We start from the raw sequence: 144,179 nt of genomic DNA, 5'->3' as shown, positions 1-144,179 counted from the left end.
GACATGACAGAGGAGTTCTATGCTCAAGAAGAAGCCCACGACAATGGAAGAGAAAGAAAAGCCCATGGTAGAGGCATCAATATGTACATCCACGAGAGTTCCAATGTTCCATGTAGGAGACATTGTTTTGAAGGATTTTTGAAATTAGCTACAACATCAGTAGAAGATGTCCATGGCTTGAGAAAAGGAGGAAGGAGGTAGGTAGTCCATAGTTGCAGAGCAAGGGATCTCCATGCAGGGGAAGATTAGAACATTTCACGCCATGGAAAGAAGAACACAATCACCTTGGACTCAAGAAGACAGAGAGGAAGTAGAACAGGGTGCGGCTAGGGGACCTCCACATTGAAGGCAAGAGCACCATCAGATTTACTAAAATTGCACCAACTAGAGATGCCATTACTTTGACGACACGAGATGTAATTAAATACCACATGCTTTTTGTTCAAATTCCTATTGATTTTTAAATGCACGAGCATGTGGTAGTGAATTTTCTTCAAGACATCTCTCTGCTTATGTGAAGGGGCCTACTGGCTGGTTGGCATTTTGAAGTCAAAAAATTTTAAATTCCCATGCCTTGTGTGTCCACTTGGGAGATTGGGGAGTCAGGATCAAAGAGCTCTGATAATAAAATGGTTTTGTGAGATAACACAATGAATTTTAAAGGCTTGCAATGTTACAAAATTGCCTTTGTGGTGTGATAAAAAATGGACTTTGTTGTATGATCGGGGAGGTAAGGGTAAGGTGATAAGATATTACGATAAGCTACTACGATGAGGTGGTTGTCATGGGATTAGGTAAGGAAAAGTATGGAGCTACGACATTATGAAAGATTTTAGTATTGCTTCTAGATTAGATTGTGTTGAAATTTTTTTATCATCAATGTTTCGAATCACACTACATGATTCATCATTGGGATGAGAGAGCAAGAGCTACAAAAAATAAAGTGAGTTGCAGATTGGGGCTAACACCAAAGATTATGAAAGATGATTCAAAATTTCATATATTTCAAATGGAAGACAAATGTGGGACCCACCCAATGGTGAGAGCCAACCAAATTTTTCCATGTGGCATCACAGGATTGGAGAGATAAGGGGAATAAGGAGAACTAGTTAATAAAAAATAAAATCCAAAGTTTCAATGCATAAATTTCAAATTTTGATGATTTGAATTATTTTAATGTTTTTATAGTTGTGACTGTATGAACATTTAAATTTTTCATTTTAATACTCTGTTCATGGCCCAAGGCCTAAAAATTCAAATTGGTCTCAGGGGCACAATTTTTGTGCGAAATATATAGTATAATATACCGACAGAACCAAAAAAAGATGAATTTTCCATTTCTACAATCAATTTCTACACAGGTATTATCAAGAAGCAGCTAGAGGAAGATTTGTATTTCTGGGGGCTTCTCAGTGCAAATACAAATTTAATGTTTTCAAATGAAATTAAGATAAGATATAACCAGATTTTCATCAAATTTGATTTTATTGGAAACTTTAATGATGATTTGATTGTTTTAAATGAAGTTGGTTGCAAATGAAGTTTTTGTCAACAAAGGCAGAAGTGACATGCCAAAATTAGATTTTGAAGCTTCAACACAATTTATGATGAATTTTTGATATTTCTCCATAGGATATTTTGTTGATTATTTTAAAATGGGGATATATTATATATTTATGCATCATTTATGGGTATTAATTGTAGGAAAATGAAGGAAGATCCATTTCAACAACATCAGATTGAAGATTATTTCAAGGGGACACATCTTAGTTTCAGATGGCAATTCCTAAAATATCTTCTCTTCTTTATATTCTTCTTCTCTACTCTTTGTATGGGGTTCCAATTTTTTGAGATTTTGTCATGACTATGAGACCAAAAAGGTTCCAGAGTTAGAGAATTTCCTGACGGCTATGATGCCATTCTCAATGTTCCTCTGTTATGAATATAAATAGTGTATTTCTTTTGAAGCATTTTATCCTACACAACATCTTTTTGTGTATTTTCTAAGTTTGGCATACAGATGATGTATTGGTTTCAAGGAAATTAATACAAGAGCTTCATTTCTTTTAGTTTCATTCTGATTCTCATCTCCTTTCTCTATTATATGCAATCTTTTATGTTTGAGAATGAAGAGCTTAAACTCATTTGCAATCCTTTAAGGTTGTATGTCTAGATAAATTTGCTAGTGGAACAAAGATCCATGTAAATGCTTGTTTGTATTGATAGGGTTGTAGGTCACACTAGGAGGATATTATAGTAAGTATGAGATTTTTATAAAGATAGATATCTATTTGCAAGCCAGATAAACATATTAGATGTCTGAATATATGAGTATACTTCAGGTATCCATGTGTATGTTAAGGTTTAGTTGATGCCCAATGGATAAGGGATTGGTTAGCTTAGATGGTGCATGTTCTCTATTGTTGCATACCTAGGTTATATTGAGATCCAAATTATCAATCAAATATCTTTCCCTTTATGTTTAAGAGTTGAAAGTGTTTCCTTCACTTGGTTTATCAGGTTCATGTGTTCTGTTATTAGTTATTTCACCCATGAATGCTTGCATAAACATAGTAGATTAAGGGATTTTATCTATTATCTAGATTCAGTTGTATGCCTTACATTAGTACCATATAAAGAATTTAAAGTCCACCCACCTAGGTCTTATAGAGCCTGAAGAAGAAAAAGGAATTATGCCTTAGAGTTGGCCTAAGATTAGTAGTCAAGTGCATCCATTAGAGGAATTTGCTAGCCTTAGCTGTATTGGTCTGGTTTCTTGGTTATTTTTAAATCTATTAAATTAGGAGCCAACAAAACTATGACTTCGTTGGGGAAAGACACAATGAAAATACTATAGCAGTAAGAAATTGTAAGTTTTCTTTCATCTCCCTACTAGATTTGTGTCTCTCAGTTGTGCCTTATTCTTGATAGTAGTAACTTTGAAGATTAGTAATAGATAAGTGAACACAAAGTACTACTATGCATTTAAGGGTCAAGAATAAGTTTTCTTTCACTTTTTTAAGGGTGTGAAATTCTAAGGTTGTGTGTAAGTTTTCAAATACCTGCTGTAAATTCTGGACCAACTTGTTGTTTTTTGCAAGTTGGGAAAATCATTTCACACTTAGTGAGTGGCGACACAAAGTTATATCTCTATAATAGTGTAATTGTGAAGTTGAGGCATTGTGAAGGTTACGATAGTTGGAATGCAAATTTGAAGAAGTCATTTCAGGCCCTTGGCAATGGTTGTAAAGAAATGTGCGATGTTATACAAGAGTTACTAAACCAAGGCAAGATTCAAATTTGTTATTGTTCACAACATTGAAGAGGTTTGCAAGCATCACATTTAAGGTATTTCCCACTCTTTCTTGAGATTTCTTTTTTAGGAAAGTAAGTTATACAAAAAGTTTTTCCATTTAGTGATATTTTGGCACTAAGTGAGAGAAGTGTTTAATGCATCTCAACATATTTTATGAAAGATAGTTTTAGAAAATATATTTAAATCTTAGAGTATGTTAGAGACTAAGTTGGTAGATGGGTTTTTTAGATCTACTACAAGTTATAAATTCTGAAAATTATTTTGGTGAGTTATACGTTTGCAAGAAATGGCAGATTTCTTTTTACCTAGTATGCAATCCATTGACCAAAATCATAGATCTATCTCTGCCAAGAGGTATATGCCATTACATTTTGATGACATTCATGGTTTCCAAACACCATGCTGTATGATCTTAGAAGTATTTTTCCTAAGTTTAGTGGGAACCATTTGGATTCAGCTAATGAGCATTTTCAGATGTTTAATGATTTGATTGGTGACTATGAGATTTCTCATGAAGATGTGCACATGAAATTATTTTTTCAAACTTTACAAGGTCATGCTAGAGACTAGTTTTCCTTTTTATCGACATGTTCTATTTCATCCTAGAGTGAGTTGCATTTAGCCTTCATGGAGCAATTTGGAGAAAGGGTAAGCATATGTAATTCATATAGTAAATTTTTTAAGGATTCATGTTGAGAATGGTGAACTTGTTCCTCAATTTAATATCAGATTTGCAAGAACCTTGAATGAGATCCCTGAGAAATGCAAACCAAATGATCAAATGTGTCTAATAGTTTATCTTGATGCATTTGATAAGAAAATGAGTTATTGGTTAAGGGATATAGAACTTCAAAAATTATATCAGGCTTTTATGACTGCTATTGATATCAAAAATAGTTTGAAGTATGGACTTACTAGGAGTCATTTCTCTAAGGGTGCTTGCCTGCATGATGAAGTCAAAAATAAAGAGTAGTATCATGTTGAGTATTCAAATATAGATTAGTGTATACGTTCCCCTACTATTTTAGATAATCTTATTAAAAAATTAGAATAAAAAACATGTGAAGTTGAAGTTGAATTATCTTTGTTTCAAAGGAGAGATGGTATTGTTCTTTCCGAATAGAGTACATATTGAGGTTGATTCACTTGATAAGTTACATGTAGAAGACTTAATTTCAGTTGTTGCTTCTCCAATTGATGATTTACTTTATGTTGAGAATGTAACTAATCATGAAGTTACAAGGCATTCAACTCAATTTTATGTGGGTGAAGAAGCTGAAAGTTGTGTTTCAAGTGATGTGAACAATGTTGTTGATCTAGTATATAATCAAGAGGCATCATATGAAGAAGATGATGAGAGTGGTTACTTGAATAAAAGTGAGGAAAATGATCTTACATGTTCATCTTCATATGAGTCTGATGCTGATTGGGAAGAAGAGAGCAATAAGGAAAATAAGTGGCCCTATTCAAGTATAAGTATAATTTCTTCTTCTAGATTTGAAAATGGAAGTGAATTTCCATCTTTGAGTTGTAAAACTAGCATGTAGTTGGAAGTTTTGAAGAGGAATTGTATACAAAATGTGAGGACAAAGGGATTATTTACAAAGATCAATTATCTAGTTGTGTAGATGAATGCCATGGGGTTGTGTGTAATTGTAATCATCAGCATATAAGTAATTCTATAGTTACTGCAACAACACCTAGTGATAAAATAAGAGATGATTTATATTCCACATGCTTAATTGATGAAGTGGATATTATGTCTTCAAGTAATGATGATGATGATTCTAATTTTTCCTCTTCACATGCTGAAAGTTTTCATGACAATGATGTTGGAAATGGTTTCAAGGTTTATACTAATGCTTTATATGATGAAGATTTTGATGATGATCAACCCATCTTTTGTAAAAAAATTCAAAGGGGATCCTTTCATGGAGTTATCAATCCATTGCTTGAAGAGGACATGGAAGTTTCAAATTCAGTTGAGTTAGATGCAAATGGTGACACACTGTCATACTGCTGCAACAAATTAGAATGCCATTCTTCCATTTGTGACAATGAATTTTTTAATGATGTTACATTTTCTGAGTTAGAAGATGGGGTGCTTGATGGAGTTGTCTTTGAAAATAAGTTAGCACTTCATAATAAGTTTTATGATGATCCATATGAGGTAAAAACTAATCAACATTTCAATTGTGATAATGATGGCGAGGTGTTAGGTGAAATGGTTATTGAAAATATGCCTACACCTTGCAAGGAATTTTATGATGAATACTCTAATATGACTGATTCATTTGCTGATTGTGAAGAATCAATGAAGAACCCTGGATTTGTTTCAGTCATTGATAAGGTTAATATTAGTGAGTACAAATTTGAATACTCATTTGAATGTCAACCGACTATACATAGAGAAACACAATTTCAAGGTGTGTCTAGTCTTTTTCCCAAATTTGATAACATGCATAATTCATTTGTTGAAGATAGGTATCAGTTTGATCTTGGTATATTTGGGTGTACTGACCCCTATTTTCATAGTGATCATTATGTTAAGGATGTCCCTAGTATGCACTATGAAAGCCAAGAAAGCTATTTTGTTTTGCTAGCTGAGCTAATTGATAATTTTGTTGTGTTTGGTAAAACTAATGGAAAAATTTTTTCCAGCCTACCTTAGAGAGATATAAATGAAAATCAAGTGTTTGATAGAGGTAAGAATTTTTGAGAATTTTGGTGGCCCAAGGTCACCATCTTGTACAATTAAAATAGATTACATGCTTTCAGTAAGTTGTTCAAGAAAGTTTTTGTCGGAGTGGTCTTCTTCCACTAGAGATCTGATTTCTTGCTGTTGGTGTAAATACATATTTACTATTTACACTTTACTTAGGTTAATGCTTTATTTTATTATATTGCATTATTTTATTATTTATTTAGGTGAGACACTTAGGAGTTTGCATACTCTCATCAGTTGTCATGTTGACAACATTGGAGTAAGAAACTCTAATTCAGCACATGGTGTCTAGAACGCTGGAGTTTGCATCATTCACTGAGTTGTCATCTAGACAACACAGTTATTCACAATTCCATTTTAGCACATGGTGTCTACAACATTATTTTGCATGCTACACCTTTGTAGGCTTATCCTCTCATCTTCATACTTACTTATGTGCTTAATGGAGGATAACCCATATCTGGTGGACATGTGCCTGGTTGTTTGATTTATCATGTTGCTGACTTCTATGCATTCTAAAAGCTTTCTAGAGGCCTTTATATGCAAGAACTCCTAGTGTACTTTCACATGGAATATTGAATGAATATATCATCATTCTAATCATACTCTCTTTGGTCTACTGTTGTGGTTGTGTTTGAGTTCCTTGATCTTGGGTGAATTTTTCCCTAAGGCAAATTCTTACATGTTATCAGAGCTAAACCAAATTCTTACATGGTATCAGAGCTTAGGGAGATTCTCTTTACATAGCTGTTTGAGACCAATCTTGCTTCACCTCTTGGAGGACACCTTCGATCCAAAGATCTAGAGAATCCATAGAAATAGGGAGCATCTGGAGCCAAAGTGGACCTCACCACTACATTTAGTGCATTGATTTGCTGAAAATCAACTATAAATAAACCTATGTTGGGCCAAAGTCAATTTTGAGGCAATTTTTTTTGTAAACCAGCACCTGAAGGCCTGATTTGTAGAATTGGTAATGATCATTTCAGATCTCTAAATTTAAATTTTAGATCTACATATTTTATCATTTGAATCTCTATTTTTTTCAGATTCGCATTATTTTCTAAATTTTTTTTGGCCATCAGTCCAGTAGGAGAGATTTGTTGTAGGCAAAGATTGGAGCTTGCTGGTGCAATTCAAATATTTGCATCACATTCAAAAGGTCAACAAACCCCCAAATCAAATTTTATGTCATCCAAATCAGACATCTGAGGCAAAATCTAGAGCCATTTGTTTTTTGGAGGTGCGATAGTGGCGATTCAAGAAAAATAATAGCAGAGGTGATTTTCAAACAATGATATCTCCCTCATACAGACTCCTTTTTGCGAGCAATTTTTTTTGTTTTGGAGTAGAATTTCATGATCTCATTGGTGCAGGGAGTTTGAGATCTCTATTCCTAAAAAAAAAAAATTCAATTTTTGCCACTTCAAACACTTAGTACGGGCTCATCTAGACTCCAAATCAGGTTTTATTTTTTTGAAAGTGAATATTTTTTTTTTCTACTTTCCAGATCTGCAATCAGATTATTTATTCTGTGGATAGAAATACTACTTTTAAAAATAGGTCCTAAATTGGCATGTGGCTATCACGCTAAGTGCCAAATCATACATTTGGGGGGGGGGGGGGGGGTTATTGAATATTTTTGAAATTTGGGGGGTGTTTACATTTATTGATCTCATGGAGAAGTTTTTTTTTACATGTCAATTTGGGATTAGACCCCCATTGACAAAAAGGAACTATAAAAAATGGAGTGCTTTAGTCATTGATCATCCAAGAAGTGAGCATGAGGAAGTATTTCCTTATTTATGTTCCAACAAATTGATTTTTGACACTGAAGAGAAACCACATGTTTAGTATTATTATACTGAATATGAGTTTTGATACTAAGCATATCATTAATAAGCTCATTCACTCGTATGATATGTGCATAGCTCTTTGGAAAAAATATGGAGATCTCATAATTCCTCCTTTTCCAAATGAAATTCTATCTTTTGTTACTTCAGTAATGGTTCCTCCAACTCCAGATGAGATTACACCTCTTGATACTCTTGTTGATTCTACTGATCTAGTTCCAGCTGCAAATGCTTTGGATTTAGTGTAGCAGGAAACTTCATGTCTTATTACTTTAGCTTCATGGGATGACTTCCTTCCAAATATTGCAGGTCTATTCGTAAAGTCTCACATTAAAGATGTGGGAGACATCATCGATGATATTCATCTTCTCTTTGTTGTGGCAAATACTTCATTTGTTGCCATAGTGATAGATCCAACACAGCAGGGTACACCTTGTCTTCTAGTTCCAGCATCAAGAGATGACTTCTTGACAAATATTTTAGGTTTGTTCATGGATTCATACACAAAAAAATTGGGAGACTTCATTTCTGATCTATATCTTCTCTTTGGTGAAGTATATCCTTCTTCAGTCGTTGCAAGGGCTCACTTTGACCCTCCTATCCATTCTCTACATGATCAATCTTCACAGATTGATATGATTGTGGATACTTATGTACAACAGTTATAGGAGGTCTCTTTATCATTTGAGGAGATAAATGGTTCTTTGGGATAGGTTCTCCATCCATCCTTTCTTGATCTGCACATGTTCTTTTCTATAGTATTGGAAGGGGCGACCATCAACATTGACATAGGGACAATTGAGCAGGTTTCAGAGATACCATATATCTTTGAGATTCTTTCTACACATAGGGGAAGCATCTTATTTGTACCTTGTCTCCTTCTTCTTCTCTTTTCTAGGGGGGAATTTTTCCTCTTATGGGGTTTTGACCTTCTCATACTTATTTATTGTATATACTTGATGTATGCCATAATGGGAGGGTCTTGATTACTCCATCCATCCATGCATCTAGTTTTTCATCTCTATTTTTGGGGGAGGGTTTTTCCCATGAGGTTTTCCCTCTTTCTCCACTTTATGAGATATTTCATTTCATTATGTACATGGGTACCTAATATGGCCTAGTAGCCAGGACCCATCATGCATTTCATCCTAGTTTTTGTAAACTTAAGTGCATTCCCCTAAGTTGCACTTAAGGGGGTGTGTTGGTGTAAATACATATTTACTATTTACACTTTACTTAATTTTACTTAGGTTAATGCATTATTTTATTATATTACATTATTTTATTATTTATTTAAGTGAGACACTTAGGAGTTTGCGTACTCTCATCAATCATCATGTTGACAACACTAGAGTAAGTAACTCTAATTCAACACATGGTGTCTACAACACTGGAGTTTGCATCATTCACTGAGTTGTCATATAGAAAACATAGTTATTTGCAATCTTATTTTAGCATATGTTGTCTACAACATTATTTTGTTTGCTACACCTTTGCAGGCTTATCCTCTCATCATTGCACTTACTTCTGTGCTTAATGGAGGATAACCCATATCTGGTGGACATGTGCCTAGTTATATGACTTATCATGTTGCTGACTTCTATGCATTCTAGAGACCTTTATATACAGACACTCCTAGTGTACTTTCACTTGGAATATTGAATGAATATATCATCATTCTAATCATACTCTCTTTAGTCTACTGTTGTGCTTGTGTTTGAGTTTCTTGGTGTTGGGTGAATTTTTCCCTAAGGAAAATTCTTACACTTTCCATGCCCACAAGGTGCATCCATCCCTAGACAGAGCTATTGATGGCACTCAAAATTGCATTCTTGTTTTGAGTGTCCATTCTAAATTTTGAGTCATCTTGAGCCCTATAAATGCATTTTCTTGCTTGTGTACCCAATTTTTGTATTAAGGCCTAAGAGCTGTTTTATGTTTCTAACACCTTAAATTTGGCATATCCATGCATTCTATGATGATAAATTGACATTATGAGTCATTTTGTGAAGTTCAATTTTGAGCAGTCTTGAGTTCTGCATTTTCTGCCTGTGTCAAAAAGTGATAGGAGGGCATGTTTGTATTTGAATATTTGGTACCTGGTTAAGATTCATGACTCACCACTTTGAGGATTTTTAGTATGCATACTAACGAACCTATATTCCAAATTTAAAGTCATTTCAATGTGTTTTGACTAGGTTTTGAATGTCTCAAAGTTCGACAGTTACCTCTATTGTAAATTTGCATTTTGTTCACAATTATGGGAGGCCCTGTTTGACCAATTATAACTTTGACCTAGTTGACCTTACTAAGAAAATTTATTTTTTATTGCATTCTAGAGGTCACACACTTTCTACATTCCTAATTTGAGCTTATGACAAATCTATTTGATCATTTTTCAAATGCGATTCCAAATACAATTTATAACTTTTTACTAGTGTCATGAAATGTAGATTGGTCAGTACCCTAGTTCGAGATGTTATAACTATGAATCCATGATTGCCTAGATTAAATGGATTGTATCTTTGCATTTTAATCCAAAAATACTTCAAGTGTGCCAGTTTGTAAATTTTGATGAATCCATTTGCATACTTTCCCAGGGCCCTTCCATTTGCAAAAAAACACTTTTCTACTGATGTTTCCAATCTTGCAAATCTAGGTAGCCAACTTTAGACCTTCACCAAATTTTCCCAGTGATTCATCATGAGCCCAAATTGGAGGTTCATGCTCTCTATGTTAGTGTCTACCAACTCCCTAGTTTCTAGAACCTCAAGTGCTCGTTTGCCTAATAAAGTCAAATTTGAATCCACTTTGTGGTTTTCTGACATGTTTATTTGCAGATGATTTTAAGTAAGCAACTTTGGAGGTTGATATCTTTTGAACTTGATGTCATCATGTGACGAGATTTGGCAAGCATGTTGAATATGTTAGAGAGACAAGATATCTAGAGTTTCAAAGCCTGGCCAGGTGTTTTTGTCTATTTTTAAAGCCAACCTGTAGGCCTTCCTGTCAGAAAATCATAGTTTAGAGATAAATGATGAAATGAGTTTTAAAATGATGATTTAGTGCTTGAAATTGATTCTAATCAGTATTAGGTTTTCTATGGATCATTTTGAAAGGTCAACTATTTTAGTTTGAATTTTTTAAAACTAGACCCACTTAGGGGGGCCCAATTGACTTTACCAGGTCAATAAGACGATAGGGGATTGATGACACTTTTACATAGATGATTGCAATATTTCAAACAATTACAATGTTTCCATATGGACATCTCATTTTTGAGAATCAAGTTAAAGGTGACTGCACATAAGTCCACTGGCTATTCAGAAAAAGTTAAATGAATGCAACTACAATTGGAACCATGGTGCTTCCTCAAGTTTAAGATGCTCCTTTTTCAGATGGTAGACTCATACCCCTCATAAGCACATAAGTTACATCCATGCTAGTAAACAAAAAGAAAAGAAAAGTCTAAACACATCAAATTTATCCATAGTTGGGAAGAGAACTTAGAGCAATTGTGCCTAATGAAATTGAGCATCTAAGGCCTTGATCAAATCTTCAACACAGCTGGTTTTTAACTTGTTATGACAATCATGCTGCCATAATAGGCATATTAAAATTTAAAAAATTCCATGCATCTTAACTGGTGTAATGGATTTGTCAATCTTTGTCTTTGTTTCATCTTCATTTGCTTCCATGGTGCTTCAAATATGAGTTTTTTTATTCCCCTTGATGGCAAGATGAAGGAAGTAAAGCAATCCACTTTAGGCAATGTCCATCAATAGGATCTCTGAGGTGAAAGGGAAGTGCAACATGATAGTGAAAGAGGAAGCTCAAGGCAGCAAGGCAATCCATGATATGTTAGGGGCATTCCATTACGTTGGATGTAGGGCAATCTCCACACAAGGATGCAACCATGACATGATAGAAGAGTTCTACGCTGAAGAAGAAGCCCACGTCAATGCAACAGAAAGAAAAACCCATGGTAGAGGCATCAATATGAACATCCACAAGAGTTTCAAAGCACCATGTGGGAGACATTATTTTGAAGGACTTTTGAAATTGGCTACATCATCAATAGAAGACATCCACAGCTTGAGAAAAGGAGAAAGGAGGCAGGTAGTCCACGATTGCAAAGCAAGGGATCTCCATGCAAGGGAAGATCAGAGCATCTCACACCATGGAAAGAAGAACACAATCACCTTAGACTCAAGAAGGTAGAGAGGGAGTAGAACATGGTGTGGCTAGGGGACCTCCACGTAGAAGGCAAGAGCACCATTAGATTTGCTAAACTTGCACCAGTTGGAGATGTCATTACTTTGATGACACAGGATGTAATTAAATACCACATGCTTTGTGTTCAAATTCCTATTGATTTTTAAATGCATGGGAACGTGGTAGTGAATTATCTTCAAGACACATCTCTACTTATGTAAAGGGGCCTATTGGCTAGTTGGCATGTCAAAGTCAATGAATTTCAATTTCTTGTGCATTGTGATGTTATGAAATTTCCTATGTTGTGTGACCAAAAATGGGCTTTTTCGTATGATTGGGGAGGTAAGAGTAAAGTGATAAGATATTATGATAAGCTACTATGACGAGGTAGTTGTGATAGGATCAGGTAAAGAAAAATATGGGGCTACGACATTATGAAAGATGATTCAAAATTTCATATATTTCAAATGGAAGAAAAATGTGGGACTTGTCCAATGGTGAGAGCCAACTGTGAGGCCTCACCCCAACCCATCATAGCATGGATATTTTATTTACATTTTGATATTCTATACCTTGATATTCTAACAGTTATTTGAGACTTAGATGGATAGTGGATTTTCTTTATCTATTGATTTTGATTCTTCAATAGTGTTTTACATTGTTATATGCACTAAGAACCTGTTATTGTGTAAGAAATGTTCGAACATATATGGATGCAACTTTATGACATGATATTATCAAATTTTGATGCAATGTGAAATGTTAATGTGATTCTTATGATTTTTGATTTATAGAAAAATGTTAATTTGATTATGATGCTTTATGGAATGTAGATGAATGGTTAGGATATGTAGATAGATGTTAATTTGATAATGATGACTTATGACATGCAGATTTTGATATCTTAACATTTCGAGTGGAATAATTGAAAGACTGGGAAAGGAAATCTAATTCAATTTATGTTAATATGGATATTATTATTATATATGCACTTATGTTGTATATGTTTATTTTACTCCTTGGACTATTGATGCTTGAGTTTGATGTGCAGGAAAAAGGAACCATGGAAATTTAATGGGGAAACAAGGTACAGACACATGTTTAAATGACTTTGCCAAGGTGAATCTTTGTAAAAAATTTAAACCTCATTGTGATGTATTTATTTTGTAAACGTGAGATGTATGTGTGTAGTATGCATTTCATTAGTAGATTCTGAATGTGTCATGTGTGATGTATAGTGAATTTTGTGTGTGTCACTTGACACTTGTATTCATTATGTGAAATGACATGTTCTTTGATGATGGATCATGTAGCCTCCTTATTTTGAGTTAAATGCCTTGATTCAGAAATGTGAAATATTGCCCTAAATTAGTAAAGAGAACAAGGTTATCACCATGGTAAAATTTGGAATTTGAATTACCTAGCATTGGGAGGGCCATAAAGTAACTCTAAGGTGAGTTTGTGACAAAAATAAACCCTACCCATGTTAGTAATTTAAGTTAGGGGGATAATATTGACCTCTAGGGTGCCTAGTAGACCTAGGAGACCCCAAAAAAATTGCATTCTTTATTGAATCCGAAAATGAGAGGGATATATAGAGACACGACTAAATTGGAAACTCACTTGGCCACTCTCTATCTTTAGAGGCAATTAGGGTTTGGAGGAAAAGGATAAGGAGCTCTACTACAACTATCCATTGCCATTGCTTGGAATGAGGTTGGTACCCATGATCCAAGGTGTTCTTCATAGTTGCATGTAGAATAGATACGGTGTTCTTCATTCCATGATGAATTTGGTGTAAGACCCTCCTCATATGTAATTATGAATTATGAATTTCCTTGTTAAATCTGTTATAGGAGAATTGAACAGATATGAAGAATATGTTTTATGTTATGAATATCTTAATGAAATTGAGAGTAGTTGATACATCCATGTGTAATACTCAGTGTTTCGAGAGCTACTACATTATCCTTATATTGAGCCTCATAAATATTCATTAATTATATTGGCAATTTATTTTTGATTTAATATTAGTACTTATTTTATTTTAATTGATATTTATACACACGTATTTATTAAGTAATTCAATTAGCAATCATATGTACATTCTTTTAATTAATTGTATATATCAGATTTCGTTATTAGAGGAATATTGCAAAGAGATGTGGCTGTAAACTAGATGTCTTTCTTTCTAGATGTTGGTAAATCTACTTAGTCTTATATGGGAAATGACAAGAAACTTTTCTAGTGTGAAAATCGAAGAAGTCTCAGAATAAAGCACATAGCCAACAACATTAGAGGATGGAGTTTTGATGTTTCTAAAAATCCAAGTGAAAGTCAACATTTCCTAATCAAAGTGGCATTACAATAGTTTGAATTATGTTTGGGATGATGAGGAATAGGATGATACCCAATTTTAAAAGAAAGCTCAAAAATGAGCACTAAATACTAAAATAGTATTGTACCACACAAAAGGATGTTTGAGGAGTTGAAATGCCAACATTGACAAAAGGTTGGCCTACAAAATTTGCAAATCAACTTGTTTTAAAGTGGTGTGCAGGTCATCTTCCCTATTTCTTAGTATTTTGCAGATAAATTGCTGGACTAAATATTGGAAACATATATGATATAAGGGATTTTTTCTTTCAAACTCTTGTGGGTTAAGTTTACGTGTTCATTCCAACTAATGACCAACTCTCTAAATCAAATGGACAACATGCACAGAGCCCAATGGAGGATCTCTCATAAGACTACCCTCTGTTCCATACAGCATATTAGAAGGAGTTGAATAAAGCATAGGAAACAACATTATATCGTTATTTGTATTAGAATATTGTATTGTTTCTTTAATGGTCATCTGTGAGGCCTCGCTCCGACCCATCCTAGCATCGATGATGCATTTTTATTTTGATACTCATGACTCGATAAGTCAAAACATTATTTGATGCACTAAACATTATTAGGATATTTATGGTGTGTGATGCTTTACTTTTAGATATTTGATTTCTTCATTTAATGCTTTACGAACATGCATGATGATAAAGTAAATGAATGCAAAACTAACACTTTGCTTTTATAATTCGAATGATCAGAAATATGAGTGGAATTAGATAAATAATTGGTCATTAGAAAAATTGATGTTTTAATTTATATGATTTTTCTGATACGTAAATTTCATAATGCATGTGATTCTTGAACCTACTGATGTGTGCAATGAGTGTGCAGGATATTTAGTGGAGAAACCCTACAGAGGAACAAAATTTATCTCTATGTGCTAAATTTGAAAACCTTGTTGTTCGTAATTCACGTATTTGTATTGTGAGATGTATGTATGCATCTTCTTTGTTCAGTGATTGTTAATGTTCGTAATTATGTTCTTTCAGTGTCGCTTGACACTCGTAAAATGTTTATGTGCTTCGGTGTGTTGTTTAGGGTTAGTTGTTTAACCTTTGGACCAAGTTGGTTTAAGTTAGTGTCAGATTACTATTAGGTTCTTAATTGAGGGTAGTCATCCCTAATTCGGATTAATGCTTAATCCGCAGTATTAGAATAGTTAGTTGGTCCTATTTTATTCCTAGATTTAATTTGGCTCTAAACCTCTTTCCTAAGGCTTAAATCATGAAATTTTTATACCCAAAGGGTACGGGTATGGGTTAGGGGTCTTTTCCAACCCCCAAGCCCCTTTTATTGACTTTTGAGGTCACTCAAAAAGTCTCTTTTTGCCTTTGTGCGAAAATTGATCATGGTTATCTTGAGTTACCTCACCTCATCTCCACTTAGGGTTTAACCATAGTGTAGGTTGAGTTAGGAGTTTCTAGAGTGGCTAGTGGGTGGAATTAGTTATTGCTCCTTTTGGGTGGTTGAGTTGGAGGCTTATTTAGAGGCCTTCCTTGGACTAGTGGGTGGTTACCCAATCTCTATTTTTTTGAGAAAGCTTGGAAGATAGTTGGAGATGGAAGAAGGAAAAGGAAGCTCTTCTCAAACCTCCATTGTTACCATCACTCCTTGGTGAAGGTAGGATTCTTGGCTTGGTATTTTGTTTTCTCCATGTTTTGATCATGCTTGTTCTTGCCCATTGTGTTGTGTTGTTAATTGTTGTTTGCTTGCATGTTGGGTTGATTGGAGGGGTTCTTTTGTGTTGTTCTTGATGTGTTCTTGTTCATCTTGATGTATTGTATTGAGAGGTTTTATTTTTATTTTTATGGGGTTGTTTTGTTTGGCATTACTCACCCTTGGATAGGGAAGAAGTGGCCATGTGGGGGTAGGGCTTTAGTTGGACCTCAATGGTGCAGAGTCTCCTTTCATGGTGAGAGGAGGGAAAAAAGGGTAGGGTGTATGGGCCCCTACTGTTCATCACATACCTTGTTGATATTGTGAAATCTTGAGTATGGAAAGGAAAGAAAATCCTTATTGAATTGGCCCCGAAAGGGCATTTGAGGAACAAAGAAAGTTCCTGAGTTTTAACCCCGAAAGGGTTATGTTAAGGTATGGTGATTGACATATCCCATTGGGAAAATCCACCTCCCCCCCTAATAAGGTCCTATGGATGGATCTAGTGTGTTAAACCGGATGGGTGTATGTTGAATTGTGTCTTTGTGATTGTGTTGAATTGCCTTGGGTCAGCCTTGTTTCCCCTTGTGGTTCCATGTAGAATTGAAGTTGAAGGGATAAAGTATTGTGAAGAAGTTTGAAGAAATTATCATTGTATTGTGAATTTGATGTAATTATATGTACATTTATATTGTGAATGATTGGCAACGAAATCGGGTTTTCTTACTGGTTCTTTCCCGATGGAGCCTTGAACCAGGTGGGTTAATAGAAGAGAAAAGATTGAGTAATAGTCTTGCATTGAGCCCTTTTAGTATTCCAGTTCTTTACATATGCTTGATTGAAAATGGATGAAATGATGATGTTTCACTCTTCCTATGACATTTGTATGTCTTTTAATCATATTCATTTGATGGAAATTAATTAGATAACATAGTGATGTATATCAATTGTGCAAATTTGAGATTTATATATGTTAAGAAAATTCGCATTTTGATTTATACTTAGATTTGTAATTATACATGACTGTAAGGAAGTTATGTAATTCTATTTGAATACTTATCTGATTTATCACTCTTAAAGATTTATAAAAACAAAAAAAAATTGTGTGTTCTTGCCCTGTAATGTTGGGCATGACATTTGGTGTATTGTAGATGTGGTTTGTGGGAAAAGATCTTTTGTTTGAATGTTGCATGTGAGAAGTTTGTGTGAATCCTTCCTTTAATCTTGCTTTGTTTTCATGTTATGTATTTTGTGTAATGGGTGTGAAGCATCACTCACCCTTGGGAGGGAAGAGATGCTTGGGTGAAGGGTTTAGTTGGGCTCACACATGTAGTTGAAGAACTCTCCCATGTGTGGAGATGATTGTATATGTTCAATGGAATGTATTCTTCTTGCTTACTTGCATTTTGGGAGGTATAAGGAGGTGTGTGGAAGGGAAGATATTGTAAGCCCCAAAAGGGCATGTTGATAATGAGAAGATGTGTATAGTGTGAATCATAGCTTTGGAAATCCTCCTCATGGTGAGAGCCCACCTTTGCCCTATACTTGATCCAATTGTTGAATCTTTGTGCAAGCCTTGGGATGGATTGTCTTGCAATGCATCGTGTTGAGTTGCTATATTTTTCTGTTCATGCATGATATGAGAATGTGGAGTATGCCACCATTTATGCCTTGTTTCCCCAAGCTCGGTGGGTGGCCTCCTTGAGGCCTAGGTTGGGAGGTGAGCCTCCATGGTTCCCCAATTCTTTTTGTCTTTTTTTTTGTAGGTTTTCATTTGATGAGCTTGGAAGCTTGAAGTTCATGTAGTCTATTCTTGCATAGGAGACAAAGACTCTTTATTATTGTATTGGAAATGGAATAATAAACTCCACTTATTAATGTGAAGTAGTTTGTATTGTAGGAGAGTTGTTATTGTTCTCATTCATATGTCCATAGAGTGAGAGTTTTGCAAAATCTATGTATCAAATGGTCCTTCCATTGTGTATATCTTGATATGGTCATTCAACCACCCTTGTTCATGCTTGTTATTATGTTGAAAGTAAATTTTAAAAGGAACATGAAAGAGAGATTTTTGTTGTGTTGATGTTGTCTTTCTATACTTAAATTTGAAATGTGTTGAAGGAAAGAATTTTGTGTCATGATATACCATTAGGAATGAATTGGATATTATCTTCTTGATATCATATCTCCTCAATTACATGAGAATAATTTACTTGCTTAATGTTTGGTATTGAAATCAAATTAGTTGTAATATATGTAATTGATAGTAGTGGATTTTTAGATAGCTTAAATTATGGAATTGGATGGCATTAAATTATTTTAAATATTTTATGCAATGAATCTTTAGTTTCAAAGATTTCTTGAGTTCCATTTTGTAATTAGATTTTGTTAGCAACATGATAGTTTACTTCATGTTAAATTGTTTATTAGAATAGAAAATGATAATGCATAATGCAATAATAGACCATCACCAATTCAATCTTAACAACCATAAAGAATGCATGAAAGGAACTAGACAAATAAGTTAAGCTTAAATGAGAATTGTAGATGCATATTTTCATTCTAGAAAATGTATGGAAAAACTAAATAATGTTCCATCTTATTACAGTCCATTAAAATATTAGACCCTGAATAAAATAGTAATATCTTGAAAATTGATGATCAGAAATAAATCATTTCAAAAATCTCCCCCATTAATGATGTCAGACTTGAGTGAAGGAGACCTTGTTTTATGACATGTCCCTATACAAAAATATATACATTTTAAAAAAAACAAGATAGAAATATAGTTTTATATTCCAAACTAACCTAACATAGTAAATAAGCTAGCATATATAATATGACCTAGCCCTTTCCTTTACTAAGCGTACCACATGCCATATTTTAAGAGCAACCCAAACAATTTAAAAATAATATTAAACAACTAGATTGATGGGATGCCTAGGTAGCTACACAAGTGGCTGACCTCAAGTGGGAAGGAAGCAAGTAATTATAGTTAAATTGACATGACAGTTAACCATTACATATGCCTAGTTTTGATAGAAGCAATATACCCCCAAGAAATCTTCATCTATATGCTCACCCACGCATGGGAAAAAGGAAGACCAAATCTTATTAAGAGTCAACATCATTGTTCTCTCCTTTATGTCCTAAATAGGACTCATCTATTTTCTAGGCACCTCAACTAGGGAAGTACATTTAATGTGGGGAGAGGGGATGTCTTGTCAACTTCTTCTTCTCTCCTTACTACACACGTAAACCAAGAAAGGTGAGTATGATTTGAAGGAAGGGTAGCCATGTTTGCAATGAGAGGAGTGCAAAGAAAAAAGGGACTTTAATAAATTTATGACCTATTAACACCCACTTTCACCCTAGGCACCTAGCTTGAGCTTGGAGTATGGAAAGCCTATTTTGAAGATTCCATCTACCCACGCCTAGTTTTATGTGTATAGAAAATTATGATAACATTTTAGTGGGGTAGGGATTAAAGGTCAGTATAAGATTAATATGGATAAGATAGTTTAGTTGTAATATTTGTAATATAAGATGTGTAATAGATGTGTTATTAGGACATAGAAAGTTTAGGGTGTTTATTTTTTGTTGTTTATTTTTATATATAAAAGGGTTTGTATTATTGGGTTTTACTTTATGTTGATTAGATTGAATTTAGGATTTGCAAGATAGAATTTTAAGGAAATCTCATTATAGTTAATAAATAATTTTTTTGGGCTAATTCAAATATGTATATTATATTTAAGATAATTTGATTATAGTTATTTGAAGAAGTAATAGGCATATATACACTATATTATCAGAGATTGTTTGATAAGGGTGGATATTTAACTTTTAATTTGTTATGGTAGATAATTGTTTGGTGATGATATGAGTTGGTGTAAGGTTTGACAATAATTTGATTTGATTGTTCATGCACAATCTTCCAATTATAGTAATCTTAATTTAATATTTAACATCAATAATGTTAGCAACTGAGATAAAAGATGTATAATAGTATAGAAGATATAGGGGTTTTGAAAATAATAATTAATATGTTAATTAAATAGTAATAATAATAATTATATTTATAAAATGACTAATCTAATATTAATAGAGAAGAAATGATTAATTGATAAAGTACCATCTTGATACAATCCTTAGTATTTTTACCACCCCTATAACTCTAATTGTATCCGTCTTGCAGCTAGGTGGTCACCCCTAAGGAACTTGAAACCCAGATTCCAAGTAAGACAAAACTTCGCACCATCATTTTCAAGTATAAGTATTGATTAAGTTTCTTACCTTTAGGTCCTACTTTGAAAAAAATAATTTTAGTTGTGTTTTGCCTTGTAGAATTATGGTGTGACATTCTGGTATCAGAGCTTTTGGTTTCAACACTAGGAGCCTAACCCATTACATCTAACCTATGAATCACAACTTTGTGTAGGATGCCTGCAATCACCCGCAACGATTGTTAGAGGGCCAAGGGTCATAGAGAAAACCCTGTAGGTCAAGAGGGGGTAGAATAGGAGGTAGGAGGACCTCCATCAGGAAAACCTCCAAATCTTGATCAAGTTATGAATGCTATTAATAATTTGATTGGAGTAGTACAGCAGAGGTTACTACCTATCATTCCATAGCCAAGACAATAGGATACAGAGGAGCATGGGGACAATATCAAGGAAAGGAGTAGAAGTCCCCCACCTAGACTTGCAAAGGATCAGGGGGAAGCATCAGTACATTAGGTCAACCCACCCCTTGCATTAGAGTGAGCACCAGTGAGAGCACCCTGAGATATTGTGGATGAGATTAGTGACCTTCTATGATTCAAGCCACCCCTATTCATTGGTACCATAGATGGCACACATGCAAAGGCATAGATATGGAGCTTTCAGAGGTGATTTATATTGTGTACCCATGGGAGCAATTTGAAGGCACAACTAGACATACACCTACTATGAGATGATGCCTCCACTTGGTGGCAGCAAGAGGAGACCATAGGAAGAGTCGACATAGAGACACTCACATTGGAGTCCTTTATGGATCATTTTAGGGACAAATTCTTGTCAGAACACTTTAGATAGAGGTAGGTTGAGGAGTTTCATGATCTTTAGTAGAGGGTTCTCACAGTGGCCCAGTATGAGAGCAGGTTCTTAGAGTTACTCCCCTATGTGGAGTACATGAGAGATGAGAAGCTTCACATCAATCGGTTCATTAGGGCCTTAACTTATATCTCTAGGGATTAGTGCGGTTGGATTTTACTACCACTTTTAGAGAGGAATTTGAGATGGCATTAGTTGCCAAAGACATTCGTACTAGATAAGAATCTCAAGATAGGTCCCATAACCGAAATCCCTCTCAGCAACCAGCTAAATAGAAACCCTCTTGGAAGGGTAATTAGAGTCATTTAACAGGGTCCTCAAAGGGGCCATAGACACAATAGAGAGGGTAGTAGGACACTAGATAGAGATTATCACAGGGTTACTAGGGCTCTAAGACCAAACAGTGGCAATCATAGGACCCTAAATGGGATCAAAGGCCACAAAACAAGTATACACAGCCAGCCAAGACTCAACAGTCCTCTAGGGGAGGTTTTAGCGGGTCTAGCAAGACTGAGGGTCAACAATAGTCCAGGCCATAGGGAGTATAGATTTAGACATGTGGGCCATGTTATGCCTATGGTGGTATGGGTCATATTGCAAGAGAGTGTCTATAGGGTCCCACAATAGGCAGTCAGCGAGGGGCCACCTTAGAGCCTATAGTAGGCAATATGGGCAGGTCCCACAAGGTGTTTGTAGCAATTGATGACCACTAGGCCAAGCATTAGGCTACAATTATTGAGGCTATAGGTATGATTAGAGGTTATGAGGTTACTATACTATTTGACTACAGAGCTATAGACTCTTTTATATCCCCATTTGTAGTGGAGCGTTGTAGGCTAGTGGAAGCTAGACAAGATGTTGAATGGGAGGTTGAGTTAGCTTTAGGGGCTAGGGTGTTAGTTGATTCCTTGATCCATGAGTGCTCAATTCAGATTGGAGATATGATCACCACATTAGACTTGCATGTTACTCCATTGGGATCCTATGATGTAGTCCTTGGCATGGATTGGCTTAGTGCCCACAACACCAAGGTGAATTGTAGACGGAAGAGGATCAAGTATATAGATGATCATGGTACACCTAGGGTGATCTTAGGAGTTCAAAGGCCAGTATCCCTCCATATGATTTTTGCCATGTAGCTTAAGTAGTGCATGTGGAAGGGGTGTCAATTGTTTGCCATCACCATCAATGATAGAGAGGAGGATGTAGGGGAGGAACCTTCTCTCAATGACTATCTGATATTACAAGAGTTTGTAGATGTATTTCCATCAGAGCTTCTTGGTATGCCACCACCAAAGGTAATTGATTTCCATATTGATCTCATACCATGAGCTGAACTTGTATTTAGATCACCCTATAGGATGACCACCCATGAGCTTAATGAGCTTAAGATTCAGCTAGAGGAACTTTTGGAGAAGGGTCATATCTGACCTAGTGTATCACCTTAAGGAGCACCTATGATTTTTGTAAAGAAGAATGGATCACTCACTTTGTCCATTGATTACCAACAACTAAATAAGGTGACTGTCAAGAACTGATACCTGTTACCCATGATTGATGACTTATTTGATCAATTATAAGGTGCTTGAGTATTCTTCAAAATAGACTTGAAGTCAGGGTACCATCAGTTGTGCATTGTGGAAAGTGACATCCACAAGACTGCATTTTACACGAGATATGGTCACTACGAGTTCACAGTGGGATATACTAGATATTTCTAGATCATTTATGAGTTTTGATTGCAGGTAGATGAAGGAAGATCAATTTCAACAACATCATATTGAAGATTATTTCAAGGGGACACATGTCATTTTCAGATGGCAATTCCTAAAATATCTTCTATTCTTTATATTCTTCTTCTCTACTCTTTTTATGGGGTTCCAATTTTTTGAGATTTTATCATGATTGTGAGACCAAAAAGGTTCTAGAGTTAGAGAATTTTGTAATTGATGTGATACCATTCTCAGTGTTCCTCTATTATGAATAACAATATTATATTTCTTTTGAAGCATTTTATACTACACAGTCATCTTTTTGTGTATTTTCTAAGTTTTGGCATACAGATGATGTATTGGTTTCAAGAAAATTAATACAAGAGTTTCATTTCTTTTAGTTTCATTCTAATTCTCATCTCTTCCTCTATTATCTAAAATATTTTGTGTTTGATAATGAAGAGCTTGAACTCATTTGCAATCCTTTAAGGTTGTATGTCTAGATAAATTTTCTAGTAAAAGAAAGATCTATGTACATGCTTTTTTACATTGACAGGGTTGTAGGTCACACCAGGAGGATATTATAGTAAGTACGAGAGTTTTATGAAGATAGATATCTATTTGGAAGCTAGATAGATAGATCATATGTCTGAATACATGAGTATACTTTAGGTATACATGTGTATATTAAGGTTTAGTTGATGCCCAATGGATAAGGGACTGGTTAGCTTAGAGGGTGCATGTTCTCTATTGTTGCATACTTGGGTTATGTTGAGATCCAAATTATCAATAGAATATCTTTCCCTTTATGTTTAAGAGTTGAAAGAGTTTCCCTCACTTGGTTTATCAAGTTCATGTGTTCTATTATTAGCTATTTCACCCATGAATGCTTGCATAAACATAGAAGATTAAGGGATTTTATTTGTTATCTAGATTCAGTTGTATGCCTTACACTAGTACCATATAAATAATCTAAGGTCCACCCACCTAGTTCTTACAAAGCTTGAAGAAGAAGAAGGAATTATGCCTTATAGTTGGCCCAAGATTAGTAGTCAAGTGCATCCGTTATAGGAATTTTCTAGCCTTAGGTGTATCGGTCTGATTTCTTGGTTATTTTCAAATCTATTAAATCAGGAGCCAATAGTATCCACTTCCTATCAAGAAGGTCATCATTTTATTCATCCAATTCTTTGGATTACCATTTCTTGCTTCTTGCTATTCTGTCAATATCATGGCAACTTCCTCATCTAACTCTTGAGACAAAATCATCTATTTGTACAATCCCTTCACTCTTATCAACTTGGTAATTTGGATGTCAACATCATATTCCATTACTTTACTAATCCAACTAGCTCTCTTCTCACTAATATCTTTACTCAAAGGAAATCCTTTACACTGGCATGGGGTACCAACAAATGGATCTTGTTATGAGACAGAAGGTGTCTACATCTCTTCAAAGCTCTGATGACTACAAGGACTTGCTTCTCTACATAACTATATTTGTCTTCATATCCCTTAAGTCCCTCACTAAAGAAGGAAATAGGTTGCTCTTCATTCTTATCATTTGTTTGAGTTAAGATAACAAAGATACTTGACTCACCACCTAAAGTATAAAGAATGAAATCCTTCTCAAAGTTCAGATTGATAAGAGCAGAGGCTGAGGCTATTGTTACTTTGATCTCTTCAAAACTTACCTTCTTTTCCTTGGTCCACTTGAAGATAATATTCTTCTTGAGCATGACTGTAAGAGGTTTCATCATGGTAGATAAATTAGAGAAAAACTTCCTCACAAAATTTATTCTACCAAGAAAACTTTGAAGGCCCTTCTTATGACTGGGAAGAGAGAGAGAGCAAGTATCACCTTCGTTCTCTCTGGATCAATAGTTAAACTATCCTTTGAAACAATGTGTCCTAATAATTTTCCTTGATTGGTAGCAAAGACACACTTTCTTGGGTTAAGGGATAACCCAAACTCTCTACACCATATGAACACTTATCTGAGATGACCAAAATGATCTTCTACATTCTTTGAATACACTATGATATCATCAAGGTAAACCAATACAAAATTTTTAATTATGTTTTTGAAGGCCATCTCTATTTCCTTTTGAAACATGGCACCTACATTCATTAGCTCAAAAGGCATCTTACTATGAGCATAGGTGCGCCACTTGATGGTGAATGTAGTCTTGTATCTATCAGACTATTTGACCAGCACCTAATTGTAACCAAAGAATCCATCAAGAAATGAGAACCCTTCTGTGTTAGGATTAAACCATGGACAAAAAATAAGAACTACATGCAAATATAACCAATAACTGAAAATAATAGATCACACAAAAAAGAACACAAGGCACCAAGATTTAACATGGTTCACCCAATCCCTGGGCTATGTCCACCAAACAACAAGTCCAATATTTTATGATCTAGTGATTACAACTTGATTACAATCCGTAATCCCTTACAACTCAATACCGTCGCAAGAACCAATTTTGCATCACACCTTAATGAAAATACCTAACCATAAACCTTTTTATACAAGTATTTTATGTTGCTTTAGGGTTACAACATGTCGGCCACAACCCAAAAAAAATTTTGAACCCCAAAGAATTTATGAAGTATGTAGAATACTTTCCTAATCACTCACCACAAACTAACAATCTCCCACTTGGGGACTGATTAGGCTCCACACTAAACAACAATCTCCCACTTGGAGACTGATCCTATAGCAATACTACTACCACATGGGGCTCTCACTGGATCAAACCACCCTAGACTCTACTATTCTTGTATTCATGTTCAATCTAGAAGACCAACCAAAGCTGAAGAGGAGTTCAACTTCTCCCTTGTTACTACCTTTGTCAATATATCTATTGGATTGTCATTGGTATGTATCTTCTCCAACTTTAACTATCCATCCTCCAAAACTGACCGAATGAAATGGTACCGCAACTATATGTGTTTGGTCTTTGAATGTAGTGCTGAATTCTTTGCAAGATGAATGGCACTCTGACTATCTATGAACAAATAACTATCCTTCTAAGGATGTCCCAAATGAAAATTGCTTGTTGTATCCTAGTCCAAAGGTGTCATTTGTTCTAGGTGACTTCATCATGTCTTGAAAGTGTTTGATTGCTTCATTTAGTTTTTTTCATTCTTTCTATGAGTCCCTTTTCATGTCTTAACTCACTTTTCAATTGTTTCATTTTGTAGCTTCAGATGTGTGATCTCCAGATTCTTTGTGTTTGCTTCTTGATTTGCAATTACTAACTAATTTATCATGTCCAGCTAGTTGTTTGTAAGCTTTTGTACTTCAAATGATATTTATTCAAGTCTTCTAGTCATCTGCCTTTTTCTTGTTCAGCCATGAACTTATCTTCCATGACTTTCTTCTTTTGTTCAATTTCTTCACAGAGTGTAACTGATTGAATTTATTGTTCTGTCCTAAGATCTTTCACTTCTTTCACTATGGCACTATTCTTCTCTAGCAATTCAGTCATTGCTTCATTATTGTTAGCAATCTTTTCACTATCTAGTAGTCCTTTAGTGTCAACTTTTGTGTATTGTGTCATTTAGTTGAATAGATATCTCTCTTGTTATCTTTAGGGTTTTAGTTAACTATTCTTTTGTTGTCTCTAATTATTACAACACAATGTAAATTTCAATCATCTAATTCTCAATTATCTTTCCCATCTTGTACACTTCTATCACCCTAATCTTTCCCTCTCAAGCTATTAGGATTCCTGACAAGAGAATTGATCTCTAATACCAATTTTTGGAATAATTATATGGGAAACAAGATATTGAGAAGGGGGTGAATTAGGATCTTAAACTTTTAGCTTCAAAACCAATCATATAAATTCACACCTAATTCATATCATAGATCTACCATTAAAACTAAAATGTTGTAATATAAATGAAATACATCACACCCATAAATAGTTCAACACATAACACAATGTTTTGGTAACCCATAAACACTTCAAGATGAAGGTAAAAGTGGGGTGGAAATGAAACCAATAAATCTTCACTGTTGCAACAATAAAGTTAATCTATTAGGGTTACAATGTTTGATCATAAAATATGGTCTACCCTATGAGGGGCCTGTCCTATTAAAAGTTTAAGATACTATTAAGTCTCACCTTGTTAAAGGATTTTACACTCACAATGAAGTAAGGATTATGTTAGGAGATTTACATAAGCTTGTTAGGACCACTCTGTTAAGAGATTTACCCTGTCTCAATTAACAATAACTAATTCAGTACCTAACCCTTGATATGCTCTGCAAGTTGATATTGGGTCTCCTCCTTGTGGTGCAGGAGCACCTAAGCCTCCATTAACCATGGCAATTCCAATTTTAATTCTTTATGAGTTCTACTCAAAGTAATTTAATCCTAAGAGACATTTTTAATAAGATAGTCATAGTAATTCAATAATTTGAGCCTAATTGTAAGACCTAGTCCCCATTTGGTACTTTATAAACCATGGGTTTTGACTATGGTCAAAAGGCATTTCTTGGATCTAGCATAGGATAGGAATGAATTTAGGTTTCTAAACATTTCCTAGGCCCCTAGGGCACCAGTCAAAGGTCCTACAAGGTTTAGATTGTGCAATTCGTTAAAATTGCAAAAAGTTGCTAAGTGCAACAAAAAGTTGCTTGACAACTTTTGCAAAAAGTTATCAACTTTTGTTAAAACATCATCCAACGGTTAAAAACCTTGAATTTAGGTTGGGATGGTTGGGGAAGGACTTCAAATAGCCCTTTTAGGTGGGTGGAAGTTAGACAATGTAATTTTTCCTTTCAAATCAAATAAAGATCCCATTTTTCCTTGAAAAACATAGCAATTTCTAAGTGTACTGATAGGTACAGATTGGCACATGTGAATAACCTATTGTTCTAGAATCTTGCATATAGGTGATAAATATAATTTATTTGACGGTTTGAAGTGATATACAACTCAATTTATTGTTAGATGTTTCTCGAGTGCACCAAAACCCTCCTTTTGGTGCTCAATTTCAATAAAGAAGCCCTAAGTTGCATTCCCACCATGGAATTTCCAAACCACTTGGTAAAATTTAAGTTAGGAAGTTGTATTATAACATACCTAAAATATGGGAGATGGAAGTCAAAGCTTCTAATTTTCTAGCAAGCCCTAGCCCAAACATCTCTATGTGTTTGGTGCATAACAGCGGATATTGAGTGTTGCAGGCACTTGGGGGATGGATGAAGCCAACCTAATGGTGGATATTGAAGCCTAATAGTTCCCTACATGTTTTCTCATTGTTAATTTTTCCTAGCCAAAAATATAATTAGCATTTCCTTCACAAACCATAGCAAGTAGGCTTAAACAAGGAATTTGTTGTATTTTTGGTTAGGGCATCATCTAACCAGTCTAGAGTCTGCAAGATTGGAATCTTGTACTTATTCCAAAAGGGTATCTATATATGTAGTTTTTTTTTTATGACCCTTTGGATTATTTTTCAAACCAAGACATACTTACCTTGTTGATAGGGCCAATAAGGGCTCCTTGGCCTAATAGGCAATATGATTGTTTGAGACCCTTGGGAACAAAATGGGCTTACCAAACTCACTAATTTGGAATTTTTGATCATCAAGGAACCTTTCCACTTCCCCAAAAAACTCATAGGTTCCATATTCAAGAAAAAACCTAGTTTTAGTAGATTTTGTGCTTTGAAGCCTACTTGTACAACTTTGGTGCCTAGGCTATATTTTGGAGTAGAATTGTTTCAAGGGTGTTGAGACCTCCCTTGACTCTATTTTGGAGTACTTAGAAGTATCCTAAGGCTAAACCACACCAATTTTTTTGTTTAAGGAAAGCTCTACATCACCTTGGTGTATCACTAATCTGATTCTCCTAATCTGATAACTCTATTCAATCCTTCACTACTCTAATTTCTCTATTTTTGCTCTATTCTTAGACTTTTCCTTCTTCATACACTTTTAATCTCTCTCTCATGCTCCTCTTTGATTATAGGGTTAGAATCCTATTAAAATAGATGACTTGTGAAGGTTCTAGATCTTGATCGAGGGTTTACACTTCACCATCTTTTTTCATTTACATTTTTCTGCAAAAGAAAAATGATTGCTAGCAGAAAAGAGTTTTAATTTCTCATGGATCTCAGGATTCATGTTTTATACTGGACCAGATCAAGTAACATGACGATGTCTTAGAGAAGATGAAACATATGATGTTCTACGTACTTGTCATGACAAGCCCTGTGGTGGACAATTTGCTAACAAACAGACTGCATTAAAGATCATGAATATAGGTTATTATTGGCCTACACTTCACAAAGATGTGGCTCAATTTACAAAAAAATTTGATAATTGTCAAAGAATGGGTAGACCGACAAAAATAGGTGAAATGCCCCTGCAGCCACAGATAGAAGTAGAACCATTTGATAAATGGGGAATTGATTTTGTTGGCCCTATTGAACCACCATCAGAAGGGAAAAGTTACATATTGGTTTGTACTGATTATGTTACTAAGTGGGCTGAAGCAAAACCCATGAAGCATCCCCGTGACAATAATGTAGCAAAGTTTATGTACGAATGTATCTTTACCAGATTTGGTTTTCCAAGAGAATTACAATCAGATCAAGGGCCTAAGTTCATATCTAACCTAATAGCAGCACTCATGGAGGAATATAAAATTTGGCATGGAAAATCATCTCTGTATCATCCACAAGCCAATGGGCAGGTAGAAGTAACAAATAGAGAGCTGGAACATATTCTCACTAAAATAGTATCTTTGCATCGTAAAGATTGGGTAGCTAAACTTCTTGAAGCCTTATGGGAGTACAAAACAAAATGGAAATCCACTATTGGGTTTATGCCTTTCCAACTCCTATATGGAAAGATAGTTGTTATGCCTATTGAATTTGAACATAAAACTTTGTGGACAGCTTTAGAACTTGATATTACCCTTCCTGCAACACAACAGGATCACATTCTACATCTCAATGAGTTGGATGCATGGCAAAAATTAGCTCTTCATAACACAAAATTAATTCAAAGTCAAAGGAAGCAATGGCATGACAAATTCATTAAAGACAGAGAATTCTCTGTTGGTGATTAGGCACTCCTGTATGATTCACGATATCAGCATCACCAAGGAAAATTTCAAACTCGATGGCTTGGTCCCTATGAAATCATTACAATTTTTGACAATGAAGCAGTTCAACTGTCAACAATTGATCCAGTTAAATTCAAGCTCCTGGTTAATGGGCATTGCCTGAAGTTATATCATAAACTAGTAACTAGGGAAGAATTTTTTCAATAGTTCACAACAACAGAAACATCTCTTCCTGCAGCCACTTCATCTGAAGCTTCCACTCAGATGCCTGCAGCCCCTTGAATTTATTTTCAAGGCCTTCATAATAAAAATCTTGCGCTCATGTGCAAATTCATTCCTTTTCCACCTCATTCCATCCTATCTTCTTGTCTTTCCATCATTATTCCATCTCACTTTCTTTCTCTAAAAAGGAACTTCTCGGTTCATCCTTCCTATCGCATCTCAGGTCAATCACACTCGACCCCCTTTGCATTTATTTAATTTATTATTTATTTAGGAAAGCATGATATTTCAATTTTTGGAATTTGCAATCTTTACGGTCTGGTGGGACCCAGTCTCTGCTAGGTTGGGAGGAGGGGAAATCAAAATCATGAATGCAAAATCGAGGAAATCTTAAGTTAGCATATAGGATGTACGAGGAAGGCTCATTTTAGTAATGAGCTAGCAACCCTTTGTACTTCTAAAATGTGTGAAATAATATTAAATCATGATTTCGCATAACTCCTCATTAATATGGCGTATGTTTTTGAGCATGATCTTTATTCCCATTATGGTTTGATGATTAAAATGCCATCATGAAGTACTGAAGGGTGTGATGTTTGGAAAGTATTGAAGTATTGCAATTTCCCTTTGTTGAAACCCCTATAGCTATCACCACCCATACTTTCAAAATCACTTGCAGTGAAATCACCTACGCTAGCATTTTTTTTTTCAAAAATATGGGTGGAGAACCTCAGCGGCATGAACCAGCAAATCACAGAGTCTTACTGGCAGACCCAGCAACATGTAGTTTGTTTCAACAACGAGGTTGGCTGACTTATTGTCTCAGTTTGAAGCAGTTTGATCAAGAAATTGTGCTCCAATTTCATAATACATTGAGGGATGGATATGCAATTGTTAAGGGAATTCGGGTAGAATTCACCAAAGAAGTGGTGGCAGAAGTTTCTAGGTTACCCACAATTAGAGAACATTGGACAGAGGACATGGATGCACGACAAGCAAAAGAGCAATTCTCAATATCGGGAGATCCTCGGCTAGAGGAAAACAAAAAGCAAGGTACATTACGGTTATCTCTCCCTCTGCAATTTATCCACCTTGCTGAATTTATCATAAGATATTTTACCTGTGAAGGAAGATATTCCTATTTGCATGCTGTTCATTTCAAAATTTTGAGTGGTTTGTGGCATGGGGATTGTCCTGTAAATCTTCCAAGTTTCCTTTATAATATCATCAAAAGATAAGCTACCTATGTACAGCAAGGCAAAACCCAGTCAGTATCGCACCATTGCTTGATTAGGGCTATAATTGAAAAGGATTTGACTAGGCAGCACTTGGGAACATGGGATGATTTTGTAAAGTTAAGGTCAGAGGGACCTAGAAGGGGTGGACCTAAAGGGCAAGGAGTAGGGACAAGAGAGAAAACTATTGTAGGAGTCAAAAAAGTAGTATATAGAATGGCTCAAGAAGCTTCAGCTTCTACTTCTACGCCTAAAACTACAAAGAGGAAAATTTTGACCTTAGAAGCCTCAACTCCTAGGAAGAGAAAATCACACACAGTTGCCGCAGAGGAAGATTCAGAAGAAGTACCTCCAGTATCACAAGAACTTGCACTTAACCCAAATAAAGGGAAATCTGTTGATACGGGCAAGAAACCAATTTCTACCCCATGGCGAGTCACCAAAATGTCTGGGGTGAATATAAGAACTGAACCTCCTGCGCCACCTGTTGAGCCTCCTATACCACCTATTGATATTGAAACTCTAGTACCTACACCTGCACAGTCACCAAAGCACACAGCACCTACTCCTGAACATAAAAATAATCTCGAGGAAATTCCTACAAAATTGAATAGTCCTATTAATTTTGATAGTGACACAAAGTCCTTAGAAGAAATAGTGCTCGAGGTTGGACACCTAGTGGAGGAAACTAATAATCTACCACCAGAGGAATATCCATCTGTTGCACAAGAAATGGTTCAGGAAATTGTTGAAACATTTCAAGAACAAATGACTATTGCACCCCATTCTGTAGCCATTGCCCCTTCAAAAAAAATTGATAACACTGTTGCTTGTCAAAATAATAATTTTGTTGAACAACAGCATTCTCAAGATGATAGCACTGCTGATCACCATCATCCAAAGTACTGCCTTGAAGATTATAGACCTATTGTCCATCGTCATACACCACCAGACATTTCCACTCCGTTAACAGCCAGCTTTAATTTGTACCAACAATTTCAATGGGAAAAAGCAAATTGGGATTTAGAGAAGAAACAAATGCTCAGAACTATTAGGGAACAAGCACAGCAAATCGAAGAAAAGGATAATGAAATTAAGATCCTACAACAACGTGTCACAAAGATCACTGAGCTCATTCCAAAGCTTATAAATTGTAGGTCCCTGTCTCCAGTTTACACACTGTTCCTAAAAGAGCAAATGATTAATTTTCAATTATCTCGAATTACTCGAGGGTTGAACCCTTCCTTACATACTCCTCAGGAATTTTATGCAACATTCAATTTAGTTCCAATGACTCTGAAGAATCTCCTCTGTGAATTATATGTTCATAATCTTGTTGTACCAGATGATAAAGATTAGAATTCATTGTTATATGTGAGAGATGTACAGTTTAGGGTCGTTATGTCATGGATGCAAAATGAGATCAGTCGAGAGAACTAGGCTTCTCCTTACAGGGAAAAGGAAATGTTTGAACCATTGTACATTCGGCCAAAAATATAGAACACTTACAGAGTATTCTTCGATTGGCTTTCCGTTAGCAATAATAGAAGTGTTGCTGCCAAAATCAACCCCATTCGCGAACAAGCATTTCTGGATTGGGAGTAGCATTGTTCTGAAAATTCCCCTGATGCTATACAAGCTTCTCTTCAAAGATGGATTTGATTGCCAGAAGATCTGAAAACTAGGGAGTTGCACTCTCCCCAAAATCTGGAATTAGCCATCAGCAGGATGCCCAGGTATCTGACATTGGGAAGAAATCAAAAAAATTATTTGGTACCTCTTCGTTTCAACTGCCAATACTTTTGCATCCTATGCTTGGAAAATATGATTTGTTTGTTGAATATAACATGAGTACTGAAGAACAGAAATGGGAAAGATTGAAACAAAATCATGGATATTTCAATTACAGAGCTCATGAATCAGGAGAGAAAATCGCCAATGACCTCAAACTGCGGATGAGGATTAGAAACCTATAGATGCTGAAGGGACCAACCTCAGGACGGTTGGGAGGAAAAATGATGACATGAAGAAATAGAAGTTTCATTAGCCCTTTTTGTGAACATTTGTCTATAACACACTGAACTTTATCATCCTTTAGTATAAATGTTTTGAACTTCTAATGTATAAAGTATGGACATAGGGCATAAAATGATAATCGGAATTATATTTAAAAAGGGGTTCATTTTGTGGTAAAAATCTTTCTTCATGAATGTTTGAAATGGGTAGATCTTCCTGCAGCTGAAGAGACTACAAAAATTGTTAGTTGAATAATTAATGCCTTTTCTTTATAAACTAATAAATGAAAATAAATGTTTGCAGGAAGTCTTGTGTGTATTAAATGTTGATCGCAGGATACAAGCTAAGCGGGAGTTAAATGAACTATGAAGAAATAGCGCTGAAGCATTGATGACATTAAGGAGAAGTGTTATGACACTGTTGCAGCTAGAAGACTTGGCGGCAAAGTCAGAAGGGACCTATTTTAATGAATAACCAAGCAAGACCTAATAAAGTAGTCGAGCAAGGAAGTAAGCATCAATGCAATCAGTTAAACATGCAAATCATGATACCTGGATTCCTGGAAAGCTATTTGAAGATAGATAAATGAGCAAATCTAGCATTTGCTATGATCTCTATATTTGTGGGGAATTTAAGGGAGAATTAATGTCTTTCCAATCGCATGCTTGCAGTCTTAAAGTTGTAACTGACTTTCATTTATGAGGAAGTCATAGTTTTAGGAGTTTGTTGTTCTTCCCTATAAATAAGAACTCGTCTGTATCTATGAGGTTAAGTAGTGAATACACAGATAGAGTTGATAGACATCTTACTGTTTTTCCTAAGTTATTGTAATACTGCATATTTGATGAATACATGCCTTTGCTGAGTTTCTACACTTTTATCTAAGTTTGTCTTTCCTTCATTCTTCCATGGGGGCCCACGCGGTGTTAGTGTAGTTTTTTATTTTTCTTATTTTGTTAGGTTTTTTCTACACTTTTAATAATCTCGCTTAGGTTAATAAAGCATGTCTTATTAGGTGAATGGTTGTGAGGTGTCACCTTCCTACATGTGAGCATCCATTAGCTATCTTGGGAAGATACTTTTCTATCTTTAGTCCGATAGATGGTTGCTCCTCATTGGTTGGTGTTGCCACCTCCTCCCTCTTCCTAGCCTATATAAGCATGCTACCTGGCTTGTATTTGCATCTCTTGTTTTTGCATCCTCGTAATGCTATTTTGCTTCTAGCATTTGCATTACTCTCTTGGATACTAACTCTGTGTTGCTATTTTGATTTTGTATCATTTGCATTCATAGTTTAGATATTTACTCTTTGCACTAGTTTTCTGGGTTGTTAATCTTTTCAGATTCTAACATGGTATCAGAGCTTTTCTATGTGCAAGAGTAGATTTTAGTTTCCTTATTTGAGAGATTCGGGGGGGGCTAATAAATTTTATTGTATTTTTTGAAAAATGAAGTATCCTTTTCTCTTGCATCTTTGGATGATCTTGAGAATCAAAAAAGTTTTGACAAAAAAATGATTTTTTCTGGGATTTCAATCTCAAATCTGACAACCAACTTGCATATTTGGAGTTTTCAATTAGTATTACATGTTCCAGCATGTCATTAATGGACTTAGGAAGATGATCCAGCATTTGCATGTCATATTTTGGTTGCTGGGGTCGTTTCTTGATTTTTGGAGCCATTTTTTACTGTTAAAGGTGTCTGATTTACACTATAGCAACATCTTCTATACATTAGCAAAGAAAACGCTTTCTGGGTTTTGTTCGCAGCCCTGAAAAACCATCTGGGTATCTTTTAGATTTTGCATGCAAGCTGTATATTTTGTAGAATCGAGCATGGAAGGCTACAACCATACCCCTCTCCATTGGCAGTCGCGGATTTGAATGCAGTTTTCAAATGTCTTTTTTTTGCTTATACGGACTCTGATTTTGATGATTCTTGTTATGAACTTAGCTATTTTTTTGTGCTCTATCCACTAGTAGAGTTGTTTTTTGATTTTCATGCATGAATTCTTCAAAAATTGCAGATTCTCAGTTGTGACTATGCACAGTTCTCATTTTGGAAACTTCGGAGGATCGTAACTTTCTCATACGACCTCGTATCGAGGAAATTCTTTTTTTGAAAGTGCATGATTTTTTGAGTAGATCACAGTGGTGCTATTTGTTTCCTTGATTATTGTGCCCAAATTTCACTTTTAGCATATGCTCTTCATGAGGGTTTGTAATGCATTGAAATCAAGACCACTAAGTATTTCTTTCTAGTGGTAGTTGTAAATGCACTAAAATGAAGTGCCAAATCATATTTCTTTGGGGGGGGGGGGGGGGGGTTCTTTAATTGAGTAAAAAGGGGAGGGCATTGTCGTGGCTGGGTTCTCTTCTTTTTAGCATTTCTTTGCATTTTTTCATCATGGATCAAACAAATATGCCCATCCTAACTCCATACAATTACTTTGAGTGGAAATCACGCATGAAAATTCACTTAAGGAAAGCTGGATTAAATAGGATAACTATGGGACTTGAAACTGAACCTGCTAAAGATGAAGACAAGCCTAAGTGGTTTAACAAATGTGATGAGGCATATGGAACATTGTGTTTGTCTGTTTCTCCTGACTTGTTGTTTCACATTGAGTCTTTGGATACACCAAATGAATTATGGACAAAGCTAAAAACATTATTTGGCACACAAGATTCAATGAGGGATCATATGTTGGAAAATGAATTAATTAGTTTGAGTCTAGGCAATTTCAACACAATCCAAGATTTCTTCACCAAATTGAAATCACTAAGGTTGCAGTTAAAACAATGTGGAATTGAAAAGAAAGATGAATAACTGATTCTCAGTATTCTCTCTAAGCTAAGTTCAGAATATTTTATGTTTATCTCTACCTTCTATGCTACTAAGGGTGCACTTAGTACTCAATTCACCATGCCATATCTAGATGATTTTGTTGTCAATCTCACTCGAGAACAGGACAAGCTAATCCAGATGGGCACTCTTAAGTCCTCTAAGTCACATGCCTTAGCAACCAACCAAGGCACAAAAGAACAAAAAGGACAAAGTAGTAACAACAATAGTAAGGATGAGAAACAAAATAATAGTAAGGAAAAGAAGGATCAGATACCAATTTCTTCAAAAGCAACTATTGATACCTCATCCTCTAAGGGCAATAAGCCTAAGAAAGAAAAGGTTAAATGTGCCTATTGTAAAAGACTCGGTCATGATGAACATAAATGTTTGAAGAAACAAATTGATCACTTGACATACATTCTTGAGAAGAATAATATTAGTGTTCCTGAGTCTATCAAACAAAGTTCTAATGAAGAGTCTAACAAGGCAAAAGAAAACAACAAGGGGAAAGGAAAGGGCAAAGCTCTTGTTGTAGTTGCTTCCTCACCATCCACTTGGGTTCTTGATTCGGGTGCTTCGCACCACATGGCTTCATCTAAGGAAGAACTTGCATCCTTGGAGCCATGTACTATGCCTTCTATTTTGATGGGTGATGACACTCCTACTGAGGTGTGTGGGAGAGGGTCTGTTGATGTGGGGGATGGAACATTCCATGATGTTCTTTGTATACCCTCATTATCAACTAATCTCCTATCAATATACCAAATCACTCACACAGGTTTAGGCAAGCGAGTTGAGTTCACTCCTAATTCAGTGGAGATACGTGAGTTGTATAGTGATTCTGTAGTTGCAGTTGGGAGAGCAGATCTTCAGTCATGGCTCTATCTGTTTTCTCACTTTGTTCCTAATCCTCCTTCATTTGTTTTTCTCACTCACTCTAATGATGTGAGTAAATTATGGCATGAGCGGTTTGGCCATCTTAACTTTCGCTATTTGCATCAGCTCAACCAGCAGAGCATGGTCACAGGGTTGCCTTCGGTTCAATTCTCAAGAGGTGTTTGCCAAGGTTGCATTCTTGGTAAGCATCCTAAGGAAAAGTTTGACAAAAGTAAGGCATGGAGAGCTTCACAGATACTAGAGTTAGTTCACAGTGATTTGGCTGGTTCATTTCAACATCCTTCTTTCAGCAGGGCCCGATATGTCCTCACATTCATTGATGACCTTTCTCGATATACATGGGTGTAATTTCTCAAACAGAAGTCAGAGGTATTTGATCATTTTCAAGACTTCAAAAATTTTTTAGAAAAGCAATCTGGGAAAGCCATCAAGGTTTTGCACACAGACAATGGTGGTGAGTATGTCAACCATCGGTTTGAAAGATTTTGCACTTCAGAGGGGATGATTTACAACATTCAGTTCCATACAATCCTCAACAAAATGGTGTTGCAGAACGGAAGAATAGATCCTTGAAGGAAATGGCAAACTGTATGATTCACTCTAGATCTCTTACACCACAGTATTGGGAAAAAGCCATTAATTGTGCTTGTTATATCCAGAATCGTGTTCCTCATCGAGCCTTGAAGGGAGTTACTCCTTTTGAAGCTTGGAGCGATCAGAAACCATTAATTAAGCACTTTCAAGTTTTTGGCTCCCCTGCATGGGCCCACATTCCTACAGAGAAATGTAAGGCCTTGGATCCGCAAAGCAGACCTTGCATATTTGTAGGTTATCCTGATGGTGTCAAGGGTTATCAATTGCTCCACCCTACTACGCATGAGTTATTCATTGAGAGGAGTGTTTAGTTTGAGGAGGGATCTTCAAGCTCACTTTCTATCACTTCTCCAACTCCTTCTACCTTGACATTAGAGTCACTTGGAATACATGACAAATATTCTGATGAGTCAGATTCACCTAAATAGTCTTCTACCTCTACTTCTGATGCAGAAAGTGATTCAGAGAACTCGCCTCCTTCCTCTCCTAGTCATCATTCAGAGGTTAATGATTCCCCTCCAGATTCTCCATCTTCTTGCCTACTTTGGGCTAGACAGACCTTGCAGTCTGTAGGTGATTGGGTTGGGGATCCATCAGACACCAGGCGCACTCGTTCACAATTCCAAGATGCTCCACATGTCTTCATTGCTACTACCTCAGATCCACAGTCCTTTCATGAGGCTTCTGGTATTTCTGAGTGGGATACAGCTATGCAGGAAGAGTATAGTTCCTTGATGAGGAACCACACTTGGGATCTTGTCCCTCTTCCTAAAGGAAGAAAACGTGTTCAATGTAAGTGGATCTATCGGAAAAAATTTGCAGCACATGGGTCAGTTGACAAACACAAGGCTCGCTTGGTCGCCAAAGGATTCTCCCAGGTTCCTGGGATTGACTACTCTGAGACTTTTGCGCCAGTTTCCTGAATGAATTCCATTCGAATTGTTCTTGCCATTTCTGCAGCTAATCATTGGGAAGTACATCAGATGGATGTGAAGAGTGCTTTTCTTCATGGTGACCTTCATGAGGAGATCTACATGGAGAAGCCATAGGGATTCCTTCAGGATTCTTCACTTGTGTGTCATCTTCGAAAGTCTCTCTATGGCCTCAAATAGGCTCCTCGGGCCTGGTATGCCAAGATGGACTCCTTCCTTCTATCAGTTGGGTTCACTCGGTGCCATTCTGATCCTAATGTTTACATTTTGCAACAAGGTGATTCACTTCTATTTTTGGTTTTGTATGTTGATGACTTGCTGATCACAAGAAGTTCTTCACCCACCATTAAGGCTGTCAAAGTGGCCCTTCAGGATAGTTTTTTGATGACTAACTTGGGCTTGTTGCATTAATTTCTCGGGATTGAGATCCTTCAGTCTCCTTCTGGGATCACCATCACACAATCCAAGTATGCTCTAGATTTACTCTCGAGGTTTCATATGGCTGACTGTAAGCCTGCTCCGACTCCCTTCCTTTCTGGAGTCAAACTTGAGGCTCAATGTTCTTCTCCACTTGTTGATGGCACTTTGTACCGTCAACTTGTTGGGAGTCTCATTTATCTGACTCATACGAGACCTGAGATCTCCTATGCTATAGGCATGGTCTCTCGATTCATGCAGGAGCCCCACGATTTACACTGGAAAGTAGCCAAGCGGATCCTTCACTACATTCAAGGTTCTCATAGTTGTGGGATTCACTACGCAACAGGTATTTAGCTTGATTTGGTGGGCTACACAGATTCAGATTGGGAAGGTGATTATAAGGATCGCAAGTCTACTTAAGGGTATAGCTTCTCACTTGGGTCAGGTCCTGTTTGTTGGTCGAGCAAAAAGCAGTCTGCTATTGTTGTGTCTTCTACTGAGGCTGAGTATCGGGGGGTTGTAAATGCTGCCACTAAGGCCATTTGGCTTCAACATATTCTCACTGAGTTTGGTATCCAGATCAGATGGCCATCAGTCATATTTTGTGACAACCAGAGTGCCATTCAAATCTCACAGAATCCAGTTCATCATCAACGGACCAAACACATAGAGGTCCACATGCACTACATCTGGGAGCTCATCCATGGTCATGTCATTGACCTTCACTATTGTTCAACTTCTGAGCAAGTTGCTGATATCTTCACCAAACCCTTCACTGAGAGCAAGTTCCTTCATTTGCGAGCTTTGTTGGGGGTGCAAGATGCTTCATCTTTTGGGGGGGCCTCTTCCTCTCACTTGTAGTCCTGACTTTTTTGTGTGGGGGGGAGTCTCTTTTCTCTCTCTTTTGGGAAATCTTATGTACATGGGTACCTCATCAGGCTTGACTTGTCGGGACCCATTTCTACATCCACCTAAGCTTCGCTTATGGGGGGGTGTTAGTGTAGTTTTTTATTTTTCCTATTTTGCTAGGTTTTTCCTACACTTTTAATAATCTCGCTTAGGTTAATAAAGCATGTCTTATTAGGTGAATGGTTGTGAGGTGTCACCTTCCTACATGTGAGCATCCATTAGCTATCTTGGGAAGATACTTTGCTATCTCTTTTCTCTCTCTTTTGGGGGAATTTTATGTACATAGGTACCTCCTTAGGCTTAACTTGTCGGGACCCATTTCTACTTCCACCTAAGCTTCGCTTATGAGGGGGTGTTAGTGTAGTTTTTTATTTTTCCTATTTTTCTAGGTTCTTCCTACACTTTTAATAATCTTGCTTAGGTTAATAAAGCATGTCTTATTAGGTGAATGGTTGTGAAGTGTCACCTTCCTACATGTGAGCATCCATTAGCTATCTTGGGAAAATACTTTGTTATCTTTAATCCGATAGATGGTTGCTCCTCATTGGTTGGTGTTGCCACCTCCTCCCTCTTCCTAGCCTATATAAGCATGCTACCTGGCTTGTATTTGCATCTCTTGTTTTTGCATCCTCGTAATGCTATTTTGCTTCTAGCATTTGCATTACTCTCTTGGAGACTAACTCTGTGTTGCTATTTTGATTTTGTACCATTTGCATTCATAGTTTAGATATTTACTCTTTGCACTAGTTTTCTAGATTGTTAATCTTTTCAGATTCTAACACACGGAAGGTGGAGTTTTACTTTAGTAAGTAGGAGTTAAACTCAATTTTCTAAGTTAAAGTTAAAAATTGTTGTTCCTGCAGCCACTGGAAACAGAACCAGTCACTATTCCTGTAGCAGTAGGTGCATAGATGTATGGCTAAATAATTAGAATTTCCTTCCAAGTATTTGATAGTCGTCTTTCCTTTGGATAAACTAGATTTCCTTAATGGTTATTGCATTCAAAGTATTAGTGACTTTTAGTGAAAACTAGAGCATATACTTTGCAGACATCATCTCAAGTTCACGCTCCCAAATTGACATTTAATGAAAATCAGCATAGTACTTTGGTGGTAAGGGATGTCCAATCCTGCAACTAAAAGGGTGTTATATTGATTAGACAATCACTACTCATGAAACATGGGTCAATGTGTTTGACTTATAAACTACACAGTTAAATCCTAATAGCAATATCACAATTTGACTTGTTGTGGAAATTATCTCCTACTTATCAATTAAAACCATGTTAAAATGCAACCCTGAAATGAGATGCAAACCTAGGCTTAATGCAATTCTAGGACTTTGTCACTAAATTTCATGGTATAGTTTTCATCACTGAACATTTTGATAAGGCCACCAGATGTCATACAACCCTCACTGATATTGCTATCATGAGAATATGAATATGACATTAGTCGTAGTTTTGTCAGAATGAGATGTAAGCATTAATGCACAAGAAACCAAAATGACCAGAACATCTTTTCCTATTAATTTAGCAAGAAAACATAAGCATCAAAGCATAAATTCCAAGATGACCAAAATGTTTCTTGCATACAAGCACACAAGACACACAAGAGATTCAAATAGATAGTATGCAATCAGTTTGCAAACATTTAAAAATCTCCATTGATGCATGCATGATAAGAAAATAATTAAATACAAAGCTAAATGCAAGATTAAACTAACAAGGATGAAAGATTGCAGTAATGCTAATTAATTATGTTGTTTAATCTAACATGCAAAGATGAAACATGCTAAATGATCCAAAAAACTAGAATGCTCAAAAGAAATGCATGAATGCATACAAGTAAAATGATAAAATCTAAGCTAACATGCAATATTAAACTAACAAGGATGAAATATTATAGCCATGCTAATTAATCTATGTTTTTTAATCTAACATGCAAAGATAAAATATGCTAAATTGCCAAAAAAATCTCAAAATGAAAATTTGTTGAAAAAATAAATTTTATTCAAGATAGAAGGTCAGATAGAAGATAGAAGTTGTATCCAATAGTTGTGAAACTTTGTATAAGAATGTAAGATAGAAGATAGAAGTTTCCTTTCATTCTTTAGAATTTCTATTTCACCTACAACAGATAAAATATGCAAAACAAAACATGGACATGCAAATTAATTAAAAATAATAATTTTAAATCTTAAGGGCTAGAAGGCCCCACCCATGCTGGGCGCCAGATATGTATATACTAAATGTGGTAAGAAACACACTTCAACATAGTCTTTGCATGCATGATTCATCCACAAATAGACATAGATAAATCCACCATGAATAATCAATCAAGGCGGCATGTTGCCTTCTATCTTGTAAGAGTTTAAATGCTCTTAGAACCAAGGCATTTAGTGACTAGAGACTGTACTAGAATGAAGGAGTTAAGAAAATGAATGCATCTATATTTTTATTTTCAATGCAAGTAAGTATGAATTAATCTAGAATGATATGCATAGAAATTATTAATCTAGATAAGTAAATAAAATTCTAGTTTAACATGAATGCAATTAAAATCTAGAATGAGAGAAAAGCAATTAACATTCTAAGAAATTTGATTCACAAATAATCTAGCATGAATACAACAGAATTTAATTATTCAAAATTGCACCCACAAATGAGAGGTAGAAAGCCTCCATTTATAGAAATACAGATTAATCAGTGGTCAAGATTGATCTAAATGAAAGGTTGAGATTGATCCAGAGTTGAGTTCAAATAGAAATTTTTCATCAAAGAGGGAGCTGTTGAGAGATTTTAGGAAATAAGATTCAGTTGAGAGTTAGTTGGATGATTTATTTCCCTTTTTTTTTAACTCAACTCAAAGTTTCTATTTTTTGAACTCAAGATGAGATATTTGGAAGATATTTGATGATTTGATTAAATATTATCTCATATTTGATGATTTTCTCAATTAATAAATTATTTAAATTTAATAATTGAAATGAGAAGATTTTATTATAATTAAATGTTTTAAATTCCTTTTTCATGTGGTATTTGGCTAAAAGGGGAGATTTCATTTAATTAAATGCATTGGTACTTTTGATTAAATTAATTCAATTAAGAGGGTTTATTTAGCTAAATCAAGTCATTTTTTAGAAATTAAATAAGAGTATGTGATTACTGCAGACTAATGATTTTCTGCATTTGATACTTAGACCAAGTAAACACAATCATAATCAAAAATGCCTAGTAAAATAGGACTTTATTGATCAAGAGATTGGTGTATTGAGACCAGTGCACTGAAATTTGTTCAGAATGGCAAGGTGCCAATTTCAGAGTATTACAGGGAGAAGCATAAGAAGAAGGCCATTGGCCAAACTATGAAGAAGACTAGAAAAGAAAGAGAAAAAGGAGGAGATGAAAGAACACAAATGGAGCCTCAAGGTGAGTCTTCACCTAAACCAAATTAGAAGCAAAGGACACTGGAAAGAAGATCTCAGCTATCATTAAATCTCTAATGATAGAAACTTACAAGAGGAAAACCTCTTAGAATGACAAGAATAAGATTCCAACTCCACCAAAGGAAGAAGAATCTAAAGAGGAGACTAGGAAAGAAAGTATCAAAACACCAAAATAAGGTAAGAAACTTACTCTTAAGAATATTATTGATGATATTGAGAAGAATGGAAATTACAATATATTGAGAAATAGATTTTTGAAGTTTATCAAAGAAATTAAGAATAAGATTGTAAATGTAATATTAATAAGTTAGTGTTTAATAGAAAACTTGGAAAGATTAAAGTGCTAGTCCCTAATGAACTCTACATTATGATTGGAGAAATATGGTAAAGGGAATGATTGAGTGCAAGAACATGCTAGGTGATGCACTAGAAAAAAATAAGACCTAACCTCGATGATGATGAGAGAACTGGATTGGTTGAATCTTGTAAAAAGTATTTTGATATGTCATCCAATGTAGCACTAATAACTACAAGTTAGAAGAAAGAATCGTTTTCAAATGCAAATAAATTTTAGTCTAAACTATGTGATCAAGAAGGATCTAGATTGAAAAGAAGCATGATCAAAAAAATCCAAAGGAAAAGCAACCAAGGCAACAGAACTAAAAGGTTCAAAGAAGAAGACAGCAAAATAGTCTACTACATCAGTCGATCAGAAGACTTTTATTAGTCAAAATGTGAATATGGAACCAAAGGAGAGCATTGTGGTTCAATATGAATAGGCCATTGAAGCACCACCATAAGTGGAAGGATAGTAAAAAGATGATACCTGTGCTGATGAAAGTCATCCATATATTATTGATGTGGCAATGATGGACTCAAGTCCAAAGAATATAGAAAAGGAGAAAGATCATGATGTAATTGGTGTTGTAGACACATGGAAAGGTTAAAAATGAGAAGAGATGATTGAAGAGAAAGAGAATGATGATATCAACAAATGCCTGCAATGGAGATTCCCAAAGATACAATAAGAGAGGAAACACAAGAAGAAGATCCAAAAAAGGATACAAAGCATGAATAGAGGTATGATTTTTGTCCCTCATTTCAACAAGAAAAGACTCATACAGAGACTAGACCATCTGGGACATCATCCAAAGGCTAGAGGAGCTTCGAGAAACAAGATAAAAGTAAAGAGAAAAGAAAGAGATATTCAAAGGAATCACAAAAATAAGAGCAATGGGAGACATGAATCCTCGAAACTGATTGAATCATTCGCATCAAAGGATGAAGGAGAATTGTATGATTTTGATGCAGAAGAAACAATAAAGACGCGAAAAACTTTTTGAGAAAGTATATGCAATGGGTAAGTGCATAAGTCAAAAAATAGTAAAGAGTTGAACAAATATACAAGACTCGTGGAGAGATGCAAAATAATAAAATTATCTAGCAAGAGGTATGAGAGGGAAATTACACAGGTAAAGGCCCAAAAAATGTTCAAAAAAATAGCACCAAAATATACATACAACAATGAAGATGATCTGATAAGCCAGATAAAAAAATTGTAGATCATGTCTATGGAAAAGCATAAAATATTACATGGGTCTTGGAACAATAGATTCCAATGAAAAATTCTTAAAATAAAATATTCCTTGCTAAAGACAAGCAAGGGGAGCTGATATCATTAAGAGATAAAATGGAAGAAGCACTAAAAGATATAACCCTTGTATTCCAAAAGCCCAACACATCACACACCTTAATAGGTGATCTTGGGAAAAGTAGAGATAAATCTTAATAGGATCTTAATGAAGCCACCCATACTTATAATCCACTTACTAGATCAGCCTCTAAGCACACAACAAAGATTCAAGATACCATGTACTTAATGCATTAGCTAAGAGTAGAGGAAGAGAAGAGAGCAAACCAACTGATGGAGCTTCAATATTTCTTATCCCCCCTATCAGGGATCATCAATGAACATCTCAAGGATGTGTATGTTGAGATCGCCAAGCCACCAACAGAGATAGAAGATGCACTTAATAGGCAACTACTAAAGGTCAAGATTGCAGCACTAGCTCTCTTTCACCCAGAAGAGTCTTGGGAGACTCTTGAATACAACAAGGACACATTACAAGGATGTCTTTAAAAATATGTTAACCTCTAAACCCCACATCCTTACCTTGAAGGAGAAGAATCATATAAAGGGGGAGTATACTTGCTCAATAGGTTGTTGGAAGTCTTATTGGGAAACAAGATACTAAGAGGGGGGGTGAATCAGGATCTATAAAACTTTTCACTTCTTAAACAAAATAAATGATTAATTGTGTTCACTCCTAATCCATCTTATAACTAGATCTTATACCATATGATCATGAACTCTAAAACTGAAATAAATCTAACTATGCATGACATACATCAACATAAAAATGTAAACACATAATACAAAGATTTTGGTAACCCAAAAACCCTCCAAGCTAAAGGTAAAACTGGGTTGTGGATGACACCAACAAATCCTTACTGCTGCAACAACAAAGTTTGCATGTTAGGCTGCAATTTGATCACTTCTGATGATCTTCCCTGTGAGGGGTCAACTCGGTTAAAAGCATTACAAGACTATTAAGTCTACCTAGATTAAAGGATAAAACCCTACAATGAAGTAAGCTTTTTGTTAGGAGATTTAACTAGATCTGTTAAAGTCACTCTGTTAAGATATTTTCCCTAATACACTGGTTATAATGTCTCAGTACCCGATCCTTTAGTTTTCTCTCACAAAGACAATTACGGATCTTCTCTCTTCAATGTCTAAATCTGATCTCCTTATCTAATTTGCTCTATTCTACCCTTCATTGCTACGTTTCTCTATCTAATCTCTCTATCAAACTTAGACTTCCTTGCTCTGTCCTTAGCCTTTTTTGTCTATTCACGATCTTCCTTTTCATACCATATGATTTATGGTTTGGTCTCATCTTAAATAGATAATCGTAGAAGGTTCTAGATCATAATCAATGATCCATAATTCAGTCTTTTGTCGCTTAGTCCTTATGTTTTTCTAATTGGTTACTCTGCCTTCCTAGGGATTGATGTCCTTTGATAAAATGCATAATTAGCTCCTTAAATATTTGTACAATCCACAAATATCATGTAGGAGTTGGCTAAAATAATTTACATAAGTGTTTTTATCATTATAAACACATATGCAAAAACTATTTTACTCGACAGTTGAATGTCCTGACACTCAATCATAACTAACATTCATGTTATCCCTTGGCTTTTATAGGCTCGGCATGTATTGACTCACTCAGCATAAATTAATTTTACATTGCTCGGTCTCCATATGTTTCACTCAGCATGTATTGTAGCTCAGTCTCTACTGGGGTGCTCAGCAACCTTTGACTTGTTTGGCATGTAGTGAAATATAAACAATTCCATGTGGCTCAACCTTCTTAGGATGGCTCGGTCACAGTGATGATCAACCAACGCCGACTAGAAAATGACTAAGTGTTGGACACTAATAGGAAACAAGGCTTAGAGATCAACACAAGTAACCCTTTATATTGTTTGTCATTGATGAGGAAAGGGGGAGATAAATGAAAAAGGAAGATTAAAAGAAGAACAAAGATAATAGAAAAAAAGGGGGATCAAAATAAGTAAGGGGGAGATAAATGAAGAAAGGAATAAGGATCAAATTGGAGAGGTACCCTTGAAGAGGATAAGGGAGAACATCTTAAGAAAGAAAAGACATTTGACAAGAGGAAAGTATTGTGATAAAGGAAATGATAGAAGATGAGCATACAAAAAGGGGGAGTCTACAGATAATATAGAACAACAAGCTCAAATAAAGTCTAAGGCCACAGTCGGGCAGAAAGGAGATTTAGAAGTCAAGAGATGGGAATGCTCAAACTTGTGAAGAGATGCAAGTCTTGTTAACCACGTATCAAATTTTATTATTAAAGAGGTTTTTCCATCATATCCAAAGGGGGTGAATATTGGATGAAGGTAGTCACTAGTATGTTTGTTCGATAAAATGGTGAGAATTGAACTCAAGCAGTGAGTGAGCATTAAAGTGTTTTCATTGATTGGTAGTCGATTAACAAGAAGACTAAAGTATTGCAAGAGTATGCAACCACTAGTAGACTAGCATACTAGTCATGAGAGAAGTAAAGGCATGATCCATCACATGATAAGATGACAAGAATGAAACTAAGATGACCACAGTTCAGTCACCACTGATGTGACAAAACCAAGAGAAGGTATGATAGAAATGTGACATGCCCATAGAGAGAAGTGGCAAGAACAACAAAATGAAGTAAGGATACAAGTCTATATGTGGACTTAAAAGTATATATGTGGACTTAGAAGTATATATGTATAGGCACCTACATATAGGTAGTCACATTTATTTTGTGACTATGCTCACTATGTATTTTTAAATTCAAACTGATAATTTGAGTGGGATAATTTTAGGGTTTTGACACATGGATTTGAAAAGTGGATTTAAGGTCACTTAGACTTCATTTTGATGTCATTGTTGTTGTTGTGTTGATCAGATATTTGTGGATGACAGACAAGAATACAGAAAACAGAGAATGGAAGCAAATCAGTACCCAAGCACATGAAAGAGGTAGTGAACAAAGATCATTCATTGAGTTAAGCTAGAATAGAGGTAGGAGATTAGAGTATCTTTATGGAGCATCATATTGGATCTAAAAGGCAAGTTGTACGACATATTTTAGATCTAATCTTAAGTTTGTTTTCTGACCATTACAACTATTGTGATCCTTTGACAAGGAAGACTTGTAATAAGTCTTTGAAATCCTCTAACAAGGTATCTCTTAGAAAGGGGTCAAAATGCCCTAACGAGGTAGCCTTAACAGGCTGTTGTAATCCTAACAAGATGAGTTCTCAGAAGGAACAATTTTAAGCCTTTAATAGGACACCCTTATACTTGCAAGTAAAGGCTAGTGGGTATATTACTCTCATCATTGTGCTCACCCTCACACTAGGGGTCTCCGCGTAAAAATATATGCATCATTGATGTATGCATTCTTGTATGATATTGTATGGTTTTACAGCATTACATTTGTTTCTGTTTTGATTATTAAAGAATTGGTAACAAGATTTTTGAATAAGATTATTGTTATAACCGGTATATTATACGCACTGATTCTCCCCCCTATCAGTATCGGTTGGGATCAACAAATTGTAGAATCCCCTTCAATATCCACATTCTAGATTCCCAATTTTTAGTATAAAAGAAGCCCTTTGGTAAGAGCAAGCAATTATGCTTCATTATTAGATGTTGTCCCAATAGGTTTAGCTAAAAAGGTTATTTCTTCACTTTGGAAATTATGAATGCATGTTCAATATCTGCAATTTATGGGTTTCATTTTGAGGCACCATCGAATTTCAATTTATACCAACTAGGATTGGGCACTTGCCAAACATAAAGTGGTAGTTTATCAATTTTTCTCCCTTCCTTGGCTTGAGAAGAGAGGGAGCTTCAAATAACTCCATTTCAATCTCATTTTTTTATCCCAAGGGATCATTTTGAGATCACTTCTTAGGTGGGAAATTTTACTATTGAGATTTTCCACAAAATTAGGTTCAATTTTTACTATTCATTTATCAATGGCCAGCTTATAATCTTTGAAAATTCTACAATTTTTCTCCTTCCAAAGTTCCCAAATTAGAATAGAGGGGGATGTAATCAATAAACCCTTATAGATAGTGTTAGGTTTAAGAAGTGGTCAGATGACATTCGAGATGACCTGATGGTCAGATACTATATTTTGATTGCTAGTATCATAGATGTTAGATGCTACATTGTTCAGTTTGATCATATCTACGTGATGATGTGTATTGGTGTGACATGATGCTTTATGATGATATTTGGTTATTTGTATTTGAACATATACTATGTTTATGTTTATATGATGGACTTATTAGATTCTGGATACTTGGATTTGATGATATTGTTATTTACTTCGCTCTTGCCTTGTGATATTTTATGTGAAAGTGAGTGATGTAAATGGATTATTTTAGTGCAATTAAATAAATGGTTATTTAATGTGATTTAATGCATTATCACTTCGGTTATATTATTATATGCAATTGCACTTGATCGTGTTGTTTAGTGTGCATGATTTATGTAAATGACAATGGCGCATGGTGTTAGTGATTCAGTTGTTGATATTTAGCCAATGTCGTCCATGTATGGTTATTATATCCTATTTTAATTGTTTAAATTAATAAATCCAGACTCATTTGCATCATCTGATTAGACTTGTGAGTGTGTTTATGTATTTAGAGGTTCGCAAGTGTCACAAAAGCTATTAAAGAATTCTGTGATTTTGGTTTAAGGGAATTTTTGGCTTTATCTTATTTTATTTTATTTTCAACAGCTTTACCACAGTTGAATTCCAATTACTTGGAATAGCTTATTTTTGTTTGGGTTGATTTAGGGTTTAACTAGGTGACCTAGTTAATTACCCTAATCCATTATTCACTCAAAAAGTGAATATATATCCAAAAAGGAATTTTAATCCTCACTTCTCACTTTTGGAAATAGAAATTTGAGAGCAAATTTCCAAATCCTCTTTTGTAGGATTGTGTTTATGTTCATTGTAGGAGTTACAGGCATGGGATCGTCGCGAGATTGGTCTCGTTGGATCCAACTTGGGGAGACCTTGGATTGTCAAGATTTTCAGCATCTTCTATGGGATTTTTATTTTACTATTTAGATTCCTGTATTTTACTTTTTAGTTGTCAAGTAGGGGTCTCTTGTTTTTCTATTTCACCTTCGTTTCTACTTTTGTTTTTGGTAGTTGTATATTAGGAGGTTGAGAACTAGTGTTCCCCTCTGTTTTTGAGTGCTAGCTCTACCCAGTTGGGCAGATATGCGAATTTCTCTATTTTTTGGGATGGGGGTTTGGGGTTTTGCACTGTCATGCTGGTCATTTTTGTATATGGTGTTCAAACCCAATTTTATTGATTTTTGTGGCTCATTTACCCAAGGGTAGAATGCATTTTATTTTCGTTGATTTCTGTCAATTTTGGGTTTTTGATGTTCTTGCCTCAATTTGTATGCCACCCAATTTTCTCAGGTTTTCTTGGCATAGTGTTGGTCGTGGATTTGGACTATCCGTCGGATGTCAATTTGACCATTTTTACATTTTTATGTTGCATTGGGATGTGTGTCACATATGTACTCCCTATCTTGCATTCAATTGAGTGTTATTTGCTTGTGTTCTCGTCTAGCCCATGTTATTTATGGTCTTCGTGTTGTTGGTGTGCCCACACACGAGCACGTGTCCATGCATTTATCGGGTGCTTACGAGGCCTAATCTCCTAGTTGTCATCGGTGGAGTTATGTTAATTAGGGTTGGGTTGGGAACATGCATTTCCTACGGACACTCAACGTATGATGAGCATGGGTATGTAGGGTAGACTATGGAGGGGCTTCTCTCGTAACCTTGGTGACTATTTCCCAGAGGGTTGGCATGAAGAAGTTTCTAAATAAGTGATAACTAAATAAAATACTAGGTAATAAATCTAAGATAATTAAATGTGAGCACCAAGCATTAATCCAAGGACACAGTGTGATGGCCTCTCTGGGGAGTTGATTATGCATGATATTTAGCTTGGGGCTTCATGATACCAAGTGACTTACTCTCCACTAGAGTCCCTACATAGGTGACCCATAGAGTGTCTGACCAGGACCTATTGTATTTGCATTGTCTCATGATCTTGGTTTCAGTCATCTTTACTATCTGGCGTGAACGTTTTTTTATTGTGTTTGTGGTTGGATCATTATCTCCATCAACGCGGCAAGAGTAGGCCTACAGGTTCCACATGGTTGGGAGGCGTAGTTACCTACCACTTTTGGGGACCAATGTACAAAGACGGTCTATTTCCTGTTGAGACCGATGCTTGATGTTCAGTTGGTATTTCGGATTTTCGGAGTATGTTTCTTTGTGATTTATGCTTTAATTGGAATGCTTGGATATCATGTTTAGATGATGTTAGTTTCATTTGATGCATTCCTTTATTATGATGTTATAGCATATGGTTAGATGGTGTGATTCACTACGAGTTGGAGTATCTATGCTTTGATGGATTAACATGTTAGATCTACTTGTTCTTATGATGTTATTTACGTTTGTAGTAGTAACACCCTCATAAGACAACTCTGACTATTTAGTTGGCAGGTTGGGATTTTATGCTTGGGGGATGGCTAGGATGCATGCAATCTCATGATGCCATTACAGTTGGGAGGAATCGAGCACGAGTTTTAGATGTTTTGGATTATGAACCATATATGTATATTGCAATGTTGTTTTTCGCATGTTCTTTCATATGTTGTTATGGATTAGATGAATAGTTGTTTTCTCTTTTTTGTTGCATGGTGTTTTATATTTCATGCTTTCGATTGATGTATCCTCTACTACAGTGCTTTCAAAACTCCCTGGTGTGGAGTTTCTTACCTTGTTTGCCTTCTAAACTTAGCGTTTTGCCTTTTGGTTTTGAACCTGGGCGATATTTGTTCAACATTGGGCGATACTGGAAAAGTATCACACCATAATAGTGAGGAATATCATAAGATATTGGTGAAGTGTCGCTTGGCCATATTAAGTAGTGAGGAAATCATAAGATATTGGTGAAGTGTCGCCTAGCCATATTAAGAAGTATCGCCTGGCCATAGTAGGAAGTATCATTTGGCTATAATGAAAAGTATCACCTGGATAAAAAGTATCGCCTGACTATAGTAAAAATTATCTCCTAGTTGTAGTAAAGTGTTGCATGGGTCTGTGAGTAGACCTACTCGGGTGACCAGTGGGCACTTTTTGACTTGATTGAAACTTTTTGAGAGGTGATTTGGCTACCCTTTACAAATTTCTTGAACTCTAGTGTTTGACTTTTCAAATTCGAGATCTTTCGGATTTGAATGTGTTTTGTGGCCTTTGTAGCATTGTCATTTTTGGTTAGTAGTGTTGCTTGGAGATCATTGGTTTTTATTTTTGTAGTTAGGCTTCTGTTGCGAACTTTGTGATCTTAGCATATTGATCATCATGTGCATCCATGCATGTAAAAATATATATATATATCTTTTATATATCCTTGTTCCAAGGATCTTTGGGCGGGGCATTACAATCATGATTAATTAATTTGGGAAGGTTAACAAGGAGTGTGCCTTGCGTCAATAGATTAGAGCTCTCCGAATTATTAAGGATATCTAGTAACACTCCAATTTCCTTTGAGGCAATAGATGTTGGGTTCTCTATGAGATTACCCTCCCTACTATGTATCTTAGTGATTTTATTGACCAACCTCCTTTTCTTAGTACTGTTATGGAAGAATTTAGTATTTTTGTCTCCCTCTTCAAGCAATGTTTCTCATGATTTCTTTCTCCAAAAAAATTCTTTAGCCATGATGTTCGTGTTTAGCCAATAATTATTTTTATTTAAGAGAAAGTGATTCTTTCATGCCATATTTGAACATAGCTTCATTATTTTCTTTTAATTGATTTTCCAACTTGGATTTTGATTCAAATATATTGTCAAAATAATTCTTATTCTATTGGATAAGGTAAATATTAATGGATTTCAATTTCTAAATAACTTGAAAAAGTTTGGAAACTTAACAGTGGTGTTATTTCACCATTCGTCTATCTTGTGAATAAGAGAGTCGTCCACGAACCCCATTCGTTCAAATTTGAATGGAGAGCACTTTGGGAGGTATATTTGTCTCCACTTTGAGCATAATCGAGAAGTGATTTTATCCTGACAGGGGAAGGGTTTATGCTTGAAATGTAAGATTAAATGAGTGGAAGTTGCCATGGATAAAAAATCTATCCAATTTTTCTACAATATTGTTTAAGCCTTTCATTTTGTTGTTCCAAGTGAAAGCATTACCATAAGTAGAAATCTCCAAAAGAGCGGACTTATTTACCCAAAAGTTAAAGCTCTCTGGATGCTTGAGATAATTTTTGTTTACTTCTATATTTTTTATTATTATTAAGAATTGCATTAAAATCCCCTCCTATCATAACAGGATAGTCATGGTAGTTGACAAATAGTTCAGTGTCTTGCCAAGTAGATTTATTTTCACATTTGGATAGTGTCGTAGACACTAATTAATAAAAAAAATTAATTTTTTTTGATGTGTTTAATCAAGCAACTAATCTATTTTTTCTCCTTTTGGTGATGGAGAAGAATGACTTTGAGGATCCAAATGATGGTCAATCCCCCAGACACCCCTTCAGCAAGGTTGCCAAAGATACTTCTAAATCCTAATTTATTTTTGAACAAGTTCCAGCATGCCATTGATGGACTTAGGAAGTTGATCCAGCATTTGCATGTCATATTTTGGTTGCTGGGGTCGTTTTTTGATTTTTGGAGCCGTTTTTTACTGTTAGAGGCGTCTGATTTACACTACAGAAACATCTTTTGTACATCAGCAAGAAAAACGCTTTCTGAATTTTGTTCGCAGCTCCGAAAAACCATCTGGGTATCTTTTAGATTTTGCATGCAAGCTATATATTTTGCAGAATCAACCATGAAAGGCTACAGCCATACCCCTCTCCGTTGGAAGTCGCAGATTTGAATGCAGTTTTCAAATGTCTCGTTCTTTCTCATACGGACTCCGATTTTGATGATTCTTGTTATGAACTTGGCTTTTTTTTGTGCTCTATCCACTAGTAGAGTTGCTTTTTGATTCGCATGCATGAATTCTTCAAAAATTGCAGATTCTCAGTCGTGACTGTGCACAGTTCTCGTTTTGGAAACTTCGGAGGATCATAACTTTCTCATACGACCTCGTATCGAAGCGATTCTTTTTTTGAAAGTGCATAATTTTTCGAGCAGATCACAGTGGTGCTAATTTTTTTTTTTATTATTGTGCCCAAGTTTCACTTTTAACATATGCTCTTCATGAGAGTTTGTAATGCATTGAAATTAAGACCACTAATTATTTCTTTCTAGTGGTAGTTGTAAACGCACTAAAATAAAGTGCCAAATCATATTTCTTTGGGGGGTTCTTTGATTGAGTAAAAAAGGAGGGGGCATTGTCGTGGCTGGGTTCTCTTCTTTTTAGCATTTCTTCTCTGCATTTCTTCATCATGGATCAAACAAATATACCCATCCTAACTCCATACAATTACTTTGAGTGGAAATCACACATGACAATTCACTTAAAGAAAGCTGGATTAAATAGGATAACTATGGGACTTGAAACTGAACCTACTAAAGATGAAGACAAGCCTAAGTGGTTTAACAAATGTGATGAAGCATATGGAACATAGTGTTTGTCTATTTCTCCTGACTTGCTATTTCACATTGAGTCTTTGGATACACCAAATGAAGTATGGACAAAGCTAAAAACACTATTTGGCACACAAAATTCAATGAGGGGTCATATGTTGGAAAATGAATTAATTAGTTTAAGTTCAAGAAATTTCAACACAATCCAAGATTTCTTCACCAAATTAAAATCACTAAGGCTGCAGTTAAAACAATGTGGAATTGAAAAGAAAGATGAACAACTGATTCTTAGTATTCCCTCTAAGCTGAGTTCAGAATATTCTGTGTTTGTCTCTACCTTCTATGCTACTAAGGGTGCACTTGGTACTCAATTCACCATGCCATCTTTAGATGATTTAGCTATCAATCTCACTCGAGAACAGGACAAGCTAATCCAAATGGGCACTCTTAAGTCCTCTAAGTCACATGCCTTGGCTGCTAACCAAGGCACAAAAGAACAACAAGGACAAAGTAGTAACAACAATAGTAAGGACAAGAAACAAAAGAATAGCGAGGAGAAGAAGGATCAGATACCGATTTCTTCAAAAGCGACTATTGATACACCATCTTCCAAGGGCGATAAGCCTAAGAAAGAAAAGGTCAAATGTGCCTATTGTGAAAGACCTGGTCATGATGAACATAAATGTTTGCAGAAACAACTTGATCACTTGACATACATTCTTGAGAAGAATAATATCATTGTTCTTGAGTCTATCAAACAAAGTTCTAATGAAGGGTCTAACAAGGAAAAAGAAAATAGCAAGGTGAAAGGAAAGGGCAAGGCCCTTTTTGCAGTTGCTTCCTCACCATCCACTTGGGTTCTTGATTCGGGTGCTTCACACCACATGGCTTCATCTAAGGAAGAACTTGCATCCTTGGAGCCATGTACTATGCCTTCTATTTTGATGGGTGATAACACTCTTTGTTGAGGTGTGTGGGAGAGGGTCTATTGATGTGGGGGATGGCACATTCCATGATGTTTCTTGTGTACCCTCATTGTCAACTAATCTCCTATCGGTACACCAGATCACTCACACAGGTTTAGGCAAGCGGGTTGAGTTCACTCCTGATTCAGTGGAGATATGTGAGTTGCACAATGATTCTACAGTTGCAATTGAGAGAGCAGATCATCAGTCACAACTCTATATGTTTTCTCACTTTGTTCCTGATCTTCCTTTGACTGTTTCACTCACTCACTCTAATGATGTGAGCAGGTTATGGCATGAGTGGTTTGGCCATCTTAACTTCCACTACTTGCATCAGCTTAACCAGCAAAGCATGGCCATAAGGTTGCCTTCTACTTTGACATTGGAGTCACTTGGAATACATGATAGATCTTCTAATGGGTCATATTCACTTGAGCAGTCTTCTACCTCCACTTCTGATGCAGAGAGTGATTCAGAGGACTCACCTCCTTCCTCTCCTAGTCATCATTTACAGGTTGATGATTCTCCTCTACATTCTCCATGTTCTAGTCCACTTTGGGCTAGACAGACCTTGCAGTTTGCAAGTGATTGGGTTGGGGATCCATTAGACACCAAGCAGACTCGTTCACAATTCCAGAATGCTCTACATATCTTCATTGCTATTGCCTCATATCCATAGTCCTTTCATGAGGCTTCTGGTATTTCTGAGTGAGATACAACTATGCAGGAAGAGTATAGTTCCTTGATGAGGAACCACACTTGGGATCTTGTCCCTTTTTCTAAGGGAAGAAAAATTGTTCGATGTAAGTGGATCTACCAGACAAAATTTGCAAGCTTTACTGGGAGTATGGGATGCTTCATCTTTTGGGGGGGCCGCTTCCTCTCAATTGGAGTCCTAATTTTCTTTGGGGAGTCTCTTTTCTCTCTCTTTTGGGGGAATTTTATGTACATAGGTACCTCCTCAGGCTTAACTTGTCGGGACCCATTTCTACATCCACTTAAGCTTCGCTTATGAGCGGCTGTTAGTGTAGTTTTTTATTTTTCCTATTTTGCTAGGTTCTTCCTACACTTTTAATAATCTCGCTTAGGTTAATAAAACATATCTTATTAGGTAAATGGTTGTGAAATGTCACATTCCTACATGTGAGCATCCATTAGCTATCTTGAGAAAATACTTTGTTATCTTTAATCCGATAGATTGTTGCTTCTCATTGGTTGGTGTTGCCACCTCCTCCCTCTTCCTAGCCTATATAAGCATGCTACCTGGCTTGTATTTGCATCTCTTGTTTTTGCATCCTCTTAATGCTATTTTGCTTCCAGCATTTGCATTACTCTCTTGGAGACTAACTCTATGATGTTATTTTGATTTTGTATCATTTGCATTCATAGTTTAGATATTTATTCTTTGCACTAGTTTTCTGGATTATTAATCTTATCAGATTCTAACACATCAAACATGTCAAACAAAAATATAGAAAGGACACGCAATTTTTAAAGTACAACTGGTAATCCCAAGTATTAATTTAGTAACATACAAATTTCATCAACCACATCAAACATGTCAAACAAAAATATAGAAAGGACATGCAATTTTTAAAGTACAACTAGTAATCCCAAGTATTAATTTAGTAACATACAAATTTCATCATTATAAATAATCGTCACTATTTGATATTAATTACACTTTATCAAATATCACTAAAAGCTAACATGTTCATAGAAGAGTCTTGTAGGATTTAACAATGAAATCTATAATGCTGGCAAAGGAACGGGCTAGTTCCATAATAGAATGCAGAGTTTCATATTGATTTTCATTCATCTATATATAAGCTTTTCATATTTATATTTTCTAATTCAGTATTCTCCAATATTTTACTTTAACCATTGCACCCCACAAATGATAGTCTAATGTTTTATTTGCTCAACAAAATTTGAATAATACTGAAACTCATAAATAAAACTTTACAAAGCTTAACCGAAACCATTCATTAATTCTGTAATTAAAATATAAGTTGTTTTTTATGATTACGGGCTAACGGATCTTTTCATAATTATTCAGATTATGACTAGAGAAGCATATTCATCACTAAAAATACAAAATCTCGGAATTTTATTTTAGCCATCTTCAATTTGATTCTGAATAATGTTGAATAGATGACAAATCATTGTTCTAGGCCATAATAGAGTGTTGAACGCTAACATTGTTGAAAACTAATTTGAAGTCGATAATACTGTGTAATAGTGGGAAAGATTTTTATTTTTTTGACTTGTACATCATGCTTTTATCCTTTTTATTTATTAAGTGTATTCATATCCGGCACCAGTCTCGATCTGTTGTCCGAAGACCATCATACTATTCCGTTGAAGCTCGGATTGCCATCCTGTTTCCGATAAAAGTAAAACCCTTTTTTTACTGCTATTTTTGGATCTTATGGACAAAACTTCCAGTGCTCCTACATTTTAGTTTTCCATCCATTTTATTGTTATTTTCGGCATACAGTACTTTTTACATGTTATATGCACTAATTTACGTTCTATCTTCTTCAAAGGAGACCAGTCAAGATGCCACGATAAGATTCTAATTCATTTTTCAAATAATATCGAATGCAAATCGAAATGCCCAAATGCTTTCTAATGATGGAAACATTAGCTTCGAGAATAATTCTTCCGCTGGATGGATGAAAATAATATAAGCTCTTTTTCAGCTGCGCTGTTTACAACAATTTATATATGGAAACTAAGTTGAACTTACAAGGTCACTGAAGATGGGAGATTTCCACAATCCATGCAGTTGTATTTCTGGGCTAAGATTCTAATTCATTTTTCAAATAATATCGAATACACATTCAAAATACCCAATGCTTTCTAATGAGGAAACATTAGCCTCGAAAATAATTCTTCTGCTGGTTGAAAATAATATGAGCTCTTTTTCAGCTGTGCTATTTACAATAATTTATATATGGAAACTATGTTTAACTTACAAGGTCACTGAAGATAGGAGATTTCCACAATCCATCAAATGTGCAGTTGTGTTTCTGGGCTAAGATTGTTTGTTAAAAAAAAAAAAAATTTAAATTATCAATATTTTGGATCTTACACTCTCATCCTGATGATGGATGAGGTATGATCCAAAACATTGATGGTTATAAAAAAAAAAAATTTTAAATTACACGCAATCTTAGCGTAGAAAGACAACTGCACATTACAAGGTCACTGACAAGTTACTTCAAAACCAACCAGCACATAAGTAAAACTCAAGAATGACATCATTTAACAGACTAGTATAACATGACAAAGTTCAGGAGGCAATTTTTTTGGAACTAAGAAACTGATAAGGAACTTCAGCTCCTTGCTTTATTTTGAACAAGGATTCACATTACACACAAACCTAGAAAAAGTTATAACTATCTTGCAAGATAAAAAATTGCTTTCATTGCCCAAAAAATCATTTCTTGTTGCAGGCAACTCAGGGATTGCTTCTTGGCCCCTTACAAAACAATTTTGAAGGGCTACCACCTTACGATATGTTACAATTTATCATCTCAGAAAAGGCATAATTAAGAGTTACTGCCGCCAATTTGCAGGTTGCTGCTGGGCCTATTTAAAAACAAGCCTCTATAAACAACCACCATTCCCTTGAATATGTTACAATTTATCAATCTTGAAAGTGGTAAAGTTTATACAACTGGGAGAGCTCAACCAGAGTTTCTGATGGTGATGACTGGGAATAATTTTACCACTTGCTGTCAAGTTGCATCCACTAATTGTGAACATTCAACAACAAAATTAGATAAATAGTGACCACTTGCCTTCAAAACTGACAATAATATGGCCCAAACAATTTCGATCGATCACTCCGACTAGGAACAATCTCCAGTCATAACCTACCACCATTTAGGAAAGCTAAATCTCAAAACCCAAAAGTGACCCATCTGCCTTCCTCTTACAAAAAGTGAACGACATTTGGATAACTCGCATAATTCCATTTAATCCTCATTCAACCATATATCAGCTTAAACAACTTACTCCATACAATATTGTATCCTAACGAAACAATTCCTCATATCCAATGCTTGCAAGATTCTCCAAGTCACTGCTTACAATAAGATCAGAGTCACAAGGCACAGAATGATGAGAAATTATTTGTCTGTCATATAATGGCCTGCATGCACAAAAATAACTATCCAAATAATTGAAATCCTCTTCTTCATCCGGAGGTATCATACTCAGATTTTCAGCGATAGAACCCAGATGAATGTTAAGCTCAGAAATTAAGGCTGAATTATCAACTGGCATTGTTACATCAGTCTCTTCAACTTCTCCATCTACTCCATTAGAATCCTGAGTTCCTGTATCAGTCTCCACTAGCCGCTGATTCAAATCCAAAAGCCGAGGTTGCTTAGGTTTTGGGGGCTTTGTTATATCTGTAGCAGGCTGATGTTTCCCTAATACTTGTGGGTTAGTCCCAGAGATAGACCCCATGCTGCCAGAAAATGATGCAGCCGCCCAGATCTCAGCTTCCTCGCTTAAAACAGACTCTAAATCACTCCTGAATTTTTGAGATTAATAACAGCAATCACTCCCCAGTGTCAACAGAGTATCAAAATTTAAAGGGAAGAAATAGACATGATGAAAGCGTATAAAGCAAAAGAATAATTATCAAACAAAAAGACAAAAACACAAGATTTGAATTAGTAAATAAGTACCTCGTTTGATTTCCATTCAGTACACATGCATTCTCACGAATAAAGTTGCCGGACATTTCAACAGGTTCAGGATGTGTATCTGCCCCATATATAATCACAGTAATTTGCTTTGGAAAAGGAACTTCCGCCAGTTCATCAGAAATCTGAGGAAATTCAAGAATCAACTCTAGCCGGTCTACTTCCAGATATCTCTGTTCTTCTCCCAATGGCCTTTGCCCTGAGGCTCCCTGATCTGAAAGGTTAGCCACTTCACATGATTTATCCCCCTGTTCTTTCCATGATTCAGCCAGTGCTGCTGCAACTAGTTCCATATTTATCTTTGAATGACCTGTGCTTCTAATTGCTGGATCTACAGTAAAGGTATTAAGAGGGTACTTTAGGATAGGAAATGAGATTCCACCAACAGAAACACATATGTTGTTGGAGAAATATTCATTTCGGGCTTTGACATTGAGAATCCCATTCCTGACATGAGAACCAGCAGAAAGCAACGCTGCATAGTGTCTTTGTATAAGTAACTCATTATCAGGCATTTCTTGCACGATGTCTAGCAATCTTTTGACATGTTCCTGTCATTAATTACATGTTTAGAGAAATACAAAAATAATGACAATTTCAGAAGATAAATTATGCACACGTGTTGAAGTAGATATCCAAATAAAGAATTTACCTCTGTCACTTTTAACTGTGTCTTGGCAGATGAATTAGCTTTCTCACTATTTGAATCAGTATTGGTACATGAAATGTTATTAAGAAACAGCTCCCCAAACCTTTCACGGCAGTGAATTGGGTGGCGGTACCTCCCTCTGAAAAACCCACCACTAGATATTCCATAGAGAGTATCACTTGCTAAAGCCCAATTTATACCATATTCATGCACCATAGCACATAAAATAGCATCTTCTGATGTTGTCCATGAATCAGCTGGAGGAAGACGATCTCTTGACTTCCTGTTACCTTTTTTCTTTTTCTTATCCAGCTTTATAATGGAAACCTTTTTGGAAGGAATACCCATGATTGAAATCTTGCCACTTGCCTTATTTGTGCTCATACCAAATTCATTTAAAGCCAACTCTAAATCACCCTCACCACACTGGTCAATGTCCATAAACTGTGCATTTTTGCTCCTATCCAATTCCAGGTCTCCACTCGCATGATTTTTCTTGGACTTCTTTGAGTTGCCTTTATGAAATATGTCATCTTCAAACAGCTTGAGAGCTTTACGTTTCCGTTGCAAGAAAGTGTGGCCAGAAATTTCCCCATTTTCGAAGTTGTCTTCATGATCTAGCATTAAGTTATTGTCTGGGTGGTCCTCATCCATGCATGAATCATCCTTTGTTGTAGCCAAGTTACCTTTCTTTAGGGACTTGAACTTAGTTTTCTTCAACTTCTTTTTCAACTTGTGTTTCAGTGATTTTTTTGCTTCAAACCTGGTTGGGAAAATATAAGAAAAAATAATAGATCTTAAAGCTAACAATCACATGTCAGCAATTTGAAAAAAGTCAACAAAGAGGCTCGATTATTTGATTTATTTACACTTACATTTCTGTCTCTACACCAGCTTCATCAGCTGAGTCCCATTCAAGCTGAGCTTGCAACTACCCCAAACAATAAAACATTAAAAATTTGTAAAATAAGCAGGTTTTCAAATAAATAACTTTTTCCAAACCACAAAGGAACTCACCTGCTGTTGAGCCAACACCTCAACCTGTTGGCGGTATGTTTCATTAGCAAACTCGGTATCCCAGCCTGTGTTTAACAAATGAATCAGTATAGAATATTTTCTTCCAAAAAATGAACAATAACATCCTGCTTCTCCCAGGAATGCATCTTAAAAAAGGGAAGTTTAAGCTCAATTTTACATAAGAAAATGCAGTTAACTGAGTTATATTATTTCCAATCCATCAATGCAACTTGAAATGTGTGAAATATCAAAGGATTTTGGGAAAACCTTCCAGAAACGGAAACAAAATAAAAAGATGAAGCATATTATTGTTCTACTCTTAATAAAAAGTTAAAAAGTATACTGGAACTTGGTGCCAAAACTTAACAAATTTAACAAATCATTTAAACGTAGAATTTTAAGGAAAAAGCTTTTATACCGCATTCAAACACCATAGTAGCATTACTCAGAATCCAGATAGAGTCAATAGAACCAAAAGTATATATGGATTCAATTACTCGGAAAAAGAAAACACTGGAGCACAAAACAATATTTACTTTTTTGTTTTTTATAAAAGCCAGTGCAGAAGACTCGGCAGCAGCAGCCCAGTGGAGCCAAAGGGAAAAAGCTAAGTTAGCAGTTCAGGTGGAACGGGGTCGGATACGAGAACCAGATACATGGGTTTGTGAAATTGTTTTCCATTATGGTTTGTATGGGTTCATGTGTGTATGTGGATACACACACACACACACACACATATACAAATAAAAAAGAGAAATATGCACGTGTAAACTAAATCATTTCAGAGTATGGTCAACCTTATTATATAAGATTTTATTTTATTTTTGAAATTTGTATTGAAAGCAAGAAATATAGTTTGTGAAAATTTTATAAAAAAAAATCATTTGCATTTGTGAAAAAATAAAATCATTTATACTTATTTTATAGTGTATGTTTATTATTATATGGCTAAGCATGTATCATTATCTTTTTAAATAATTGGAATTTCAGCATTCCAACATTACTAAAATAAGTACGAAATATAAACCTAACTACTATAATTTCCTGTAATAACTGTTGCAGCCAACCAATTTCTAGAAAACAGGAAAAAAATTCCAAAAGGGAACACAACATTAAACATGCAGGTTTTATAAATCCTTACTTTCATATAGAAGAGGTTCATTATCTTCATCAATCTCCGCTTCCTGCTCCTCCTTCAATTTTTCAAGTCGACCCAACTCCCACTCTGCTTCCTCGAATCTAACCTGAGATTCCACAGCAGCCTTGTCTATAATTGGATCCCAAAGATCTAAAAATCGCATAGCATATTTCTCCACTGGAAGGAGGTGATCTTCAATTGATGAGCTTGCGTGGCCTGCTGCAGCTGCAGCAACCACCATCTGTTGTACATCACCCATCATATCTACCTCTGGAACAACGGCAGTAACAGCAGCTGTGCTACAACTGGGTGGATCCTCAACCTCTGTGACATCAGCATCACAAACATCTTTCAATTCTATGTGATCTTCCTCATCATGGGTTCCTGCCTTTGCATCAGTTTTTGTTTCCTCCGTCTCATTGGCATACTCATCATCTTCCAGAAGTTTTCCGACTACCTCCTCTGTAAATTCCTGGTCATCAGCAGCATCTTCTAGTTCAACTTTCTTTAAGGCCATATAATCTGCTTCATCTTCTGCATTCTTCAAAGCAGCCTCAACATCTGCATTTGACAATTGATGCTCATTTTCATGGTGTACAAGATCGGGACTGGTTATGGTTCCTTTATCTGTTCTCACTCCAAGACCAGAAAATAACTCCATAGGATTAAGCTTTTTGAAGAACTCAGTATTGTAGCCACCACTTTGTATCACCAAATCATCCAGTGCACGTTTCTGGTTTGCTTTCTTTAAAATATTCTCTTCAATTGTTCTCTCACTAATCAATCTATATATATGAACTTCACGTGTTTGTCCTATACGGTGGCATCTATCTTGGGCTTGCTGATCCATCGCAGGATTCCAGTCACTATCATAAAATATGACTGTATCTGCACCAACAAGATTTATCCCAACACCACCACTTCGAGTTGAAAGAATAAAAAGAAAGATTTTAGGATTAGTATTAAATCGCTGCATCAATATTTGCCTCTCTTCTGGTTGTGTAGAGCCATCTAAACGAACATATGTATAACCATAAAGGTTGATAAAGGCTTCTAAAACATCAAGCATTTTTGTCATTTGTGTAAAGATAAGTGCTCTATGCCCCTCTGACTTCAAACGTCTCAGTAGTAATGCCATCTCCTGCAACTTACCACAGTCAAATTGTATAAGTCTCCTATCTGGGAAAAACAACTGCCTGCGCACAATAACAGGTCTGAGAGGTTCAAGAAGATTACTAAGCTCTTTGAAACAAGTGCCTTGAAAAACTGGAAAATTCAGCACAGATGCTTCATATTTATTGCAACAGAAAACAGGCTGAGGAGCTCGTGCAGCAGGAATTACAAAAACAAAAGACTCAATCAAGTCCAACATCTTTTGACACCGCTCAGAAGGCAATAAAACCAGATCAGAGATACTTGTCATAAAGTCCAGATGACTTGTGGGGTCATTCTTTTTCTTATGAATATCATAGACAGGATTCTCAATGGTCAACAATTTTCTTAAATCTCTTCCATATACAGGCTTCTTCGTGCAGCGCAATGAGTTCAACCATGACATGGCTGCTGCCCGTGCCCTTGCCTGCTTCAATCTTTCTTCATTAATAGAATGCTGAATCTCCTCAAAAATGTTTCTTCTATGCATTGGTTCCTGCCTGTGAACAAAACGTGACAATTCTTCATCCTTTGAATTGCCAATCTCCTGAATTAAACAAGCCGGGGTAGCAATATCTGAGATAAGATCATGCTCCCACGAGTTCATTGTATACTCAAGCTGAGTGAAGACTAAATTCATTCCCACTAAATCAATTGCTGAATATGGCCCATTATTAAATATGGAACAGATATTTGAGCTTACTTTTTGCTCAAGAACTGGCATATCAAATGAGGTTATTATTGGCCTTCCTTCAAAAAGATCTGGATGATTACACACCTTGCGTAACTGCATCAGGACATTAATCAACCCAAGAAAATTGCCACTTGCCAAGGTTGCTTGTGTTTCTGAATTTGCAATAAAATCCTCATACAAGTTACGCTGTCTTTTTGACAGTTTACAGCGTATCACGTGCTCATATTTCTTGGGAAGCTGTTTTTCCACATCTTGCTTCAAGCGGCGTAGTATAAAAGGCCGCAATACATTGTGTAGACGATCAACAACTTCTCTGTTCACTTGTTCTTGTCTCTCTACCATGCCAGTTATTGGATTGCTAAACCAATCTTTAAATTCCTGCTGGGATTGAAAAAGATGAGGCATCAGAAAATGCATAAGGGACCAAAGTTCCATTAGGTCATTCTGAAGTGGAGTTCCTGTCAAAAGAATTCGCCTCTTTGAGTTGAAGTTCAGAAGTGTCTGCCACCTTTGCGATTTCCAATTTTTTATTAAGTGAGCCTCATCTAGAATAAGGTACTTCCATTTTTTCCTTTTAAATGCTTTAGCATCTTGTATCACAAGTCTATAGGTTGTTATGCAAACATGGAAAGAATTTGGCTTTGCCCAACCCTGTCTTTTTGTCTTCCTTTCTTTTGCACTCCCAAAGTAGGTAAGGACTTTGAAGGCTGGACACCATTTCATGAATTCAGTTTCCCAATTCAGCATAACACTAGTAGGGACCACTATAAGATGTGGACCCCATATTCCCTTTTCACATGCCAAATGCGCTAAAAGTGCAATTGTCATGATTGTCTTACCAAGGCCCATTTCATCTGCTAAAATACCATTTAGACGTTTCTCATACATAGTGACCAGCCAATCTAATCCAATATGCTGATATTCACGTAGGGAATGCTTCAGAAGGAATGGCAGTTTTGTCCGTACTTTGGTTGTAGAGAATGTATTCCCTGTTGGTTGTGCCAACCGTGCAGCAGCAGCAGCATCAGCAATTCTGACTTCACTAGAATTTTCTACATTTTCTACATCCACATTTTCCTGCAATTCAATGATTTCAGGAGATGCTCCTGAAGCGACTTCTATCTTGACACCTTCTCTATCTTCTATCTCTTCTGTGATTGACGAAAATTCTTTTAGTTTTTCTTGTCTGCTGTTACCAGCATTCTCCAGTTGTCTACTTGGGCTTGCTTTTGAGTCATAATGCTCAGCTTCAGATATTCCATCTGCATCCTCCAGTTCATCAACATCCTCTGGTTCATCAGCATCCTCTAGTTCATCAGAATCTTCATCCAAGCATTCATTCTGAGAAAAACGAAAAGTATGAAGCAAAATTAAACACCAAAGCAAAGAAAACTGAAAGAATGAAAATGTTTTTTAGGCCTGTGCTAATTGAAAGGCACCAACCTGCTTATATCTAGCAAGCAATTCTTCAATTGGCAACTCACTCTCTGCCTTCAGAAATTCAATCTGTACAAGAGATCAGACAATGAACACAAGACAACCAAACCTCAAAAGAATAGAATGAAAGAGAAATCTTGTTATTTCCATCATTCCCGGCATATCAGTTGCATCTCCAATTTATCTTTTATTGCTCTACCGTGTACTACAAGAATCTTATCATTATTTGATAGGTGAAGTAATGGCAAGGAGTAAAAAATGTGCAGAGAAAATGAAACATATAATAATTTTAGTAGAGTGCTTCTACATCTGGACATAGATAGAAAAACAATTTCTACTTTTTAAAAAATTTATTGTGTAATCTAGGCCCTGTACAGCATGAGATCTAATAAAGATAATTCTGAGTAGAATGATGTATGTGCAGATTTCTTTCATTCCAACAGGCCTACGAATGCTCAGAAATATTTGTTTTCACTACCAACAAAGGGTATCATAACCAAAGAAGATTAGAACATACTTTAAGAAAAGCAAATGAGGTTGCATGAAGTAAATAATTAGCAAATAAAGGCCAACCAAAGAACATTAAATTCGTAGCATTTGATTTGCAGCATTATAAAGGACTATATGTATTGTTTTTACAAAAGAAATGGTGCGCTCAAGCTCAAAATGGACTTCAGTTATCATCTTGCTAAAAGAAATGGTTCTCCCAAACTATGTAGAAAATGCTTTTAAACAATTGAACACTTAAACTAAAGAATGAGTCTTAATTTGATTGCATTCCTACACAGACACTTTAAAAAGGCATTGTTTGACTAACGCTTAAAAGCATAAAATATATTGTTTAAAAATGCAGGAATAAACTCAAAATTTAGTGTTTTTGCATGGTGAGTATTTCTGCCGAAAACTTGCAGACTTCACATTCCGAGTTTTTGGATTTCATTTTTACTTATTTCTTTTGCTCCTCCAGCAAAAAAAACACACTTGCAACCTCCTTCAAGATCACAGCAATTTTGCACCAAGGAATAAAGATCTGTAGTTATCCAGCTGCTAGCACAATTGGAACTTGTCCGAGAGACCATCCACATTAAGAAGAGGAATAAGTTAGCTCATAAATGCCTCAATGAACTTGTCTATGTGCAATATAATATTTTGTTGCACACAAGGAAGGTAGAAAACTTATCTCAATTGATTTGAACAATATAGATTCTTACAGTGATTGAATATAGCATGACAGGCCTCCACTGTTTACCAAGGATGTCATCTGTGATTAGGAAAGGCTAGCAACGGAGGGAAGGAGTCGATTTGGATTTACATGGAATGACATTGAGGAGGTTGGGGATGATAAGGAGTCGTTGCTAATGCCAGCAGCATCACCATCCAGGATAGTATTTAGTTTTAGTTTTACAGAAACAATTTGCTATTTTGTTTTGCCTGAAACTATCACTCATCAGCATTTTAATAAATCAAGTATAAGTTAATAACTATACTTAGCATGTTTCTTTTATATACTCAATTACTCACTCATTGGATACATCTTCTCATTTTGTTTTGTCAAACAGTAAAAAATATGATTTCTAATAAAACTGAATTAAATTTTTAAGTTACTGAGTTTTTGCCGAATGTTTTTCAAGTTTTCAGCTACTCGCATTTTTGGGCCTCACCAAGTTTTCAACGAGTGTGAGTTTTCCAATAATTGTTTTGAAAATTAAAAACCTTAAACATTCTATTTGAACACTGATTTCACTGATATTTATCCTTTCTTGTATGAAATTTCTACAGCTTTGAACATATCCTAATCCCACATTGACCAATAGGAGCTGGACTTCATAACTACCTCAGCAATAGAATTTGATAAGGGCATACTTAGGCTTTTTTAATATTCAAACAGGAAGAAATCTAGTGTTGTTAATATTGCTCCTCCACCTAACTACATAAAATCTATTCAATAGATCATGGATAGGAACCAAGCAATTTCTGCCCCTTGACCAACTCGACAAAGGCTTTCAAGCCAGCACCAAGTAGGGAACTGAATCCTTGTGATACTCTACTAGTAAAGAGAAGACGGCTGGGATTACATCTTTTTACTCATTTTCATATTTAGCTGGTGCAAACACAGAAGGGTAAAATGATTATCAACTGATTGGACATATCAATTAAAAATTTAAATAACGATCGAAATGAATTTAAGTGAATCTCCCTTTATTTGTTTTGTTTTGTTTTTGCTTTTCCAAATGTCAAATCCTGTTGCTATGCTACTAAAAATTTATGATTTTTCAATTCTAAAAACCCTTGTTTTCTTCACATTTTCTGTTCGTCACTTTAGCAGAGAATGCAATGCCTTCTTTGAAGCAAATGTTTGCAAGTGAATCCTCATTGTACTCTCCAAATTTGGAAAATCTAGAAAGGGAGGTGTGCCAATAATTGTTTTGATGGGGTGTTTGACAAGAATGCAAATGAGGTACAGAGCAAATAAAAAATCCAGTGAGCTTGGAAGGGGTTCTGTGCTTCCTATTTGCAAGATACTTCCTCAAATGAAAAACTGATTGTTTGATGCATTACAAATCTGCTGAATTGGAAGTATTCACTCCTATCAAAGCTGACAAGACCAAAACAAGTTGTCCTTATCCTGCCAGATAGCATGAAAGGGATTGTGTCCTTCCAACTTTTACCACGCCTTGGAGGGTTCTTGTTCTCCTCAAACAGAATTTCAATTTTCAGCCAAACTTTGTAAGAGCATGAACAGTTCTGTCCTTCCAATTATCATGAGCTTGGAAGAGGTTTCATCCTTCCCATTTTACTTGATACTTAAATAAAAAATCAATTGTTTGATGCATTTGCTAGATTATTAATTTATGTGTAATTGCCTTTGCTTATTAGTATTTCTTACCCAGTCGGCAAGTCAAGATATGAATAATACTTGAATACTTCTGTAAATGATTGATGCTTAAATTGATTTTCTCAATCGATAGAATTTCGTTGATGATTTGAAGCTTGTTTGACTTGTCATTTGAATGAATTGGTGTTTTAAATGGATGTTTGAATATCTGATGTTTTGATGATTCATTGATTTGCTCAATTGCTCAATTCTTAATTGAATGAATTTATGATTTTATTTATTATTTAAATAAAAAAATTGGTTGATTGGTCGAAAGCTTGTTTCCTTTATGAATTGATGATAAATTCAAAGATTCTCTCAATGAAATCATTTGCCCATGATATCCATTTCTTGGAGTCACCACCTTTCATTGCTGCCTTTTGACAATAATTATTTATTTCCGAATTGATTGATTGCTTCCTTTTGACATCCTCTTCTAGTCTCTCCCTTCTACCTTAATCCATCAATACTCATAACTCTTCAAATTGTGTCTTTTGATCATTCATTAAACTTCATTGAATATTAATTGTCACACAAAATTATGTATCTTAATTTATTATTATTGTTTATTATTAAATCCCATTTCAAAAAAGAGACATTATAGCAATCAACATGGATTACATCAATCCAAATGCAGACTTGATTGTCAACACACAAATGTAATGGTCATTGAGTGAGATCTCACTAAATTTGGAAAGAGAGACAGAAGTAGCAGAGGCACTAGATCAAGACATACTGGATAAAAACATACTAGAAGAATCATTTGTTCATCATGATGATCAGATTTATCTTCTAGTTTAAAACTGCACAGATTTTAGAAGGAAGAGAAATCAATACATTGTCGCTATAGATGGTTGTTGCACTTTGAAAATTTTGATTCTTGAACATGTATAAGGGTCATGTAGTAACATACATTTCATTTATGAATCATGACAATTTAATGATCACCAAACCCAGATTTCCAAAATAAGGTTCAGATGGAAACATGGCAGAAAAGGGAGCAGGTATAATTAAAAAGAATAATTCATCAATGCAGTATTCTTACTTGCAATACTAAATCCTTCTCTTACATCTTTGAGTGGTAAATGCTTTCAACTATCCCCTCAGTACAACTTACATATATATGCATTTACATTCCAAAACCATCCCACTCCCCAACACTAATTAAATGTTTTAGTTAATTAATACTTCACAACCTCCCATGTTTAAATCAAAATAATGAAGGCAGGAAAATATTACTTGCAACGTACTGGTTAGTTTATGTGATGGACAAAATTAATCTGGGACCTACTGTCTGAATTAAGTTAACCACAAAACAGCAAATAAGTATAGCATTATTTCATTATAATTGAATGAATTAAGCAATAGCACAATGAGTGGGGTTGACCACTTAGTATGTTGGTTAGTGGTGGTGGTGTTGTCCCCACCCAGGTCCAAACCCAGCTGGACCATTGTGATTGTAGGCTTGTGCTTTTGCTGATAAAATTTGCTGGCAGGTCTGGGCCCCAGCTTTGTAATAAGAGGATGAGGTCCCGTTTGTGGCCTCACAGGTTTATTGTTCCAGGTCAAAAGCGCTTCAAGTGGTGCAAGAGGGCATGCTGGGCCAGTGTCACCAATCATACTATAAAGTTTATCAGGCACTTAGTTTTATTTAAAACAAAATACAAAAAAATTAGTAAAATGAGTAAAATCCACATACATGAGCCCTTTTGAATGAGTTAGTCAAGAGAGCACATGTCCAAAATATTGAAGATTATAGCTGTGATAGAGATCTTTACCTCTGATATTTGCCAGAGAAGATTTATGATGATATTTCTGTCATTTATTTGTATCTTTCATATAACCAAGTGAGCATGATGCAGCATTCAAGGTGTGCTAGGTGTCTCACCCTAAATATCAGACAATTTATTATATGAAGAGACATGCAACATGCAAAGAGATATGCATTTGGAAATATGAAGAGTCACCTTTTGAAAATGAAGAGACTTTCAATTATCATATTAAGTCTCTGAATTCTATATATATATATATATATATATATATATATGATTGTTTTGTGTGATAAGTACGGTATTCAGTTAAAAATCATTGTACCCGGATCTCTATTATTTAATAAAAGAGAGATTTGCTTGGGCGTGGCTGGATTTTTGCCCACAAGTTGGAGGGATTTCCAAGGATAAAATGTTGTGTCTTGTTGTTCTTCATTTTGTTTATTGTTGTTTATCTTTATTTATGGGTATATCTTTAACATGGTATTAGAGCCATGTTAGATAACAGCAAATAAGAGAGTTTCTCTTGTTTATTATTGTTCTTTTTGGTTCCTTCTCCTTTATTATCGTGAGTTTCAGTGGGCTTCATTTCATGGCGGTTCTTCGGCATCTGATTTTACTTATCTATTATTGTTCATTGGTAATTATAATGGTGACCTGGCACCCTAAGTATGTTGGCATCATGTATCCTAGCATCGTAATAAAAATTCCTCGCAACGTGTGATTCCATATTACACACTGGCATAGCATTGTGCATATGATTTGTTTGGGTGTGGCTAGGTTTTTCCCCACAAGTTGGAGGGTTTCCCAAAATTAAAAGGCGCGTCTTTATAAGTCTTATTGTTCTTCATTTTGTTTATTGTTGTTTATCTTTATTTATGGGCATATATTTAAAATGCTATTAGAGCCAGGTTATAACAGCAAATTAAGGGAGTTTCTCTTATTTATTATTGTTTTTTTTCGTTCCTTCTCCTTTATTATCGTGAGTTTCAGTGAGCTTCATTTCATGGCGGTTCTTTGGCACCTCTTTTTACTTGTCTATTATTGTTTGTTGGTAATTATAATGGTGACTTGGCACCCTAAGTATGTTGGCATCATGTATCCCAGCATCGTAATAAAAATTCTTCACACCCACACCATGTGATTCCATATTCCACGTTAGCTTGGCATTGTGCATATGCTTATTGCAACAAATTTATTTGTTTGGACTCGTGCAATTTATGAATGACAGTTCATAGGTATTATGGGCAACAGTTCATCAATTGATATTCAGCTTTGTCAGCCTTGTGTTGTTTCTCTATTCCATGGCTGTGATCACTCGCTGATGTGATATACAGGTTTCAAAAGTCAGCAGTGTTACCATGTCTATGTGTTGTGCTTTGCCATTTCTACTCTTCTTCGGTATCACGGTGCTTTTGTTTTCTGGGATTTAGATATATGTATTATATGACTGCTCTCAATCATGTGTGATCATTAGGCAATTTTCTCTGAATCATTAAGACTTCCGCCTCTTTCTTGGTTCATGAAATCAGGTGGTGAATACTTATGTTCAAGCATTTTTGCTAGTCAGAATCTTTTTTTGCCCTTGGAGGTGCAATTTATTGACATTTCTTTCCACTCTCTCTCTCTCTCTCAATTTGATTACTGGCAGAGATATTGTTATATAATTATCATTTTGACTCTGAGATTAATTCTCTGAATGGTTCAGAAGTTAATTATATGCTCTATGTATGAGCAATTCATATGATTTTGTTGAGATTATTTTGAGCATAAAATGGTTGTGTATTGTGAGTTAAAAGAAACATTTTTCTTGGGTCTGATCATTGAGAGATCACTGAATAATTGTTGCCTTCAACAAGGGACAAAGATTTTAGCTGCAAAATTTTGGAGAGATTTTTGGCAGCATTGAAGTTTGAAATCTACAGGAGGTAAGATTAGCATGTATAATCAAATCATGGAGCAGATCTTCAAGTGTGCATACCATTTATTGTCGTGGTCGCATTCAGTTTAGCAGGTGTTATGATCACCGTTTGAATGTCGGTTGGTCTGCGGTTATTGTTCAATATTGTTAGAAGAGATCATTGTGTATTGATCCATATTTCTGTGTATGCTGAGATTAGACTACAAAGAGATTGGTATTCTATTATTTATATCTTTGAATATTGATCATGTATTTTTTGTTATATCACTAAGAATAGTGTACTACAAAGAGATAGGTATTCTATGATTTATATCTTTGAATATTGATCATGAATTTTTTGTTATATAACCAAGAATAGTGCATGCTTTTTAGAATTGACCTCTATATTTATCTTCATGATAGGCTGATTTATGAGTTATTAACTTATTATTAATCTATCTCGGTTACAGGAGAGATCAAGAAGCAATGGGATGATGAGAGATTATATGCAAAAACATGGACTGTTGAAATTAACATTGGGACACTGCTTGCAGTCATGGGACTGAATTGATGATACATATCTTCATTTAGGAGGAAGATCATATACAGGTTGTTATTATGATTAGTTTCGTTGAAGACAGATATATATCATATTCAGAGGGAGACTGTTCAACTTCAGAGGGAGCTTGTCTGACAGAGGGATAATGCCTATTCTTTGCAAGTTTGTGTGGAAGTGTATCTACTAAAGCTCCATGTTTAGTCAACTTGGAATCAGCTCTCGTATTGCGATGATCAAAGCAGTGAAAATGTTGCTCCTGTTGAGAGGGAGTCTCCGTTGCAATATAATCTCAACCATTCTTATAGATGGTGTTAATGAGTTCTTTGTGAAGGAGAAGTTTGCAAGTAGGCATGGTGGAGATGCATTCTTCTATGGGAGAAGTCTGAGGTGAAGGCCCCGATGCCACCCTATGCGAGTAGGCATGATAGAAATGCATTCTTCTCTGAGAGAAGTCTAAAGTGGAAACCCTCATTCCTCCCTTTGCAAATAGGCATGGTGGAAGTCATGTGCGACTCCATGAGATACTCTATGGCGAGAATTTGTTATTGACATTTTTGGTTGCAGCTACGTGTGCATGTCATACTAAAGATTTATCGCTTGCTAAGAGAGAGTGTTGAAAATTATAGCTGCTATAGAGATCGTTACCCTAATATTGCTAGAGAAGAGATTTATGATGGTATTTCCATCATATTTATTTGTATCTTTCTTATAACCAAATGAGCACAATGTGGCATTCAAGCGTGCTAGGTATCTCACCCTAAATATCTGACATTTTATTATATGAAGAGACATGAGACGTGTTTGGAAATATGACGAGACTCCCATTTTGAAAATGAAGAGACTTTTGGTTAGAATATGAAGTCTCTCAATTCAATATATATATATATATATATATATATATATATATATATATATATATATATATATATATATATATATATATATATATATATATATGATTACTTTGTATGATAATGGTATTCAGTTGAAAAGCATTGTACTCTTGACCTCTATTATTTAATTCAAGAGAATTTTTTTCTCGATGTGGTTGGGTTTTCCCCCTCATGTTGGAGAGTTTTCCCAAAATAAATTGTTGTCATATTGTTCTACAATTTGTTTATTGATGTTTATCTTTATTTCTAAGCATATCTTTAACACAAAAGGTTAACTCAGCCAATTGTGTAACGACCACTTTTCCCGAGTCTAAATTAACAACTAGCATACTGGAAGAAATATAGATATTACTTCATTTTCATAGGAAGATGGTTAAATCAGTTTCATTCATATGAAAGAGATTGATGGTTAAAATCAGTTAATCAAAATTTCTTAACTAAGAAATTAAAACACCATCAATGAATTTACTATACAAATTAAAATCCACATACCATGGAATTTGAACCGAGAAATCATTGTAGGGATGTTTCTGCAATCACCCAAATTAGTCCACAAATACTACTATAACAATCTCATATAACGACTTCCATCAATACTACTATATCGAAATCAAATGATGATTACCATTAAATACCACTATTTAAAATTAAGGCATCACATACCACTGTATCAATTAGGGCATCGATTACAATTGGATTATTTAGGACTTCGGATACCACTGTATCATTTAGGGCATCAAATACCACGATATCAATTAGGGCTTCTGATACCACTGTATCATTTCTTTCCTTTCGATTGCTTAACTGTGGCAATATCATAAGATTAAAAGATATGCCCATATTTATTATTCGTATAAATGAAAGACTGAAATAACAATCCATCAGATAAATCTTTCTTTCGCAACTAACTGTAACGATGATATAACTCAATTAATCTTGCCTTAGTCTTGCATATACATCATAAAAGTAAAAATACCTATTCCGACAAACAATTGAATGTATAGTTAATCTTTGCCTATTGTACGTCCGACAACTTGGAAGAGGTGAAACTTTGTCAAGGGCTTAACCACCCAACCTCGGACCCTAACTTATCCCTACACAATCTCTATCGAGAAAGGCCCTCCCTACCCTAAATAGACAGGAGACACCTTGTCATCCACTGAGTATCCCGGTATCTAAAAATTTGTATTAAAAATGATAATAAACATTGTTATGTTATATCTGATTCTATTTCACATTATTGTATATTCCTATTTCTCAGTACAACCGATTTGTCTTGTTGATTCTCAACTATTTCATAATTAGCATATATTCCAGCTTATCACAATCTGTGATTACATGATTATGTTCTTTAAAGATTTCAGAATTGATTGTTTAGTAGTAATGTCCAATGACATAATGATTATGGATCCATACTTTGGTTACTTGGTTATCTCTTGCCATGAACAAGGCTAAATTAAAGAAGTTCAATTAGTAAATTCAAACAAGATATCAATTAATGGCAATTGATTGCTTCTAGCATTTCACATTTCCATGTTTTAAAACTTACAAAAATTCTCTGTATTTTAGGTTCCATTGGTTTAATACTTTATGATTCCAAGACTTGGTACTTTACTATGGATCATAACAAGGTTTTCCTGTGATTGTTCAAGATTGATTATATCTTGCAATTCTATTGTTATGGAAATAGGAAAGCTTAGCTGATTATGAAGAAATAAATTTAACAATATGGAAAGACTGATCATTCACATGACCTAGTATACTATATAGAGTTGCCTGAACTTTGCTTGACACTAGATATCTGCCCTTCTTCAATCGATCTTTCAAAGTATAAAGGCGGCTTCAACCTCAGAAGAAAGAAATACATACGGTAGCATATACAAAGATATTAACACTTATACAATAAATAAAATCTGATGTATCTTCTTAATAGGTCTGAAGCCTTGCAATCGATTGGGAATCTGCCCTCTTTAAAACACTACAGACTTATCCAAGTGTAGACTACTTATTTCTCAATGGCCCGAGTTCATATGGCAGAGATTCTGCTTGAAAATGGAAGTTTACACTGGAATGAAAGGGGATTACAGTACACAGAATTGTGTGAAGTCGGGTGATGTGGGTGGCAGACAGAAAGTAAAGGAAAACATAGCCGAGTGTGCAAGATATATCTGGTCCGACTCCTCTCACGGCTTCCATATAAAGAAGCAAGCCGTGACTTCTTGGCTTCCAGAACTCAAGAGATTATTTGCCCATTCAAAACACCAAGCATTTTAAATCGATTACAAAAGAAAGGAAATTAAAAAGTAGGAAGAAAGAGTTGGAAAGATTATAATTTGATTATTGCTAATTTATCATGCCAAATGTTAATCAGTTAAAAGCAAAAGAATATTAAAACGGAAAAATAAAGTTGGAAGATTATAGTTCGAATATTATTATTATTTTATATTTATATAAATACAAGTAATATATTAATGAGGTGACATCAATTTATTATATTAATGAGGTGACATCAATTTATTAAATTATCATTTCATTTTTATATCTATATGTACGTATATAAATATTTATTATAATAATATGATGAAAGATCATTTAAAATTCTTTGAGGTACGTTTTATATTTTAACTCAATTATTTATGTTTCTCAAATTATTTATTTAAATAGCTCATGCGGGTCCCACAGATGTATCCTATTTCAAGTCGCTAGGTCCTCAACCCATTTGTCCAGTGATGGTGATGCTCCTGCCTAATTCTTTTCTGACAATGCTTCCACCCTTTCGACGTGCTTCCTACAAGGAAATTCTCCACAGTTAAATTATATTATCATAATAAATTATTTAATCATAAATAATCATAACGGTTAACCATCTTTTCAATTCCATGAATTCGTGATAAATGATCAACTAGCATGTTATCTTCACTTGAAATTATAACGACTATCTTACCATTTCACAAAATTATAACCAATTTAACTGTCAACTAACTTCATGTAAACTTCAACGGCTATATTTTAAATTAGGTCAAAAATTGGGATGTAACAAATTGGGATGTAACAAACCCTAGATTAGATAGATGAAGCACATAACTTACATCAATCAAAAAGTGAAGAAAGGGTGATCACAATTAATGAACTCAAATCAAGGATTACACATTTTATTACTAGCCACCTATGTGAAATCTTAAATATCCTATCATCCTAAGTAAAGTTAACAAATAGATAAACTGTTACACTAAGGATATGGTACTATCTTAAGACCAACTCTTCCATGCTTCGACATACTATTGTTTTATATCTAAATGTGGTAGGTTCATTTGCCTAAAAGAAAATATTAAATGCATAATTCATTACAAATTGTTATTGTTATTCATATTCTAACAGTAAGCAGTAAATTCACAATTTGATAATTCATATCTTCTAATCCAGTAGAACTAAAACCAGCCTGCGTACATTGCATCATCACATAAATGCTGATACCACATACCATTATCTTCTAACAAAAATGCTGATACCACATACCATTATCTTCCACATAAATAATGAAAGCATTTCTAAGAACTTTATTTTATTGTGTGGGTTTAGGAGCTTGATTTGCTGAACTGTTGGTAAATAGACTTGCCATAGCTACAGACATGATAGAAGCAGTGTTACTGTTTGACTATACAAATTTTGGGACAAGTTTTCTGAAGATTCTGAAACTGAAGCAAGATATCCAATTAAGGCTAAAGTGTCCATCTCACCTCTGTCGTGTCATTGCCTTCTTTTCTAGCCAACTCCTCCTCTTCAAGCAAAGTAGCTTCATCATCCTGCAAGCACAGCAAAATCAATCTTTTTCTTTCCAGTCATTCTCCTTTACGTGTCACTTAAAGGAAAATGCTACACTGACAAGATGCATGTGGTTTAAAAACCGTCAAATCTATAACATTGAAATTCAACATAAAGAATCGTATAGACAAGAAGAGAAGAATCTGATAGGGCATACCAGTTAAGAGTTGTACCAGCCGCAAAAACAAAATTTAAACTGTAAAGGCTTAGGAGTGAACAATACCTCTTCTTCTCCTGCAAGAGCGCCAGTGATATACTCCCCATCATCCTGCAGCAGACATGCTTATCTTAGTCAATCTGCCAGTAACAGGCGAGTTTGTATTGATGGGAGACCACGCTGGCCTAGGCTTCATCTCAATCAAAAAGCCTGCAAGAGACAAAATGACTAAACTTACTAAACCACACCTCATCTAAATGCAAGCATTCCCTTGAGTCCTTGTGTTTTGACTCAAGACTTGGCAAATGACAGAATCGGACTTTGATGGATTTGAACAGGGCAGTGGGCTTCATGATGGGGCATAGACACCTTATGCACTAAATGCTACAATCACACTAAATTAAAAACAGTTATGATTTTAGAGTATCAGGCTCTTACCGTTTCATTTCCGGAGTCTGGTGTAACTGTATCCTCCATAGCTGTCCTTTGTCTACTTGTAAAACTTCTGACCTTCAAATTCTGGTCAGTGGGAGTCATATCTTGCACAACATCAGAAGCAGGCAATAAAGCTCCAGAGAGACTACTTTTATCACCTGAAAAAATTGAGTAGTTTTCCATGAGATTTCAAAGCACTTTAATAGCAAGGATTTAAATCTTCCCACCACTATACTGATCTATAAAAAATGCTCAAAATTTGACATCAACATGAATGGTGAAATCAGAACTCCTTTTTTCTAACGGAAGGGTGTTACCTAGCTCATTATTTTGATGATGCTCATTAGTAGTCTCCTCTCCTGGAGATTGAAACTTTGTGTTATGAATACCTTCTTCATTACTTTCCTCTGTAAAGTCAATGTGTTTTGTTACTGTTTCAGGATTTGAAGTATTATCCTCAATATCTGGTTCATGTTCTTCAGTATCATTTTCAGAATGATGCTCTGCACTCTCACTACCTGTACAATATTTAGTTCAATTAGCAACAGACACTTCCATAATTCAAACAACTGCTTCATAAAGAAAATGGACAAACAAAGATCAGCAAATTCCCATATGTCACCTATCATGATTATAAAAAAGGATCTCACCTTCATCTTGTCTGTAACGTTTAAGAAGCTCCTCTAATGGTAAATCACTTTCATCTTGAAGAGCTGAAAGTTCTGCTCTTCGCTCATCTTCAGTTATCAGTGCTTCGTCAGCTTCCAATGTTTCTTCATCATCTTCCTGCCATTGTAAAATATTAGTTTTACTTAGAGGATCCAAGCAGAATATGATTGGACAGAACAAATATGGCTCCAAAAATGCAAGTAATTTGTAGCCACTGTTAAAAAATGCTGCTAAATTCTTCTCTACGAGGAAAAGAAATGAGAAATGCAAATCAAATCTCCACATGTCTACTCTAATTATTACTAATACGGCAACACTTCATACATCCTACAGAAAAACACCCAATGGATGTCTGGCAACAGTATTAACTTACATATGCTCTTGAAAAAGTGATAAAACTGGAAAATGTGTGAAATACCTTATTTGAATAGTTGTAAAAAGCCAAAAAAGCCCAGAATTAGTTCCGCTTATGGTTGATTATAGTCTTGATCGACAATTGATATGCAATCACTTAAAGAAGTCAACAAAAGAATTGATGAAATAACAAGCTTCAAATCAGTGACTATAAATTGGACCTGGAACCTTAGAAGGCTGGATCCTGCTTCACACACATTGGTGAAGACAAATAAGGACAACTTGCTATATAACCAAGTTAATCAAAATCGGGTAGGAGTATAAGGGTAAACTACATTGGTATGGTAAATTTGGGGTCTGGGTAAACGATGGCTGATTATAGTCTTGATCGGCAATTGATATGCAATCACATAAACAAGTCAACAAAAGAATTGATTGAATAACAAGCTTAAAATCAGTGAAGTTAACAAACACTGAGAAATTGGACCTGGAACTTAAGAAAACATGTTATAGCTTAAAGCAGAAACTTAGAACGCTGGATCCTGCTTCACACACATTGGTAAAGACAAGTAAGGACGACTTGCTATATAACCAAGTTAATCAAAATCGGGTAGGGGTACGAGGATGCACTACAATGGTATGGCAAATTTGGGGACTAGCTAAACGATGGCTATGTATGTACAAAAATATATTTTAAAAGTCCATAAAAACATATCATATATGATGAGCTAAGTTACCAAATCATCAGAATTATGTACCTATTCCAACAGTATGTCTAAAAATTGGGTCCAACTTGAAATCCAGGCAGAATCAAACCGGGTTTGATTTTTTGGTTTCTGAAACATACCGGAACTTCTTTGGCCAAATCTCAAAATGATTTCATTTGCTTATATGAAAATTTCAATATTTTTTTACTTCTGGAATGCTGTCACCAAATCATCAGAATTATGTGCATATTCCAACAGTATGTCTAAAAATTGGGTCCAACTTGAAATCCAAGCAGAATCAAACTAGGTTTGATATTTTGGTTTCTTAAACATACCGGAACTTCTTTGCCCTAATCTCAAAATGATTTCATCTGCTTATGAAAATTTCAATATTTTTTTACTTCTGGAATGCTGAAACCTAACTCTAACATGATTCCTAACCCTAGCCATAACATTTTATTTTGGTAGTTTATTTTATACTTTATGATTTCATAATACATTATTTTGCTAATTTTAGAATATAATGATCTGATATATATTTATTAATTTAATTTTTTATAGTAAATGTTTAATGAATTCATCACTAGTGTATTGGTTAAGCAGTGGTTGTGTTGTTATACCCGCCAAGGTTCAAACCCTTGCCTGGGCCTTTGTGATCGCAGATTTGTGCTTTTGATGATCCAATGTGCTTGCAGGTTTAAGCATCAGATTTGTTAACAGGGGATGGGGTGGTCCATTTGTGGCCTCACTGGTTCATAGCTCTGGGTCAAAAGCATTCCATGCGGGGCCGGAAAAAGGTCGTTTCAGCATCATCAGTCATGTTAAGAAGTTGTTTATTCTATAATGATAACTCAATATTGTTTATTGATTTGGCAACAAAGAAAATATACAAAACTGCCATAAATATTACAAATTTCAATAACAAAATCTAAAGTCAGCTCAATTTGTCAAAATTGAGTAGATGGATTCATAATCAACATCACATAGATCATCATCAAGATTCAAGACCAATATCATCATCATCATTGGCATTGGATGATGTCAGAAGATAAGAACCGTGTGCAACCTAAACACCACACAGTAGAAGTATGCTAACTATTTGTCTCCTAAAAAGATAAAGATTGTTTGGTAAAAGTCTAAAAGATACATCCAAGTTAGTATTCTATGGATCAGCATGGCACAATTTTGTTGCACATTCCTTGTATTCCCAATACTGTGTAAAAAGTCACATTGTAATGCAAATAAACTAGTCCCTTTAGTTTACTCATGTTAATGCCATGGTGTCATGTTGAGATGGTTAAGATGTCATGTTGTTCTTGCCATTAAGGTCCAAATCCCATTGGGGATGAGGTCCCCCATTTCCGGCCTCACTAGTTCATAGCTCTGGATAAAAGCTTTTACCCCTCTTTAAAAGAATTGTACTCGTGCCAATCAATTACATTTAATAAAATAGATTAAATAAAATCATTAAGGTAAACTGAACAAATTATTGAGGCAAGTTAAGTTTATAAAATTGTCAATAGCAATTTTTTAAATTAAAAAAACAAATATAAAGAGCGCTATAAAAAATTTAAAAATTGAAATAAAAGTTGCTTGCATAAGGGTGGAGGAGTGGGAAAGCATCACTGTTGAGGTACCACCAAAAGTGAGCATTTTTCCTATACTTGTTACAGAGCAGAAAAGATTTGACTGGTTAAGGCTACAAAATTAGTAAACTCATTTCATAACCAAACTAACCCTGTTAGGATTGAGGAGTTTAGTAATTTCTTGTACCCTTTGCTATTTTTTCTATTAATCTCATTAATGAGATATTTTATTATTTGGGAGTCAACGCAAACACAAGAAAATGTACTTGCATTTAGTTGATGACTTACTCTCTAAAACATGGCCTATCCATGTCAATAAAGCAAATCATACTCTTGATGGGCTCAATGAAGCTAAACCTATATTCAACACAATCCCACCAAGTGTCATTTAGGATTAACTATTTTTTATTGTTACTCTCTTGAGTGTTGTTGAATCGCCTCTGTACAAACGAACTTCAATTGATGACCATTTTATAAGATGCCTCTTATACCTTCATAAGTCATCTCAATACAATTGTCTTGGATGAAAATCAAATCTCAACAACCATTTGAAAATAAAAACTAATTAATAACAAAACAGAGCAAAATCAAAGTTCATAAAAAACAATTGTATTGATTTAATAACAATGAACACAACTAGCAAGAAATCTAGAGACATGATTGTAGTTCTCATCCCCAATCAGTTTTCAATTTTATAGTCTCACACCTTGAATTTAGCCTTATAACGAAAACAGGTCATCAAATCCTCACAATTGATAGTGTAGTTATCAGAATATAAAAGCATACACATCACAAAGGACTGAAACCCAAAATTAATTGTATTCATTTAGCATATCATACAAACCCTTATATCACTTTACGCATTCATAGTATATGAACTTTTCCATCTATTTTACAATATATTTATATCTACAAGATGGGACCTAACCCAGAAATAGTATCCCTAGACTATGTGCTATGTTCTAATTCTTGTACTTCGCAGTCTTGACACGGTAAGATGTAATATGATCTCCAAATGTCAAACCTGTAAGTTCCTTGCCTACATCATACCCACCTCTAAACTTTACTTGTCCTCAAGTCAACCATTGCTAGAAGTGTATCCTTGTATATCTCCTGGCAGCTCTAAATATTATGTTCTTGTTGATTTGCGTACCCTTGTGTTTAGTTGATGTGGATTAGGAGCTACAACAGTTGTTATGGTTCCAAAATAGAGGTGGCTATTTGGAGGGTTTGGGAGAAATATTGTACATCTGGAAGTTTTGATCCATTGCATATCAAAACTTATCTTGTGCTTAAAATCCTATTGGTATTTGTAAGCCTTCCATAGGTTTGTTGTTATTCATTCTTTTTTAGTTTAATGTTTTCTCAGGTATGTACTTCTAAGTTAAAAGTACACAAAAGCTACAAATACCCCCATCATACGAGGGAGTTGCCCCTCTCAAACGCAAAGGAAGATCGCAATTTGATTGCAATTAATCCAACTGTTGGCAGGGTTGTCACTGCTCACAAGGAAAACAAGGTCAATTTCAAAGAACCAATTCCAATGATCAATTTGTTTACCACCACAAATGTTACTATTAAATTATCTTTAAAATAAAAACTCTTAGACCTATTGTAACCTAGTCAAACATCAACCATTAAACGTAGGACTCTATCTTTTTGTACAATTGGCCCTTTTTTTTTTTTTTTCGGGGGGGGGGGGTGTTTTGTTGTAATCAGCTCTAGCTCCAATTTTCATAGGTTCCTTTCATATTTTGCTTGATACGTGACAAGTTAGGTGCCAAGTGTTGGCTATTTCCTTGCCTTTTATGTCTCCAGTTTTGGAAGTTTCTGGAATCTCCTACAAAGTCACAACACTTAATAATAGTTGCTTGCTACTTTTTCAAGAGTCGCAACCTTACATAATAGAAATGTCACAACACATAATTCCTCTTATGTAAGGTTGCGACTCTTGAATAAGAAGAAACAAAAAGGGTTGACTAAGGATGGAGCCAAATGGACCAAGCAAAGAGGAAGGTAAGAAAGGTATATTTATGGATTATATTTGTTTAATTATAGTTATAAATTTATTTATATTAATGAATCATACTTGTGGATAATTTATGCATATACATATGTATATGTAAAGGTGGAATTTGAAATGGATAACACACATGACTTAATGATTTAAGATAAAGAGTCACTTTCAAGGGAAGAGAGTGATCTTAATATAGTTAGTTGTTTAAGATCTTGAGAAGACAGTGATCTTAATAGCTTAAGATCAAGAGAGTCCCGGTAGGAAGAGAGTGATCTTAATTCAATTATAAGGCCAAAATATTCCATTGATGTTAACATATGCATTGGTTATGAAGGCCCTGAATAGAGAATGTCTCTTCCAGGGAAGGACCTTAAAGGGAGCACTCCATAAAAGATGGAGAAATAACCGAGGACCTAAGGATCCTCAAGAGGGTTATCGATCCTAATATGGAGACATCTTCCAGGTTGGGGTTAGGATAGAGGGTAGAATAGTATAGTTAGATTTATTTAGTTCAATTTCTAACATTTAATATCCAAGGTATAACTTGTCCCAAACTAACCCTAATAGTGGGGACATTACAACATATTCCTATTTGTCAATGAATGCTGTCAAATAAAAATATCCCCCAACTACCTCAAAATGCATGGGCGCAATTTTGCCTAAGCAATGGAATGTGGAAAAAAAATCCTCAAAAGAGTTATTTCATGTGGATCAAGGAAAGATTAATGATGAAATAATCTATGATATCCTCAAAAACGCACTATTAGCACATTCCATTTTGGTAATAAATTGGTCTACAAATCAAAAGATCATCATCAACTACAAGGTGTGATTTCCTTACAATCGGGAAAGGATTAACAAATAAAATTCTTGGATGTGCATAAAGTGTGTCATGGGCACATATTTTATCGAATAGAAAACCCTTTTTCAAGTTTCATATTACTTAACACTAGACAATTAAGGAGAATGGATAAACATAGTGGTTTTCATGAGATCTCAAGGCACACTAATAGTAAGCAGTAAGAAATAATTTTATTTTTTTTCGGGGGTGGGGTGAGTGAGTTATCCAACAATTAAAACATTTATCTTCATTAAAGAAACTTAACCACAACCAAAGTAAACTACAACCATAATAAAGTGCACATAGACAATTACCCCAATGGGAATGATGCCCACAAGATGATGTACTAATATAAATATTCCTTGTTAGAGGATGGACCCTGTTAGGAGTCTATTATAACATTTAGTACAATGAGTCCCTGTTAGGAGACTTTGAATCCCTATTAGGAGATTCCAACCCTGTTAGGACTTGTGGTATAATGTATGCCAGAAGAGCCCACTGCCCAAACATGCAATTTCAACTACAAGAAGAGCTCGCTACTCAAATAAGTGGCATGCAATTTCAACTAAAAGAAGAGCTCACTACTCAAACAAGTAATTAACTGTTATCTTTTTCTTTCCTTTGTTCTTTTCTCTATCTTGTCAACCAGACCAATCACTATCAAACCTTGTAAACCAGGTCACGAACCTTCAATCCACTACTCAAATAAGTGGCATGCAATTTCAACTACAAGAAGAGCTCACTACTCAAACAAGTAATTAACTGTTATCTTTTTCTTTCCTTTGTTCTTTTCTCTGTCCTGTTAACCTGACCAATCACTATCAAACCTTGTAAACCATGTCACGAACCTTGGATCCAAATACCAAACCTCGGATCACTCAGCAAAACCTCGGCAATGAAGTTTCTTTCACTTCCGCACTGCTCTGCTCAACTTCACATTCTGCACTCTCTACTACTTATCATCAATTCACATTACATTCCTTCGATCACATCTTCTCATACCATGATAAAGGAAAATGTTCTTCCTTTATACCAAGTCCATAAAACAATTCCCTGAGCCCACTGCCCAAACATGCAATTTCAGCTACAAGAAGAGCTTACTACTCAAACAAGTAACTAGCTGTTATCTTTTTCTTTCCTTTGTTCTTTCCTCTGTCCTGTCAACCGGACCAATCACTGTTAGAGCTTGTAAACCAGATCACGAACCTTGGATCCAAATACCAAACCTCGGCTCACTCAGCAAAACCTCGACAATGAAGTTCCTTTCACTTCCGCATTACTCTGCTCAACTTCGCATTTTGCACTCCCTACTGCTTATCATCAATTCACATTACATTCCTTCGATCACATCTTCTCATACCATGATAAAGGAAAATGTTCTTCCATTATACCGAGTCCATAAAACAATTCCCTGAGTCGGTTGTTAGACCACCTCAATTAATTATTATAGGACCACATTACGAACACATTACACTTAGCGATAATCTTAATCTTTCGCCTCATAACTTGAATAACTTTTCGTACACGCAATATTATGACGAGCGAGCTTAGCCACATCATCCTCAGCATGGTCTTCTTCATGTCCTCAAACTCGATCCTCAAGACATCAACTCTGCTAAGAGATATAACAAGTTTACCAGAACATACCTTTGTAAACTCTATCTCAAAACAAACATCACCAAAACTTACATAACTTCTTCTAGGCTTTTCCTTTTTGCTTCCAACGTTCACTGCATATACCAGATACTCAGAAGTATCTCCCATAACCTCAGGTGGTTAGAATGCTCAACTAGTCGTCCATACCAACTTGATCTTCCCGTTGTTCTTATGTCAAATACCAAAGAAACTTGCTAAGTAGACATCAAACATGCTATGTTGACATCAATGACAAACTCAATCATGAATGTAACATATCATCATAGTAGTACTCCCCCATAGGAATATCATCAGCATTCATGCTTCCAATCAATCTTCCAACAATCTTCCCAATCTTCCAACATTAAGATACCAACATAATATGGTGGAGGACGATTTGATTAATTCTTATATGTAATTCATTTTACACCCATGGATGAGGAGTGAGGCGAAGTAATTTTAAATTCATGTTACAAAACTTTGTAGACTTTTTCGCAATGAATACAAAATTCAAGAAAACATTGAGAAATAAATAAAGTCCCCAATTTTAATAATGGGAATGGGTTTGAATTCAAGGAGTTAAACCCATGTTTGAAAAGCGAATGTTAATGTATGATGAATCAAGAAATCTAAATAACGATGGCGGATTCATATTTGAAGTCATGCCCAAAAATGGGAATTGAAAAATAAAATAAATGCTGGAATGAAATCAAAATTAATCAAATATTAAACTTTATGTTTACCATTTAAATAATAAATTATTAGAAAATAAAAAAGAAAGTGTGACAGTTAACTTAAACTATTACACCCCAATTTGGCTCAAAATAAAAATGTTCATATAGTCGTTGAGATTTCATGTGAAGTCAGTTGAGAGGTAAAATTAGTCATGGTCATGTGAAACGGTAAGATGGTTAATCGTTATAATTTCATATGAAGATGATATGTTAGTTAATCATTATGATGTTAATATAATGTTATCTTGAGAACTCAAAAAGTTGGTTATTTATCATGAATTCATGAGAAGTGAAATGGTGGTTAGCCATTGTGATGGATGTGAATAATAACTAGTTTTAGTAAATTGTGATTATATTGAGAAATATGATATTCTCATGGAAATTTTCCTTTTTGCAAGGGCACATTGAAGGGGGGGAAGCATTGCAAGAAAGGAATTTGGCACAAAAGGCACCACCACCACTATGCAAATAGGTATGGGTTTTGAGCCACTATGGCTAAGAGAAAATGATTAGACAAGCAAGAATGTGTGTTGGATGACCATGAGCTAACCAGTTAAATTATATATATATATACCACTTAATTATAAATGAAATCACTAAGCATAAATTGAACTTTGAAAAAGTCGGTACCTTTATAATTGTGTTATTTGGTTGGAGCCTCCTGGTGTTTAAAACATGTCCTAACATATCAACACCATGATACCTAAATATCTATACATGTATATGTGTATATATGTAAACCAATTTTATATATATAAGGACATATACGCATACCTGATAGTTGACATATACGTAAGAAATATATGCTTCAGGTCTATGCATATACAAGTATATACATCCATATATAGGTATTTTAGATACCATGCTGTTATATATTAAGACAATATTATGGTTTCTTTCATCCTTGGTTGGCCAAAGTCTTATTTATTTTGCCTTGGGCACCGCCTTGCTAATTATTTCTTTGGACTTTGTCATTTTGGTGACCTTTATCATATTTAAATATATGCCACATGTTCAATGGCTCTTTGTTTTCTTTTATAACTCCTTCACCGCCACCTTTCATATTCTTTATCGAAGCTTGAGGCAGTTTTTGGATGCGAGGAGTCTATTACCTTGGACAAAAGAGGGGAAAGGCCATAGTGATTACCAAGTTTTGGAGGCTCATAATCCACTAACTTTTCTAGACACGATAACTGTGCCTTTTGCATTCAATCTACAACCACGATAGCTCTATTGATGGCTAGCATTTCAATCATATTTTACTCTGTGATACAAGCTTTCCACAACTATATAAGTTCTCTATCTATTCCCAGCTTCAATCTATTTAGCAACATCACAGTTTGATATCATACCACAGTTGTTTAACCACAGCTACCATTCCCCTAATTATATGAACAAGAAACACTGTTAACTAGAAGGGAATTCATTGTCCGCAAGGGCCGTGAGTGTCTACTGCTAGGAGTTTATCGTTTGCAAGTGCAAGGAATCCAATTGCACAGCCTGGAGGCGATGATTATATTCAGGTCATGTATTCTTTTCCATTTGATGAAAGTAATTGTCATTCTTAAATAGAAAGAGAAGAAATCTCTAAAGAAAGATGTATCTTTTGTTTTCTTCATGAAGACTGTGCATTAGCTTAGGCATCCAAGATAATTGAATTAGCAATAGAATATTGATTTCATATTAGAATACTAATCCATATCATAATATTAATTTTATGTCAGAATATTGAATCTATATTAGAATCTTGATTCCATGATTCGAACACTAATTCTTTTTTAGTAGAATATTGAGATCATACCAGGATACTAATTCCTAGCAAAACTTGCTTCAAAAAGAACTCTATCTAGTGCAAGCTTATACAAGGGCATTATCCATATGTCCGTGAGATAAGGAATAACACTCTCAAGAAGAACCAATAATTAATTTACAAGTAACATGGATCTTTTGTTGAGCCCAGATTGGGAAGAATGTAAATGGTTGTGATAACACAATGCTCGGATCATCGCCCATTGATTCATCAAGGATGACCTGTAAGGTTGTGATGAAGGGAGTGAATGGTAACCATTATATAACATACTAACCTTGCATGATAAAGAGAATGAAATCAGTAATTATTAAACAAGTATTGAATGTAATCAAACTAGATCAACTAAGTCATCTCATGGTAATTCAGTATAAGTCTTGTTACCTAGTTGAGCGGTGGGTTGATATTCTAACACCAAGTTGCTCAATAGCTAGACAGTGGTGGTCCTGAGCCTAGTTCCGAGCAGGGAGGGTCTTTCTCGGTTGAGATTCTCTAGGGATATTTAAGGGTTCGCAGTTGGGAGGTTAAGCCCCTTATAATACTCCTCCTCTCCACCAAATGCTAAGGCTTGCACAAGACAAAGATACGATCCACATTCAGATATCTTCTAGTAATGGGTATTTTAATTTAATGATATTTGTAATCTCAAGTTGATGAAATGTTAGATGGTTAATCAATTATTCCCTTCAATACTTAGAAATCAGTTTCCTTTTAAATGTAGTAGGAAATCCGTTATTTTGAAATTGGTCATGAAATGTAACTGCCTTTAAAAATCAGTTTCCTTTTAAATGTAGTAGGAAATCAATTGATCATGAAATGTAATTGCCTGTAGGAGATAGGCTTACTTGATGGTTGTTATAGTCCTTTATTCATGCGAATATGAATATAAACATATCTTTTATTTATTTTTAATTGTCATAATAAGCAATAGGAAAACAAGGATGTTACAGTGGTTTTGTTGCCCTAAATGTTATTGGTTATTACAATACAATGGTATAACTTTTGTGCCCTAAGCAATATATGTGGACTAACCCATGGTTTTGCAAATATTACCCAAGGCGGATTCTAGTTTTGGAATTTAGGGTATTGCATACTTAAAATCCAAATAAATTTTGTTTTATTAGATTTTTCCTTCAATTGTTAGTTATGATATTTCAATTATACTGATTGTAACCGTTAATCTCTTTCATATGAACAAGTAAGATAATTGTTGTAACTACCTTCTCATGAATGTGAAGTAGTAACTGTATTTTGATGATATGCTAGTGGTTAGCTAAGGCTTGGGAAAAGGGGTTGTTACATAAACCATGAGAAGAGAGGCGTGCAAATTTTGAAGAGGAATGTTGGACAGAAGAGGAAGCTTTTAAATCCCACGAGCTTTGATTCCAAGTCTAGAATGAGATGTGGACATACCTTTTATATTATTTCCTTGCATGATTCTTATGTTCATTATTTCATTTTGATGGATGAGGGATTTCAATTCAAGATGTTTGAGGGCATTCAAGTATGAGAGTTCCAGTTTCATGGTGAAGATGTCTAACATTCTAGGCGATGCAATCCAAAGCGTACAAGGTTTGAATGTCAACTTCAAGTGCAAATATATAGAAGCATGTAACATCTTTGTTGGTGTAAATAAGTATTTACTATTTACACTTACTTAAGTTTACTTAGGTTAATGCATTATTTTAATATTTATTAGTCACCTAAGAGTATGTGCACTCTTGTGAGTTGTCATGTTGACAACACAGGAGTTCGCACCTCTTTTATGCACATGGTGTCTATAACAACAGAAGTTAGCACACTAATTAAGCACACAGTGTCTACAACATCTCCACTTGAGATACACCTTGAATGATGGATAAGACTTGTGCTTAGTTGTCATGCTTATCTTATCTCCTAGTTCTTTCTAAAGACATTCTAAGTGCTTCCTGAGAGGCCTTTATATACAAGCACTCCTAGTGTGTACACTCATCATATACAATACAGAGCAATGTATGAGGACATACTCTGATATATTGATCATACTCCTTTTTGGTCTACATTTGTGCTTGTGTTCGAGTTCTACGATCTTGGGTGAATCTTGCCCTAAGGTAAATTCTTACATGGTATCAAAGCTATACCAAATTCTTACATGGTATCAGAGTTCTTGGAGAATTTCTCTTCACATAGCAATTTGAGACCATCTTCTTACTTCAGCACCTTACCCCAAATCCGGAGTATCGCAGTCACTAAGAGCGTCTAAAGACAATGCAGACCTCGCCATTACGTCCAGAATGTCGATTCAGTTAATTGACTATAAATTTGCGTATGTTGGGCCATAGTCAAAATTGAGGCAACATTTGTTTTGCAAACCGCCAACCCAATGGCTCGATTTGCAGAATTGGTATAATCATTTCAGATTTGTACATTTAATTTTCAGATTTGCATTTTTTCATCTGCATCTCTACAAATTTTTTAGGATCTATATTATTTTCCGAAAATTTTTTGGCCATCAGGCTAGTTGGAGAGATTTTTTGCACATGAAGATTGAAGCTTGTTGGTGCAAATCAGATATTTGCATCACATTCAAAAGGTCAAAAGACCCCCCAAATCAGATTTTGTTTCATCCAAATCGGACATCTGAGGCAAAATCTAGAGCCATTTGATTTTTGGAGGCGCAACGGCAGCAATTCAGAAAAAATAACTGCAGCAGCGATTTTCAAACAACGATATCTCCCTCATACGGACTTTTTTTTGTGAGCAATTTTTTTTGTTTTCGGGTAGAATTTCGTAATCTACACATTGGTGCAGGTGGTTTGAGATCTTTGTTCCTAAATTTTTCTACAGCTCGCAAATCCCGATTTTTACCACTTAAAATGCTTAGTATAGGCTCATCTGGACTCCAAATCAAGTTCCGTTTTTTTTTTTAAGTGCATTTTTTTTACTACTTTCCAGATCTATAATCATATTATAGGTTTTGTGGACAGAAATACTATTTTCAAAAATAGGCCCTAAATTGGCAAGTGGCTACCAAGTGCCTAAATCATAAACTGGGGGCGGGGGGGGGGTTCTTTGATTCTCTCTTGCATTTTGAGGGGTGCATACATTTATTGATCTCATGGAGTTTTGTTTCACATGTCGACATGGAGTTAGACCCAAGTTGACAAAAACAAACTATCACAAATGGAGTGATACACTCCTTGATCATCTAAGAAGAGAGCATAAGGAAGTATTTCCTTATTTATGTTCTTACGAATTGATCTCTGACACTGAAGAACAACCACCTATTAACAGACTTTTGGATATCATTTATTACAATCTCTCTTCTTCTAATTTTTCTAAGGTCATTGCCAAGTTATGGTATCCATATGATCTTTGGATCTATCTTTGGGAGTTGTATGGAGACCCACACATTCCTTCGTTCCCAAAAGATCTTTTACCTCCAGTTGCAGTTGCATCCTCTCCAGATGAGATTACACCTCCAGATGCTCATGTTGCTCCTATTGATCCTATTTCAGCCATAGATGCTTCGGATTCAGTGCAACAGTACACTTTATGTCTTCCTACTTTACCTTCATGTGACGACTTCCTTCCCGCCATTGCAGACCTGTTTATGGAGTCTCACATTGAAGATGTGGGAGACACTATTAATGATATTCCTCTTCTTTTTAAGGCAGATTCTTCACCGGTTGCCGCAGTGACAAATTCGTGTACTTCAGCACAGCAGGGTATACTTTGTCTTCCAATTCCAACCTCAAGTGATGATTTCTTGACTAACATTTCAAGTTTGTTCGTGGAGTCACACATAGCAAACTTGGGAGACTTCTTTGATGATATATTGTTTCTCTTTGATGAAGACGATCCTTCTACAATTGTCGCCCATTCTCTACATGATCAATCTTTACAAGTTGGCGTGATTGTGGATCCTTATGAAAAGCATTTGCAGGAGGTCTCTTTATCATTTGAGGAGACAAATTGTTCTTTGAAATAGGTTCTACATCAATCCTTGCTAGATCTGCACTTCTTCTCAGCAGTTTTGGAAGGAGCCACCATCAATATCAACACAAGGACACTTGAGCAGGTTTTAGAAACACCGTTCATCTTAGAGATTCTTTCTCCATACAGGGGAAGCATCTCACAGGTACCCTTGCCATTGTTTCTTCCAAAGGGGAGGAACATCATTCAGCGGTCATGGATCAGCTTCTATATTGGAGCATTTCTCACTGATCGGCACACTACTTTGGGGGGGGTGGGGGGACTACCTCGTCTCCTCCTCCTTTTTAGGGGGGGACTTTTTCCTCTTAGGAGGTTTTGTCCTTCTCTTATTTTTCTCTTGTATATACTCAATATATGTTGTAATGGGGGGGATCTTGATTACTCCATCCATCCATGCATCCCCTTTCATCTCTCTTTTTGGGGGAGGGCTTTTCCCATGAGGTTTTCCCTCTTTCTCCACTTTATGAGAGATTGCATATCATTATGTACATGGGTACCTAACATGGCCTAGTAGCTAGGACCCATTCTGCATTTCATCCTAGCTTCTCGTAAGCTTAAGTGCATTCCCCTAAGTTGCACTTAAGGGAGGGTGTTGGTGTAAATAAGTATTTACTATTTACACTTACTTAAGTTTACTTAGGTTAATGCATTATTTTAATATTTATTAGTTACCTAGGAGCATGTGCACTCTCGTGATTTGTCATGTTGACAACACAGGAGTTTGCCCCTCTTTTATGAACATGGTGTCTGCAACACAGGAGTTAGCACACTAATTAAGCGCATGGTGTCTACACCATCTCCACTTGAGATACACCTTGAATGATAGATAAGGCTTGTGCTTAGTTGTCATGCTTATCTTATCTTCTGGTTCTTTCTAGAGACATGATAGCTGCTTCTTGAGAGGCCTTTATATAGAGGCACTCCTAGTGTGCACATTCATCACATACAATACAGAGCAATGTATGAGGACATACTCTGATATATTGATCATACTCCTTTTTGGTCTACAGTTGCGCTTGTGTTCGAGTTCTACGATCTTGGGTGAATCTTGCCCTAAGGCAAATTCTTACTTGGTATCAGAGCTATACCAAATTCTTACAATCTTGAATTCCCATCCAAGACCATAATCAAGCATCTCAAAGTGGCGAAACTCTAGAATGACCAAATCATCAAGGAGGGAGCCTTATCCGTTTCAATAAGATAAATTCCCAAGCAAATGAATAGAAGGGAAAAAAAATGGTCAAGGAAGATGATTCCAAAAGAAAGTAATCAAAGTTGAATTTGGTTATTAAATGACACAATAAGAATAGACCAAAGCTTATGTAGAATTAATGGCACCCAATCATCTCTACTATGTAATCAAACTTCACTACATTCAAAAAAGGGAATAAAAAATAATCTATTGAAGGAGACAATGCATTTAATGCATAAATAGCATGCTTAATGAGCATTCATTGCATCCCCATTCTCTTTCTGAATAGGCATATGTAGTGGGCATTTGGTACCCACTAAGATGGTGCCTCTTCCTGATTATTCTATGCGGACCACCTTTCATTAATGTAGAATTCTATTCTCACCATAACCCTAATTAGGGTTGGGGTGGCATGACCTACGCGATCAATTATTGTCTTGATTGAAACCAGTCTTTATAACCGACCTATATAAAGATCTCCAATTTGTAACAAGTGCAATTCTAAGTTTGTCGTCATTTTATAAAATGACACAATTAACCAATAGAGTTTTCATTGGGTTTTGGTGAATATTTGAAGCGTTTTAGCACTTGCTTGTTCTCTTATTCCCTCATTTAGATTAGATAGTTAGATAAAGAGTTTTGATTTCAATGGAAAATATGATGATGTTTCGATGAATTCCATGGTTCATACTTTTGACAATTTACTGATTGTAAGTCATGGTGCAAAATTAGCCTGAACCCCACTTTTTTGTGTCCTTAACTTCTATCATTCAGCGTGTATTCTTTGTTTTGATGGTACTCCTAATATGAAAATCATCTACATAAACCTCTAGATATTGCACCAATTCTCGCATAACCATAGTATAAATTGATGAAGCAGAGATTGGTTATTTTAGAAATTCTCCATCAAAGCAATATTTGTTGTGGTCATCAACCTTAGTTTTAGATTAGAAATCCTAAACCCTTTGCCCTTTGCTTTCCACATATTTTATGAACATCCAAAAGAAGCCTATTTGCAAAATCTTTCCATAGCTTTCATCTAGTATGATTTGAAATCAACTTCAATACACATAAAGCCTCTCATGAACAAATCACAACAATTGAGCTTACCCATAATCAAGACCTAACAGGAAAGGAACCTTGGAGGCAACTATATGATCTTTTTGCAATCTTAGCATACAAGGGACTTTGATCAAGAGAGCATAAGATATCTCGACATTTTGCTCTACCATGGATGGGTCATAAAATGCACATCAACAAGACCAACGGTGGATGATGTAGGTATTTAGGATCGTGGTTGGAGTGCAAATTATCATTGGATTTTGTTGTTAATGTGCTATGCGCAACAAGTTTTCTAGGATTGGAACCATAGAGAACAAATATATGTAAGATGTCAAACCACACATGTAGCTCTTATGCATTTCATTGTTTTTCCATCGTGTGAAACTCATTGCAAGCCACATATGATTTCAAGTAATTAAACGGCCATTGATTCTTTCCTTTGTTGTGTATCACTTGATGCCACCAAAGAAAAAGAGTTTGTGCACAAAGGTGCTAGACCGAATTGGAGCTAGTTGAGCATAGTGCATTGCTTTGGCATCAACTCAATCTTAGCAAATTGACTTTGAAACCAGCCTGTGAAATCTAAAATCAGTCTTTGGCATCAATTCATAAAACCTTTAGTTGAATTTGGAGCACTAATTCTAATTGGTAATGTATTCTTACAAATTTATTCTGAGAACTTGCCAGTTTAACACCAAAAGCCTATTGTTATAGCTAATTTTATGTCATTTATGCTTAAATCTATTACTGATTACTAATTGTCATATATGAGCTGAATAAATGTTATGAGCAATAGTTTGATTTTTGGTTGTTCGAGAAATTTCATAATTAACTGTGCTCTTCATATTTGATATTTTCATATTTGGTTGCAAACTTTCAATCTCTTCAAGGGTAACTTTATAAATTTGAAATTGGAAGTGTCCACTCTTATCTTCCTTGTGCAATTAAAAGCTCCAGAAAAAATTAGAGCCAGCTGAGCTTATAAAAATAATATTGATGAGTGATGGATTTTAATGATGTCATTCCACACATCAATTATGGTGGAGGATCCATCCCTTATCCAAGTTTATATCATATCTTTCATGAAAAAACTCACCATGGAATACTATTAAAGAGGGTGGAGCATAGCTTATGTTCTTAAAATATGGTGAGAGTATCATACAAAATTGTATGATATCAACATAAAAAGTTAGCATTACAACAATCAACCATATCCCATTATTGTAAGTCAAACATATCTATAGCACTAAAATCTCTTCTTCTCTCAATTGAAGTAGAACCCTTGGATCCTATAGGCAATGATACACTAGGTTACCTCATCCTTCTCAACCAGAGTTACTTTTCACTTTCACCCTTTGGCCACCTATCCACAAAAGATCGCCACAAACTACTATAGCTTGTCCCTCCTTCATGGGCCTTTAAGTGTTAAACCTTCTTCTGAAAATTTTGAGAGGAATAAGTTGGAGGAAGTTTAGAGAGAGGGTGAATAAAGGTGAATTTTGATGGGGCTTCTAAAGGAAGCTGGGGGAGGTGTGGTGCAGGGTGTGCAATTAGAGATGTGCAGGATAACATTCAAATGTTAGTTGTTAAGTCGTTGCCAGATGGCACTAGTAATCTCGCAGAATATTTGGCAGCTACTTTTGCACTTAGATTGGCTAAGAAGTGTGATGGAAGAAAGATCCTTTTCGAGGGACTCTCAGATAGTGATCAATGGTGAAGTTAAAGGTAAAATGGTGTCTTCGTTTTTAGATAATTACATTAGAAGGATGAAATGTCAGTTGGAGGATTTTGAAAATTTCAAAGAACTCATACTCTGAGAGAAGGGAACTCCATTGCAGACAGAATGGCCAATGCTGGCATTAATTTACAAGATCGTATCGAAGTGGTGGAAGATTTTAGATAGTTGAACTTCAATCAATTAAATCCTTGGTTAATAATCTAAAGAAAAGCTCAAGTTATGTCCTAGGAGCGGCTTGAATATTGATGTACTTAGCAGCATGGCACGTGTGGTGGCATCGAAGGAGAGGACAGTGTGAATATGATTCAGATAGCGCCATGCCAAGTGACGTAGGAGACTTTTTAACCAAACTTTCTAGATTGGGAAGTGGAATTAAAAAGGCTCATAACGGTCTTGTTGTTACTGAAGATAGTGAATGTGTGAATAGAGGAGGATATTGAGCCAAAATGGAGGCTAGCTTCTATATGGATATTCCAAAAACGAAGCAGACCCCTGGCTTCCGTGGTGAGATTTCATAGAGGTGGTTGGTTGAGGTCTTCAAGGTGGACGAAGATGAGTTCTACCGTATCTGCAAGTTCTTTTGAGCAGGCTTTATCAAAAAGGATTTTTGACCATGACAAATGTAGACATCTCTTCTCTTTTCTGTGTGGGCCTTTCTCCTCTATGAAAGCAAGTTTGGGGCCAGGAAAATGATAGATATTTGTGTGCAAACGGTTTGGTGTGGAGGACTGTCGAGGTGGCTAGAAATGGCACAAATGGGTAAATGTTTTCGTTCGAACGAGGGCATGTGGAGGCCAGTCGAAGGAGCTTCTATTGATCTCCAGTCCTTTATGTTTTTTGGCTCTTTTGTGTCTGTCGTCCAACGTGAAGGAGAAGCTTGTGGCACTTGGGTGGAGCTGTTGCAGTACATCGCATGGTGGGAGAAGGATAGTCACAAACTTGAGGAAGCGCAAGAACACTCTAAGCAAGGTAGGAATGAGGAAGTGGGAAGGTGAAACAATAGTGGTGTCATCTGAGCCGATTCTAGGCTGCAAGAAAGGGATAATTGAAACATAAGGTGGGATAATGGTCAACAAGTCCAAGGTGCAGATGATGCGCAAATGGAAGCACAATGTCTGATTTTCTGAAGTAGGTTGTTTTGTGTCATATGCCCGTTTTCAGTAGTAGGACTAGTATGTTAATGATGATAAAAAGTCTAAGTTCTCGGTGTTGATAAATGTCTGGTTCGGGGTTGATTTTTTGCTGCAACATAAGGGCACAAAGGATTTCATCTGGCTTTTAGCCCATAATTTGGTTGTAATCTTTACCTTTATATATTAATAAAATTCTATATCACTTATCAACAAAACCCACTATAGCCTGCCTCTATAATCTTTTATACAGATGTAGCATATCCATACTCAAGTAACCTTTAAAAAATTCTCATCCATGTCAATTCATGATGCAAATTCTAACAGATTTATTGGGCTTAATTCGATCATTTACATAAGTTTTAAGGAGTTCAAAATAAAATTCAAATGGGTTTAAACTAAAAAAAATTAAAATATTTACCAAAATGTCCTTCCTAAATGTTAAAAAAATCAAAAAATAAATGCAAAATGAACTGAATAAATAAATGTTAGCTTTAGAGCTTACCTTTAATGTAGTTGATTTTATGCCATAGAACTTCCTTTCCACTATTGTTCTCTCATCTTTCTATTGGTGTTCTCTTGCTGCTCTTCTCGACACAAGCTTATGAATATTAGAATGAGTTTTTTTCTATTTGGTTGTTTTGAAAGATGAATTAGGTTTAGATGTTGTTTGAAGGGGTGGGAGATCCTTGCAGACTTATCACTCGTCCCTTTTTCCCTTTAAAAATGTGTTTTTAACTCAGGTCATATGTTGATGGGCTGTAGGGGATGACTCAATCTTTCTGAGACAGTGAGGGTATGTCTAGATGTCCCCTAGCCATCTCGAGGACGGCTAACCATCTTGTGAAATCCCCTGCTCTAAATGTGATGTCTCAGAAATGTACCGTCTTTTTCCGCAAAAGGGGGTGGGGATACTAGAGCAGAGGGTGTCTCCAACAGAAGCACTAATTTTATTATTACAATTTGATAAGAAAAAACAAAAGTCATTTTTAGTTTCAATGAATCAATTCATTTATAGTTGGGGATAAATACAAGCATTTTGCAAGGTTTAAATCTAGGTTAAAGAATTGTCAGGCAACCAAGAAATCTAGGGTTCAATCTCATGATGATCATTGTAAAATATGGTTTAAAAATGATGTATAAATTATAAATATACTAAATTTATTATTGTACTGTACAATTATTTTATTATTTTAACTTAAAAAACCATTTTTCTAGGTTTAAAATTTAGATGCTAATATCAAATAAACGCTAAGCAATCCCAGTTTTTTTAGAGGGGTTTGGTTTGTTGTCAACTATACTCAAATCAAGCACCTACAGAAGGTAAAATGAAAAATAGTTGTTTGTGGAGGCTATTTTGAGCTTGCTATGACAGGTGAACAGTGAAGGGTGTGTTTTGTATTCAGATGTTTGAGCAGGCAGCAGAGGTCAGCAATCATTCTTGTTCATCCCTATCTCTTTTGCACTTGCATATTTCCTTGTTCCTGTGGCACGTAAAACTTGCAAAATGTAGTAAACATTTTTTGGGGGTTTTCAGTGGTCATTAAGATTTAAAAGTCATAATCCACACCTGTGTCAAATAATTTCAGGAATGAACTGGAATCACCAACACAGAGATGAGATTGCCTGGGTTTGCTCGATGCAAATTCGAAACAACTCTGGCAAGAAAAAAGCAAATCTTGCTTACATCCACTTACACAATGTTATTTTATCAGATTTCAAGATATTTCATACACGGAAACAGCCTGTTTTCTGCAAATTTGATAACAGAGAAATATAATTTTATCATCAACTTCATCATAGAAAAAATAAGAATGTACCCACGTATGTAATGTCGTCTTAAAGATTTTAAGTATCTTTTAAGTAATCTCCTCATACAGAATAAGCTTTCTCTATTATATACAATCATTCCTTTGAGCAGAACTGCTTATGTTAACATAATAACACAATATACATGGTATAAAAATAAAAATTCATGCAGAAGAGTTGTTAATACTCAAATAAACATCAATTACGTCAATAAGGACAGCATTGTGGCACTAATATTTAGCTGTCAGTTGACTACACTAAGTAACAGAATGTGTTCTTTTGGTATAGTTCAAAGTCCAGCTTTCATTTTGTTTAGTTACAGTTTTGTTTCTCAATTTAAAAATAGATTGAACAGACTGGCCTGCCGAAGAACACCTCTCAACCACGGGAACACATGTTTTTGCTCCATATAGAAAATAGTAGATTTGTTTAAACATAGAACAATGCAATTGCATTTTTTTACACCTGACAAAGCATGGGTACAAGTCTGCAGTCACATGGTAAAAACCAACCACACACAATACAAAATATTATGAATAAGAAGTTTCGTCAAAAGCTCCTTACCACATGATCTGCACTGCTCAGAAAGAACTCCTCTTCTAGATCCTCATTGTTAGAGGGGCTTCCTGTATGACCTTTCAAATGTGCATCTTCGTCTGAATAATGTATCTGAGATGGAGAAGAGGAAAGATGCGAAGCAGTCAGATTCTCATTAGAAAAATGATCACTCGCATCTTCATTGTGATGATCAGATGCTTTGTTTCCAAGTTTTACAGATCTTGATTCCAACAGTAGTTGAGGTTCTCCTTCGTGAGATGGAGGTAAGTCTACAAGATTCTCAGCAAGCATTGTAGAGTACCTGATATATAAGCATCAAATCAAACCTGTTACTAACTCTATGAGTTATCTCCTGGGACAAGTTTGCCAAACACAAGGCTGATATACTTAAATTGGGCAATTTTACAGCTGAGACACAACCCATGCAGAAATCACTGAACATCAAACATCTACACTACCTTTCGGTTTGACCCAGAAGAAAGTCTAGTTGCTTGTCAAGAGCATGTTTTTTTCTTTCTTCAAGCTCTAGCTGATGCTTGTAAAGAACCTGCAAAAGATTGAAGAGTAAATAGAAAATTCACAAAAGCATCTTTTTGATTAAAAAGAAATTGGCAAATTGTGAATGCAACTTGAAATAGATGGGGGTTTTGAATAGCTAATAAATAAAGGACGTTATATTGTAAGTACCAGTTTTTCAATCTTCATCCAAAACTTCCTGACATCTTTTGCAATGTTACTAGCCAATCTCCGACTACGCTGCTCCTCCTCCTACAACCAAAGCAACCTAACTAATTAGCATTTGTGAAGGCAAATCTTACGAACAATATCTGAGATTCTTAAGCCCATAGAAATTCCTTTAAAAAGTCATGATATCAAATTTTGTCCCTCAACTGAATGATGAGAAATTACGGTCATAGAAAAAGCTAACTTCATTAAGATTCTCTATTCTGATGATAATGAGCTATAGTAGAAAAAAATGGGTCATAGTACCGACATACCTTTAGACGCTTTTCTCCCCTAGAAGCTTGATCTAACCCACTCTTACTAACTCTTATAGCCACCCTCTTTGCTTGACTCAATTTCCATTTTCTTTCTGCTTCAAAGTCCTGGAATATGGAAACCAATATGGTGAAGACAACATTTCAACAATGTAAGCAACTCCACCAATAGTCTACAATGAATATAAAACAGCCAAAAATCCTACACGATGCATAAACAGTAGGTAAAAACACTGGCCAATGCCGTATCCAAATCTTGCACTCCACAAAGGCAAGTTCACTTTTATTCAGCAATGACATTTCATTCGTATGTACAAAAATAATTAAAAAATTAAAGCAGTTAATGGCTAACCTTAGCAAGCCAAGCCATCTCCTCTAAGACATGATCCCAATGTGATTTAGGTCGAGGTGGCTCCTTCGGCGCCTCGAGAATCTTCCACATTATTAAAAACAAATACCAATAAGCTAACATGGACATTGGATACAAGTCAGATAATGATATTTGGAAAATGTCTTCATAAGAAAGAGTAGGATATGGTAGTAATATGCTTAACAATGTCATTCAAAATGCATTTATAAGGTAACAATGGTACTCGGAAAAATAGGATATGGAGTAATTCTCTAACATAACTGTGAAGAAGAGAATAACATCAAAAGCACTAGCAACTGGTAATGGGAAAAAATGAAAAATTATAAAATAGCTCTAGATTTTAAGGTCTGTGAATTTATCATATCCTATCAACTAAAAAATACACCTAATTCTCTAGACACCCAGATAATATAAGAAAGAGTAGGATATGGTAGTAATATGCTTAACAATGTCATTCAAAATGCATTTATAAGGTAAGAATTTTACTTGGTAAAATAGGATATGGAGTAATTCTATAACATAACTGTGAAGAAGAGAATAACATCAAAAGCACTAGCAAATGGTAATGGGAAAAGATGAAAAATTATAAAATAGCTCTAGATTTTAATGTCTGCGAATTTATCATATCCTATCAACTAAAAAATACACCTAATTCTCTAGACACCCTGATACATATACTGAAAGGCATAGAACGTGTGTATGTGTATCTGTCCAAGTGCTCATGCATGTGTGTACCTATGAAATGCACTAAATCACAAGATTCATGTCCCTGTTTAAGTTTGCCAAGGGAAAATTAATAATATGTTTTTTGGAAGAAAAAGATTCAAGATAGAATTCACTGATTGCAGAACTTAAAAAAGCAATTTATCAAAAAAATATAACATAAGATGTAACAAAATTAAAAGATTGGATATTTTAGAAAATTTATCATTGTCACGTCCCCACTTCAGCCGCTTCAGTGATATATGAATGTGAAAAAAATAAACAAAATAAATGCAAATTAAATATCAAACAAGGAGAAAAGTTTAAGAGCACGAAAAAAAGAAGGATTTTGCCATTAAATTAGTATGGCCTCCCTGTCCTTGGACAACCCTGTTCTACAGGTTGTGGAGAAAATGAGCACTGAAGGTTTATTTTTAGAATCCTCATGAACACTTTCTTTTATCAGGCAAGTCTAATTGAAAACAGAGGAATGCAGAAAATGATATGTCAAAGACTCAAAGAAAAGGAGCGAAAGATGTGTGGGAGGGAGAATGAGTGAGTGGAAAATGAACAATAGAGGCCAATGGTAGAAGAAGAATGCAGGAGACAGGGTGGCATTGTTTGCAGGCACAAATAAGAGATCTGTGTAACAGTTAGACAGAGTCTTATAGGCGTAACTATAGAATCCACAACCTATACTTATGCCATTTCAAGCAGACAAGCAATGTGTGTCAATCAAAGCATAAAGAAGAGAGGGATTTTGCCAAATGTTGTAGTTACAACTGTTCTGGTAAACATGTATGCAAAAAGTGCAAGCATAGACAATACACATGACCTGTTTTACAGAATGCCTGAAGGAAATGTGGTCTTATGGAATGCAATGATCCTGGGACGTGCAAGTGGATTTGTTGAAAGGACACATTTGATTGGCAAATATAACGAGAATCAAAATGCAAGGAAGAGAGAACAATGAATAAATTTGGGAGGACAAAACCAGGAGATTGGGCAAGATATGGAAATAAAACAGATTGGGAAAGAGAGATTGATACGAGAGATGCTTGGGCTGGACACACTGAGTTTCATGGCAATGTCTGTGCTGGTGGCAGAGGCAATGTGAGACAAAGTTGACGAAGCAGCATTGTCATACCTAGTGGAAGATTTCTACTCTTCCTTCCAAATAACTTCCACATCATTCCTAGAGGTGAGTACACTTCTTGCCTATTACATCCTTGAAATGACATTTAATTCTGTGGTATAGAGTCCAATATTGAAATAAATTTGATATAGTTTCTGTGAAATGCAAAGTTTAAAAGAATAATTTCAACTTCGAGATCTACTGTACATCCAATTTCAACACTAATTACGGACTTACAAGGAGGTATGGGATTTAGATGTTTGTGTTTTTTTTAATAAGGGGCTAGACACTTTAACCCGGAGCTATGAACCAGTGAGGCCACAAATGGAGGAACTCGTCCCCAATGGGATTTGAACCTTGATGGCAAGAAGAACAACAGAACCATTAGAACATGCCACTATCGGCAATATGGGATTCAAATGTTGATTACAAATGAGTGGAAATTTAAATATTCTTGCTAGATGGTGTTAAGATAAGATATGATAAATTTATTAATGTCCAACTAGAGACAAATGAGGGTCTAAGGGGTTGGGAACAATACAAAAGGGCAAAACGCTAGTAAACGGAGCACCAAACGGTGTCCGCAAAAAGAGCAAGAAAGCAAAAGAACGGAAAAAGGAAAGAACTAGATACTCCTCATAGACGAGAAGTAGTCCAGAACAGAAGGGTACGATCTAGCACGAGAAGGTGCCTTGGACCGCCACCTGTGGAACCTACTAGAAGAAGGGTGTCGCTATTGAATGTGTCCTCTACAAGGACTCACAGATCTAGCGTGAGTCAAAATAGGGTAGAGAGGCCACTTCATCTCCTAAGCAAGAGCCACGGGTGTGAAGGAGGTGATAAGCTACTCAAGAGTGTCTGTCTTGATGGAAACTGAAGCTAAAGATTATGATTAGGAAGCCGCAAGGTCTCTTGGAGATAAAGTGCAAGACACCATTGGTCAATGTACCTAAAGAATGAAGAAAGGGACATGTACCCCCTAAACAAGCAATAGAACCTCCCCCTGACCTCATAGTAGATAGGGCAACGAAAAACAAAATGAGTCTTGGTCTCCACCTCTCCAAGGGCGCAAAGGCATCAGATCATGTCCTCTTTATCGATCTAGTGGTTAGTTTCTATACGTAGCCGGTGAGGACCCACTCTAAAAGATCCCAAGGCAATGCGAAGGGCATGAGTCTAGCGACAAGTGAGGTACCAAGGGCACATATTAACCTTGTCCTGGATATCAAGGAAGTGCTCAGCATAGAAGGCCATCCTCGAACAACGCCCCCCCCCCAAAGGGTTACTCCAAGTCATGAGAATATACTATCTATAGTGTCAAGTCTAACATGCTCATTCAACTCCTGCTGAGACAGAAGTAGGTGAGTGGGGGCATCCAAAGAGAACTGAAAGGAGGGGAAGGCGATCCATCACAATACCAATTGAACCAAGAAGGGCAGGGACCTGAGCAAACCAACAGCGAAACCTACCATCAGGATCAGATCCAAGGATCCCTTCGAAAGAACAGCCAAGTAGGAATATCTACGGCAACCCTCAACTGAGTCAGTGAAGCTTCGAAGTCAAGGAAGAAACCAAAACAAATCATAAAAATTCCCCGATCTAAAACGATGAGCCCCACACTCCGCCAAAACAATTTTGTGGGGTTTGGACCGATGACATTTGATAATGCACCGAAGAAAAAGGGTTTGCACTCTCTCAACTAAAGCCCAGTCAAACTCCAAGAGAGAGGGAACCCACACAATAGAGCCATAGAGGATCATCAGCCTGACCAAAGTGTCCAAAAGTGGCATCTTGTTCGTGGTATCTTGGAAGTGCTCACTGAAACACCGCCTCTCGAGCATAGCATGGGAGTTGAGCCCCTTACTAACATGGGGCTGCATATCCGGTCTCAAGCTAAAACGAGGTCCAGAGAACTTGACCCCTAGGTAAGTGTATGAAGATGTGATCTCGATCTCAACGCCCTAGAAGTGAAAATGGAGATGTGAGGTCTTCAAAAAATTGAAGACCATAACACGGGTCTTGCCTAGGTTTACAAATAACTGTCATGAGTCACAAAAGGAAGCTAACCTATCCAAAAGCTATTGTAGTCAAGGGAAGAAGCTAGGAGAAACACATCGCCAATAGATAAAAGAATGGAGATGAAAACTTGGTGTAAATAGCAGCCATCGCCAAGGAGCAAGAAATCCCAAAGGAAGGACTCAAGCTCGTCAATATAGATACCAAAAACAATAGCAAAGAGAGGGCAACCTTGCTTCACATTGATAGTGCTCTAAATAAGATCCGAAAATCCCCAAGGAGTACTAAATCTGCCCACAACACTCATATCATCTCATAATGGTCGTCAAGAGAACGTAAAAAATCACAACGGTCCTATGTCTCTAGGGCCAAGGAACAAAATCAAAGGCTTTGTGAAAGTCTACAAAGCAATAGTAAACTTTCACAGAGTGGTATTGAGCCTCCTCGGTGATTGTTCGTAGAGTCAAAATATGGTCCATGATCTGAAAATCTGTACAAAAGTTGATCTGACCCTTAGCCCAACAGTGTCGTAGATCAAGTTGCTTGCATAAGATAGTGTTCAGCACAATGGCATAGAGTTTGACAAAAGTGTGCCCAACCATGATGGTTTTGTAATTGTCGAGGTTTGAGACAAGCCTGGACTTTTGAATCGAACAAATAATAAGTTGTGACCATGAGTCCAAGAAGCTAGTACAAAGCACCCTATTGAAGAGCACTGTGAGGAAGGAGCCCAAGACTGAAATACCAAGCTTGAAAAGCTCCACTTAGAACCCTTTTTCATCGGGTGTACTTCTTCTGTTCACAATTCTAACTGCCTCACTGATGTTGGAGTAAGAGAAGGGGTGAGAACGGAGAGGGTGAGTAAGATGAAGAGGGGGTTGGTCAAGAATATCATAGAGAGTAGAGGTGTGAAAAGCAAGGCAGTTGTGATCTAGAGTCGAGGGTGGAGGGGGGTGGTGAGGGAACATGGAGCGCCAAAAGAGTTTCGAAGAATGAAGGAGAGAGGCTCAAATGGATCTACACTATAAAAAACCTTTGCTTCTTGTGACAAAGAAAGCGGCAGTAGGTGAATCTCAGTTGGGTGGAAGAGAGAGGAATGGAGAGAACCGAGTGAAACAAGCGGTGAAGGACTTGCAGTCCTAATCAAACCATGAGTTTATTGGGCAAGATCTCTTTCGCTTGGGGCAACGAGAAAGGGAGGAGGTGCAATGGGGAATAGAGAGAAAGGCGGAATAAATATAAGAACTTCAGTCATGTCCCCACCTCAGAAGTAATAAAGGTTACTTTCAACCCTTATAACCTCTTAACCGAACATTTGTTGCAGTAATAATGTTTTTAGGATGTTAAACTCCACATGTACTCAGCATTTTGATTGCTAAAATAAGAATGACTCTTGTGAGTCTTTACTTGGAGTTTAAATAACAATTTCAGAAACTTAGATTGGAAAATAAAAGAAATGAAAGAAAGATATTCGATATGAAGATATATTGTGTGCTAGGGAAAGAAGTTGATATTATAAAGGATTTTATAGACTAAAAAATTTACCATAATCAAGATTCAATTACTTTTAAAACTTTATGTTTGAACATTATCAAAAATAAGATCCATGGATGAGTTTTAAGCATGAGTTTCCACATGTCGTGTAATTATACTAAACAACACATGATGACATGATGTATGTATGTAATTACAATAAACATTTCATTATTATGTGTCAAGAGTATAAAATATCTATTTTGAGACAAAGCAAGAATAAGAATAATGGGTTACTCTTGTGAGGTTTTCACACCATTGCCACATTGAAAATAGGGACCCCTCTTTTGCATTAGTTGTAGAAGCTAGTGGTATTAGCGGTCTTAGCTAGTAACAATTTCCATGTCTTTGGAGCTTAGCAAACATTCCATGAAGTCAAGGAAAAAGATGAGCAATCAAAATTAGTCAAATCCCTAAGTTTGAGCTTCAAAAAATGCATAATGAGGATAACTAGTTGAAGATGTTAAAACACCAATTCAACCAAGTACAACCAATTGATAAGCATCGCTTGCATGATTAAATTCAAGGTTTGGGGGAAAGTGCAAAATCTACTAAGGCAACAAGTTGCATGAGGATGATCCGCTTGCCCTTGAGGATTCAAACCCTCGCCTACCTCATATTTCGGCCCTCTTTGAATGACATCAAAATCCTGCCTTTGCAGGTTCCTCAAGCTTATTAGATGGATCTGTGATACACATCCATATTGAAATTTGAAAATCAGATTGAAAAAATGCAAGCAAAACATAAGATTAGACTTCAAGAGTTTAGCAAGTTAGATTGAAACATACATCAAACCGCACCTCCATAGTAAAATGAATAAGTGGTTACATTTGATGCAAGTTGAACAGTGGGAGGACAAAATTTAAAGGAAAGCAAATCATCTTTCTAACCTCCAAATCATCGATTGCATCTGCCCAATGATCTTCAAAATGTGGGTACATGTTTCCATATACCCTCTTGATTTTTCCTTTCTAGATCAAAATTTGCCTTGCTTTATAATATCCTAAGGCATAAAAATCAAACTCCCTATTTGTTGTCTTTGTATTGAATGGAAACCTATTCCCTAGCTTTTGTTTATGCTTTGAATCTTGTCATAGGTAACAAGTTGCCTTGCAACTTCCATAATCACCATCTTGTTGGTAGGATACCTTGAGAGCTTCCTAGGGCAACAAGTACTCCTAATACTCAAATATATGTGAATTGGGGATAGTGGATGTACCATGACCCATGCTTCTTGATTAACTTCTTAGCCTCCTCAAATAATCTTATATGTGGAGCCTCTTGTACTGCTCTTACAACTCTCATAGCAAATGCATTGTTGAATATCTTGAAGTGCTTGTTGTTATGAAGGAGCAATTATGAATAGCATTCATGTACAAGGAATTCTCTTGCTATAATTCCACATCACACCTTACTAGTCAATCCTAGAAAATTGACTACCATGGCCAACATGTAGACCACATAGGAAGTCATATGAAGCATCTTCGTGTTCTTTATCATTCTCAATTGGAGAGCAAGGTTGTCACTAGTTATCTTGGCATATTAGAACATTCCCTCCCCTGTAGATATCTTGTCCATGAAACAAAACATCTAATGTTCAAAAGTGGCTCCTTGTGGCTCTCCCATGACCTTACTTAGCAAGATGATGAGGTCACTATAATCATCCTTAAGATATGATTTGGTTAACATGGACAATTTCAATATCTTGGAATGATGTCTCTGTGGTTCAACTAGCCACTCTTCATTCATCTTCATGGCACAAGCATCCACTTGTGCATTATAGTTCTTTAAGGTTTGTTCCTTTGTTATGTAGACTCCCAACTTCTATTGTGTGTAAAGTTTCTCTAATTGTTCTTTCAATTAGGAGAGTCAACACATTTTTTCCTTTCCAGAGTGGATTGTTTCATTTGTGGGGTGTACATGGCACATCAAGTACTAGTTCACAACATTATATTGAAGCAGGAAAGGTCAACACTTGAACAATCTCATTGATGACCATTCTCTTTGTCATCCTTGAAGGATCTCCACCAATCATCATATCTCTCACTTGACAAGTCCTAGATTAGTGTTCCCAATCTTAGTGTTCTTCAATGTTGTTGGTGTAAATAAGTATTTACTTATTACACTTAAGTTTACTTAATGCATTATTTTATTATTTATTTAGGTGAGACACTTAGGAGTTTGTGTACTCTCATGAGTTACGAAACTCTAATTATGCACATGGTGTCTACAACACAGGAGTTTGCATCATTCACTTTGTTGTCATGTTGACAACACAATTATTCGCACTCCTCATTTAGCACATGTTCTCTACACCATTGATTTGCGTGTTACACCATTGTGGGCTTATCCTCACATCATCGCACTTAATTTCGTGCTTAATGGAGGATAACCAATAGCTAGTGGACATGTGCCTGGTTGTATGAGTTATCATGTTGCTGACTTCTATGCATTCTAGAAGCTCTCCTGAGGCCTTTATATACAAGCACTCCTAGTGTACTTGCATATGGCTAAGTTGGCATATTGAATGAATATCGTCATTCTGATCATACTCTCTATCCTTGGTCTACTATTGTGGCTAAGTTGGCATATTGAATGAATATCGTCATTCTGATCATACTCTCTATCCTTGGTCTACTATTGTGGCTAAGTTGGCATATTGAATGAATATCGTCATTCTGATCATACTCTCTATCCTTGGTCTACTATTGTGACTAAGTTGGCATATTGAATGAATATCGTCATTCTGATCATACTCTCTATCCTTGGTCTATTGTTGTGCTTGTGTTTGAGTTCCTTAGTCTTGGGTGAATTCTGGCCTAAGTCAAATTCTTACATGGTATCAGAGCTCGAGGAGATTCTCTACACATAGTCGTTCGAGACAGTTCATGCTTCAGCACCTCGACCCGAATTCGAAGGATCCGCAGAAATTGGAAGTGTCTAGAGCCAGATCTGACCTCGCCATTGCGTCCGGAGTGTCAATTCGGTGAAGATCGACTATAAATTTGCCTATGTTGGGTGAAAGTTGATCATGAGGCAAAAAAAATTTGCAAATCGAAACCCGAAGGCCCCAATTTGCAATTCGGGCTTATTATTTATCAGCGGGCTCATTATATTACTCTGCATTTAAATCGAGCATTTTACTCGACAGGTCATACAATTCATATTTTTGGCCTCATAATCCGGCCGCACATAACCATCAGTGGCTTCATTATAATTTTCCGATGGCCGAGTCCCTTAACCGGCAGCCTCTTTTATTACAACGACAGGAGGCCTTTTGTGTTTAATCCCACGAGAGTTATTTTTGAATTGCGCAGAGAGAGCTTCTCCCACCAATGTGGGATAAATACCCCAAAATCCGGCGACGGTAAGACAAAAATCAGCCCTGCATATTGATCTCTCACTGTATTAAACCATTTTCCAGCAAGGCAAACCACACTCCGACGATTAGTAGATTGTAGCACCGCGGCAAAGAAAAACCGGCAAACAACAGTTTGATTCCAGCGAACAATGTAATTGACTCCAGCAGCCATTAAAATTTCGACATCAACCTGCACATGTACCCAACCCGCCACGCAACAATGCATCATTGGGCCACGCGGCAAATACTCAGGCCCACTCCGATCTTGACACGTGGGGAACAACTGCCACATCGGACACACAGTCGTCAGTCCCTGTCAACCCCACGTCAGCAAATTCGTATGCTAACTACGCAGCCCAATCATCACCTAGTCAGCAAGTCTGTACAGTTGTCGTACTAGACCGTACAATGCTGACATCATCACAAGGTGGAAGGTCGCTAACATCATCTTTTCACTAGCCTAAATTTGATGGTCGTCTGATTGTCATTCCAAGGCAAACTAGAACTGTTGCAATGGTCATATGACCGTCAAATTTAACCCTATCTTTTGCTGATGCAACCACTCTCCAGATTGATTTTTGATTTTGCAATCCGACTTTGGAGGCCATAACTCGAACATCTGGACTCCAAATCAGGTGCAATTTTTTTTGAAATTGGCTAGAATTTCCTAAACTTTTTAATGGTGTAGCTTTTTTCTGGTTTTGGTGCATGGATTTGTCAAAATTGCGTTTTTTGGCGACTATACCTGCATAATCTTTGCATTTTGCAACTTCAAATGCTCCATCCGGGCACATTTGGAGTCGAAAACAGGTTCCTTTTTTTTAAAGTGCGTTATTTTTCGTCTACTTTTCAGATCCACACTCAGATTGTGAGGTTGTGTGGACAAAAGTGTCACTTTCAGCAATAGGGCCTTTCTTTGCTTTGTAACGCTTCAAAATTGTAGCACATTGTAAAGTTCCGAATTTGTAATCTATATATAAGTTGTAACAAGCAAAATCAGAAGTCCACGAAAGCCAAAATTGGCAAGTGGCCCATTGTACTCACACTACTAATAAAGTGCCCAAAGCATCTATTTTGGGGGGGTTTCTTGATTTAGTGAAAAGAGGGGGTGTTCTTGGTTTGTGTTCTTTCTTTTCTGCGCATTTCTTTCATTTTCTACGTTATGGGCAACTTTAAGTTTCCTAAATTAACTCCTCATAACTATGCTACATGGTCCATAAAAATGTGGTATCACTTAATGCATAATGGAGTTTCACAATATGTAGATGGTACTCTTCCTAAACCAGCAGGTCATAAAGTATCAGAAAGTGATATTTCCAGCTTGGGTAGCAATGGATAGGAAAGCCCTAGGTGATATATGTTTGGGAGTTGATGATAAGATCATGTATCAAATCAAGAAGTGTTCTACATCCAAGGAAGCTTGGGATTCCCTCGAAAACCTTTATGGTAAAGTGTTTGAAAAGGATGTTTTCAAAATCAAAGATGAGTTTGTCTCCTTAGATCCTAAGTCATATGATTCAATACAGGATTTCATCATCAAGGTGAATGAACTAAGGACAAAGCTTACTGATTGTGGAAGTTCTATCAAAGATGATAGACTGATCTATCCCATACATAACAAGCTACCATCGGAGTATTCCACACTTGTATCTTCTTTTAACACCTCAAAGACTACCTTAGGGTCTGCCTACAAGAAAGTCACTTTTGATGAATATGCTATATTGTTGGATGATGAAGAAAAGAAGTTGAAATCAATGGGGATTCTGAAATCAACTCAGTCTAAAGCATTGGTGGCCAACAATGAGGGTTCTCAACATTCAGCTGGACGGTCTTCAAATAAAGGAAAGGGTAAGAACAAATGGAAGAACAAATCAGAGGATGCCGAAAAGACAACACCACAATCCAATCAACAAGGCAAGTCCTCAAATTCCAACAAGAAGGGGGACAACAATAAGGAGAAGAAAAAGTGTCTTTATTGCAAGAAATCGGGTCATGAAGAGCATGGGTGTTATCTCAAAAAGATTGATGAGTTGACCAACATCATGAAAAAACATAATGTTCCATTGCCTAATGCTTACAAGGAGAAAGGCTCTTCTTCAAATTCAAAGGGCAAAGGGCAAGCATTCATGGCAAATTCAAACTCTTCAAAGGAATGGATATTTGACTCAGGTGCCTCTTATCACATGGGTTCTTCAAAGGAGGATTTTTCTTCAATGAAGCAATCAAAGGTACCGCACATCTTCATGGGAGACGATAGAAATATGGAAGTTGAAGGAAAAGGAAACGTGGAAATGGAAAATGAAGAGTTTCAGAATGTTCTCTATGTTCCAAACCTAAGTTCAAATCTCTTATCAATCTACCAAATCACTCATCTTGGAGATGTACATAGAGTTGAGTTCCTTCCAGACTCGGTAAAAGTGCACAGTCTTAAGATGACTCCTTGGTTGTAGTGGGAAAAGTGAGAAGCTAGTGAAAGAGTGGTTGCTTAAAGGGTTGCCAACCAGATCAGAGATGAAGAATGTAATGAAGACCAGTCAATGAACCAGGAATGAGTTGAATGGAGATCTGAACTTGCAAAGTGAGTTATATTTTATCAGATCAAACCTAGTTTTTACTTTCTAACCATTGTGACGGTAAAATCCTTTAATAAGGTTGACCTAACAGTCATATTGCAAATCCTTTATTCAAGGTGACATTCTAATGGAATGATCTAAATTCCTCTACCAAAGCCACTCCTAACAAGGTGATTAAAATCCTTTAACAGGGTCACACCTAACAGTGTGTGTTTTGTAACCTTTAACAGTTGGCCATTAACCGAGCTCATTTCACAAGAGTGAAAAGTGGTTTTTCCCAAATTGGGTTTCCACATTAAATCCTGGTGTCATAAATGTCTAAATGTTGATTTCATGTTACATGTTATTTACTTTGTGATATTGCTATCAGGATTTAACTGTGTGATTTTGAGTCAAACTCATTGACCCATGTTTCATGAGTAGTGATTCAACATGAATCCATCTCTCAAGAGAATAAATGGAACACCTAGCACTCATTGGATCTAGGTGATGCTCACAAGGGTGAAGCACCAGGACTTCTCGGGAGGTCACCCATCCCAGTACTACTTGCTGTGGAAATTATCTCCTACTTATGTTATTTACTGTTATTTTTTCCTATTATTCAGCATATGTTAAGAAGAGAGCTAGTGATGAGATGAATAAGCTAAGTTGATGATGAATTGCTACATTGGCCGAGAAGATTTATGAGTTTGAATAAGTTATTTGAAGTTGTTAAAAGTTAAATTGGTACATCTGGACCTAAGGATAACTGATTCACCCACCCTCTCAGTTATTCTAATCATTCTAACAAGCGATTCAAAAGGGTATAAGACATGACCCTAGTTTGGGCCAACATGCCTCTAATTAGACCAGTAAAAACATTTTAAGTTTTGATCTTTTATCACTTCAAACTGGCCAACTTGTTTATGGATGAAATTTGATTTACTTTTGTTCTTTTTCAAACACATAGATCATCCATATTGCTTCAGCCATTTTGTCAAAATACAAGGGAAGGCACAAAGGCAGGTTTTGTGTTTATCCTCAATAATATTCAATCAATGGTGTAGTAGACAGGGATGTGATGATAGGGTCCTCCCTCAATTCCTTGATTTCAATGGAATGTAGAGATTGTTGATATGTCAATCAATTGTTGTGTTATACCAGGCCTTCAGCTGATAAGGCAGCGAAAGAGTTTGGAGCAAAGGGTGTGTTGGAATTGTGCTTCAGTTGACAAGATAGGGTAAAAATTAGAGCAGGCATCCTCAAGAATACAGGATCCATCATCTGCAGATTTTGATAGCAAATCCACCACCTTACCACCTTTAAGAGGTCCAGTTTTATTATCTATGTAAGTGACACCATAATCTGCTATCTCGAGAAATGGAATCAAGAAATCTAGCATAGCTCCTGGATATCAATAACTTAGAAAAAGAAAGTCCTTCTTTACTCTGCACATCACTGCAAGAAATGAACATAATATTTTCCATGTTGATATTTCCTAAGACAATCAAGGGACGAGAGGACATAAAGATGCTTTAACAATTTGCAAAAGCAAATGCTGAATAGAAGCATTTGGGACTCCTATATGTATAGAAAATGTGGATATAGCATGGGTCATCAAAAGAGTCGGAAGTACATCACTCTTAGTTTGACCTGGTTAGCCTATTACACTGTTACCTGCTGGGAAATATATTAAAACCAGTAAAAACAGAGATTTTAATACTCTCCCTTGCCATAGATGCAACGGGGCAAAATATCAGGCTGCATCAGCCTATATGGATACAAGCTTGGAGCTGCTCATCATACCAGGTAAGCAGCATATTTCTTCTTTAATTCTACATTGAGCTTGTTCCTAAGTCACGGTCATAAGCACATTCACATACATTGGTGATATGCGCATTCATGTTTAAACTAATGATAGCTAACTCGTACAAAGCTTTAGGTTATTTCGGATTGGATTTTATATGGGAATAAAGTGAATGCAAAGTTCCAAATACAAATCAATCACGCTCTGTCATGCAACAGTAATTTCTTTCTGCTGAATGTGAATGTCTTGCAGATAACAAGATTTTAAGCAGCATGGTTGTTTCAAAAAGAATTCAAGTTTGGAATAGATACTCACGCAAGATTACACAATAAACTTTTTTATTTTATTGTCTCTAGCATTTAGTCTGAAAACTTCTTTGAACTATTGATAACAGACCCAGCGCATCTGGAGTTGCATAGGCACACAAGAGTTCCTGTTCAGTGTTCCAAATGCAGATCAATCATGCTCTCTTTGTGCAGCGCTGAAATCTCTCTTCTGCTCCATGATCATGTCTTAAATTATACTTTAGAAAGCATACTTTGCTTCAATAAAAAAATGCAGGTTTGAGAGAGATATGAATGGAACATTATACAACAAATTGATAATTCAATTATCAGTAGCATATGTCTGCGGAACACTTCTAACAAGTGATAATAGTCAAACATGAGGAGACCGGAATGAACACCAAAGTTGCCATGTAGCTCTGACATGTGGAACACATTGTCATTCAGCCCTGTCAATTATACTATCAAGTGATTTAACAGCAATAAGCGAAGTACTTAAAAATAAAATGCAAGCTACGAAGACAAGATGAAAAAAATCCAATTTGCAGTGGAAAACCAAAAAAACAAGTATAATGCTAAATGAATAACTCAGATAGTTTTTAACAATTATTTTTCTTTTAAAATTGATGCACAGTTCCTGATAAAACCTATGAAACTGGAAGACACTTGGGCTCCAGCCACTCTGTGTTATTATAATTTTTGCCTTTGCACAATGATTAGGCTTCTTACTACAAATATTGCTAAGCATTGGTTTCAGTTCTCATGCACAGCCTGGGTATGCAAGGTAAAAACTTATTTCTATGAATTGACCAGCCTTGCTCTCAAATATGGTGATTTTGATACTTTAACCATATAAACTGTTTTAGTATTTCATTTAGATTAGCCAATGAATCTCAGACTCAGATTTTGGGCTTTGGACTCAAGTAACTTCCCCAATATACCCAAGAAAACAAATAAAAATAAATGAGTCAAGCTGATAACTAGAGACATGTGATGTGGGGAAGAAGAACTCAAGACTCATGACTTCTTTTGAGCAGAGAGTCCCGAATAATTTTGAAAAATAACTGAAAATTTTTATGAAGTAAAATAGCCATCATAAACGTCATTTAAAATCTATCATAGGGCAAAGGACACATGAATCTGATAAACTAAGTGAGGGTAACTCTTTTGGTTCTTTCAACATGAAAGGGAAAAGATTTGATTTATGATGTTGACTTTTAGCAAGACCAAGATATGACCAACGAAGACATGCAATCTCATAGCTGATCAGTCCCTTATCCATTGGGCAAAAACTAAGTCAAAGCACACACGGATATCCAAAATATACTCATATACTCAGATATCTGATCTATCTGTCTACCTTGCAAATAGACATCAGTGTTCATAAAAATCCTCATACTCAGACCTATCCTTCTGTGAAAACTATAACCCTGTCAGATATATCATATCATATCAAACATCTCATTGCATCAGAGTGCAAAACAAATGCACTGGTCTTATCAAAAAGACAAAAGTTCCTTATGAACGAAGTACAATAAAACAGACTTGCTTTATCGTTATCATGACTGGACTTTAGTTAAGGTGCCCGTTTTTTAAAAACTCCCAACAAATCTAAATAATATTGCTACTGCAGTGCAAACGGAAATTAACAAATACGAAAATGAAGAAATATGTTTCCTACTCACCTTGGGACGCCTGCCACGAGTTTCGAACCTTGACGCCATTTTCCCAACGGCGCTCGATTCCTCAGTCCCTCTCAATTCTGTTGAACTCAACATTTAAAAATAAATAAAAATTAACTTAATTAATATAACAATACACAAAATCACTCAAAGACAATGGCACATCCGGTAATTCCTCTTTCCCGCGTAAGTACTTAAAACACATACTAAAACTTAGTGCTATTACCTTGCGATAGAGAGATAGATGGTGCTGGAAGCAAAAATACTTCTCGTGCATTCTGCCGGGAGAAATAACACCCAGAGTTTTCACAGAGCAACGGCCGTAGCCGGAATCGAACTCTTGCGCTTTATGCTGCCCCAGTGTAATTACTTGCCAGCCCAACTTACGACAGTCAACAACTCGGAGATCCGCCAAAAGGCCCGCAGCTAAAACTACAAAAGACCAAAAAAGCAGTCTAGAAAGTTAATCTGATTGACGCTGCCATTTTTAAAGCCATAAGTTAAAGGCAAGTTCCGGATTTTGATCGCGTGACATGCAGCGCGAGGGAGATCTATACACAGACGGGAGAGCGATCAAAGAAGAGGACCAAAAGAACAAAAGGAATGGTAGCCGAGAAAAACAGGAAAGGAGAAAAAAAAAATGTAGGGGTTGGAAAACCACCTGACCGCTTAAGGAATGTGCACGGAACTGCCTTGGATGCAATCGGCAACCGCCGTTGAGTGTAATCGAAAACCGCCTTACTGCCACTCGCCGGCTACCGCGTGGTCTTGCAGAAAAACTCGTGAATGAGAAAAGCCAGATCTCCAAGAATAACGAGGGTTTCGAGTTTGAAGTCACGGTGGATTATAAACAATATGTTGGGTTTTTTAAGATTATCGCTAGCTTTATATATTTGTTGTGTAAATTATAAGAAAAGAGCCTATTTATTGACTTTCCTAAGGGTCTATCGGGACCCTGCAATTGTGTTACCTAACTCGGGGAGAATGTGTGAAGGTCATGTACCTTTTTAGCTGTTTTTATGCAAACGATCAACTATAGGTAGATTTTTTTCTCTCCAAGCCATTTGATGCAAAGAAGCTTTTTACAAAATTTTTAAAAAATCCTAAAAGAGTGGTTTTGGTCTAATATGAAAGATTTTAATGATTTTTAGAGTACTTAGTAACATATTTTTCATTATAATATAATTTAAATTTATTTCTTGTTCTTTCATATATCTAATTTCAATCAATTTGAGTTATCATTAAAGTGATGTCAAAATAATAATAAAATAATATAATTTAAATTTATTTCTTGTTCTTTCATATATCTAATTTCAATCAATTTGAGTTATCATTAAAATGATGTCAAAATAATAAGAAACTCTTTATTGACCATTATAATCAAGTTAACATTAATTTTTTCACATTTTATATTTGGTTGTTGTGCAATTCCATCTTTATCTATCATACTCAACTCCTTTTCATAAATCATTTATGGAACTTATTAGATTTTATTAGTTTAATGATCTTAAATATTTAATAGAAATAATTATTTATTTCTTCATGTTAATACTCTTAATTTATAAGTTGTATAATTAAAAGTTGTGTATTATTGTACTGTAGTAATGAGTTGATAGGAATTTTGATTTTCAACAAGTAATTTGTTTTGTGCAATGTGAAAAATAGAGCATTCATGGTATGTAGAAGAAAATTGAGAGATGATATATAACAATTCTTGGTTCATGGGTTTTTTTGAAATCTATATTTGTTCAGATATGTGTCAAATTTGGTATTAGTTTATTGCATGAAATTGATAGCAAATAAACTTAACAATGAGCAAAACAATAGTGATAAAAAATAAATGATAAATGGAACACGAAATATCATTCAATCTTCCGAAGGAAAGATGACATAAAAGTTGAGAACAATTTGCCATATAAATTCAAATAAAGATTTGAGAAACAAGCAAAAATGAATTCATATGTATTTATCACAATGTTACAAAGACAAAATAACATAAATTTCTATTACAAAAGGAATATAAAATAATATTAATTGTTGTGAAGGAAAGGTGATAATCTATCAATCAAAACGTATGTATTTATTACAAAATTACCAAAGAACTAGTATAAGCTTAAGGAATTATAAGGTTGCAAATTTAAATTCAAAATAAAGTTATCCAGCTTTTCATACAACTATGAAAATCTCTTATACATTGTGGGTTTGAGTGTTCCAAAAATTGGATGAGGTAGCACATAAGATCAGCAAATAAAAACTCAACCCAATAATGGAAGTGGTTTAGTCTGAGATGCAAAAGAATGTCACATGTATATTAAATTAGCTAAAGCTTTTAGTGGTATAATGCCATGGTTAATTTTGACTATATTCGAGGAATAGCATGAGAATTCAAAATTACTAAAATAAGATAGGTTTACTAATCAATGTAATATAATGTGCAGAATAGCCAAAAAATTAAAAGGCAAAATGTAATAAGAATAGTTATTGAATCTATCCACTCTATGGCTGGCTCAAGGGAGTGATCTATGTTTATTAAGTTGGATAAAGCTAAGTCATATGATAGAGTCAAATGGAGCTTTCTAAGGAATATTCTTCATGCCTTTGGCTTTAGCTCAGAGTTGGTGAGTTGGACTATGAGTTGTGTCATTTCTTCCTCTCTCTTTGTTCTTCTTAATGGCCAACCTTCCTAGTTATTTGGTGCTTCTAGGGGTCTCTGCCAAGGTGATCCTCTTTCCCCCTATCTTTTCATTATTATGGTTGAGGCTTTACACAGATTCATTAAGTATCAGGTGTCCCAAAACTCTATCCAAGGGTGGCGATGGGGAATGGTTTACCTTTGCTTTCTCATCTTCAATTTGTCGATGGCTTTGCTCTTGCGACAATTACTCGAGTCAAGGAAGTTGAAGCCTACCAGCATACTTTAGATATTTATTGGTGATGAGAGGCCAGAAAATTAATGAACGCAAATCTTCTATGTATTTATTTAACACTCCTGATCTTATTCGACAAAGGATTGCTAATATCCTTAGGTCTCATATTGGTTCATTTCTTTTGACTTATCTTGGCATTCTTATTGTTGTTTCTAGGAAGCCACAAATCTTCTGGCAGAATCTTATTAACAAGCTTCGGGAGAAGGTAAATAACTGGACCCATAGATGGCTCTCTACTGTTGCTTGTGTTACCCTTCTTCAATATGTTATCTAGGCTCTTCCTATTTATATGAGCGTGGTTCGGGCTACTCATGTTTACTTTCTCAAGTAATTTGATGTTCTTTCATGACAATTCCTTTAGAGTGGTAATTTGTGCAACTCTAAATGGAGTTTGATTAATTGGGAGATTGTTTGTGGGCCTATCAAGGAGGGTGCTCTTGGCCTTCGATCTGCTATCTTGAGTAGCAAAGCTTTTGCTACTAAGCTTTACTAGTGATGGTACCCTGGACAAAATCATCTCTGGCCTCATATAATTACTCATACGTATTTTAGGGTCATTGATCCTTGGTTTGTTTCCATGCTTCCTCTTGAAGGTCATGGCTATATGGTGTAGAATACTCTCAAGATTGGTGCTCAATTGGTTAAGAGGGGCCTTTTCAGGATATGCAAGGGAGGCTTTAAGGCTTTGTTTTGGTTGGAAACCCTCCCATCTTATCCATTTACCCTCATCTTCAGACTCTGTGTGATTCTTTTCTTGTTGTTGGATGGGATAAAGTGGCTCATTATAAGACTCCTTACCAGTTTGGTCTTATTGTCAGATATAGATGGAAGTGCTCTTCAGATTGGCCTCCTAGGGGCTTAGAGGCAGACCATAGGATCTTTCTAGGATTTTGGCTTCTAGGGAGTGTTGTTCTTTGCTGAGGCCAGATGTTCTGGCTTGGGGCAGTACCCTATCTGGTAAATATTATGTTTGTGGTGGGTACTAGGAGATTACTAGACAATCGTTAGGGGATGCTGAGGTCCCTTGGTGGAAACAAGTTTGGAATAAGTTTTCTTAGTCAAAATCTAATTTCTTCATGTGGTTGGTGGCTTATAACCGGTGTCTTATGTGGGATAATCTTTGTAAATGTGGGTTCCAAGACCTACCTTTTTGTGTGTAATTTGGTAATGGAGAGGAATCTATCTCTCATCTCTTCTTTCATTTTTCCTTTCTACCCAGTTATGGCATCTTTGCTGAAGTGTTTGGGGTTGCTCTTGTCAGCATGCTTCCTCCTTACCCGAGTTTTGGGATCACTTGGGGAGGCTACATGGATTGTTGGCCCCTCTTTTATTCTTTGGCATATTTGTTTGGAGAGGAATCAACAAATATTTCAAGATGTCCAAATTGGTGTCATGCATCTTTGGTGGAAGATTTCCCACTCTTTTTAGGAAACTATTCAGGCAAAGTGTGAGTTAGGTGGAGATATGGATCCTGGTGATCTGTCTTTTGCAGACACCTTAACTTTAATTTTCAAGATGGATTCTTAAGGGTTGCATGTCATTGGTATCATAAAGTTCCAAACCATCCTAGACATTAAGGGAAGAGATGGGTGAACTATGTGGATCACTAGTCGCCTCCTCCTCTCAGTGTTCTCAAAGTCAACATTGATGGTTCTTCTTGGGAGAATCTAGGTCCTACTGGCATTTGGGGTGTGGCCTAATACAGCTCTAGAGAAGTTTAGTTTCTTTTTTTAGTGCATAAGGGTTGTCATACTAATAATCTCATGGAGGCTCTGGCCATTTTACATGTTGTGGAGCAATGTTGTTTGAGGGGATGATGCAAAGTTATCTGTGAATTCGACTCTCAAGTGGTGGTGAATTTTCTTACTTCACAAATTCTTAAGGATGTTAGTTGGCAATTGGCTTCAGATGTTAATTAAACTCTTCCCTTTTGTACTTCTTTAGAGTTTGTTAGTTTTAATTACATTCCTCGAGAATGGAACAAGGATATTGATTGTTTGGCCAAATGGGCATCTAATCATGCTCAGGATTAAAAATTTGTAGAAAGGGAGCAACTTCCCTTAGATCTATCTCTTGAGTTAGATGACCTTATTGCTCAGGATAGAGCTCTTTATTGAGCTCTCCTTTTTGTTTTACATTTTGTCTTGATAATTATTTACCCCTCTTTTAGTTCAAGTTCAAATACACAAAGAAAAATATAATTATCTAAAATAATATGTGAGATCAAATAAATAACAAAAAAAGGAAAGTGTAAACATAAAGTCAACAACAAAATTTTAAAAATATCAAACAATGAAATAATTGTAGGATGAGATTTGGGCAACAAAAATATATTTAACTCATTCTACATGCAACAACAACACATACCAATACCAATTATCAATAGTAGCAGCTACAAAAGAAAGAAATAATAGCTAGGTGACCAACTTTAGTATGATAGAAAATCCTCTAAATATGATTGTGGTTTCTCAATCAATAATAGTCTCTGCATCTATGCCCAAAGCATATTGTGTAGCTAGGTGGCCCATTTATAGACCCAAATACATTATATTATTGTGTTCATAAATGATGTGGAACATGTGTTTAATTGATAGAACATCTTACCTCTCATTTTTAGTCGAGAAAAAATTATTTTAATAAACATGGATATTGATTTGAAATAAATTGAGAAGTAAAATGTTATTTTATAAATTAATTCCTAAGCCTTAAAATTTATTCCACACACATGAACAAAACCCCAACCCTTTTAATCAAGGGATTAACATGATTTGAATGATTCAAGGGTTTGGCTTTTCCTAAGAAAAAGTAAAATGAGTTGAAATTAAACACAAAATTGAAATCTCCGACGTAAATCAAAACATGAAAATAAAAACTCATAAAATAGAAAGGGACAAAAAGAGAGAATACTTATTAAGAGAAATCCAAAATAGATCATAAATGCTTTGTTTAAGCAATATTGAATCTCTTATCAAGACTACTATAAATTGTAAAAAACAAACTCGTCAACCCATTTCTTCTTTCAATGGAATTCCCTTTGTGAAAACCATGAATAGGGGCAACACTATCAACAGAGCTCTAAACAAAGGATGAACATCAAGGGGTTGAAAACTAAATTTTAAAAATAGACTTCAAATTATAATGTCTCCATTGTTATGTCATCTTGCCTTTTTTCTACCATCTGAATTTTAATCTTTCTTGCATGTTGATTTGGATGTCCACATTATTTGCAATTTTAAGTGTTATATTTCATATTATATATCCCAAACACACATTATTAAAGTAGAGAATACTAAAAAAAAATAGGAACTTTGATAAGGACAAGAGAAAATAGGGATAGGAATGGGGAAAAACATGGTAAGTTATAATTTCTTTACAGAAAAAATAAAGTGTTTTGCATATGTAGAAATGATAAACTATCTAGCAAGAAGGTTGTTAACTATCAAGGAGAAGAAAGTCATTTCCAAGAGCAAAGCTCCCACATAAAGCCTATCGACTTTAAAATATCAAATGTGTATTTTTTTTAAATGATGAAAAATATCAATCTTAAGGTGTACAATTACTTTATACGAAAAATTTGATATAAATGTGTAAGATCTAGCTATGAAGGTAGCCAACCAAGATCTAAAAGAAATGGAAAGCTCAATAGCAAGATATAAATAGTATGAAAATAAGAAATTATATTCTCACCAACAATGCAATGCAATATGACATAATTCAACTAGGATCAACTTGAACTAGATTGACTCAATTGGAATCAACTTTAATGAATATTACATAGGAGACCCTTGGTTATATAGCTAATACATATAAAAAAGGTGTGAACGAGATAGTGACAAGTTTTTAGTTGTCTCATTGCATGATAATTGAGAGATAACTTATCACCCACATAAGGTGGAATCACATGTCCAACAATGGTGGATCATCCTCCAATGTGTATTGAAGTATGCACAACAAGGCTAGAGAGCGGCAAAGTGATTAGTTCTCTAATATTGGGGTCAACACATGAATTGGAATCTATTAGCATGATAACACCATCTAAAATGGAAATGCACCCACTTTCTCTTATGTAGTCCCTAAATAAGCTTAAGTAAAATGCAATTACATATGCAAGAATAAAGAATAAATAAAGATAAAATATCTTAATTACTCTAACAAAATACCTTGAGATTAATGAGTTCACCATTAGTGTATTGGTTAAGTGGTGTTTCTTTAATTGTGCTCGCTAAGGTTCAAACCCTTGTTGGGCCATTGTGATTGTGATTTTGTGTCTTTTTTCGTTCAATATGCTAGCAAGTTTGAGCCTTTGTTAAATGGAGATGAGGTGCCCTGATTGTGGTCTTAGTGGTCCATAGATTTAGGTCAAAATCAATTTACATGGAGTTGTAGTGAGGTGAGAAGGCATGTTGTGCCAACATCATCAAACAAATTTTAAAAAATTACTAGGTACTTTTAAAAAAATGCTTTCAAATTAATATATACTAATGTGTTTTAGATATATATATATATATATATATATATATATATATATATATATATATATATATATATATATATATATATATAGATTGGTAAACGGTCGAAGCCTAGATTAATTATTATTATTTGCTGGAATTAATTATTATTATATGTTAAGTGAAGGTAGATTTGAACCCAAGACCTCCCACATGAGAGGTTCGCAAGTTGTCATTGTGTTGTAGGCTTTTGCCTACATATATACATTATATTACAAACCAAAACAAACAATAATTTATTATGGAACATAAAAGCCATAATTTATTTATTTACATCACAAAATATTAAACCCACAATACATCTTAGCACCGCCTAGTTTTCCTTATATAGATAATATCTAAGTATTTTCTTTAAATACTAATGGTTGGATTTCATACAAGACATAATAGTACACAAGATATAAATACATCATATAAATCAAATTGCGGCCACAACATATCCTCCATAAAATCACAAGGATGGTCTAATTCAAATTGTAATGTTCCTCTTCCATACATCTAGTCTAAAAAAAATCGAATTATCATTAAAATGATGATCAAAATAATAAAAAGTTAATTTGTACTGGCCATCAAAAATAAGTTAAGTGTAGTTCCATATTTACTAGCCATACTCAAATAGTCTATACAAACTATTGCCCAAACTAATTAGATTTAATTAGTTTAATGTTCTTAGATATTTGAAAGATTTTAACTAGTATAAAAACATTATTTGTATACAATATATAAAATATATGTATCTAAGTTTTATGTTTTTTATCGGTAAAAGGTTGTAGCCAAAGTATATAGTATGTAAAGTTACAAATCTAATTTAAATGAGCTTCAAGAGGAAAGAACTAAGCAAAGAAAACCTCCAAAATTGCTCACAAAATGACCATATTACATGTGACATATTGCAATACTAATCATGTCAAAGTGAGAGATGATAATAAAAAATAGATAAATCTATGTCTCTCATACAAAATACTTGACCCAACCAAAATATTGGTTTCTTATTTGTGAAATAAATACTTAAATTAAAATTGGATTCTAGCACAATAGTAGTTAGCATTTCATCATTAACCAAAAATCCCTATCCTTTAGAAGCAACATCATTCCACCAATATAGTAAGCAAGAAACTTTTTGCCATTCATGATAGATAACTTGGATTTTGAATAATAACTAGATCACATGATTAGAGATGGAAATTATGCTTAACAAGTGTCACAAGCCAAAAACATCCAAGACCTTGATATTACATAAAACGATCATCACTACATCCCAAGGTAGGGGCTCCATCCTTTGAGACTCTCCAAGATTTTTTTAATACTAGAAAAAAAAAATGGCTCTAGCTTCCTCCTCTTGAAGCACCTTCAATGATTTTTTCCTTTCGTTTCTTTTTCCTATCAATCTCCATTATGCCATTGCACTTGGTATTATAACAAGAGATGTTTCTCTCCTCAACGATGTCCATATCATTTTTACATTCCTCCTTTGAATCTTAAGATGTTATTTCAGTCTTTGCAACATCAACACCACCCTAATAGCTCTCTAATGGTTGAGAGGTCATGATGATGGGCTCAAAATTAATGTGATCCTCAACCACTATGGTCAGTATTAATTAAAGGGTCAAAACAAATACAACTTCAAACTTAGATCATGGAAAGAAGTTAGCTTATTTTTCTCCTATCTCATTTGGGGCTTGCTTAATTTCATCCCTCACTTTTGAACCATGGATATCTATGGGTAATCATAAATTTTAATTTTTATAAGGTAATTTACACTCTATGATATAATGATTTGTTCTCCTATAGTGGAGACAAAGAATTTTTCCTCTTCAACCTCGATTTATTGCACCAAATACAACTGGAAAGGAGGAAACAATGTGCAGTTCCACTTTAAAAATTGGAAGATCAAAAGGAAGAGACAAACCCACAAAGTAGATATGACTAGAGCCACTACAGGAAAAGGGCCAAAGTACGAAATCTCAACCTTTAAATTTCAATGGGCTTTCCTTGGTTGATCCCCAAGTTATGAAGATGGGATAAATTGGATGTGGATTTAATATAGAAAGGAATAAAGTAATAAATCTAAATGATAAAGAGACAGAGATTCTTACCAAGATATAAACCTAAAAATAGTTTGTCAAACTAAGTTTGAAGCTGAAAGTGTCAAAGATATGCACTATACAACCCCAAATTTGCAAACCAAAAAAAAATCGGAGGGCACAGGATAGGGACAAGTTCTAAGGTCTGGGTCAAGTGCAGGTAAGAGACAAGATGAGGTCAAAATCGAGATGGGGTCAAGGTCAAGGTTGACCTTGACCTAAGAAAAAATTGGGACATGAAAACTAATATTTGCAAAAACTAAGGGTCTGAAGGTTTTTGGATAGGGATGGGAGGAGTAAGGGATTAAGGCATACCTTACCCACTCTACATGAAAATTTGAGATCTAAAGCTCCAATTGCAACCTAAAACCCTAGATCTATAAATTTGATCAATGCACTTGTAAATCTACACATGTGAATAATAGAGAGGGAACTTTGGTTAGTCAGGAGGGGCTTGACTTAGTCAAGCTCCAATTGAAGAATCAACCTTAAAGTGAAATAAATATTAATAAAAGAATGTCATCATGTAGTAGAATCAAATATAAAAATGTATAATTTCATAGTAATGTTGATGCAATTAAGTTTGATATTTGATCAAGTATGTGATGCAATAACTTTGACTCAACACAAAAACCAAATAGAAATCGTATAAGACAAAACCTCATGTATGCAGATGCTTACAATGTGTTTCAATGATGAATGCTAGCATAAATGTAGATCTCCTCTTTGATGACCAAACTCCATAATGAAGCTAGATATAGGAGGAAGAATGCATAATGGATGCATAAGATCTATAATGCTCGAATGAAGAATTTCTTGCCTACTTGCTTGAGAACTCCTTGAATTCACTTTAACAGTTTGATCTTGAATAGATTATGTGAATTATGGATGATAATGATGGTGTACAAGTTGTCAATCCAGCTTCATGAAGTCAAGATCACTTGCATGCAAAGATAACCTGTTACTGATGAGAATGGAATAACAAAGCAACTATTTGGGCTCTGAAAATATGAAAGAATATATTATCAGATCAAACAAATCAATAATATACACAGTGAGCAATCCTAATTTAGGATATTTGGTAACCTAAAATAGGAAACCCTAAAAAACAATCATTTAATAATTAATATAATTATTAAATGTCACCAATGCATAAAGTGATATCACAAGAGGGAAGTAAAGGTAACTTAATGATCAAGTCAAGATGAATTAATAATTAAGTTATTGTTTTATTCTATCACTCCCCCTTAAGATGAGAAACTATGCAAGAAAAAAAAAAAAGGAAACTACAATGTTGAAAGCAAACTTGGGTCTCGGCAATATGGCCTGATGAGGTACCCAATCATAGCCAAATCTATGTAAAGTGGAGAAATGGAGAAACCTCATGGGAATATTGTATGCTAAAAATAGATGAAAACTAGAGAAGGATTGCAAAAGCCTTCAACCTAGATAATGTCCCATAAAATAGGAAGAAAATAATGATCGTGAAAAACATCACTACAACATGAAGAAGCTACAAATATTATAAAAAATAATTGTTGATCTGAAGAACCTCCATTGAAATAAAATGTGATCGGGTAGAGAATAGTATTATCTGTATGAGTGCCATCAAATGACACTATTCGAATCAAGAGGAAATTAAAGGCAAACAAATAAACTCAAAGGTACATACATAAAACACTAGATCCTAAAGAGTCGATCAATCAAACATGGAAGCTTGCCTCCAAAATTAGAATTAAAGAGTGTTCATATGGTAAATGATCCATCTCACCCAAATGCATAGGTACCAATCCATTGTATATGCCTAGTACATAGGAATTAATATTGTGTACATAACTCACTCCAACTAATCAAAGAAGCACTAGAACCAATAGGACAGATGCCCCCATAATTCAAACAAGAGAGAGGTGTGAAGCAAAAAAATGATTGCAAACAAGAACTACATGTCAACGAACTAGACACAACAAGACATGTAGAAAATACATAATAGTATCATGAGGTGATCACACTCTTGAAACATATCATGAGGCTAATGTCATTGAAGGAACACTCATATGAAAAAGGTAGATGACAAACAAAGGTAAACATCACCTCCCCTCCCATGGCACTTTATAAGTAATGCATGTACAACAAAGCACAAATTGTGGTAGATCCCAAGTACATGAGGCAATAACACTTTATATCAATATGTTTATATTAAAAAGCTTAGAAAAGATGTCTACAAAGATCAAAGAGACAAAAGGTTGGTACAACAAAAAGAACAACCTAAGACAAGTCATCACACTCAACAGTAAATGATCACCCATACACGAAATAGCCAAGATATTAACCAAAGTGCAAAATACAAAAAAACTAAATAAACACACCTCAAACAAAATATGGAAAAAAAATATGTGCATATCACTCAAAAGTGCATAGGAACAACTTTCCAACAATGTAAAGTTTTCAAAAAACTGAGTTGGGATGCTCAAGATATGTTTAGATTGAAGTGCAAAATAAAACATCTATATTTGATAGGAAAAAAGCTATCCAAAAAGTAAAATTAAAAAATAAACCCTCCATAAATGGAGAAAGCTCAAAAAGAGCTTTTTGACGATATAAGATTGGTTGAAGAATGCCTTTGTATGCACAAGATACAACCATAAAAATGATGAGTGTTTTGAAAGGGCCTAGAGGGGGCTAGAAGACATGCTAATGTGGCACTAATGTGATGTTGACGTCAATAAGTCACAAGGTTAAATATGACAATCGTATGATCATCATCTTAAAAAACCTTTAACAAAATTTAAAAACTCACTGGAAAAAAGGTTAGTGTCAAATTAAAAATCGAGGGCTGAAAAAGTGATTACTATAAAAGAAAATTAAAAAAGGGTCACTGTCATTGGAGAGTAGCATTGGAAACAATTATGGAAGCAACCACACTATAGAGGTGGCGAGGCCTAAAGTTGAGGAGGGGAGCAAGTAGAGGTGGCTCACCTAGGCAACTAAGTTGGAGGAGTTGGTCATGGGTGGAGTTCGCGGTGCTGCCGTTGAAGATGAGCTAGAGGCTAGGTGGTAGTGCTACCAGTTGGTGGAAGGTGGTAATATATGGATACCCAAGCCTAAAAGAAACTACTGGAGTCTACAAGCCCTACATCAGCAGGGTTAATGTAGGTTCCCCTTTATTGATACTTCCTACCTTTTTAAAAATAACACCATTTTTTTTTACAAAGCAAGGGATTGGGCTTTGAAAATATGAAAGATTATATTATCACATCAAATGATTCAACAAATTATACAATGATCAATCCTAATATACGAGATCTAGTAACCTATAATGAGAAACCCTTAAAAAAAACTAATTAATGCATAAAGTGATATATTAAGAGAGAAGTAAATGTGACTTAATAATCAAGTGAGGATGACTTAATAATTAAGTTATGTTTATTATAACAAATGGGTGGCCAAATGATGAGAGAAGACTTTCTTTTATATCATTTTCTAGGAAAATCCTAAGAAGGGGCGACTCAAGAAGGTGAGAAAAGGCAATATTTAACATTGAGCCCAAGATTTCCTTGACTAAAGCACCTAGGTAAAGGGTCAAGATCATCCATAGCCCTTAGGTAAGGAACAACCTTGCCCCTTATCCAAGGTAAGGGATGATCTTAGCCCTGACCTAGAGGTGTCAAGCCCCATAAATGGGCTTTGAATCCAATAAATATTTTGAGACCAGGGAAAATAATGATATATGTGAGGGTAATTATCGAAAATACATTTAAAGTATAATTTATGTGATTTGAGGAATAAACAGGAATCCATATGGAGAAATTGGTGACAACATAGAGTTTTGAGAAAGGTCAAAAGAAGAAAGTGTTGGTGCTCAAAATTGTAGCTCGAATTTTGAGCATTGTTGAGAAAATTGAGCCCTATAAATGCTTTTAAGTAAGATTGTACTTGACTATACCTTTGAGGCCCCTAAGGTGTTTAATGTTTCTAACACCCTACATTCAGCCTATCTAAGCATTCCATGAAGTTAAATTGCCATTCTGAGCCATTTCATGAAGCCCTATTTTGAGCATTTGTCAATTCTACATTTTCACCTAAGTGTCAAACAGTGATAGGAGGCTATGTTTGCAAGTGAATATCTCGCACCCAGAAATGTTTCATGACTTACCACTTTGGGAATGTCTAGTGTCCATACCTAAGAGCTTATGTTTCAGATTTCAAGTCATTTTCAGTCCGTTTGACTAGGTTTTGAATCCCTCAAAGTTGGTCTTTTAATGTTGTCATGCTGATGTGATTTGTTCTAATTTATGGGAAGCCTTGTTTGACGTGTTATAATTTTGATCTAGTTGACCGAAATGCTAAATTTCCTTTTGTGTTGCATTACAGACATCAAAGACTTGTTATGTTTCAAGTTTCAGCTTATGACAAATCTATTTGATGAGTTGTCAAATGCGATTCCAAACGCAGTTTCTATCTTTTTACTAGTGTCAACATTTGCAGATTTGTTGGAACCCCTGTTCGTGATGTTATAACTCCTAATCTGTGATAGGTGAGACCGAATGTATTGTACCACTATGTTGTACTCTAAAAATACTTCAAGTGTGCCAATTTCCAAACCATGACGAATCCATTTGCACACTTTTCCAAGTCATTTCCATTTGCAAAAAATGTTTTCTGCCAATGTGTCTAGTTTACAAATTCTGAGTAGCCTACTTTGATCGCTTGCCATTTGCGTCCTGTTATTTGTCATGAGCCCAAATCATAGATTCATATTCTCCTCATGAAAGAGAACCAATGCCCTAGTTTTTGTACCCTCAAGTGTCAGTTTACCCAGTTTTCAAAGCCAGATCTGAATGCAAGTTGTTGTTTTCTGACATGTTTATCTACAGGTGAATTGAAGAAGGCAACTTTGATGGTCAATATCTTTTGACCCCAAATTTTTCATGAGACAAGATTTGATATTGTGAAATAATGTGGAACAAAGAATCAGCATGCCAATTTTTAGAGCTCGATTAAGTGTTTTGATCAGTTTTTAAGGCCTGTCAACAGACCTCTTGGCGCAATTTTGACAGGTGGTAGAAAGTGATCAAATGAGTTTTTAACAGTCAGACAGTGATCAAATTTGATTCAAATTAGTTTGAGATGATCAGTGGGTTAGTTTGATGGTTCAAATGTTTGAAAACGATTTTTTTTAAAGTCAGACCCACATTAGGCCCGACTGATTCCATCAAATGAGTTTGAGTTTTGTAGAATCCTAAAGGTGTCTTGATGATGTTAAAATGGGGAACTAAGTACAAGAAGAATGAAGTTTATAAAAGGGGTAAAATAGGTATATAAATGGCTGGATAGCTCCCACATTTTTTTAATTGATTGAGACGATTATAAATCATGATACTTTATAAAGTCCCAAGATCTTTGAAAATGGTTTTCCATCCAAGGGAATTAAAGTATATTCTTCAAACATGTTTGTTGAAAACAAAGGATGACACCGTCCCCTAATCCAAGTGTCATTTTCCTAACTTATGAAAGTGCTAGTTTTCAAATCTAGTGCAAGTGATAGTTGGCTAACATTGATAGTTCTAATAGAAATGTAGTAGGGGATATTGTTGTATGGGTGTGTCCACCAGAAAGAATCCTGAATTGATTGCAAAGGCAATGGAAAGAGCCAAGTCCATTGTTTCTTCAAAACAAGTTGTTATTTTCAATAAGACATTGTAGTGCCTGCCCCTAGTTCGCATTTCTGTTATCATTGTCAATTTGCTTTAGGTTGATTTTATGCATTGATTAGTTTTAGAAATACTAGATGTACAATATTATGATATTATTTCATGACTTTGATTACAATGTATTAGTTATTGTTGCTTAGTTGATTTCATTCATGTATTGTTAATGATATTTTGATGATCCTAGTTAGTAAATGTGGTTTCTTTCATAAAAATGTTAACATGATGTCTTTAATGATGATTATGTTGTATTGATAGAGATTCATTATTATATGTACGAATTTGATGTTAGACTTGTGATTTTTACGATACTTACCCCATACTTGCATGTGTATGGTGTGCATGTTTACTTTATCTTCTGTCTGACGTGTTTGATGTGGCTAAGGGAGGGAGTCGTAGTCACCTGCTAGTCGGGATCTACATGATGAACCACTCCCCGCCATTGTCTGTTTAGTTTAGATATATTATATGCATGTACATGCTTGTCTTTTATGCAGGATGCAGGTACCGGGCATCGACTTCCCTGAATTGCCAGGATGAGCATGCCCTATTACAAATACTCAAATGGTGAGAATGGGGAGATAATGATCAGGTCCAATCCTAGCCATAAGCCTATAATACTTGTCCTGCAAGGAGGACTCGTAACAGACTGTCTACCCTTTTTAAACCCGTGAGTATTTTGTATGTATGTTGTTTTGTGAGTCTTTGATGAATTTCTATTAATTAAGTCTAATTAATAGATTGAATTAATAATTTAATTTAATGGAAATTATTATGACATTTTAATATTTAATTAATTGAGAAATTAATTAAATAAAAAGAATGGAATTCGAAGATAAAAGTTTTAAGAATAAATTTAGAACGAGATAATATTTATTTAATTTAATAATAATATATTTAGAGTTCATTTTTAAATAAATGCTAAATATTATTGTTATTTAAGTTAATAAATATTTATCAAATTAAAACGTTAAAAAATAAATTAAGAAGTGAAAAGATATTAAATTATGAAAAGGATTTAAGTTTGCATGATGCGTGTATGAGTTTAAAATATAGAAAATTAATTAAAAGATAAAAAAACATGTGAACTCGAATAAAGATATTTTAATAATGTGCACATGAGATTTAAAAATTTATAAATTTATTAAAGTAAAGTAAAGTGGAAAGATTAAATAAAGTAATTTAATAATTCACTTAAAGTGCATGAAGGAATTATAAAAGAATATCTTAATTAAAAGCAAATTAATTGTGCATGAATGAATTAATTAAATAAAATAATTATAATTTTTGAGATTGTGGAGACAGAAACCCTAAAAGGTAATTAGATTCTATATTAGGGGTTTTTGGGTCATTATTGCACACACAGGTTTGAGGGAACACACTTTTGGAAGGGGAACAAAGAAATCTTTGGAAGCTTTGAAGGGTTTGTATTAGCAAGGGTTTCACCAAATTGTTAGCATCAGATCAAGGTAGGGTTTGTGAACCATTGTAGAAATATTTTCGGATCTTTGTCTTCTTCGTGCTTGTTGAAAATTGATTTCTCAAATTCTGTTGTATGAATCTTGCCACCCTTCATTCTACATCTTTTGCTTTTTGATTCCATCTGTGAATCCGGATTGAAAAACTATTTAAATAACCTCGTTCTACAATTGAAAGAAACTGGTAATAAATCGGGATCTGGGCTTTTGAATTAAATTGGAATTTAGAAAGGGTTTGTTTGTGGAAATGAAAATCTCATATTGAAAATTCGAAGGGTTCGATTTATTTATTTATCTTCCTATCAGGCTAATATCGTAAACATTCTTAAAATATATATATAGGAATTATTTAATAAAGTTTATATAATCATAAATTTTATAAAATAAACCAAACTCTTTATATAAAAAAAAATGTTTTCAAAACTTTTTAATAAATAAATTAATATAATATATATGTATATGTGGGGGGGGGGGGGGGGTTTGACCACCCCACCACCTTACTTGTCTGTCGTGCGTGCGCAGGTTGACTGCTGCACGCGGCAGCAGTAGACAAGCCTGCAGTCACGCAGGCAGCCGCACGGCTCTAATATTATGGCCGGCGGCTTTTTCAAGCCCTCCAACGATTTTAAATCGCTCAAACAATTTTAAATTGCATTTTATTATATATATATATAAGTTGTAATGAATGAAGTATTATTAATATTTATTATTTAAGAAATATTATATGTTATGTATTAGATATTCAATTTTAATTTATAAAATAATAATAGATTATTATTATTAATTTAAATTATGTTTTAAATGAAATTATTAATATTATTATGTTTTAACAAATTATTCATTAATCAACTGATTTAAATTACGATAATATTTAATTTAAGTTTTAATTTAATCAGTGACGAAATTAGAATTGATGTGAATGTTTTATATTTTAATTAATTTAATTAAATATAATTTAATTAGAATTAATTAATAACGAAAGTTGTTTAATTGGGTTATCATAACACTAATTTCTAATAAAATTATAGATTATTTTCTTTGGAAGAGAACAAGTATTATCTTTAAATCATTACCCTGGGATTATTTTTAGGAAAATGACTTTAAATCAATTAGGGTAAAATTCGAACTAAGATCGGGTTAATATGTAAGGGAGATCTTTGAGACTTATTTACTTGAAATATACGTTGAGACAAAACTGAAAACTTTATTGTTTAACTTGTTTCCAAATCAAACCAAACTATGAAACTGTGATGTTGCTTGTACTATCTATGCTTTTGGATTTTGGAGTCGATTAGGTGTTGATCAGTCTAGAGAGTACACCAGAGGTTTTTGTGAGATTTATTTTATACTATTTATATGGCTGGATGTCATGATGTGTTTTGTGATTCAAATTGAGATTATATTTATGAGATTTACCTTGTGGAGCTTTTATGTGTACTCAAATGGGAGAACCATCTTATTTTCAGGTTGCCTGTTAAGGAACCGAGTTTGATCTTTATGGGTGTTGTGGTATGGGACACAATTGTGTTTTTATGTGCTTAGGAGAGGTTGTCTAGGTACGTGACTTGAGAGTGGCTTGCATAGGGGTCCGAGACCCAAAGTGGTCAGTGCCAGGGTAACCTAATGCAAGTTATGTAATAAGTGATAATCTAGTAATTAAAAATTTATGGGGGGGGAACACACTAAAAAAATAAGTTAGAGATTTTTGATCTACCCATGCCTTGAGTGCTTGTATAGACTAAGGATGGGAATGAGATGAGTGCCTCGTCTTCTTGAGAGGGCTTTCTAGTCTCCATATGTGTGATGTTGAGGGTCCGGGGTTCAAAGTAACCAGTCTAGGGTAACTCAACGCTTGAGGGTCTGGGGTCTATTTAGAGATCAGTCCAGGGTAACTCAAGCAGCCATGTGATGACACTCCCTAGTATGTAGCCTGAGTTTCCTCTATATATTTGTGTACCTCTGGTGGTGTACTTATTGTTGGTGGTGTATCTATTGTCGAGTGTGTTTATTATGGTTATTTACTTTCATTGATGATGATTGGTGATTCATGGATGTTGTACTTTTGACATGTGGCTTTTGACTTGAGATAATTATCTTTCGTTGACTTTATCTTATGATCTTGGTATTTGGTTTATACTTGGTTCATGTATGATGTTTGGTTATGTGGTGTCAATATTGGATTGAGTGTTCTTTCTTTCTGGATTATTTTATCTTCTTGAGTAGCATGTGTTACCTTTGAGGTAGTTTTGGCTATTAGGGGTACCTTGCCTATAAATGTTTTATGTTTGATTAGTCATTTGTGGATCGTTCATTATCTTCCCTACACAGTGGGAGTGGAAGCCTGACTAGGTAACCACGCGGTCGGGAGGTAGTGCCTTCTTACCATTTGGGTCCCCCTTCACATTGCCAGCGGTTGGATGTTCGTTGTAGAAGATGTACCTTTATCATTCTTATTTCTTGTCTCAGAGACTTCTTTTCAGATGATGTATATATGTTATCATATATCCTGGTGTATTGTATCTATTTTCACATACCCTGTGACATGTGCAGTGGATGTTATTGATTGGATGTACTTTCATTGTATTGTTTATACTTATGCATTTTCTTATGTGATTATGTATCTGTTATTTCTTTATGATCTTGAGACATTGTACTTGGAACTTAAACTAATTAATTTAAAATCATTAAATGTGACTTAACATAAAGGAACTCTTGAGGGATTGAAACTGTATCTATATTTACATATGTGTATTTGATGTGTATGTTCATATTGCTTCCGCATTAATGTTATCTTGATGTTCTTTAAACTTTAAAAAAAAAATAGTTTAGTAAACTTTGTCACATATTAGGTTTATTTCTCTTGGGTTCCCGAGCGGGGCGTTACAGACATACTGTCCATATTGCACACAAGTCAAGCAACTGTTGATGAGGTTGGGCGCCAAGCCAGAGGTCATTGAGCTTGATAGTGAAAGTGATGGTCTAGATATAAAGGCAAAGGGAGGTTCACGTGAAATAAGGCAAACCAACAAACATAGTCAGCTCCGACATATGAAGAAGACAACCCATGCAGTCATGCAATGGGAGCTTTACAAGAAAGCAGAGAGGAGTTGGCTTAAGAGCCAAAACTGTAATAAGAAGTAGAAACTCCATGCCTGTAAAAGTTAACCACACGCAATAAATGAATGCCAATAAATACGCTAGGTAAAGAAGTTGAGAGAAACAAATGGCATGAGCAGGGAACAAACATTTTGTCTCTCAGTTTAATGAATCCTCTGTCCCTGATCAGAGAATGAGGCATCATGGTATACACCAAGGCGAACGAGCATGACCAAACAAAGGGTCGTGGCATAATAGGAGCAAAAGTAAGGGAACTCGGAGCAACACACCAAAATGAAGAAGTCACTGAAGACAAAAATGACATCCAACGTGCAAGTAAAAAAACCCAGTCATATGAGAAAGTTAAGGTGATCCGCATGAAAAAGAGAAGCATGCGATTTTGTGCAGGAAAGAAGTTTACACCGATTCAAAGTAGCAGAGCAGACTTGCAAATGGAAGCACCCATGTTAAAGCGACCAGAAATTAAAAAGACCACACCAAATGGGAAGCGCCAAGCAGAGAGCAACTACGTTGTAGGATAAGGAGCCCACGTGTTGTTCGCTGAGTTTGGCAAAAGATAGTAGAAGACCTATGCAGGTGAAGATGGAGTTAAAAAAAAAATGCAGCACAAAGGACATAATCCCACATTCACCAGAGAGCACGATTGTTTAGTCTTTAAAAGAAAATCCACACTATAAACCTAGTGTCATAAAGACACAGCCTTTTGAAAAGGCAATGCCCAAGTGGGGTCCCCATGATGACATTAGCGGGAGGAAACCAATGTTAAATTTTAAACAAAGCTCTAAGAATGATGATGTGGCTCCAAAGATGCAGATCCAACGAGATTGCAACAAGTGTCCAAATCTGGAGGTGGGCGCATGCCTGCAAAACCAAGATGCCTGGGAGATAAGTAATGCGAGCATGTGGGATATTGCCACATGTCAACGAATCCCAGTTGGCGATGAGGTGGTGCTGCAGGTTTAGAACAGTGTGGATTCATCAGATGTCGCCATGTGTCATGATCCAAAAAATGGTGCAATCCCGCTTGATGAAGGTGCACGCCAGTTAAAAAAGTGGGCTTGCGGGGTGGGCCAAGGCAGATGGTGACATGACAATGCGATAGACAGGCCAATCAAACGCTGCCACATGGCAGTCGATCAACAGAGGGTTGACCCCAGAATTAAAGGCAAGGGAAAATATAGAGTGTTTGAAAAGAACAAATTTTTAATATATTTGCTAAAAAGGTTTGTACGTTCAAATTTTTAAACTTGAAAAGTTTTATTCTAAAGTCTCTACTTTAGAATATTTAAAAATTTTGAAAATTCAGTTGCAAATCAGAGTCATATAGCAAGGGGGAACATTTTTTCAAACTGGCTTTCTGGAGGTTCCTGATAAGAAAAATATGTGCTGTTATATATCATCGGAATCGAGAGAAGATGAACTTTCTGATTTTGAGGTTAGTTTTTGCACAGGAAGTAGTCTATTCAGGATATAAGAGGTTTTCTATTAGATTTCTAACTTGCAACCAAAATCAGGTATCAAAATTCAGAACTGATTTTTGACTTATTAATGACCTGAATGTGGTTAAAAGGCAGTGAAAATGCAGTTTGGGTCAAATTTGGTCACCCATTCACTCAGTAAAAACTCAAATTTCACCATAATTTCATAAGGAAAATTAGATATTTTGGATGCAAAAGGGTTTTTCATCATTGAGCAGAGATATTTCAAGATCAGTTACAAGTAATGATAAAAACAAAATAAGATGAAAGGGGTAGAAAAAGGAAAGAAGTTTTCAGTTGCAGGAGATTGAATTTAAGTGGACAGATGTTAGTTGCATAATAGATCTGGGAATTCGTTTCTTGCTATATCTTTATTTCATCCATTCATTGTGGGGGTTGGAATTTTGGAAAGTTTTCTCTGGAATGAAGATAGTTAGTAGAATTGGCCCTGGAATTGATGAACTTTGAATGAAAGATTTGGGATGTGCTGGTTCCAGACCATAAAGCTTTGCTTTGGCTGTGATACCCCCTTCCCATCCCATCAGTTTCTCATTCCCTTCATTTTCTCTCTTGTATGACAGCATATGTTATTGTACAGTCTGGTTTATTAGGTGATTTGTGAGTCATTCCATGCATTTTTCATGTGTTATTTCAAGGAAATTAATATAGAAAGTAGCAAGTGTTTAGTTTCAGTTTAAATCTTGTCTCCTTTCTCAGTTGAGCTGTGATATTTTATGGTCTTTGAACAAAGAGCCTAGATCATATGTGTAGTCCCTTAAGGTTGTATGTTGCTTCATTGTTGCTTGTAATTCAAGGAATTATGTAAATGCTTTAGAGATTTAACAGGGTTGCAGTTTTATTGAGGGGGATATCAGGTAAGAATGAGATTTAGATCGAACATTGATGTCTATTTACAAGGTGAATGGATAGATCATATATCTAAATATATGAATAAGTATCAGATGTCCAAAATGCATGAGGGGGATTCATGAGTTTTCCCAATGGATCAGGCACTGATCAGCTATAGGATCATAAGTTTGTTGTTCATACCTAGTTTTCATCCACTTTCCCCACCCACATAAAATCAAAATCAAATTCAAATCATCTTTACATTTTATGTTGAAGAGCTAAAACAGTTTAACCCTCACTCAGCTTATGAATTTCATAGATTTGCACCTAGCTACTGTAGATCTATGATTATTATATGAGTCATTAGGAGAAATAAGGGTAAAATCTATAGTAAATAGATTTAGAGATATGTTTTGTACTAGCACGATATCGATTGAATCTAAGGTCCACCCGCCTAGGTCTTGCAGAACCTGAAGTAGAAGAAGGGTCAAGCCTTATAGTTGGCCCTGTGTCTGAAATGATATGTTGAGAATGGGAGTTATCTACCCCTAAATGTCATATTCTCATGGGGATAATTGAAAACCCTCCAGCATTTTCAAACACCAACAAAATGGCGACTATGCTGGGGAGTTGCATACAGAAAGAACCAAAATCTCTGTCATGAAACAGATTAAATATAGCATATATATAGGAAGAGGTGTTTCTTATTTCCATGATGAAGTTTCATGTTCCCTAATTAAGCTTTATTCATAATCAACAGTATATTGTAGGATTGGAAAAGTTCAGTACAGTTCATTTTTTGCATATGCTATTGAGAAAAGTTCAGAGTCAAGAATTGAATTATGAAGTGTATTCTCTTTTCAAGGTGTTAGTGATCTGCAAGTTTTCCATATTGAAAGTTTGGTTTAGAATTTACAAGTGGTAAAATTATTTCAAATCTTTTCTCACTAAGTGTGAGTGGCGACTCTAGAGTTAATCTCTGTAACAGTGCATGTTTTGTCTTAATATCAGAGGCTTTCAGTATTTATGGGCAGATATAGTTTGTTGGGAAAGAGAAATTATAAGTTTCTTGATTGATGTTTTATGTGGTTGTTTGTATCTGCTGAAGTAATTCATTTCAAAAGGTGAATCACCGTTGTGATTTCATTTTCCTCTTCAAGGAGGTGGTGGCTCTACAAGGATTCTATCTACGGTGTGAAGGATTTCATATTTGCACCCTATGCCAATCAGCAGATTTGAGGTTTCAAACAGCAACACATAAAGGTATTTTCAGTTTTTATGTCTTTGTATTTCATGAAAGTTGAATGGTAGAAATGGTTGCCTCCATCTATTGGTTTCGCCACTAAGAAAATAGAGGTAGAGTTTTAAAATTTTGAAAGATGGATTCTGAGTCTAGGTCTGAAAATGATGTGCCAACTCTTGAAAGTGTTCGTGCAAATATTGCTAGATTGAAAAGAAAGATTCATGATAAGACTGTCTTAATGTTAAGAAACAAAATTGGTGATATCAAGGGTCTTAATGAATTTCAAACTTACATGAAGTTCAAATTAGTAGTTATGAATCTTGACAAGTTTTTTAGACCTGAGGATTCTTCATGGCCAGTGGTACTCTTAGAAGTCTTTATGCCACATTCAGTTGATTGGACAACCAAATTAAGATTAGATAAGATTTGTGAGATCCAAGATTTTATCATGGAGGTTGAAAGTGCTTTGAAGGCTAATGAGTCTAATGTTAACAAATGTAATGAATCCATTGAAGGTGATACTGAATATGAAGAGTCTCAATTTTATAAATTAGAGGACAGTAATCAGCAATCTGATAATATGCATAATGTGGATTTATCTTTCTATGATGATGATTGTCAAGAAGAGGAAAAATGTAACAACAATAATAGTTGTTCTTCTAGTGATGAATGTGAATGTGTTACAATGCTGGTTGTTGAGGTATTGTCTAAAAAGGAAGATGTATGTGATGATCAGAATTTTGATTTTTCAAAATATATTACTAATGAGTCTGTTGTTGTAAATGTGCCAAGCCATCTGGATAATAATCATAGCCAAGAAGAAGAAACTAGGGATGAAGTCTTGTAAAGTGTTGATGAGATTTCTGATTTGTTGGCTAATGATTTTGAAAGGTATGCAAATTTATCCAAGGATGCTTGTGCTTATCTATTTCTGCATTTCCATATGGTGAAGTCATTTCCCCTAAATTTGATGTTGAAGAGGATATAGTTTCAGAATATGCTATGTCAAGTTTGGGAGGTGTATGTGATGGTAATTCATGCATCAATACACATGATGACTTCTATGTTGAAAATGAAGATGTAGAGATAAGGTCTATTGCTAGTTCGTGGTTTTCTTGTTTTCATGAAGATGAGATAAATTCAGATAGCTCATGTGATGAGGAAAGTAATAGTAATGAATTGGTTTATCCTAGTGAGTTATTTGAGGAAGAAATTGATACAAATCAACATGTTGTTAGAAGGCAATTTCATGATAATTCTTGTGGTTTGGGATCTAATCATTTGTTGGAATGTGAAGAAAATGCAGCATATATTCAGTCTGATGTTTGGTGTACTGATATTGCAAATGAGGAGAAATCAGATTTTTCATATTCTTCATACATGGATGCACAAGGTGAATTACAATATGATCCATGTAACTCATTTAACGAAGTAGAATACCAAGATTTTGTGTTTTTGGTTGAAGGAATCCATGGTTCAATCAGTGATGCTTAGTTTCAGTTTGATGTGAGTAGTTATGATCACACTGATTCATTTGGTCATAGTGAGCAAGGTGTAGAAAGTTTGTTTGATTTTTATACGCACTATGAAGATGATGATGATAGTTTTGTTTTGCCTAATGAGCTGATTGCAAATATTGATAAGTTGGGTGAAACAAATGATAATGAGAGTTTCAATTTTCCTCAAGAGAATGTAAATGAAAATCAGGTGTCTGACAGAGGTAAGAAGTTTTGAAAACTTTTCGATGGCCCAGGGCCATCGTGTGTACATAGTTAGAGCAGTTTCCTTATTTTCAATAAAGTTGTTCGAGAGAAGTTTTTGAAGTTTAGGTGTGTGGTCTGCTTCTCCCAGAGATCTAAAATCTTTTCATGCTCACAAGGGACATGCATCCCCAGACAGAGCCACTGTTGGCGCTCAAAATTGTAGCCCAAATTTTGAGCACTATTGAGAAAATTGAGCCCTATAAATGCTTTTAAGTGAGATTGTACCTGACTGTACCTTTGAGGCCCCTAAGGTGTTTGATGTTTCTAACACCCTGCATTCAACCTATCTAAGAATTCCATGAAGTTAAATTGTCATTCTGAGCCATTTCGTGAAGCCCTATTTTGAGCATTTGTCAATTTTGCATTTTCACTTGAGTGTCAAACAGTGACAGGAGGCTATGTTTGTAAGTGAATATCTCGCACCCAAAAATGTTTCATGACTTACCACTTTCGGAATGTCTAGTGTCCATACCTAAGAGCCTATATTTCAGATTTTGAGTCATTTTGAGTCTGTTTGACTAGGTTTTGAATCCCTTAAAGTTGGTCTTTTAATGTTGTCATGTTGATGTGATTTGTTCTGATTTTTGGGAAGCCCCGTTTGACGTGTTATAATTTTGACCCAGTTGACCAATATGCTAAATTTCCTTTTGCGTTGCATTGTAGATGTCAGAGACTTGTTATGTTTCAAGTTTCAACTTATGACAAATCCATTTGATCAGTTTTCAAACGTGATTCCAAACGCAATTTCTATCTTTTTACTGGTGTCAGCATTTGCAGATTTGTCGGAACCCTTGTTCGTGACATTATAACTCCTAATCTATGATAGGTGAGACTGAATGTATTATACCATTGTGTTGTACTCTAAAAATACTTCAAGTGTGCCAATTTTCAAATCATGACGAATCCATTTGCACACTTTTCTAGGTCATTTCCATTTGCAAAAAATGTTTTTTGTCAATGTTTCTAGTTTACAAATTCTGAGTAGCCTACTTTGACCACTCACCATTTGCGTCATGTTATTCATCATGAGCCCAAATCATAGATTCATATTCTCCTCGTGACAGAGAACCAATGCCCTAGTTTTTGTACCCTCAAGTGTCAGTTTACCTAGTTTTCAAAGCCAAATCTGAATGCAAGTTGTTTTCTGACATGTTTATCTGCAGGTGAATTTAAGAAGGTAACTTTGATGGTTAATATATTTTGACGCCAAATTCATCATGAGACAAGATTCGACATGGTGAAAGAATGTGGAAAAAATAATCAGCGTGCCAATTTTCAGAGCTCGATCAGGTGTTCTAATCAGTTTTTAAGGCCCGTCAACAGACCTCCTGGCGTAATTTTGACAGGTGGCAGAAAGTGATAAAATGAGTTTTTAACGGTTAGTCAGTGATCAAATTTATTCAAATAAGTTTTAGATGATCAGTGAGTTAGATTGATGGTTTAGATGTTTGAAAACAAATTTTTTTTTTAGTTGGACCCACATTGGGCCCGATTGATTCCATTAGATGAGTTTGAGTTTTGTAGAATCCTGAAGGTGTCTTGATGATGTAAAAATAGGGAACTAAGTACAAGAAGAATGAAGTTTATAAAATGGGTAAAATAGGTATATGAATGGCTGGATAGCTCCCACATTTTTTTAATTGATTGAGCCGGTTATAAATCATGATACTTTATAAAGTCCCAAGATCTTTGAAAATGGTTTTCCATCCAAGGGAATTAAAGTATATTCTTCAAACATGTTTGTTG

At 35.4% G+C, this 144,179-nt stretch overlaps 1 protein-coding gene across 2 annotated transcripts; it reads right to left on the bottom strand.

Annotated features, from left to right (window-relative positions):
* Window positions 1–59,209: 59,209 nt before the first annotated feature.
* On the bottom strand, window positions 59,210–118,135 carry PIE1 (SNF2 domain-containing protein / helicase domain-containing protein). Of its 2 annotated transcripts, XM_089823046.1 has the most exons (20): window positions 117,937–118,135; window positions 117,502–117,707; window positions 117,279–117,355; window positions 102,186–102,266; window positions 101,834–101,941; window positions 101,523–101,603; window positions 101,294–101,382; window positions 100,842–101,136; window positions 79,672–79,807; window positions 79,339–79,539; window positions 79,025–79,179; window positions 78,653–78,697; window positions 78,345–78,410; window positions 66,618–66,680; window positions 63,332–66,515; window positions 62,191–62,255; window positions 62,049–62,104; window positions 61,177–61,936; window positions 60,507–61,075; window positions 59,210–60,349 (listed from the first exon to the last, which is right to left on the bottom strand). In XM_089823046.1, exons 3-20 carry the CDS (start codon window positions 117,315–117,317, stop codon window positions 59,845–59,847), a joined length of 6,498 nt encoding a protein of 2,165 aa, XP_089679172.1. In that variant the 5' UTR covers window positions 117,318–117,355; window positions 117,502–117,707; window positions 117,937–118,135; the 3' UTR covers window positions 59,210–59,844. The 2 variants fall into 2 exon arrangements, with proteins under 2 accessions (XP_089679172.1, XP_089679173.1); XM_089823047.1 differs by lacking the exon at window positions 117,937–118,135 and having other exon boundaries at window positions 117,502–117,919.
* Between the last annotated feature and the right edge of the window lie 26,044 nt (window positions 118,136–144,179).

Source organism: Cupressus sempervirens, chromosome 3, assembly GCF_028749045.1.
Source record: "Cupressus sempervirens isolate cs-2001-9-10 chromosome 3, ASM2874904v1, whole genome shotgun sequence".
Taxonomy (NCBI): domain Eukaryota; kingdom Viridiplantae; phylum Streptophyta; class Pinopsida; order Cupressales; family Cupressaceae; genus Cupressus; species Cupressus sempervirens.
Note: the sequence above shows the minus strand (reverse complement) of the source record. Positions and strands in the feature narration are given on the sequence as shown.

Bases quoted from the DNA above. Each gene is read 5' to 3' on its own strand.
- PIE1 (XM_089823046.1), bottom strand. From the start codon at position 117,317: ATGGCGTCAAGGTTCGAAACTCGTGGCAGGCGTCCCAAG. The intron at 62,105-62,190 runs GTGAGTTCCTTT...TGTTTGGGGTAG, and splicing joins AGGTGTTGGCTCAACAGCAG to TTGCAAGCTCAGCTTGAATG. The intron at 61,076-61,176 runs GTAAATTCTTTA...AATTAATGACAG, and splicing joins CACAGTTAAAAGTGACAGAG to GAACATGTCAAAAGATTGCT.